General features: G+C 42.8%; 12 protein-coding genes across 18 annotated transcripts in view; 7 read left to right on the plus strand and 5 right to left on the minus strand.

Annotated features, from left to right (window-relative positions):
- The window catches only part of uhrf2 (ubiquitin like with PHD and ring finger domains 2), a 24,142-nt gene extending 16,486 nt beyond the window's left edge, over positions 1-7,656 (minus strand). Inside the window, exon 1 of the mRNA XM_084035310.1 lies at positions 7,333-7,656. Coding sequence (XP_083891436.1) covers positions 7,333-7,485 — 153 coding nt within the window. The 5' untranslated portion in view covers positions 7,486-7,656. The remainder of the gene's footprint in view (positions 1-7,332) is intronic.
- Positions 7,657-10,115: 2,459 nt separating this feature from the next.
- Positions 10,116-20,283, plus strand: brd10 (bromodomain containing 10). Its single transcript, XM_084034380.1, has 10 exons — positions 10,116-10,680; positions 11,272-11,987; positions 12,273-12,473; positions 12,547-14,141; positions 14,294-14,355; positions 14,541-14,630; positions 14,772-14,887; positions 15,068-15,285; positions 15,422-17,422; positions 17,557-20,283. Exons 2-10 carry the CDS (start codon positions 11,278-11,280, stop codon positions 19,545-19,547), a joined length of 6,984 nt encoding a protein of 2,327 aa, XP_083890506.1. The 5' UTR covers positions 10,116-10,680; positions 11,272-11,277; the 3' UTR covers positions 19,548-20,283.
- A 94-nt stretch (positions 20,284-20,377) lies between these two features.
- mlana (melan-A) lies at positions 20,378-22,895 on the minus strand. The gene is made up of 5 exons (XM_084034381.1): positions 22,847-22,895; positions 21,801-21,893; positions 21,550-21,646; positions 21,312-21,419; positions 20,378-20,622 (listed from the first exon to the last, which is right to left on the minus strand). The coding sequence occupies exons 2-5, from the start codon at positions 21,887-21,889 to the stop codon at positions 20,554-20,556; spliced, it is 363 nt and encodes a 120-aa protein (XP_083890507.1). The 5' UTR covers positions 21,890-21,893; positions 22,847-22,895; the 3' UTR covers positions 20,378-20,553.
- A 2,928-nt stretch (positions 22,896-25,823) lies between these two features.
- On the plus strand, positions 25,824-47,398 carry LOC311029653 (nipped-B-like protein B). 2 transcript variants are annotated; one of them, XM_084034905.1, is made up of 47 exons: positions 25,824-25,974; positions 27,444-27,592; positions 28,389-28,554; positions 29,686-29,786; positions 31,561-31,669; positions 31,755-31,903; positions 32,399-32,514; positions 32,603-32,693; positions 32,808-33,332; positions 33,427-35,436; positions 35,634-35,747; positions 35,968-36,147; positions 36,277-36,348; positions 36,442-36,531; positions 36,631-36,731; positions 36,881-36,967; positions 37,070-37,289; positions 37,526-37,677; positions 37,764-37,844; positions 37,965-38,065; positions 38,167-38,293; positions 38,392-38,474; positions 38,619-38,751; positions 38,846-38,989; positions 39,089-39,175; positions 39,389-39,603; positions 39,701-39,803; positions 39,879-39,977; positions 40,116-40,262; positions 40,604-40,738; positions 40,834-40,932; positions 41,042-41,095; positions 41,219-41,327; positions 41,411-41,547; positions 41,862-42,002; positions 42,126-42,219; positions 42,499-42,653; positions 42,734-42,824; positions 42,953-43,126; positions 43,216-43,406; positions 43,930-44,037; positions 44,408-44,608; positions 44,741-44,887; positions 45,012-45,403; positions 45,492-45,666; positions 46,093-46,284; positions 46,398-47,398. In XM_084034905.1, exons 2-47 carry the CDS (start codon positions 27,529-27,531, stop codon positions 46,749-46,751), a joined length of 8,616 nt encoding a protein of 2,871 aa, XP_083891031.1. In that variant the 5' UTR covers positions 25,824-25,974; positions 27,444-27,528; the 3' UTR covers positions 46,752-47,398. The 2 variants fall into 2 exon arrangements, with proteins under 2 accessions (XP_083891031.1, XP_083891032.1); XM_084034906.1 differs by lacking the exon at positions 25,824-25,974 and adding an exon at positions 25,988-26,235.
- An 852-nt stretch (positions 47,399-48,250) lies between these two features.
- nup155 (nucleoporin 155) lies at positions 48,251-59,706 on the plus strand. Its single transcript, XM_084034506.1, has 34 exons — positions 48,251-48,393; positions 48,654-48,820; positions 49,499-49,636; positions 49,781-49,877; positions 50,046-50,116; positions 50,203-50,295; positions 50,392-50,655; positions 50,747-50,820; positions 50,927-51,018; positions 51,134-51,231; positions 51,325-51,492; positions 51,642-51,742; positions 51,978-52,148; positions 52,261-52,371; positions 52,548-52,642; positions 52,737-52,822; positions 53,261-53,402; positions 53,527-53,593; positions 53,705-53,820; positions 53,958-54,061; positions 54,268-54,401; positions 54,570-54,761; positions 55,031-55,169; positions 55,247-55,382; positions 55,479-55,632; positions 55,724-55,828; positions 55,997-56,151; positions 56,366-56,495; positions 56,584-56,697; positions 56,796-56,916; positions 57,032-57,142; positions 57,507-57,643; positions 57,754-57,860; positions 58,766-59,706. The coding sequence occupies exons 2-34, from the start codon at positions 48,679-48,681 to the stop codon at positions 58,902-58,904; spliced, it is 4,104 nt and encodes a 1,367-aa protein (XP_083890632.1). The 5' UTR covers positions 48,251-48,393; positions 48,654-48,678; the 3' UTR covers positions 58,905-59,706.
- Positions 59,707-60,705: 999 nt separating this feature from the next.
- ora5 (olfactory receptor class A related 5) lies at positions 60,706-61,840 on the minus strand (the record flags this gene model as incomplete). The annotated part of the gene is made up of 1 exon (XM_084034546.1): positions 60,706-61,840. The coding sequence occupies exon 1, from the start codon at positions 61,831-61,833 to the stop codon at positions 60,706-60,708; it is 1,128 nt and encodes a 375-aa protein (XP_083890672.1). The 5' UTR covers positions 61,834-61,840.
- Positions 61,841-62,961: 1,121 nt separating this feature from the next.
- zdhhc8a (zDHHC palmitoyltransferase 8a) lies at positions 62,962-72,993 on the plus strand. Its single transcript, XM_084034669.1, has 10 exons — positions 62,962-63,278; positions 68,944-69,065; positions 69,154-69,311; positions 69,658-69,830; positions 69,922-70,024; positions 70,108-70,199; positions 70,289-70,403; positions 70,491-70,605; positions 71,074-71,186; positions 71,284-72,993. Exons 1-10 carry the CDS (start codon positions 63,175-63,177, stop codon positions 72,592-72,594), a joined length of 2,406 nt encoding a protein of 801 aa, XP_083890795.1. The 5' UTR covers positions 62,962-63,174; the 3' UTR covers positions 72,595-72,993.
- A 9,529-nt stretch (positions 72,994-82,522) lies between these two features.
- Positions 82,523-97,344, plus strand: LOC311030042 (splicing regulator ARVCF-like). 2 transcript variants are annotated; one of them, XM_084035555.1, is made up of 16 exons: positions 82,523-82,733; positions 86,326-86,502; positions 87,466-88,058; positions 89,609-90,087; positions 90,172-90,355; positions 90,434-90,551; positions 91,021-91,189; positions 91,856-91,873; positions 92,004-92,075; positions 92,890-93,017; positions 93,875-94,025; positions 94,105-94,297; positions 94,492-94,603; positions 94,967-95,054; positions 96,130-96,206; positions 96,380-97,344. In XM_084035555.1, exons 1-16 carry the CDS (start codon positions 82,713-82,715, stop codon positions 96,470-96,472), a joined length of 2,673 nt encoding a protein of 890 aa, XP_083891681.1. In that variant the 5' UTR covers positions 82,523-82,712; the 3' UTR covers positions 96,473-97,344. The 2 variants fall into 2 exon arrangements, with proteins under 2 accessions (XP_083891681.1, XP_083891682.1); XM_084035556.1 differs by lacking the exon at positions 92,004-92,075.
- Positions 97,345-98,378: 1,034 nt separating this feature from the next.
- bmp10l (bone morphogenetic protein 10, like) lies at positions 98,379-100,653 on the plus strand. Its single transcript, XM_084035253.1, has 2 exons — positions 98,379-98,931; positions 99,311-100,653. The coding sequence occupies exons 1-2, from the start codon at positions 98,592-98,594 to the stop codon at positions 100,351-100,353; spliced, it is 1,383 nt and encodes a 460-aa protein (XP_083891379.1). The 5' UTR covers positions 98,379-98,591; the 3' UTR covers positions 100,354-100,653.
- A 2,996-nt stretch (positions 100,654-103,649) lies between these two features.
- Positions 103,650-108,684, plus strand: smad4a (SMAD family member 4a). Of its 2 annotated transcripts, none has more exons than XM_084034507.1 (11): positions 103,650-103,673; positions 104,849-105,204; positions 105,312-105,486; positions 105,689-105,718; positions 105,801-106,004; positions 106,299-106,406; positions 106,655-106,705; positions 106,798-106,981; positions 107,085-107,253; positions 107,589-107,727; positions 108,456-108,684. In XM_084034507.1, the coding sequence occupies exons 2-11, from the start codon at positions 104,965-104,967 to the stop codon at positions 108,665-108,667; spliced, it is 1,512 nt and encodes a 503-aa protein (XP_083890633.1). In that variant the 5' UTR covers positions 103,650-103,673; positions 104,849-104,964; the 3' UTR covers positions 108,668-108,684. The 2 variants fall into 2 exon arrangements, with proteins under 2 accessions (XP_083890633.1, XP_083890634.1); XM_084034508.1 differs by lacking the exon at positions 103,650-103,673 and adding an exon at positions 103,873-104,048.
- Positions 108,685-110,589: 1,905 nt separating this feature from the next.
- rfx3 (regulatory factor X, 3 (influences HLA class II expression)) lies at positions 110,590-126,181 on the minus strand. 4 transcript variants are annotated; one of them, XM_084034753.1, is made up of 17 exons: positions 126,016-126,181; positions 121,795-121,907; positions 121,577-121,665; positions 120,758-121,013; positions 119,339-119,413; positions 118,869-119,050; positions 118,583-118,702; positions 118,366-118,490; positions 118,127-118,242; positions 117,092-117,207; positions 116,798-116,952; positions 116,613-116,710; positions 116,362-116,511; positions 116,060-116,268; positions 115,824-115,977; positions 115,618-115,660; positions 110,590-115,526 (listed from the first exon to the last, which is right to left on the minus strand). In XM_084034753.1, the coding sequence occupies exons 2-17, from the start codon at positions 121,900-121,902 to the stop codon at positions 115,246-115,248; spliced, it is 2,277 nt and encodes a 758-aa protein (XP_083890879.1). In that variant the 5' UTR covers positions 121,903-121,907; positions 126,016-126,181; the 3' UTR covers positions 110,590-115,245. The 4 variants fall into 4 exon arrangements, with proteins under 4 accessions (XP_083890879.1, XP_083890878.1, XP_083890877.1 ...); XM_084034752.1 differs by having other exon boundaries at positions 116,798-116,949; positions 120,758-121,016; XM_084034751.1 differs by having other exon boundaries at positions 120,758-121,016.
- Positions 126,182-128,134: 1,953 nt separating this feature from the next.
- The window catches only part of glis3 (GLIS family zinc finger 3), a 13,625-nt gene continuing 2,291 nt past the window's right edge, over positions 128,135-139,468 (minus strand). The window contains exons 4-11 of the mRNA XM_084034960.1: positions 138,817-139,468; positions 134,066-134,227; positions 133,830-133,940; positions 132,969-133,104; positions 132,761-132,833; positions 130,078-130,235; positions 129,410-129,583; positions 128,135-129,228 (exon numbers count right to left, since the gene is read on the minus strand). The exon at positions 138,817-139,468 is cut by the window's right edge and continues 444 nt beyond it. Of these exons, the coding sequence (XP_083891086.1) occupies positions 129,107-129,228; positions 129,410-129,583; positions 130,078-130,235; positions 132,761-132,833; positions 132,969-133,104; positions 133,830-133,940; positions 134,066-134,227; positions 138,817-139,468 (1,588 nt within the window). The 3' untranslated portion in view covers positions 128,135-129,106. The remainder of the gene's footprint in view (positions 129,229-129,409; positions 129,584-130,077; positions 130,236-132,760; positions 132,834-132,968; positions 133,105-133,829; positions 133,941-134,065; positions 134,228-138,816) is intronic.

The following is a 139,468-nucleotide window of genomic DNA, read 5'->3' on the forward strand; positions in this document are numbered from 1 at the left end:
TTTTAATTCTAGTCATGAACCCTAAATATTACCCCAATTTCGACATTTTAAAAAGGCAAATAAATACATTTACAAAGCTCTCACTAGAAATAAGTTGCCTTTTTAAAATCACAACAATTAACCATCAAATTTTCATTCAAATAGTTATTGCATTAATAATTGTATCTTAGTTTAACAGGCATCATCTTAATATCCTAAGACAGCCTTTATTAAACGTTGTCACACATTTCTTTCTTAATAACAGACATCCATGTGTTGTGAAATGAACACCACTGCCCTCAGACAAATACCGCCGGCTGCTTGTCAAGGACAAACAAAGAACACATACGACGGAAAACAACATTGAGCACAGCGAGAGAGAAAAAACATTATGTATTGCTACCGCACGCAACAGCATATAGAGGACATTTAAATACACACACGGCACTTCAATAAATCCAGGTGCCTTTAAATGCACCAGTGGTGTTTAAGGACATTGCGTACGAGTCCACAACAAAAACATCTGCTCTGTTCTCTAACGAGCCTGTGTTTAGCTAGTGATTAAATGCACATAACTAAACATCAAAGTGGACCTCTGAACTGATTTTTTTTTTTAAACAATTTTAAAATGGGGAAAAACAATGGACCAATTAATAACTGTGATCAGTGAGCTATTACTTGGTACTACTGATTAACCCCGTTTGTAGTGGTTTACATATCCAGTCCAATGAATGCTGAACTGCAGCTCCCGCTCGCATGTACTCCGCACCGCTTTTCTACAAGAAATAAAAGAAAAAATAAATAAAAGAAACGCATGCATGAATTAAAGTGATAGGAGATGTAGCTGGAGGGAAGAAATGACTGCGTTGCTATGACAACTGAACGAGAGCACCCCCAGCCCCCAACCCCATGATCCTGAATCATGTATACAATCTCCGCCGACACCAACCCACCACCATGACCGCCATCGCCAGCGTCATCAACACCAGCGCGACCCTTTCAGGCAGCGCGGCGTAGGGACATTTGAAAAAAGGCTTCTCTTCAAAAAACGAGCTGTTGAAGGAACAATGAGGGCCGACTAGAAACCCATATTTAATCTTCTCCCACCACCCCGATCTACTGTTAAGTGTACAGTACAACCGGCGCCTTAGGTATGGAGCTCATGGCGGGCACATCAACTCATTACAGACACCAGCGATTCATTTCAGTCCTCAACCCCACAAGCCCATTGTGCTGGAGAGGCGAGCATGGCCGCCGCTCTCACTCACGCTCCCCTTCTCTTCTTCGTTATTTGACAGCGAGGAGGAGAGCGGTTAGAGGCGTAGCAGGAGAGCAGTAGAGGGAGCGAGCGCAATTTCCCCATCCCTCCCTGTTTTTAATAGTCTCATGAAATTTAGATCAGAGGAGCAGTGGTGCAAACACAGCCATACAGTGGCTGCTATACTCACCTGTCTGCCTGTTTTTCCTCTGCTAGTCTATCTCAGCATTTCTTTGTTTTTCCTCCCTGCCTAAACTCAGTCTTCGATTTAGTCTCAGTAATTGCCTATCCTTCTCTGTCTTGTGCTACTTGATGCCGCATTAAGAAAAGACAGGCAAAGAAAACACACCGACAGAAATCATTTGACGCAGACAACAAGATCGCTGGTCGGACCGGCAGCAGGCGGTCTCGCTGTTAGGAAGTACAGATGGACAGAAAATTACAGCAGACAGACCCGGGGATCAGAACGACGCTGTAGAATTAAACGCACCGCACCAAAAAAAATAAATTACGTCTAAGCTGTACCCGCTTTCTTCGGCGCCTTCATTGTGCCTCGCTGCGAGGTGCTACAGCCCTGACATCAGTAATAACCAGCCGAATAATCCTTCAAACAAAAGAACCAGCATCTAAACGGGCGATGTCAGAAAAATGCCTCATATATTCACGGAGGTCATGATGTCTTTGGAAGGAATATCGTCTTGCTGACTTTCTCCGGCATGCAGGATGAATACAATCACCAAAGATATGATATTTTCTCCATCATCATAACTTATGCGGAATAATAATAATAATTTTAAAAAAACACATTGGTTCTGGTACATTCGTTGTGTGTTGCAGACTTCAGTCCTGAGCACACGTCACAACAAACCAGAGACACTCAATGTGAAGATTTCTCAAAAGGCTAAAAGCAAATCAGTCGAAAAGTCATCGGCATGGCAACAATGTGTATGCACATGCATCACATTGTTGGGTATTAACGCCTATCAACAGGCAGACACTAATTTCTTGTTGTAACAGGAACCAAACTACACGTCAGAAAGAACGTCAAACAAAGACAAGAAAAAGACCTGTGGCTGCTTAAAAAAAAAAAATCACACTGAACTCAGAGAAGATATTACCTCAATTCTGCCTATTTTTATATCAGCTAATATCAGTGATGGAACAAATGTGTTAATGTTATGATAAAACTGCAGGCAATTATACCCATCATAGAGCAGAAACAACGGGTGGGCAGAGATTTGGCTGGAATGTTGCGTTTTAGGTTTTATTATTGTACCATGCTGTCACACAGGAACTAACTATTTAAATCACTAAATGCAGAAATCATCCTGAAATTAAAGTAAGCAACACCTACGTATCTATGCCTGCATAGCAGTGATAGAACATGTTAAGGCATTAAGTAAAGGCAGGCCCAAATGGAAAGACAAAGAAATCACGGCGGCACATTTGATATCACTGCCTTGTTCTAAAAGGAGGCTTAGGTGTGAAAACCTAAGCCGGACCCACGCTGCTGGTGGAGAGCAGATTTCAGAGCGGAGCATAAATTAGTCTCCTTTGCTCAGGCACGCCTTCCAGACCCCTTACTCCTACACAATTTCTTCGACACCCTCGTCTCCGCCCACAGGCCGTCGTAGCGAAGAGCTGAGCAAAATAGGTCAGATTTCCAAAAACAATGACATGGGGTGTGTCTGAGTGCCTACCATCGACCAAGCTTCCATCTAGTCGTCTATCCCTCTATTTTTCTGCCCACAATCATCTATTCTTTTGCCAAAAATGTCCACCGTTAATTAGCATGAATTACCTGGGAAGGTGACAAAGGTTTGCAGCTCTTTTCATTACTCGGTGTTAGTTCCTACATGTAAGCCCAGTCTTTTTTATCCACTTAACTTTGACCTAAATATATAAACATTACTGAGTTTGGCATACAGACGTCAATGTTTCTTTGTGTTTCTTTGTGTTTGTTTCGCAACTGATCATAATTGTTTACAGGCTGTGTTTACAAACATTACTGATGTAAACATCCCTTTATTAAAATCAGAAAGCATTAATAACATTCTATAGATTTAGTTGTTGTGTAGAGGTTAACAAACACATAGCAGCAGTTGCGATCCTACGTTTTGAATTCGGTTATGAGATGACCCTTTATCACAGATTTTGATATGCTTATTACATGCAAACATGGGCCATCATTGAGGAAAGAACCCAAACCCAAGAAACGTGGGACAATTGGGTGTAAAAACCTGGGCAGTCCTCTAGTAACCTGAGCTTAAGAACTATTCAAAATGCAGAAGCGCTAACAAGTAGGACATTTGACCACTACGTAATCCAAAGCGACTATGAGAAGGAGTGGCGAAAGTTTGAAAACATGTGGGAGTGTTAGAAATGCCTGCAGTTGTAGTCGAGGTTTAGTGCCTTCTCTCTTTGTCTTTGCTCTTTGTCCGGCATATCTGTCGGAGAAGGGTGTGACTGTGCACATGCACGGCTGCAGTGAACTCCACTTCCCCTGACATTCTCTGTGAAATTCTACAGCTCGGCGATGCCCAGAAGAAAACCCATCAGTCGAAGAGCCACAATATCCATGCATGTATAATCAAATTGTAACGATATCTAGGTCACAGCCACTGTCTGCGTGAAAGGAAGCGCGTCAATAAAGCTTTCCTACAGCCCAACAATAGGCGAGAAGCTAACAGTGGAGGACAGCCCAACCATTTAAACATGTTGCTGTCTCCGTAGAAAAAAAACAACAAATGAACTACAGCCTCATATTGGAAGCACAGACGCAGCTCTAAACCACGTAATAAATAGGCCAACCCTTTTTTTTCTTCTTAAATTAGTAAACGCGAAGTCTACTGCAAAAGTGAGTGGGTGTTGAGCAGAAAGGCTGCAAGGACAGTGGAAGGTGTGTGTGTGTGTGTGTGTGCGCGCATGTGTGTGTGTGTGTGTGTGCACTCGTGAATGTGAGTGACATGCGTTGGGTGAAACAGAGACACGATGAGGAGTGCACAGGCAAATTACAAAACCTATAAAAAAAAACAAAAAAAAACAAACACTGAGGCAAAGTTGCGTGGCTGCTGGCTTGAGACCCTTCTGAGTCAAGGACAAGCATGACTTTGAACCGGAGAGGCAGCGTACGCAGTGAGCTGGAGGGAAAAACAAGACGCCATTTTGAAAAGGAATTAGACTGAGTTATTCTGCTACAATCCGAACAGAGCGCAGGCCGTGCATGTAAGGGCACTAGCTAGTGTACAGTGCACTGCGTGTCCCTGGTTCATTCCATGTATTACTTGACATATGGGAATCCCCCCGTCAACCCTGCCCACTTATTTTCCAGCGTGATGGAGGAAGTGCAGGATTTACTACACGGGCCTAGCCTTTTTGCAATCACAGCTCCAAAAACTCCAGTATGCCTAAGAGGCAATGCCTTGCTAACAAAGCAAACATGTAAATCAGCAACATTGTGACTATTACTGTTGATTAACAGTCTTGCTTTGTGCTTGTGTGTTTAAGTTGCACAAGATAACTCAATTTCCCACATTTCTTTTTACATGTTTACATAGTACAAAACCGAGGAGAATGCATCCAAGGACACTGGTGCAAAGGGCGTATAACACAGTATGTCTTTTCAAAAATAATGGTTTGCCATCATTAGGTTTGCCACGTAAACCACTGTCTTGTTTGCTACATGTGCCGTAGCCTACAGGGACCAAAGCGATAGCACTCTAGGAATTACAATTCTCCACTGTTCTTGAGGTATTTTCCCTCCATCCTGCAGTACATACAGACCACAAACAGAGAGAAAAATCAACTCATTGTGGGCCGCATCGCTCAGAACTGCATCATCCACAGGAAGTGGATTAGATAACTTGTACATGCAGAAAAACATCCATTGAGGAATTTCTTGGCCTGTAATGCTGCCCGACAAATGAATGAAGGAAAGTGTTACTAAATGTAAACAATGTGAGATCACCACATTGTGTGGGCTGTTTGCTTCCTTCAGACTTATCTGTCTGGCTGAGTCATACTGTGTTAATACCAACTATGTAATGCTATGCTTAAATACTAAATAAATCATGGCACCAGTGTCCTGTCAGCGGTGCATCTGCTTCTTACGGATGGAACAGCTGGTGCACTGAACGCTTCCACCAACCTTCACACATTAGACACATTAAGAGACGGTGGGTTTGTCTTTTAGATTTTGATTGTATTCCAAGCATGTGCATGATTAGTGAAGGATGATGACAGACATCTATTCAGACTTAACTCTTGTCACATAGTGCAGCGCTACATGTAAGGGTGCAGGAAATACATTACGCAAGTGTGTGTCTGTGGTAGATCATAAAAATATCCCTGTGTGTTCAAGTAGTAGGAACCACAAGCTCTGAGCGTGCAATGCAGGCTGCATGCAATCATCCGCCATGACACACAAACACGTGTCCATGGTAGGATGGCAGGTTACGGTTTCCATACCATTGTCTTCCCCTGGCTGCTGGCATGTTATCACATTAAACTTGATTCAATCAACACGGGAGGGAGAGACAAAGTTCACTAACATCTGTTCACAGTAATATATGAATCATCATTCGGTCATAGATGAATCATCAGATTCATTTCTAACACAGCATGAGAAATTGGGAAATTGCCATCCCACCAGGAGGGTGAATAAAAATTCCAGCCCGGTTTAAGCATTACGACCAACGCCATCATTTTAGCCTTGAGCGGTAATTCTCACTTTGCACGTTTCCTCCTCAAAAGTGACACAGTATTATCTGAACATTTAACCAGTCCTCTGAGTCAGAATTACAACAATGTTGAAATGCTTCCACAAACCACCAACAATGATTATTTATGACTGAAAAGCTGTAATTAAAACCACATACTAAAACAGTTAAAGGCACTCCATTTTTCAAACCTGTATCCAGTATTTTCTTAAATGTTTGACATCTGATGCTGTGACAGAATATTAACTTCATATTAACTTTAAATTACAATATCTTAATATGAACCCAAAACTACATTGAAATGTTGGTGGGGTGGATTAGCAGAAACATCTAAAAAAAATGGAAAAATACTATCTACCTCATTTGGGTGGAATTAAATGTGAACTGAAACAGGTAAATAGAAAAGTAGGATGTTAAACTGATTGCCATTACTGATATAATTACCCCTTAGAACTGAAGTAGGACTATTTTCCCCCAATAATAATTATAAATCAAAATCATGCTGTACTTTAGAAGAGCTGGAAGCAGCCCTGGGTTAAATACAACATTAGGAAGCCTGACACTCATCTAAATCTGGTATACAGTGTGTGGACTACTGTATTACGAGGCCATTAGAAGACAGGCTGGCACCTTTGCAGCAGACAGCCCTGTCCGTCCTCGCTGCACAGTGTGCATAACTCCACTCGCTTTCCGATGCCAGGGCACGTGGAGCCGCGAGTCCCCTCCTTCCCTCGAATTATCATTAACATCCTCATCAGACACCACACGCACGAACCCGGCGGCTCGCTTTATGGGCTCGGTTGCAGTTCGGACCACGGTGCCACATGTCACCCGATACACGACAGACATGCGCAATTAACGTCACATAGATGTGTAACGACGCTGGTTTGTATGTGTTAAATGTTAATTCGGTCATACGTGAGTGTTGTGAGCTGTGTTGTTGTTGTTGTTGTTGTTATTTTTGTTTTGCCCTGCACTACTCTCGTGTACATGTGGAAACAAGAGGGCGACGTTCTCGTTTCTCTCGCGCGCCAATGTAAACAAACATGTCTACGGCGCGAGACATTTGTTGCATGCAGGGCTCCATTGCTCGAAACCTAAACAACACAATGTGGTCCCACAATAGGACCGCACGTCCGGGGTGATATCTGCTGGGGGTTTTTTTTCTCCCCTTCGGGGGGCTGCCACATCGTGTAGCCCCCGGGGGCTCTTGCGCAATAAACTATTGGCGAATTCCTATCAAAACAGGAAGCTCGCATGGGTCCGAAACGGGCTCCAACACCTAGAGGACCACTCACTCCCCCACCAGCACCGGAGCCTGCCAAAACACCAGAAACCGACTGTTGCGTGACGACTCGACACAAACATTGCGTTTACCTGCTTCCCTCGGTAGAACAGGCGCTGCTGCTGCGGGCTCACGCTGAAGATGTCCTGTATTTTCAACCGTAAAGACTCAATTTTGGTCAATCTAGAAAGATCCTCAACGGTTCGCGTCTCCTTCCCGTCTATGGTGCGAACCTGGATCCACATTGTTGCGCCGCCCTGTTACGCCTCGGATGAATAGCAGATAAAGCGGCGTTTGGACGCGAATGTTGTTTTCCCGGGCGGTCAAAGCAGATAGAAACGAAAAATATTCAGGGCTCCATTGCGTTTTCCGCTGCAGAGGTAACGTCGGACTGGCTCTCGCAGGAGGTGCCTCACATGAGGTCGCGGCGCCAAGCAAATCTCGCGAAATAACGTTTAAGCGAGCACAGTTTGCAGTTAAAGGCGCAGGTCTCTCTTTTAGGCGAGGAGCCTCGTCTGAAGGCCTTTGCGGTACTATAGTGGCCACTTAATCTTAGAATATGTATGGGGTCAAGACATAGTGACCTGTCGTTTATACGTGGTCAAAAGAGTAGCCTAACATTGTTTTTCTTTCTTTCTTTAGAGCAGGGCCCTCACTATATTTGAATGCATGCTCGGATCACTTTGAGCTACTTATTCACTCCCATTTCAATCATGCTTTATCTTTTAAACCCCTACATGTGTCTGTCAGTTACTTGCACATGCAAACAAAACTCGAGCAAATACAATTCATTGCTATGTTGCCTAATAATATACAAGGAGCCGCATATTGAGCATTTTTTATGCTTTCCTTTAGGTTTACTGTGTGGCAACATGAACAAACACATGTTTGTTTCATCAATGCACTATGTAGGCTAATTATCAAGGAGATAATTAAGGTCTACTATCTAGTCTTCACTACAAGGCCTCAATCTCAGCTACTGAAACAGGACTCACCTTAAGGCCCCTATCAAAGTGATTTGTCAGTGCTCATTCTTATTTTCTTAAACAAATTTGTAATGGATCAAATTACAAAGTATTCACCACACAGTGACCCTGGGGTTTTTTCAGACCCTTGGGAGTTTGGGGGCCCAGGGCACTTTGTCCAAAAGGTAATCCAGTGTTGGTTAATGCAGTATATTATAGGATTAACCTACTAAGGACCAAGCCTTGCGTCTACTGTCTTCCCAAAAAAAGACAATTATACAACAGTAGCAAAATCAGAATGCTGCTACCATAGTTCTAACAAGAAACAGTGAAACTGAGCCCATTGGCTCAGGAAGTTATATAATCGATTTTTAAGGCCTGCTGCCTGTTTACAAATCACTTAATGGCCTTGGGCTAAAATACATAAATGGTGTGCCTTAAAAAATAAACAAAATAAGCTCATAGGACTAGTAGTAGGACCTTGTGTAAGAACCAAACAGGGTGAAGCTGCTTTTAGCAGCTTATATAGATGTAACCAACTTTCCACTATCTTCAAATTATATTTAAAATCTCTCCTGTTCCCCTGTGCCTTAGATTCATTTCCTTACTGCACTTTTATTTTATTGGTGACACTTATTACTTCCTTATCATTTATTTTTCATACTTTTAAATGTGGTCATGCATTTCATTGCCTTTAGCAAACATATTTCACATTATGTTGGTCTTCATTACTGAAATGCAGTATCTCAGTTAAGTATGAGAACCATATCATATACAGTGATCTAATAATTAATTATAATACATTTCTTCAAACATTTTGTCAAAACATAAGTCAATAAAATGCAAATGAGCAAATCAAAACATGTTTTGGTACACTGCCTCATAAATCTGTCTTAGTCAATAATACAGTAGCAGCCTAGAAGCCACTTAAAGCCGTCCCCCTGGAGTTCGCTGGGCCTGTCTCAATCCATGTCCCTCTATTTGTTTTTGCACGCTGCAGCGACGCACATGAGGGAAAGAAGGGCTATTTTGGTCTGAAAACCCTTGCGTCACAATGTCTCCTAGCTGCGCTAAGATCGCTGTAAAGCACATGCCTCTCGTGGCATAATTGCTTAATTAACAATTGTCCCAGGTGGAGACCTCCTCGATGTGCCACCGGCAAGACTGTAACTGTTAGAATAATGGGCCTACATTAATTGGCATTTTGCTCACAGTGTGACTTAAAACTTTGCAGTTATGTTAAAACAAAGTGTGGTGCTAAATATATCCAGGAACACGGTTTTTAAGAGATCCGCCTGGTGATTATCAACCCCCGCCTCAGCCATAGACTGTTTAGGCCAAAGCCATACCTCGGGTTCTTTCGCCCTGATTATGGTCTGCCGGTTAGTCGGTTTTCTTAGGAGGTGTAGACAACTTGCATCATATAATCTGCGAACAGTCCAAAAACATAACCATAACCAGATTAATTATGTAGTGGAGTTTTTAGGAAGCGGTAAACAACAACATATGGAGCTACCTTAGAGGCTGAACAATGGGCGGAGATTAGCCCACCAACTACATGGTGTACACTAGTGACTAGCGACATCTAGCGGTTAAAGGTAGGTAATGCGCGCCAGTGAAGTTTACACTAGATATGGAGGAGTGTGTTTTCTGTAACTAATATATAATATCGCATTAGCGCTCAAACTACGAACTAGTGTGCTACTGATTATTTGCCGTGCACAAATGTGATGCCGTCAAGGTGCAATTGTTCAATGTTGTTGTTTTTTTAATGGAAGTTGTCTCAAGAGGCTCTTATTTCAGTGGCGATGGACGACACGATCACAGTCGGTTCATATACGGTGTAAAGGGAGCGCGTGTCGGCAATAGCTTCGACACCAAAATAACAATTTGTGTGTGTGTGACACGCGACTAGCTCGCTACGTCAAGCTGCGCACGTTTGCATCGGGCGCACGCAAGGTGGAAGTGAAGTGGTCGGCACAGTAACGTTCAGTCTTCAAGCGAGCCAGACAGCTGTCGTCGTCCGCAAGCTTTTTGTAAAAGCCTACATGGGTCCAGAAGATATCTGACACGCGGCGCAAATCTGTCTCTAAAGTGAACCCAGAATTGTATTTTTTTTTTTACTTATCATAAAGTGGATGTCAACTTGCAAACCTAGCTGGTTAGCTGGACGGCTACTGATAATGAACTGTTATTCATTGTCGGACAGTCTGCTAGTGTTACTCCGGCTAATGCTCCTTTAGCCATCTTGCTGACACTGGCGTCACTCCTTGCGCTGACGACATGAGATGTCTGCATAACTTTTTATCTGCTGGACATTTATTCGCGACAACATTTCCATTATGGACAGCGAACGCAGCAATTGCAGGCCCCAGGTTGGAGACAATAGCAAGCTAGCCTAGCTAGCAGGCTGCTAAGCTCGGTACAAGCTGTCTTGCTTGGTGCGCGTCTGGATCCGCACTGAAAAACGTCGAGGTATGTTATTTAACTAGCCGAGCTCTGCCTCTCGGCAGTTTGTCTGGGCCTTAGTTTGTACATGAGGTGAGACCGGATGTGATAAGCTAGTGAACCGTAAATCTCTCTATGACCAAGCAGAACAAAGTTTGTTTACTTATTGTTGTTTCCAATACCGTTAGCTCGCTCGCTAATAGCTTTCAAGCTAACTAGCCGTTGGTCCGCGGAAAATGAAAAGTTTTCAAAGATTGGGCAGGTGGATATAGTGAGTTTAACTGCTAGCAATGTGGGCACAACCACAGCGTAAACACCCCGTTGTTCAGAGCATCGTGTGGCTGTAATAATGTAAACACCTGCCATGACAGGAATGGTAATGTCATCAAACATAGCGTAGCGATCTTGGTATGTTGGCTATGACAGCATCATCTCCTCGCTGCCATTTATTTTGAACCTCGCAGTATACATACTTAGCAAACACTGTTTAATTGTCTTGGTTTAGTTTCCTTTTGCATCAAAACACTGTCGTTGTGTTGTTTGCAACATTATTTGTTTTATTATTGTTCTTTTTTATTATTATTATTTACCTTAGATGACACCTGTTACCCACTTCAGGTCACAATGGATCAGGTGGATGTGACAGACCAAATCACAACAACGTTGTTCCACAACCGAGACCTGACTGCGACGGATCAAGACTCAGAGCCCCAGCAGCCCGGTTCAGACATCATGTGTTCACAATCCAAATGGGGGAGCAGCAGCACTGAAGACACTGACCTGAACATAACTGAGGATGTGCTCAGCAATGGCACCTGTGAAATAGAGACTATGGTAGCATTGCGCTGTCCTGGCGATAGTGAAGATGTTACCGCTGAGGGTGACCAACTTGCACTTAGCAATGATGGCATGTCAGAGTTTTCTAACAGTGACCTCTCTCTGCCTGAGGTCTGCATTTCAACCAACAGCAATAGCTTTGAGGAGGATATGAACTATGAGGTCCAACAAGCTTATAAGATATTCACTGGCTTTCTCTTGGACAAGCACAAAGGGATCACCGGTCCGTTCCTCCATCCCATTGGCCACCAGGAGGCCCTGCACGGTATTGGAGGGGTCCGGGGCCGGGGTCAGGCACAACTGAGGCAGTCAATGTGCTTGCGAAGGATGGAGGAGAAGTTTATGAACCAAGAATACGGGACCATAACAGAATTTGTTGCAGACTTCAGGCTGATGTTGGAGAACTGTTATCGCTACCATGGGGTGGATCACTGGACCTCCAAACAGGCTCAAAAGCTGGAAATCATGCTTGAGCAGAAGCTGACATTGCTATCAAGGTACACAATAACATTATGTAATAACACTCTTGAACAAATTGCTTAGCTGGCAAATAGTCAAATCCATGATGCATAGAGGATGTAGATGACTGATGATTCACTCTGTAACAGATTTTAAAATGGCCATAAGCTAATTCTTTATGTATTTTGATCAAATGTTTCCTTGTTGGTTTGCATCAGTGGTGTAGATAAACTGTCTGTTTAAATCTAAAGATCCTGACACCCACCATGGAGCAACTTTAATCATATATTATAACATATCTTTCTCTTTAACTGTCAAACCAGGACGCTGCGAGAGAAGACAACCTTGGCAGTGACTTCTAAAGGACGTTTTGGTGCAGAGGAGGAACGGGGTTCTGGGGGCACCTCCACGAGGAGGAGGCTGGCACCTCGTAGCCTGGCTACCATCACTGTCGGTGGGCATGAGTCTATCATGGTCCAGGCCCTACGGCTGGAAGAACAACAGAGGGTCAAGGAGGAGAAGAGGTGAGAGGATATTCGAGAGGGATTAAGTTGCCGTTGTAAAGCTGCTAACAATGTATGTTTTCTGAATTTTCAGGCAACGTGAGCTTGAGAAGAAAGAGGCAGAGGAAACGTCAGCCAAAGAGGTTGAAGAGTGGGAGAAGACTTTGTTGTCCCAGGCTGCCCCCTACACTGTGGACACACTTTGGGAACTCCCTGCTATAGGGCACTTCCTCTGTCTGGCTCAGACTGCCCTTAACCTCCCAGAGATAATATTTTTTGATCTGGAGCGTTGTTTGCTCATGCCCCGTTGCAGCCTCCTCCTGTCCAAAATTATGTCTTCCCTACTGTGTCCATCCCAGCGGAGGGCCACTCTGCACCGCCGGCCTGTCCTGCCTTACCGCCGCTGGGAGTCAGAACTCAGGCAGCGGGTCATGGGCTGGTATCGCACTGTTGGTGCCTCCCATGATCAGCCAGGTCGGGCTGAGCAGCTGGGACTCAGCAGACAATTTTTCAGCACTCTCGGGGAGGTTAGTCCTTTGGAGGAAAAACCCTTTCACTTGCTCCCCGTCTACCAGCGAGTATGGCTTCTGAAGGGGCTGTGTGATCATGTCTATGAGACGCATAAATATGTGCAGGATGCTCTCCTGGCCCAGCCCATCCATGAATGTAGAGAATCTATTTTGGGCTATGACAGCAAGGAGAATGCCTATATACATTTCCCACATTTCTGTGGGGCAGACCTGAGAATCTACTGCCAGAGCCCCAGCACACCCCCAGCTTTCCCTTTCCCTTCTGTATGGGTCAAAAAGGTTGTTATAGAGCCAGGGACAGAGGGTGAAGAGTCGGATGGAATTAAGGAAGAGATGGTCACAAGTGACAGAGGGTGTTATGGAGGCTCAATGGACACAGGAGAGTCTGAGGATTTTGGAAAGGAGAGAGAAGAGACACTGGGGGTTTTCAAGGAGGAAAATGGGGATGGAGAAAATAAAAAAAGGTTTAAATTATGGTCACTGAAGAAAGAGGAGGGGTCTGAACCAGGAACATCTAATGGAGACTCTTGTGAAGACTCGAAATTGGATTTAAAAATGCACACTAACTCGTTTTCACACACAGGTCCTATTGGAGGAAGTGGTGTGGGAATGAATTTGAAGGAAGAACCTGTCGAGTTGGAGCATCAATCCAAGCAATTCACTTTAAAACAGGAGCAGGACTTCTCATCGGGCTCATTGCGCACGATTAAAGCAGAGACACAGGAGCCCTGTCTAAGTGTAGGGGAACACAGCTACACAGGCAGGTCACCTGCTCGCTTAGTGAATCCGGCTTCCCCAACCAAACCAATGAAAATGGAGGGAGGAAGTCCCAATTGGGGACACCAAAAGTCTTCCTGTTTGGATTGTTGTAAAAGCAAGACTAGTAATGTTGCACCTGAGGAGCATGACTGCTGCTGTGGGACATCCAGCCAAGCGCAGTTGTCTTCTGAGAGTTCTCAAAGCTCAAGTGAAGAGAGAGTGAATGAGAAAATCTGGACCAAGAAAAAAAAGCGTAAGAAAAAGCAAGGGAGGGAACCACTGCCGAGGGTAAATGCTGAGCACAAGCAGCTGCATCTGACAGCTGACACTACCAAGTCTGCAGTGGGAAGAGTCGCCAGAACGATCAAAAGAAAAGACAAGAAGAAAAAACATAAAACGGGTGAGGGGAAAAAAGTTCAATGTTGACCAGTGGTTTCTTTTGGTATTGCATCAAGCTTGTTAGTAAGTGTGCTTTCATAGCCACATAATATGTAGTTTATGTTTTCCAATAATATGTTGGTTTATGGATTATTTCCGTTATTTCGTTGACAGGAAAAAAGCTTGAGTCCTCAAAGAAAATTAAAGATGAGCCTCCAGTTCAGCCATCATTTAAGGTAGTCACACTCATGCTGAATTCTATATTTTTTATATATATATATATATATCAAAATATAATCTTTAGAATTGTATTTTTAATACTATATTGATTGAGCATTTATGAAGCCTGACCAATCTTCTCCCTTTCTTTCTCCATCTGTATTAAGAATTACTTAATCGATTTGTTGTTCATCCTCTGTAGTTGGTATGCACCAGTCTCGAGCAGTTGCGAGAGTTGATCAGTAAAACAGAAGATGAGCTTGATGACCTGGAGAGCACCAAAAAGAGATTGGTATGTGGAAATCAATGTTCTGCTAAGAGGATTTACTGTCATGCTCCAAAGCCTTCTGTATCTGGTAGAGAATACAATGTGGTCACACAATGTAATGCTGTTGACTTGACTAAGGCTTCCTTTGAATTTTTGAACTGACAGGGTCGGTGGTATTATAGGAGAGAAGCAGTAAAAGACCTCCACAGCACTCTAATCAGACTATTGAATGAGCTGTCACCCTGGGAACCCAAACTTGTTAAGGCGTACCAAAGGAACAGGTTTGTTTTTTTTGTCAAAGCTATGGCCTGATAATTCTTAGTCTTGTGCAGTGAGCTCAGCTGACCAGGACAAAGCATATGACTTACCACATTTATGATTTAAATAGCTCTTTGCCTCATAAAACGGTTGCTGGACTGGAGACAAATAATCGTATCTTTTCTTCTCTTGCTTTACATCAGGCTTCGTTTGAAGAAGGAATTTGATGATTTCAAGAAGCACCCAGAATACAATAACTTTGTGCGCGAGGAAAGTATTTCATCGTCATCATCAGATGATGATGACGACAACGATGAAGAGAGGGATTTGGGGAAGAGATTGTGTTCACTCTCGGATCATTATAGAAGATCAGAAGACGACGACCTGGAACATTTGGTCCCCAGAGGTCTTTGGAGTGGAGGTAAAATAGTACTGTAGTGAGTTATTTAACTGAAAGTGTTAACTGTCCTAGAGGAATTTAAATTAATGTCATTACCTGTCTGTTTGATCCTGATTGATCAGTACATCCCTAACAGACATCTCCATTTTGTTCTCAGCAAACACCAGGGAGTTTGTGGCTGAGTCTGCTGGAGAAAGAGCAGTGACCTACAAACCTCTCAACCACCCAAAACACCCTCTGGCCAGCACGGAGAAAATCATCAGTCTGCTGCCAAGCAGTCAGACCGACATATCAACCCCTGACTCTGGGCCACAGTCTAGGTGTGAACTGAGGCCATTGAATCCATCCAGAGATTCAAACTCGGCAAGGGTGCCAGCCCAGGCTTCCCCGTCACCCAGAACCCCCATCCTCCATCCCACCACTGGACTACCTAAGGGCTACACGCCCATCCCCACCCTACTGGCTAAGAGTGTGGGAAACAAAGTGACCTTAATGAAACGGCCTGCAGATTTTACAGGGATCAACATCGTAGATAGACAGAGCAAAGGGTCTTTGGTCTCCCTGCCTACCACTGTGGTGACTACCACACAACTTTCAAAAGCACAAAGCTCTCCATCTAGTTCCCAGCAGAACTTGCAACAAATGCAGGCGCAAGGACTACAACAGACAGAAGTACAAAGAAAACCAGTAATGGCTACAGTGATGGCAGCTCTTCCCAAATCACCACTGACAAAACCAACCCACGCTGTACCAAAAAATCCTGTCCAAGTGGTGTACAAAGTACCTGAGAGGCTGGCTCACCTTGTCAGGAAAGACAGCTGCAGTCCAGTCAAGATTTCTGTTCATCCTGTTGTGGACCAGAACACTGGGGAGAAGGTCATGCAGAAATTGGTGATTCTGCCTTCTAATCTTCTCATTCACAAAACAGAAGAAAAGGTGTCTTCTCTACATCTACAACAACCGTCTAAGGTCATTCAGGTCCCAGTTTCCAAAGTGGCCAGCCCCTTTTCCATGTCCACCAATGTGCCTGGGTTCACTATTCCCGACAACAGAATCCCTGTTCAGCAAGTGTCTCCCCTAAAAGATGCCAGGACAGTGAGGATAACCTCTCCTTCTGTTTCCTCTCATATGCAACAGGGCATTCGAAACACAGCAGGGCTCAAGAGGGCACAGGTCTGCAGTCCCCAAGCTCGCACACCACAAGGTGTCAAGCAAAACCCCACGCCCATCACAACTCCTTCTCGTGCAGTTTCTACTGAGCCTGTTAAATCTGCAGACCTTAAACAGGAGCTTAAGACTGTCTGTATCCGCGACTCACAGTCCATCCTGGTAACAACTAGAGGAGGCAATACAGGCATTGTCAAAGTTCAGACATCCTCAGACCAGAACGCCCATGGTTCTTTGCCCACCAGCCCAGTTATCACCATCTCACCTCAGTTTAAAGCCTTCCTCGTCTCCAAGACATCACAGACTCTCTCTCCTTCTGCTCCCTCTCAGACTTCCCCGTGCACCATGCCAGCAGTGACAAGTATCTCAGTGGCCCAACCTCAGAAGCATTTTCCTTCCCTGTTGAAGTCCACATCCACTCTCACAGCTCCCATGCGCACTGCAGTCACGGGTAGCATTCCTGTTACGGGCACAACTATTATAAGTCAATGCACCCACACCACAGCTGTTTCTACAGCTGCAACAGAGATTGGCCAGCTAGTGCAGACACCTGCTGCTGGTTCTCATTTTCAAGCTTCCTTAGTAAAAAACACTGTTGTTGTCCCATCACTGAGTAGTCCTGGCGTTCCCCAACAAACGGAATTCAAGACTGGTGTGAAGCGGGCCAGTCCAGATGAGAGCTCCCAAGTTACCAAATTCATCCTAGTTACTCCCTCTTCTTCCTCTGGCTCAAATGTAGCCTTATCAAAAGGTACGCCCTCTTATACAAAATCCCTTCCAAGCTCAAGAGTCATGTTCATCAGCCAGCCAGGGACATCATCCACTACCTCTGTGGGAAACATTCCAAAACAGGCAATAGCAACAGGGGCTAGTGGACAGCTGCAGACCACTTCATTAACAAGTCATACTGTAAAGATGGGATTAGGCACAGGCCAACCTGTTGTCAGCTCAGAAGCATTTTCCAAGGTCAAGAACATCACTATGCCCTCAGGTGGGTTTGTTTGATGTTTTGTTTGCATTATGTCTGCCGCAACACATATTCCATTCAGTCTGTGAAATTTTGCAAAAATGGGGAAAAAATAACATTTTCAAGGGTAAAATTCCTCTCTTGTATGTCTCCAACAGTTCAATTCCAGTTGTCTGGGAAGACGACAACCATTGGACAGACCATAGGTGCCCTGTCGTGTTCACCTTCCAAGATCACACCAGTGTCTGTCTCAGATACAGGCCGTCCCACAGCCACCACCACCGGACTGGTCCCAGTCACTGCTTCAAATACCATCACAAGCTGTTCTTCCCAGCTCGCCTCTCATGCTTCTCTGAACACCAGCTGTCAGCTCAAGGGTATCTCTTCCTTTGCCATGATCTCCCAACCAGGCTCTTCCACGTCCATGTCTACTGTTGCCACTCTGCCTGCAGGAAACATGATCAAGAAAGATCTTGGTATACCTGCAAGTATACTTTCCAGCAACTCTCCTGCTCAGGTAACTACTGGTGTGCAGAGTAGCTCAGCCCCAACTTCCAAACCCACTCTTGTCCATCAGTCTTCAAATATCCAAGGTGGCATTGGTAAGGAAACCACTTCCTTCTTATCCTCCTCTCAACTTGCTCACAGTAAAACCCAAACACCCATCTCCTCTGCAACAACCACGAATACCCCATTCACCACCTCTGCTACTGGCACAATTCAGCAGAGGATAGTCATTAACACCTCTACGCCCCTTGCTGCTGGCACACAGATCCTCCTTAACAATGCACGTTTTGTAGTTCCTCCCCAGGGTTTGGGCCCAGGCAGCCATGTCCTTATCATCTCTAGCCCCGCAACACAACAAGTGCCTACTGCCAGTGCAAGCACTGGAGCATCAGTACCTCCCCAAGCGGCAAGTCATGTCACTGTAGCCCCTCGAGCACCAGGTTTGCCCCAATCCCCAGCCAGGCTGCCTGGTGTGCCAGTCATAAGTTCTCCTTTTGTAGCATGCACACCTGCTGTTGGTCCATCATTGCTAGCAACCACTCCAAATGTCACGCCAGTTCGACTTACGGGAACGCTTGGCCTGGGCTCAACCTGGTTACCCAGTAAAACCAATGTAGTGTCTGGTCTGCCGCGGTTGCCAGCTGCACAGGCTGGTGACTTTGCATCACCACCTGTAGGTTCACCCACCCTGGTCTCATCCCCGCCACGGTTAGGCAGTGTACCAGCCCTAGTTTCTCCAGTGGTGACCAGCACCCCTGCTCTTGGCTCAGCTCTGACTGCAATCAGGTTAGCTGCTGGTACACCCATGCCAGCTGAATGTTCATCCACCATTTTGCCTGCAGGACCACCCTCCTACCCCAAATTGTCAGCACCTCTATCATCCCTGCCTGTTTTATCCAGCCCATCAGCAGTTGCCCTGCCCAGTCCTGGCATACCACCCCTCTCCCCAGCTGTAGCTCCTGTGGTAGCAGGTACACCAGCTTTGCATTCTTCTTTTCCTGCCCAGCAGGTGGTTTCAGTGACGACTCTCGACCCAGGCAAACAGCCCCAGCAGACAGCACATGGAATTGCAGCACCCTCCACTGGCCCATCACAGGCTTTAGTGTGTACGGAAATGCATCAAGGCAACACATCAGTCAGAAACACAGAGCCTGCAGTCATGCAACCAGTGCTTGCTGGTGCACGAACACAGGTTTTGCCGACAGTGACTGTCTCGCAAATTGTAAGTACAGTGTCTAGGATGCAGACACTGCCCATTGCTACGGTTCCACCGATTGGAAGCACTGTCAACACTTTTGAAACGACACCTGTGGTCCCAGCGCCTTCCTCCAGCAGCACTGTAATAATCACTCCAGCTCAACTGATAACATCACCGAAGACGCACAACGCCATCCACCCACATGTCGTTCTGACCAATCAAGCACTTGGAAAGCACTCACCGCAGTCCTCGTCGGTAGGTATGCATACCAATGTTGGATCCAAGCTACTCATCAGTCCTGACGGCGCTGTTTTGAACAAAGTTCAGTGCCAGGTCAATCCAGTTGCCTGCCCCAAACCGCTGGATGCTCCAGCGGTTTCCCCCAACAGTTCCACTGGACTACTACACACACGTGATTCCTCTTTACAGGCAGACAGAAAGTGAACCAATTTACTGAGACTATGCCAGCTATGTGAGGACTCAGACACCACTTTTCAGCTGCTTTGTTTTGCCAGGGCTCATATCCACTGCTTGTATTACTCCTAGGGTTAGTTAACCTGCTTTCCAGCTGTAGTTTGCCTAGTAACTTACATTTAGGATACAGTAGGTTATACCCTCTGGTTAGATCATCTTATAGGTATTGTATGCTCAATCAGACATACTGGAAATGTAAACTGTGATGGTTTCCTCGATTGAAAACTGGTGAGGTTGCCCTCGGATGAATGTTTTAGACTCTTGATTTTACTTTTTTTACTTCATGGCCAGTAATGAAACCTGTTATTAAAAAAAGATGTAGATTGGGATGGAAAATAATATTCATTTCAACTCAAGCTTTTGTAATACTTTTCAATGCCGTTAGATACTGCTTCAATAAGTAATAATTGGGATACTAGTCATTAGTAGGACTTGTTCTACTTTGTCAGTTTGAACAATACAACTGTGTATCCAGAGTCTTTCATGTCGTCCTTTTTTTAACTAGTAGCTGTTAAAAAAAAACTACATTTTACTTTTTAGAATTATAAACTAATAGATGGATTTGTACTACATGTTTGAGCCCATATAAAATGTTTTGAAGTCACACTTTATTTATTTTTATCATATAGATTTTTCAAAAACAGGTACCTTTTCATTGAACAAATGTGGGCATTACTGCATGGGAATAAACAATGCGACTGTCCCCTCCTCTTCAAGTGTGTTTGAGAGATCATTTTTATTTATTGAGGCAACCTGCATTATATACATTGTGACTGCTCATGTGAATTTAACAAAGTGGGGGATAGAATAGTTTCACCTATTGGTATATTTCGCTACAAAGCATTTGGGAAATATTGATAATGATAGTAATAGTGACAACAATATATCATCAGACAACAGATGAACTTTTGAGTTTTCTCTCCGGTATTTTCCTTTCTTTTTCTTCAGACATCTGTCCATCTTCTACAGAAGTACTTTAGGGGGAATAGGGAGGAGGCAGCGGCCCTGAGGAAATCTTTTCATAGGCTGGAGGAGCATTAGGAACCTGGAGTGAAAGACAACAGATGCATCCAAATGAAACAGCTGAAAATCCAGACAACTCTGACTCTTTTTTTTTTCAGTACTTAATATTTAAACAGATATTGCCTTTTTATGGCTAAAACATACCATTTTTATACATACACATGAAATTCAGCATTATATCTTAAAATTTTAGAGACTGGATTTAAACAATCTTGGTCTTTGTATCAGTGCACTCAACAGCAGGTCCAGCAGGATTAAAATACTTTATGAACTCCAGTAACTTCTGCAGTGTAGAAGGATGTGCATTGTGCTTTTTCAACTTCATCTCACGTGTGAGGGTGCTGATCTTGTCCCTCCTCCCTTTTCTTTTCCTGCACACATGGATACATCTAACTCCCTTGGGAATTTTTAAAACCTACCCCATGTCTGGTGACACAATAATCTCCCCTCCAGGCATCCGGCTTCACATGCTCTGCAACGTGTTGTGCTCAACAACCCTGTCTCCGACTGCATAGTCTATCCACTAGTTAATTCTTCATTTGTGATGCACTAAAATGATTGATATACTTTAAAAAGATGTACCTCCTATGTGTCCAGTTGTTGACTGTGTTATCAATCTTTTTACTGCCAAAAAAAGTTTTGACTTGGGGACATGGGAGATACAATGGAAGGAGAGTAAAGTCGTTTACGGGGCAACTTCCTGTCCCTCACCGTAGGTCGGAAGCTGCCGAAGTCAGTTAGAGCCATCTTGTTTTCTGATGAAGGTCCTGCCTCTGAGTACTGGCCTCCGGTGTGACTAGGAGACCCCGATCTGGGGCTCTGCAGAGGAGAGAAAGATGGGAAAACACAGATAGGGAAAGCAGATTGAACATATATACAAAAAGGAACATATTTGTGTATTTTAGAATTCAATGTGAAGGCTCATAAAAAAGAATTACGATAGTCTCACCCTGAGTATTTTGTATCCACTCCTCTTCTTGAAGTACCAGCAGCCCAGGACGAAGAGAGATGCCAGGATTACCACCAGCAGAATTATGCCCACTGCCCTGTGGTTCACAACACAATTCATATCTTTACCTATGTTTTCATTTTCTTTTATTGTATTCACCAAAATAAACAATAGACCAATGAAAAAGACCAGAATACAAACAGCTCTATAGTAAAATCAAAGCATTGATCTCTGATTGCAGATACACATACTCCTCAGCTCTGACGAATCCTCGTCTGCTGCTGGCAAAATAAATGTTGAAGTCTCCGCGAGGCATCCCGTCTGTACGATTACACGGCATCAAGCTGGAGGTCAACGGAAAATCACTTTAGAAACTGACCAAAAGCATAGTAACAACAGTTTTATAAGGACATAAGTTCTTCCAGTGCATCAAATCATATTCCCTTTAATCATGTAAATAAAGTTAAAGAATGGCCTAAATAATAACAGGTTTCAGCAGTCTGCTGTACTGAATATTAAATACAAGAACATAATTCCCAGGATGCATATAAATGAATAAAGACCATAAAGCTCTGCACTGTTAAAATGAATTAGTTACCTTTAGAATATAACCCTTTTTAACTTTCAAACTTGAATTGAACTGGGTATTTTCTTTATAAGCCTAAACCATTCTTACTTAGAAATGGATAACTTTTTTTCTTTCTTTTGTGGGTTAAATTTTGGTTAAATCTATTTGTCAGTGTCTTTTTGTGACATACAATATTGCTTCTGCCTTCTGGATAAAAATGTTCTGCATTCGAAAATTCAGATAAAGTTAAATTCATTCTGCATATTAAAATAAAATTGGATTGGCTTCTTCATGCATCAGTGCCCTCACTCCTCAGAGCTATTCTAATCCACCCTCTCTCTCTCTCTACGTGTTGACAGATGCTCTCTCTCCCAGTAGGCTATTAAGACACTAAAAGTCGTGTTTGACAATATGCAAGTAGATAGTCATACAAAAAACAAAATGCATATCTATAATTAACATTGTCACACCTAACCTTGGGTTGCATATATAGCCACATCAATGCTACAGTTTAAGAATCAACAGGCAGTAGACCAATCGGAATCATAATCCTGCATCATAGATGTAAAATACCAATTAATGCCAGACAATCTACTTCAGCAGCACCTAATCTATCTGTCCTGTCTGATGGGTAAACATGTTTGATTCAGCTGACATTAATATTCATCAAAAGTTACTCTCTAGATACCTCTGCTAGAAAACAAACAAACAAACTGGCCATCATCTTACCAAATTGAATAATTAGATTGCGCGGAGCAGTTCCTCTGGTTGTGATGCCTTCTCAGAAAGACTCGATCCTCAGAGCTCGGTATTACTTCACTCCTCAAAAATCTTGCCTCAGTCTGTCCGAGAGCAGAAAGGGGCAGAAAACCCTCATGACCGTCACGGGTTAGAGGCTCATGGATAAATCCATTGAAGCGGAGTAATTACCGTGAAACCCCGCGGCCCTGAACGCAACATTATTACCCACTCGTGAAACTACAGGCGTCAGCTGCTGGCTTTTCATAAGAAAGTCTGTGTGTGTGTGTGTGTGTGTGTGGTATTGTTATTCACAAATATCCTAATCCAAGGCATACAGAGGGCTAATTCAACCCAATAACTATTATATATTGGTATGAAATCAATATCAAGGTGTGTTGATAATGATTTTAAATATTATTGTTGTATCGTCAAATACAAATATCATGAAACTAACATTAGGTCATCAAGCAGGCATACTGAAAAGTTAAAGAACCTCCAATATTTGACTGACATTTTTTTTGTCTGCAAAACAAAACACTTAGATGTACTAATAGGTCTTGCTTATGTAATTAGATGGAGGCCTATGTTTACTCTCAGTGGGAAAGATTACTTAAACATATTATCTTCATAATAGTTTTGCTTTCTGACAAATAATAATGATTAAAAAATAATAATTAATTGCTATAATGATCCTGATAATTTTCAGCCATATACTGTAATGCCTTGAAGGATAACATAATCTATGTTGAACCACAAGTTCATGACACAACACAATTAAAATGTTTGTGTAAAACCAGTATCACCATGGCCATTGCTGTTGCTCAAGGCAACAAATTCAAACTGCATTACATGGGGACTTCTTTTCGTCAATCGATCTGCTGATGAGCAAACTTTATAAAGCTCTTTTAAAAATTAGGACATCCTTCCAAATCCTTCCAAATACACAAAGGTACAGCCTGTTGTACAGTGTCACCCTTCACACCTCATAGCGTGTGGAGCAGTTTGTGGCATTTACATCGCCAAAAAGCTAAGGCTCTCATGTTCTTCTCTCAATTTCTGAAGTGTTGAGTTAATGTGGAGTAAAAAGTACTGTTTTTTTTAGGTAAAACCTGTTATTATTAGCGTTAAAGAATTAACTCTGCTACACCATACCAGACGAGGAAAGGATATTTAGATATTTATACTTTTATTTCCTCATTAAACCTTATTGCTGAAGCATACAGGAAGTCCTGAAGGCATCATTTTTAGTTTCAGAAGGATTCAGTGTCTGCAATTTCTCCTGAATTATAAGGTAATAAAGTTGTTTTTTTAATAAATCACACCATTGATCTTTGATGATAGTCTTCATACACAATAAATGTCAGTGTGAGACTATTTTCTTATAGTGGCTCATTCTCAATGCAATAAAAAAATTTTTTTTAGGGTTTTTTGTTCACAACACAAGAACTGGTGTGTTGCACAGATATTTTCCTCAGATGATCAAAATTGAATTGTGACAGTCTAAAAAGAGTAAACTGCACAAGGAGGTGCCCAGAATGGAAGACAGGAAAACTTTTCTTTAGTCTGTAAAAATATGTTACATTTTCTCCACAAGAGGGAGACCAAAACCTTCAATTGAAATTGCCTACCTCAGCGCATCATCACAGCAGCCTCCACGGTGGTCTGGAAGTCTGATACTATGAATTAGAGATGTTTTCAATTGGCCTGTATGTGTCTACAGATCTACATCGCTAAATAGTTTTCAGCATGTGAGAAAAGCTAAGACTACTGTGGCCCACTGCCCATTTTTAAATGGCCCGAATTGATGTTAAAAAATAATAATAATTAAAAAAGCTTAAGAATATTTCTACTAAATTGCATGGTCTGTACACTATATGTGTGTGTATATGATGACTAAATTCTGTGAAATTATCTCGGCCATAACCTCTTGCCACAGAAACCAATATTTTTACCATTTCTGCCTGTTGTGTTTGTTACATCTTAATATTAGACTTGCAGATTTACATCTTACATTTACATTTGCATCACTCTATTTTAAGTGGGCGCTTTGGCCCAGAACAGAAACCAATATTTGGCAATATCTGCCTGTTTTAACTTTACTTTTCTCCATATTTACATGATAATATTTACGTGGGCATGCGCTCTATTAGGGTTTAAAAGTAGCCCTAGTGATTTCATTTAAATGACATTTAAGAGCAGCAGATGCAGAAATGTAATACTGTGAGCACACCAATAAATCACTGTAATATCTAACATTGTTGTGTTTGTAGTTTGGCATAGTTATTTTTTGATAGAAAGATAGAAATCCTTCTATCTTTCTGTATTTGGACAATGTCACTTCTCGGATTAATAAACAAGACAAATAAAATGAAAAGAAAATACTAATGGGACATGATCAGAAAATTCCTATAATTAAATTATTTTTGTCAAGGAAATGACACGATCCCCCCTGTTTAAGCTCCAGATGTAACACACATCACAGACAATTATTATAAACGACTGGTTTATCATTAGTGGATTTCATAATTTCATGTGTGAATATGGTCTTTGAAAAAAAATAAAAAAATAAAAAGTAGCACCGTGTAAACGTTTAAGGATACCAGGAGGTCCTTCCTGCCAGTTATCATTGGTCATAAGCCATGTCTCCTCACCGGTTGAAAGTATTATTCCTTTTATCGGTTCTTCCGGTCGTCATTTTGAGAGAGAGAGAGAGGGGGGAGAGAGGGAGAGAGGGAGAGAGAAAGAGGGGTTAGGGGGATAGACAATGTGGATCCCCATTTTCTCTGTGACTCGATTATTTTTTAATCAGCTGTAATTAATCGTGTAACATAGCAAACTCTAAAGCAGAAAACCGTCGCCTGATTGAGGCCGGCTCGGAGGGACGCCTTCCCCATCCCGGCAGACATGTTCGCCGTGAGAAAGAAGAAACCCCCCCCAGCCCACCCGACGGAGATCACCGCCGTTGTGTAAGCTCGTCCTCGGTGGAGCTGTTTGAACAGTGGGACGGAGAGGGAGCCAGAGACTCTTCTCCAGCTCCAGCTGCCATCCTACTCCTGCTCCTCCCCCTCCTCCTCCTCCTTTACCAGAATCACTTCTCTTTCTCATCACATCCAGAGGTAAATAAGCCAGATTCAACAATAACAACCTCTATTCAACACAAATTGCTTAGCCGCCTGAGTGTTTCCGGGTTGTCACACACACCGTGGCAGCCGCTGGGAACCGTTGACGGGATCAGCCAAGGCGATATTCCTGGTTTGTGATGGGGTCTTCGCTTTGTACCCCTGCCTCCCTGGCGTCGGGTCGGGGTTAACGTTGCGCTTCCTAAGGCAAGCCCGAGGTCCACTTTGTGAGCTAGAGATGCACCGACGAAGGCCATAGTAAGTGCGAGGTGAAAATCTAAACCATTACACGACCTGCACGGTAAAAAAAAGAGCGACACAGAGTAGGCTAACTGGGGTTTGATGCACTCCCGGTGATGCTAGCTTGATGTTGGGCAAGTTACAGTACCTTGCCAGTTAGCATAGGTTAGCTAACTACCTCGCCAGTTGTTGCTAGCCGGCTAACCCGAGTTGATTTTAGTCACTTTCACAGACGTCGCTGTGCTGCCAGTCGTTTATAGCAAGTCTTTAAAACGTCAAAAACTGTAATAAATGAATAACAATACAGTCGCATCTGATGTTAAGATAAGCTAACGCTAATGTCGCTGGTATGTGTTTGGACAGCCCCGGAAACCTTAGCTGACATTGTAACAAAAGAAATAATTCGAGATATAATGTTAACTACAATGTTTTCTGAATGGCATTTTGCTTGTAGGATTCAGCTACGACTATTATTATAAAACAAACTCAAGACAAGCCGACTTTGGGATTAGAGATGCATAGAGACAAGACAGAGAGGCAGAATCGTTGTAACTTTTTTTTCAACCCTTTATCATTTACGTTTATTCTGTCACATAGCTAGCTAGGGTTGTCACCACTCGAGTCTCGCAATGCACGACGGACTGCATTGTGTGAGAGAGAATATTGACGATTGAACATGTCTGCAGTAATTGCATGTTCCGAGTTGAGCAGGTTGAAATGAGAGAAAGAAAAGAGATGCACGCACTGAAGCTGAGTATGAATGGAGGACAGGGGGGCAAGATGGTTTGGGCACCGAGCTCATTTAAATCAGTGACTTGTGTAGGCATGCTCAGGCTTGCAGTATTGTGTCGAATACGGTATCGCCGTCGTTACGTCCCCCCCGTACCGAAACCTGAACCAGCCTTTATCCCCAACCTTATCACCGAGGGGGGGCGCTATCATTTTAACGGAAGGGCAAGAACAGACTTCGACATAACACCGGTGTAAACTGCCTACGTCAGATGTGCTGTTATGTTGGCAGTGTAATAATGCACACTCATAAGCTGACGCTTAAAAAAATAATAATCCCCAGAATAAACACACTGTAGTTATATGGAAAACATTTGTCTATTACTTAATATTCATACTCCTAATATGAGCAGTGCTGAATGTAATAGCATCCACACCTTGTTGACAGTGAACAGTCTGTAAAAGTGTGTGATGCCTTTTTTTTTTTGTCTTTGCAGAATTTTGGAGATGTGAGGAATAGGAAGAGATTGGCGATATTAAGCAGCCTGTGCATTGACACGACCTCTTGACCTCATCTTCAGCATGAATGGTGATATGCCTCATGTTCCCATCACTACTCTTGCTGGAATTGCTAGCCTGACAGACCGTAAGTGCAACATCGTCTCTCTTTAATGCTTGTTCGCATGGCCTAAACAGGGACATTCAAACCAAGATGTGACACGTTTAAGGAATATGTGTATGTTAGTGTAACTGGTAATTGTGATGCTTCTCATCACTGGTGATTTCAGGGCAGACAGAAGTGAAGTGGCTTATGTTCCTGAAGATGGGTAGTTGTAGGCTCAAAGAACCCAAATCTGTTTTGATAAAAGAAAAACACGGATAACTGTTAAAACAATGGAAATGTAACAATTTTACATTTCACAAAGATATGATTTTATGCTGAGCTATTGTGTTTGATCACATTAGATGGTACAAAGTGTTGGATAGCTTCATGAACTCAGAGGTCGATGGACTTTTCGTCACTCCTAATGAGGCCTTTTGATGAAAAGATGAAAAGCACGTTTATTATGTTGTTGCAGCATTTTCTTGTCAGTTTGGAATGTATTCTAAGGCCTTCAACATGTTTATTCTAATTGGAAATGTAAACACTAAATTTAAATCCAATAAATGTTTGCCCCACAAAAAATACAAGTAAAACAAATAAAGCTTAAATTGGCATTACCAAAATGTACATTGTCTATAAACTCAGATTGTATCACTGACATTTGGCATCTCTACCAAATAGAGTGGGCCAGTTGCATGTTTTCACATGTTAAATTCTTACATCCACAAATATTTCCATGTACTTATCTCTTTCCAAAACAGTTTCCTTTATTGTAGTTCCCATCCTACTTCCTTTCATTTTCCAGCCAACCTAACTTTTCTCTCCATCGTTCTTCTAGTGTTGAACCAGCTGCCCTTGCCTTCTCCTCTCCCAGCCACCACTGCTAAGAGCCTGCTCTACAATGGAAGGATCTCCGAAGAGGTCAGCAGCCTGCTGGTGTGCCGGGATGAAAATCTGGTGACTCAGCTGGCGCATAGCCTTAACCAGGTCTCCACTGAACACATGTATGTACCCCTCACCCATCTTTCACAACATTTTTCGAGAATTGAAATTTGAGAGAGGAAAGCTTGGCAGTAGCTACCACAGTAGGTTTGTAGCTCTGAAATGTGGTTTGAATTTGGGAAGCAATCATTGTTAAGCAGACTTTGTTGTCAACTGTGTGAGATAGGAATGGATATCTTTAGGATTTTATCGACACTGCTACTCTTATTGATACTCCTTTTCGGTTGGATTCTTTGTTGATACTCTAATCGGTTCTTTTTCATTACTTTATTACTACTTACTACTATTACTATATCTTAAATGTCAATAAAATAAATAATATTCTTGAGAAATGTTTACAAAAGAATGAAGAACACAGACATCAGTCAGTAACAGTCTCATCCTGTCCACCCTCTGCTGATGTGATTCACTGTCTGCAGGTACCACTGGCAGAGGGAGGAGGGATTTATTTGTCTCAGTCAGCAGCTAAGCTAAACATTTGGAATACATAGAGACAGCTTTTGTTTTAGCTTGTTTGTAACAATTCTCTATTAGCCAAGCTAGTGTGCTGTGCATGTGTACACATAGCGGCAGTGGATACAAGACTGCAGACAGAACAGATTCAAATGTTGTTTTTCTACATGTTTATGCTCGCTTGTTGCTCGTTGTGTGTGTGTTTGTGTGTGTGTGTGTGTGTGTGTACTTGGAGAAGCTCAGCACCAACACAGAGAGCAGAGAAGATGCTCACTGCAGCGTGATAATACATTACACCAAAATGTTAGAAAGTACGGAACGTCACATCTTATCAATAATCTGGTCTTCAATAATTTAGCATTGGTGCCCGTTTGATACCAAGTTGCGGTACCCATCCCTTGTGTTAGTGGAAATGCAAGTGTTTTCACTGGTTACTTTAACAGAGAAGTCAAGGCATTGATGGTTCAATTTCAATGATCGTATTACAGTCATTACTTTACCAGAAAGGTCAGCTCATTTTCCGAGTTGTCAGAATCGTGAAGGGTTAGTCTAAACTGCACTGAAAATAATAACTGGTAATTGAGACGGGAAGGAATCAGAGTGTATTTGTCAAAACTGCACTCAGGCCCAGTGAGCAGCCTGCTTGATGACTGTGACCTATACTTTTGTTTGCTTTCCAGAGAGTTGAAGGACAACTTGGGGAATGATGAACCCGAGGGTGACATGCCAATGCTTCTTCAAACTTTGCTGTCCAGGAACCCCAAAATCTTCAGGGACAAAAGTATGCCATCTCAGTACAAGGTTTGGGGTGGTAAGGAGGAGGCATCGGCCTGTTGCAGTTCAGCTCACTGCATGCTCTCTGCCTGGCTGCGCTCTTAGTTTTCACTGCAACCAGTTGCCCACCTGAGCATTTCCTGTGTCAGATGCACTAGTTGTGCCTAGTTTCACTGCATTGCTGGTTCCCAAGCTGGGGACAGAGCTAGTGCTGGAGGAAGAACATCGCGTGAAACTGAAGTTGAATGGATCTTTTTCACAACAGGCCTTTCAAGCTGTAAAACACAAGTGTAACTAATACCATTATTAATCTTGAACTGCATTGCAGTTATTACATGGACTCAGCCATCATTGCTGTTATTAGTTCCGCCTGTATTTTTTCCCGCTATAAGAAGTCAAAGGGAATTTTTCAGCTTCAAAAAGGGAGGGCATGTCCGGAAAAAGGAAGTCGTTCCATTTCACAACCCAGTTGGAGTGGATTATCCAGTGTAACAGAGACATTGTTTTTTGTTGTCGCTTTAGGCCTTCATTAGACAGCACCAGTGGGTAGAAAATAGGAAACGAGGGGAGAGAGATGCAACAGAGGTCCCCCGCTGAACTCCACCCAGGGTCGTTATGGTTCATGCATCTTCAGCTTCACTTAGCTCGACGGGACGGGGCGTCCCACTGTTGAATTATTTTATGTCATTATCCTCCGCAGTGAGCACCAAAATGGAATACTGTTCAGCTTGTATTGGGAAGGAGGAAGAAATCTGGAATCTGAACCAACCCTTTACCCAATACAATATGCATCTTAAAATCAATCCTGACCACACAGCAAATCTATCAATCTCTTAGCCTCTTTTAAAATCTACTGGTACAGAAGTAGAAATTTCAAGTAATTGTTTATAGTTTGTCATCAAAAAGTACAATATTTACAATACTGTGCGAAATGTGTGGCTTTTTAGCCAGCAATAGGAACTTAGTGCTTCTGATCCAGTGAAGATGTGCTCAGTGTATACATAACCTTGCACCTTGGTAAATTCCCCATTGTCCTGCAGCTATAACTTAATCCTTTATCTCCCTGAACTCATTTTTATGGAGATCTATTTTATTTTCAACAAGTACAAAAGATAACGCTTGCAGTACATAAACAGTAGTTTGACCACTGGGAGGTGGGGGCAGAATAGAAATCAGGGGCAGCAGAATAGTGAGAATACCTCTCAATATAATGCTTTCCAGTACAACACCTATCTGATACACTGCTAATGGGGGAAAGGACAGTAAGATTTATAAGATTTTTGCTTATTAGTAGTACCCAGTATTTCTATTGAGTTTGGTTTAGCTGGAGCCCGTTGATACACTGGTGGTTTTGTTCTATTTGACTTGCTAATGTATGTATGTATGTATGTATTTCAAGAAGTGTAGATGTGATCAGATGTATAATCCTATGTAACCGAGTTTACATTCCTAAGGCACATATAGGTGAGTTTTGTTACTGTGGAATTGACGCTTGGCTAAGCCCCATTCCCCGCTGCTACTCCGTCAAGCTGTCAGAGCTCCCATGGAGCCCACACTATCACTAACTGCACTCTCTAAATAAATATTATACATTTTTTGGGAGGACGAAGACGTGATTTCAGAGAGAAGCAGTAGAACAGAAGCTTCTACAATTAAACAATACGCATTTTAAGGATATATCTAGGAATGTGAAACTGATTCAGCAGCGAAAACTGCTTAAAAAGAGAAACCCCACTTGTATGACCTTAATTTTAGATTTTTTTTGTATCCTTATCTCTTAGGTGTAATGCAGCAGCCAATGATGCAACAGTATAAGATGTCTCAGAATCAGGTGCATGGGAGTCCAGGATCAAATTATCAGCCAACCACCGTCACTCAAAGTCCCTCTGGGTAAGGTAGAGCCAGCATATAGTCAGATGATGAAGAGGCAGACGTGTCTGTATTTCTACTAAAACAACGTCTTCCTCCTTCACAGATGCTTTACATCTCCTCAGTCTGGATCAGGTGCTCGCTTTGTACCCCAGCAGAACAGTCCTATACCCAGTCCATATACCCCTCAGAGTCCTGCAGACTACATGCCGTACAACCCACCCAGTTATTCCCAACACCAACAGACACAGCAAGGTGAGTACACATTCAAATCAAGAAAAACGTGTCTAACTTCCTGCCATGCCTCTGCGAGGAACAGCAAATAGCAACGGTTTGATTGAAGTGAATAACATAGAATAATTTTCATTTTGTGTGCATTTGGACTGGTTTAAAACAAGTCAAGGTGGACAATATTCTATGAGTACTGTGTAGTGATAGTGACATGCATTCCATTTGAATTATCAATCTTGATTTATTTGTTAGTTAAGCATTCTGCATTAAACAAGAAGCCTTTTCATGAGAGAGACATTAAAAGCTTCAGCTATGTAAACATCTTCAGTCTTCCCACTATTTTTTGGAGGAAAACAAATATACTTTTTAAAACTTGTATTCACACGTAAGCTGACACTTTGTTCCCGAAGTATGGTAAAACTGTTGTAAAAGAATGTATCTATCTCTCAGGGAGATGGGAGCCCTTTCACAAATAACTTGGATAATAATGTGGATATCTTATTTTGCTCTCTGTTTTAGTTAGAAATATCCATGCCGACAAGGTCTCTGGTCAGCTTTCGAGTACTTCTAATCATAATGCGAGACTTGGCTCAGATGAAGACTACATCAACATGGCTCACAGATTGGGAAATGAGGTAATGCAGAGATATCAAGATATAATAAAGTGGACCGTAGCAGATGTTGGCTGTTTAGAGGGATGATAAATGCTTTGTGTTCCAACAGGAGAACGACCCCTCCATGAGGGCTGCCACGGTTCCAGTTAAATCCCCACAGTCTGTGTGTTCCCCTGCTGGGAGTGAAGAGACTGCAAAAAGTATGCTGCCTCGGGAACAACTCAAAATCAAAAATCTAAATGAATGCACCAATTCTTTGCAAAGACTTATTCTGTGGTAGTTACTTTATCTTGAATTTCTTTTGTGTTATGCAGGGTCCAGGCCTCCCCTTATCATGCAGTCCCCTCCTCCTGATATGCCACCAGGTGCAGGGCCTGACTTTCTCCTTTCCTCTGCTGACCGCAAAAAGAAGCAGAAAGAAAGGAGAAAAGAAGAAAACGAGCTGATGGACAAAAACTCCTCGTATGACATTGTTAGTTCCCCAGCAAAAGAGTCCACCAGGCTGACTATAAAACTATCCCGAGTGAAGTTTTCAGACATGGATCCATCTGAAGAACTTCCTCTCGGGCCACATGTCGACTCAGATCATGAATCTGATTTGACGAATAATAATAATAATCAGTTGTCAAGGACCGCCCAGGATCTGTCACACAAGTTGGGCCCTGAGGAGCAGGCAAACTGTCAGCAGGTTCCTGCTAGGCCAAATGCCAAGGAGACTGGAGTCATCAGTGGGGTTGTGTTTGATGATGCTGAGATAGAAACACTGGCAGAGATTGAGAGAATAGAACGTGAGTCGGCCAGCGAGAGAGAAAGGTGGTCTAAAGAAGTCCAGGATAAAGGTATTTGCCATGTGTCTTTTTTATAAAAAATATGTCATGACCTAGATATGTTTGTATTTGAAGAAGATCTAAGCTACATTTCTCGTTATTGCAGATAAGCCACTAAAGAAACGGAAGCAAGACTCGTATCCTCAGGAATCCGGAGCTGAGTCAAATGACGGGCCTACTTTACAAGGGGGCAACACGGACAACAAGTTGAGACACAAGAAGACGAATGCAGCAAGTAACGGTGCCAGTCGGCCTGCTTTGATGGTCAGTATTGATCTGCAGCAAGCTGGCAGAATGATAGGACATCCTGTAGTGGTCTTGGAAGCCCAGAAGTTGTGTCAGGACCACCTACGGCAACTGAAGTCAAAGGCTGATGGAAAGGTTGATAAAGTTGTTGAAAACCGACCTGGGATCATCAAACAGAATGCTGACAACCCCAAGAAGCCTGTCTCAGACGGACAACCCGAAGCCCCGAAACAGAAGCAGGAAAGTCGACGTGAATCCAAACACAGACATGACGGCAAAACTGTTAGCAGCAAGAGACACTCGGATGACAAACGTCCAGACACACCACGGCAGAAACATGACAAGCATTCAGACTTGCGCCACAAAGAGGAAAAGAACCACAACAGTCATCGATCCCATGCCAGCAACCCTGAGACTCCAAAAACCATGAGCAAGGTGGAGCGTAACGCCAGACATGGAGAAGGCAAAGCCAGGGATAGAGATAGGGATAAGGACAGAGATAGAGACAACGTTGGAGATAAAGATGGGGATATCAACAGAGATAGAGACAAAGTTGGAGACAAAGATAGGGATAAGGACAGCATTAGAGACAAAGTTGGAGACAAAGATAGGGATAAGGACAGCATTAGAGACAAAGTTGGAGACAAAGATAGGGATAAGGACAGCATTAGAGACAAAGTTGGAGACAAAGATAGGGATAAGGACAGCATTAGAGACAAAGTTGGAGATAAAGAAAGGGATAAGGACAGCATTAGAGACAAAGTTGGAGATAAAGAAAGGGATAAGGACAGCGTTAGAGACAAAGTTGGAGACAAAGATAGGGACAAGGACAGCATTAGAGACAAAGTTGGAGACAAAGATAGGGATAAGGACAGCATTAGAGACAAAGTTGGAGACAAAGATAGGGATAAGGACAGCATTAGAGACAAAGTTGGAGACAAAGATAGGGATAAGGACAGCATTAGAGACAAAGTTGGAGATAAAGATAGGGATAAGGACAGAGAGAGAGACAAAGTCGGAGATAAAGATAGGGATAAGGACAGAGAGAGAGACAAAGTTGGAGATAAAGATAGGGATAAGGACAGAGAGAGAGATAAAGTTGGAGATAAAGATAGGGATAAGGACAGAGACAAATTTGGAGAAAGAGAAAAAGACAAAGATAGAGATAAAGCTGGAAATAGAGATAGGGTTAAGGACAAAGAGAAAGTTGGAGATAGGGATAAGGAAAGAGACAAGGATAAAGCTAGAGATGGGGATAAAGATAGAGATAGGGGTAAGGACAGAGATAAAGATAGAGATGGGGACAAAGATAGAGATACGGATAAGGACAGAGATGGTGACAGGGATAGGAAGCACAAGACTTCAAGGGAAAACTGCAACAGACACTCTCCTAACCGGCATACTAAACCTGACAGCCCTAGAGTGAAGCAAGATGAAAGAAAAAAATCCACTGACCTCAATGGTCGACAGAAGACAGAGAATTCCAGCATTCAAAGTGCCCAAAATAAGAAGGACAGGAAAAGTGGGGATGGCAGCATTAGCGGCCAAGCTGGAAACAAACAGCAGTCTTCTGAGACAAAACGTTGTGAGTTCCCCTCATACCTGCTGGGCGGCAACTCAGGAAGTCTGAAGAACTTTGTGATTCCTAAATTAAAACGGGAGGCGAAAGATCTCCAACTTCCAACCAAATTGATAGAGGGCTGGAGCGAACCCCTGGTCAGGCTGGAGAGATTGTCATTGATAAAGAACTTAAACAAAGGTGCAAAGCCCATTGTTGTGCTCAACAAACTCAGTATTGATGAGGTTAAAAGGATTATTAAGGAAAGCAGGAATGCACACAGCTCCAGATCCTTTGACAAATCAGGGAGAGGTACGATTTACTTTGTTTCTTAAATAGGTACGAAAAAGTGTAGGCTGTCGATACGTGCAATGTGACTGTGCTCAGTTTCCGGATTATTTACTTTAAACCACTGTATCAGGAATCATTATCACAGTCATTATGAGTTACTGAAGGTATTTTGTTTTGAAGTCTAGATTATTCTGTGCTGATTGTTCTTGTGCTTACAGAGATGTCAGTTTGTGAGAAGAAGCGAAAGCACAGTATGATCAGTAAGAAATCCAAGTACGCCGAGTCGGACGAAGATGACGAAGATGACGATGGAGATAAATCTGACAATGAGTGTCCGTATTAAAGCTAAAAACTTTTCATATTCGTAGATACACTTCAGAGTCCTGCAAAAGCACTATGCTGTCTCCACTTTTGACAGAATTTTGTTTAACCATGCAGTAATTCTTCAGATTTTCTATTATAATATTACATTTTATTTGTTTATTCAAGCAATAATTGGAGCTTAAAGAACTTCATATTTTCTGACTTATCACCTCTCTGTTATTGTTACAGCTCCAAAGAAAAAGTCCCGGAAAGATCACGACAAGACATGGAAGCAGGAAGAGAAGAAGGCTTCTGGACACCACAAAGGAAGTGGAGGTCCAAATGCTGCTCGGGGGTCCAGCAGCCGTCACCGTGAATTGAGCCCAAGTGATTCAGAAGAAAACTGTCCACCACCAAGCCTGCGTGAGGGTGAGTATTTTTTGCGTAGGCTTGCCAGTGGGCATAAGCAACAGAAAAAAAAAATATATATATATATTTTTTTAATCTAACCTATATAAGTTCAGATAATAAACAAAACGTTGTGTTCTTTTTGCTCAGTTGCCAGAAAATTGAAGAAAAAGGAGAAACAGAAAAACAGGATAGCGCATGATTCAAAGCTTTCAACAGAGGGTATTGTTTTCCCACTTTGATTCTTTTATAATATTATTGCATTTTAAAAACTACATATTTTCATTAATCAATTTGTTTATGTTTGTATAACAGAAAAGATGAGTTCCTCCACATTTAAGAGATTCAAGGCCAACATGAACGGCATTCTTGAGAACCTCGAGGATGTGGACCTCACCACCATAGGTAAACATCAAGCACAGCCCAGTATCCAAAGTTCATGACGTTTGTTGGAAATGTTGAGTTGAAAAATGTTAAAAATGGTAACGTTGTGCACTCAAACAGATGATGATGAGATACCTGAAGAGCTCTTGCTCGGAAAGCACCAGTTGAGTGAGCTCAGCAGCGATTCTGTAAAGATCAAAGCTATGTGCATCTTTAACAAGGTAAGTGGAGTATGTTTGTGCAGTCTCACAAGGTTCAACTCAGGTTTCACAGTTGATTCTTAGCTGCTGTAAAGACATCGTCAATCACAATCGCATGAATTCACAGCCGCATCATTGTGAACGTAACCCGTAATTTGTTTGATCCGTAGATGTCGACCTCTAAACTGGTGAAAATGTTGAATATCCTGGAGAAAAACATTCAGGACAGCGTCAAACTTTCCACACTAATGAATCACGTATGTTGCCAGATGTGATTTTCCTTATCTGATTTTCTGTTAAAACCTTTCACCAACGTTAGTCCTATGTTTGTTTTAACTAATTGATTTTAAACTGTGTAGGATAACGAGTCCGTGGATGAGGAGCGGTTGTGGCGTGACCTCATCATGGAGCGGGTGGCTAAGTCTGCTGATGCCAGTTTGGCTGCCCTGAACATCATGACATCTCCACACATGCCCAAGGCTGTTTATATAGAGGATGTGATTGAGAGGGTGTTGCAGTACACCAAGTACCATCTGCAAAACTCGTTGTATCCTCAGTATGACCCGGTCTACAGAAAAGGTCAGCACCATTTTCTTCTGTTCTACAAGAGTTGCCAAAAATCTTTGAGCTCTTTTTATGCACGAAAAGATTTAATATCCATAAGCTGAATAGGCCGCTCTATGGTTGTCCAGTAATCCTTGCCCATATTTGACAAATAGCTCTAATGGGGAGTTAAAAATTGGTATTGGTATTTTGCAAGTGGTTTACTTATCTTTTATTCAACTCTTATTTTCCTTTTATCTTCCTCACCTAAGGTGGCATGCATGCTTCGAAGTCCAAGAGAGCAAAAGGTTCCACCCACAAGCAGAAGGTGGTAGTCATGCTCTACGACAAAGTGTGTGATATTGTTAGCAACATGTCAGAGCTCCTGGAGATCCAGCTGCTAACTGACACCACTATTCTCCAGGTGAGACTCTGACGTCATTTAAAAATTGTCCGTTTCACCTTTGACTCTTGAGGTCTAACACGCCTGCTTTTGTGCCCAACTTTTAGGTGTCCACCATGGGTATTACACCCTTTTTTGTGGAGAATGTCAGTGAGCTGCAGTTATGTGCCATCACGCTGGTGACAGCAGTAAGTCTGCCATGGCATGCAATTTTATTTAATTTCATATTATTTTAGTAGTCAATTTAGCTTTGCATTGTTTTATCTGTTATGCTTTGATTAAGTGTTTTGCATTTTACTTTTCTTGAGGTGTTCTCTCGTTACGAGAAGCACAGGCAGCTCATTCTTGAAGAGATCTTCACCTCCCTGGCTAGACTGCCTACTAGCAAACGCAGCCTCAGGAACTTTAGGTAACTACATCTTACTAAAAAAAATTACATTCATGAAGAAATTGATCGCTGATGTCCTCTGTGTTGTTCAGTAAACCTGATGATGTCTGATACTCCCCCAGACTAAACAGTGATTCGGATGAAGAGCCCTTGTATATCCAGATGGTCACAGCACTGGTTCTTCAGCTCATCCAGTGTGTGGTTCGTCTTCCCTCAGAGAGGGACGCGGAGGATGAACACAATAAAAAGGTAACCGTCAACATTTAACAGATATTTTAATCACATTAATCTGAAAAGATGTTTTTTCTTTAGAAATTGTTTTACATATTAGGGACTTTTTTTTCTAGGTGGATAAAGATGCCTTCATCACAAACTCATACGAAACTGCCATGAGGACAGCTCAGAACTTCCTATCAGTGTTTCTCAAGAAGTGAGTCATTGGCCTGTAGATTGTTAAAGGGGGACTTTTGCATAGATTGCCTTTACACAGTACACCTTCTACTGTGGAACGGGCTGTAATATCACTTGTTTAGGTGTACACACATAACAACAAATTGTATTCTGCGTGCTTCAGGTGTGGCAGTAAGCAGGGAGAGGATGACTACAGGCCACTGTTTGAGAACTTTGTTCATGACCTGCTGTCTACAGTCAACAGGCCGGAGTGGCCTGCAGCTGAACTGCTCCTCAGTTTACTGGGCAGGCTGTTGGTGAGGATCATCAATCACTTCACAGTTATCACCTCCCACCATCTTTCCAGTCGATAGTACAGTTTGTTGTGACACTGCACTTCTTGTGCTCCAGGTGCACCAGTTCAGTAACAAGCAGACGGAAATGGCGCTCAGGGTGGCATCGCTGGACTACCTTGGCACTGTTGCCTCTAGTCTGCGTAAAGATGCTGTCACTAGCAACATGGACCAAAAGGCTATTGACCGAGTCCTCAACGAGGTAGGCTAGATGGTTATGGAGTTATTTTACCAGATGTAAATTAACAGCAGTGTACTCGACTACTCTTTGGATGCTCCTGACCTACTGATCTCCTTACAGACTCAAGGCAATGATGAAGTCCAGAAACTCCAGAAGGCCTTGCTAGACTTCCTAAATGAGAAACTTGAGACAGATCCATCTCTAGTGGTGAGCATTTTTATATTTCAATCTGTGTATTTACTGAAATCATGATGGTCACATTAATGATTATCTATAGCCTCAATGCTCAGTGTACATGCAGTAATAATAACATCAACAATGGTAAAACAGGGTTCCTTAGTGTCAAAGCAGTATTATACTCTTTATCATGCCTTGTAATGTTGTGTTTTTATTACATATGTATGCATTTGTTTCATGTAGTTTGCCAGGAAGTTTTATATTGCCCAGTGGTTCAGGGACACTACAGTTGAGGCAGAAAAGGCGATGAAGTCTCAGAACGACGACGAGGACTTGAAAGGGCGATATTATTCCGAGGATGTCGACACGACTGAAGAGATTGTACAGAAAGCCGAGACACGGAAAAAATTCCTCCGCAAGATCATGAAGACATCAACACCAGATCTCAGTTCTGTGAGGTAAATACTGAACCCTGGAGGTCTGTACTAATATGTTACACTGTTTGACTTGTTCACCGATCCTGGTTTCCAACGGTCCTCTTGATTTGTCTTTCAGCATTAACTCTGACACAGTAGACTATGTGGACTCATGTCTGATCGTCAGATATCTGGCCTCCATGAGGCCATTTGCACAGAGTTTTGATATTTATTTATCACAGGTAAGATGATTCATTTCAAATTAATGTCAAAGATTATATTGTGTTGGCTGTCTTTAACTTTTTGTTCTTGTCTAGATTCTGAGAGTGCTGGGTGAGAGTGCGATTGCAGTCAGAACTAAAGCCATGAAGTGTCTGTCTGAAGTAGTGGCTGTGGATCCAAGTATTCTGGCACGGGTAAGTCATCCCTAACAGGACATTCTGTGTTACGGTGGTATTACCAGTTATTTTACCAGTTTACCACAGTCACACTAACAGTTCAACATTCAGTTATGTATATCTGCGCCAGCCTAATCTCCCCTATTTGCTTTGCAGTTGGATATGCAGCGTGGGGTTCACTGTCGCCTCATGGACAACTCCACCAGTGTGCGAGAGGCAGCCGTGGAGCTCCTTGGCCGTTTTGTGCTCAGTCGACCGCAGCTCATTGAGCAGTACTATGACATGCTCATTGAAAGGATATTGGTAATTTCTTAAGCTTCCCTCTTGATCTTTTTCAACACCTCACCGTGAGATTCTGTCATACAGAAATGTTATGTTATTTTCTCAGGTGGTAAAGTTTGAATATATTTGGTTACATCACTTAGGGGTTTGTGTAATAGGCAACATCTATCATAAAACAGTCTCAAGTGGAAACTCCTGTTACAAACTCGGACCAAAAACTTAATTCAAAGTGCAAAAGGGTTTCAGTAATCTTTTCCCACACTGCCACCTAAAGAGCAAATGATGAACTGCAGCCATTTAGCAGCCGAAAGTCCCATTGTCTATATTGAGATGTTCTCATATAATTTTTTGTCTTTCCACAGGACACGGGTATAAGTGTAAGGAAGAGGGTCATTAAGATCTTGAGGGATATTTGCTTGGAGCAGCCAGACTTCCACAAGATCACTGAGATGTGTGTCAAGATGATACGAAGGGTCAACGATGAAGAGGGGATCAAGGTTTGTGTTTATAATTATGTGAATGCTGCTTAATAGTGGCTGTTTTTTAGTTATAAATATACAGCTTATACACATAAATATATCTTCCTGTGCAGAAACTGGTGAATGAGACATTCCAGAAGATCTGGTTCACTCCCACACCCAGTCATGACAAAAACGCCATGACTCGGAAGATCCTGAACATCACAGACGTGGTGCGTACTACCTAGGCTCGTGACAAAAATGTTGGCGCCATCATTCCAATTAAAAACATTTTGCTGTTTGACACTGTCTGACTCACGTCATGTTTCGATTTCATCCCAGGTTTCGGCATGTAAAGATTCCGGCTATGACTGGTTTGAACAGCTTCTCCAAAATGTGAGTTGTTTAACTTGTGTGGTTCTTTGATATCTCAACATCAGATTGTGTATTTTTATCATTAGCTGGTGAGTGCAAATTTTGTCAGGCATCTTACATAACCTCTCCATGACATCTGTTTAGCTTTTGAAGTCAGAAGAGCAAGCTTCGTATAAACCTGCCAAGAAGGCTTGTGTTCAGTTGGTGGACAATCTGATGGAACACATAGTGAAATACGAGGACTCGCTTGCAGGTAAATACAAATAAATGTCAATTGCTTACAAAATTCTTATTGCCATCTCATTGTGACAAATGGTTTCTGTGTTTGCATTTCAGACTGTGAGGACAAAGGGGTCAACTCAGGTCGGCTGGTATCATGCATCACCACTCTCTACCTGTTCAGCAAGATCAGAGCACAGTTAATGGTCAAGCATGCCATGACTATGCAGCCCTACTTGACTACCAAGTGCAATGTAAGTACAACATGATTTTTGTTCAATATTAGTCTTTTTATTTTTTAAATGTCTGAAACTATGAGAAATCATTTGTTGAGTCTCACAGGACATAATTTAACAACACCAACTTTTATGTTGTCCTATAGAGCCATCTAGTGGCAGCTGAAATGAACACAGGGTCCATCACAATAAGCTGTATTTGCTTGCATTTAAGTGCCTACTTGTTTGACATTTTAAGACAGAGCTCACTGGGACACGCATGATTTATAAGGACACCCCATCACTCATGCCAATACCAATACTGTACATGGAAATCTGTATTGATATTTCAGACTCAGAATGACTTTATGGTGATATGCAACGTGGCAAAGATCTTGGAGCTGGCCGTGCCTCTGATGGAGGAACCAAGTGAGACTTTCCTCAATACCCTTGAAGAAGACCTGATGAAGCTCATCATCAAATATGGCATGACGGTCAGTGTAGAGCTGTCACAGCTCATAGCTCTTTAAAAAACAAACAACTCGAATGTGGAACTGCTGCTCTGAGCATACAGATCTCACTTGAATATGATGTCATTTGTCGTGTTTGCTTCTCAGGTTGTACAGCACTGTGTAAGCTGTCTTGGTGCCGTTGTCAACAAAGTCACACACAACTACAAGTTTGTCTGGGCTTGTTTCAATCGCTACTATGGTAAGGCTTTTACACCATACATTCATGTATACCTTCTTGTACCAGAATTCTTATATACCTTGAAATGCAAAAGGCTGGAAAAGCTATGAAAATACACCAACATTTTAGAAACGGGTACATACTTTTCACCTTTTTATTCACCTTCAAATTAAAGGTTTGATCATGCAAATAACTAAGAGCATTGAGCACACACCAAAAAGTGTTTTATTGTCCAGATTATTTGTTAGTGAGTGTGAATGAGAAGAACAAGTTTCACTGCCTATATGTATCATTCTATAGGAGCTCTGGCAAAACTGAAGACACAGCACCAAGAGGACGCCAACAGTTCCACTCTGGCTGCTAACAAACCCACTCTCCTGCGCGCGTTGTTCACGGTTGGGGCTCTCTGTCGGCACTTTGATTTTGACCAAGAGGAATTCAAGGGCGCGAACAAGGTAAACACCAGCGATCTGTTCGGACTATGTGTACAGAATGACTGTTGAACCTGTTTTGTTGACTGACCTCTTTCTTTTAGATTGTCATCAAGGACAAAGTGTTGGAGCTTCTGTTGTACTTCACCACTCATGAAGATGAAGAGGTCCAGATCAAGGCCATCACGGGTTTAGGTATACTGCACCTCCTCTCAGACTAACAGAAGATTTGAACACTGTATTTATACTGTATTTCTTGTTTTTAGAGTTAGGGTTAGGTTTCCTCTAAATTAATTATATTTCAACCATTTCTGTTGTTTCAGGCTTCCAGTTCATCATGCATCCAGAGCTCATGTTTGTGCAGGATGTGAAGGTTCTCTATAACAATACCCTGTCAGATGAAAGCAGTTTGGTCAGCCTGAAGATCCAGGTGCTAAAAAACCTGCAGACATACCTGCAAGAAGAGGACTCTCGAATGCAGGAGGCCGATCGTGAATGTGAGTTTAACAAATGTGTCTCATGTGTTGTTGTTACTCCGCTCATGTAGAACATCTACTAATAAAGCTGATGCTTTGTGTTTATTCAGGGAAGAAGCAATCCACGCAGGAGGATCTGAAAGAAATGGGGGATATCTCATCAGGCATGAGCAGCTCCATCATGCAGATTTACCTGAAGCAGGTGCTGGAGTCCTTCTTCAACTCACAGTCAACTGTTAGGCACTTTGCCCTGAGTGTCATTACGCTGACTCTCAGCCAGGGCCTCATCCATCCTGTACAGGTATGTTCATAGTCTCACACATGCATGCTCACCCAAGATAAACAGTGATTATGGGTTCTTTTTCTGTTCACACTATAGTTCATACGATCATTTCTTTCCCCTTCAACAGTTGCACAGACGCTTTCACACAGAGCACTGTGCTTTTTCTCATTCCTTCCCTCTGAAACATCTATTTTAAATGAATATGAAAAAATAACCTTCAAACAACTGTATGTATTCAGGTTTCTGGCCAAAAACCCTCTTTGCCCAGTACCATTTGTTACTTATGAGCTTGAACGCGTCATACTGTAACTCAATGCAACCTCTGTGAATGTCATTAGCTGTTAGTTCCGTTATTTAGTCAAGCAAAACTTTGATCCCCACCAGCAGCTCCTGACGATTTTCACTCAGATTTGCTGTTCACAATGTGGATTGTGGATTTCTATAGTTATAATTTAATATTTATTATAATAGATAACATTCTCTGTTGTCTTGAATGCATCATGAGGTGTTCACAGATTTGGAACAATTGTTTTTTTTTTAGTGTGTACCCTACTTGATTGCCATGGGAACAGACCCTGAGCCAACCATGAAGAACAAGGCTGATCAACAGCTGGCGGAGATTGACAAGAAATATTCAGGCTTCATCCATGTAAGTGGCTTGCTGTTTTATCATCACCAGACCAGGTATGAAAGTGCATATGAGATAGTTTGCATTAAAAGTATCTGTGGGCAGGGGTGCGTATATTTTATTATTGCTGTAGAATATAAAACTTCACTGAATGCTGTGAGGCATTAACTTGGCTTACACTTATATTTGAATGTTATAAGGAAGCATAAAAGGTACACAAAACATGTATTTCTTTACTTTTATTTGTTATAAAAAATACATAATGTACCGTAGTTCAACTTTTGATCCTAGACTTGAGGTCTGATTAAAAAATAAAATACAGGCTTCATAAAAATCAACCATCATCCTTTTATCTACATACATGCTGAGTTGTATCTCCATGACTCCACAGATGAAGGCCGTCGCAGGGTTGAAGATGTCCTATCAGGTCCAACAGGCCATTAACGGACCAAAAGGTGCAGCGATTCGAGGTTTTCGTCACGACGACACCGACTCTGCTCTCTGCTCTCATCTCTTCACTCTGGTCAGAGGGAACCGACAACACCGACGGGCTTTCCTCATTTCCCTTCTCAGCCTGTTTGATGACAGCTCAGTAGGTTCCCTTTTTCTGCTTCTCTTTGTGATTTGTAGGCATGTGTGTCTTCAACCAGCCGCTATCCAAGCATCACAGCTGGCCACAAACAGTTAATCTAAGTAGTGACGTTTTACACTTTGTCCCCTGCAGAAAACAGAGGTGAACATGCTGTTGTTCATAGCAGACAACTTGGCCTGCTTCCCCTTCCAGAGCCAGGAGGAGCCTCTTTTCATCATGCACCATATAGAAATCACTCTGTCTGTCTCTGGTAGCAACCTGCTCCAGTCTTTCAAGGAGGTGGGAAGTTTTTTTATTTTTGTTTTGTATCATGCTCTTAGTTGTTTTTGTTTATTATGAGGTGTAAATCAAATATGCCCACTCCAGTGATTTTTGAGTTTGAGTGATTTTGTTCTCTGTGCAGTCTCTACAGAAAGGGCCGGTACTGCAGGAAAAGAAGACCAAGACAAAGAAGCAGAAGAAGAAGAAAAAAAAGAAGAAGCCTCAGAGGAGAAAATACGGCTCTGATGATGAGGATGAGGATGATAAAGACCATGACGACGATGATGATGAAGAGGATGATGAGCAGAGCAGTAGCACATCCAGCAGCAGTGATGAGGATGAGGAGGTGGTCCAGAGGCAGAATAAATCTGTGCATTCGGATTCTGATGGTGACATGGAAGATGAGGATGCAGTGATGGGCCGTCTGCCTGACAACCCCAGCCCCCTGCTGGACTTCGCCAGTGCTTCGCAGGGCATTCTACTGCTGCTTATGCTGAAACAACATCTGAAGAATCTGTATGGCTTCTCAGACAGGTAGGCTCGAATACAAAATTCTTCCACCAACTGTTAGCAATGCAGCTGTTTACACAAAGTTGTTTATGACTGAACTTTTTGTTTGCAGCAAAATCCAGAAATATTCCCCGACGGAGTCTGCCAAAGTGTACGAGAAGGCAGTGAACAGGAAACCTAAGGTGCACTTCAACCCTCGTCAGACATTGGATTTCCTGAAGCGGGACCTGGCCAACACAGATCTCAGCTATGAGACCAAGAGGAATATTGTGAAACAGTATTTGGATGTAAGTATTTAGCACTATTTTGAGTTTATGGTAGGGCTGAGCCATATGGAGAAAATCAATATTTCAGACTAAATGCCTTGATATCGATATTGCGGGATATTGTACAGGTGACACTTGGTACTTTCACAAAATATTTAAACAATGATATTTTTTGGTAACTGATCATCAGTTATGTGGATATGATGACTAAGTGGTAAAGGCAAATACAACAGCTAGAACAGTCTGGTAAGAAAATGACATTGCTTTACTGTAATGTAGCCTTTAAAACCAAGAAAAGACACCACTTATGCCATGTGACAATATAATCAAACATCTTACATGATACATATTGATGTAATGATGATATATTGCCAGTTCAGCCCTAGATTATATATGTATTATTGCAGTATCAGGAATATGAGGAATCTGTCTGCTTTTATCTCTTAGTTCAAGGTACTGATGGAGCACTTGGATCGTGACGAAGAGGATGCGGAGGGTGAAGCAAGTGCCAATGCCAGAAACAAAGCCATCACATCACTGCTGAAAGTCCCCAAATCTTCAAACCAGAACCACAATAATATTGACACTGCTCCAGTGGAGACAGATGAGGAGGAGAGCGAGGATGAAGATCCCCCTGTGGTAGGAATTTTATGCCCTTATGCAAACAGCCTAATGGGTTGAATGGATTTTACACAGCTCTGCTAGTATTCCTACTGCAGCTTCCTGTCTAAAAATGCTTCTTCTATCCACAGCAGAAACCAAGGAAAGGCAAGGAGCTCACAGAGGATACAGGTCACATGAATGAGAGAGTGAAGGCCATGGACATCATTGCCATCTGCTGTCCCAAGTACAAAGACAGACCACAGATTGCCAGGGTCGTCCAGAGAATCAAAACTGGCTACAGTATACACTGGATGACCGGATCTTACTCGGGGCCCTGGGTTGAGGTAAAGAAACGGGACGGTCGCAAAAAGGTGCCTTGGGTTGACACCATCAAGGAGTCAGACATAATTTATAAGAAAATAGCTTTGACGAGCGGACACAAGCTGACAAACAAAGTGGCACAGACGTTACGGGCGCTATATGCTGCCAAGGACGGGGACTAAGAGTTTAATTAACTGAAACCTCACAGCCCAAAATCTATGTGGAGCCAATATGTTACAGAGAGGAAACGAAACCTCCTTAGATTTAAGGACCTATGGAGGGAAAGTATTGAGACCACTGATCTGTTTGAGTACAGACATGTTTAAGTTTAACACAAGAAAAACACAAGAAGGAAATGTTTTGGAAAACATTGTGTGGGAGTTCCTTCGCTGTTGTGCAGCAACTTCGTTGTTTGATTTTTACTCCCACTGTATCATAGTTTAACTAAACACATGTTTATATCTGAACATAATTCTGTAAAAAAATAAACTGAATGTTGGAAGTGAGTGTATTGATGATGTTCTTAATAAAGTGTTTTTGGAGTTTAAACTAGCACCAGATGGATTTATTCACTTGATCTGAGCTCCAACAACTTTCTCTTTTTTTTTCTCCTGCTTTTGACCTTTTGTTGTTTACCCGCCCTGTTTCATGGAGTATCTTTGATACAATTTATTTATGTTAAGAGCAGTGCAGTGAGCCTATATGCAGGGGAAGTTATATTGTTTTCAATATAGATTTTGATGTTCTAGAACACAGAGCAAGAAAAAAATGACCCCTCGCTCTACTGGTGGAAGAAATACTGCAATAAATTTTTCTTACGTCTTTGTTACTTGTTTGCTCATGTTTTTGGAAGTACTGTGATTCCCTCACCTGTGTGGTAGAGATCAGGGGCACTGAAGAAAACCTTGGAGTTTTTTTTCCCGTTCTGATCGGACAGCTAAAAAGGTCTATCTGCACGACTGAAGAAATAATACTAGTTTCCTAGTCTTACATAAGCCTTGACTTGCTAGGCAAAGTTTGACATACGGATAAACGGATAAACCCTTCTCAGACTTTCCACACAAGGTTGATGTACTGTACAAAATGTATCTGTTCACTTTAAGATTTTATGGATTTTGGTAGAAAAGTTTAGATTTAAATACACACTGTAAGCACTGCATGTTGTGTACTAACTGTCCCTGTTTTAAATTGAGCCAATCAGAATTCATCTAACCAAGAATGCCCTTTTACTATTACCATGACCCTGTGTGTCTTTTTGTTATGACCGGTGGTTGAGTCACATGCTTCTGAAGTACAGAAATGCATAGTATCAAAAAGATATAAAGGGAACTCAAAACATGCACATTTACAGTACAAAAAATACCACAGGTCTTACATATATGTCTTGTTAACAAAATTATATTTTTCTGCTTTTGCTGCTGAAATAATAAAACCAACTTGCAATATTTTTATGAACTGAAAAGAAGAAATTCTGTTGGATAATGTAATAATTAAAACACAATTTCACTTAAGACAATTGATTGAATTATTTAATTATAATTCTTTTTTTATTGTGTACCTTGTGTGGTGAATATTTAAACTAAAACACATTGACCGCTAGATGGCAGCACAACGTTTCACTTGGCCCAGCCTGCGGAATATTGAGGACACGAAGAAGAAGATGACTCACCGGAAAAAAACCTTTCACCTCTGCCGCTGTGCATGAGGTTGGCGGGCTGCTCGTTGTGTGTGTTTTGGATGTATCTGTTTGAATTCTGCTGCCAAACTGGTGAAGAAAACTTCTCCGCCAAATAACTTACTATCACGCGGAATCGTTTCAGTCGGGTAAAGCAACGAGTTAACTTAAAAACACACTTACTTCACACTTAGTTAGCATTTAGCTTGCATGCTAAATAATAAGCGTTTAAAGCTAGCTAACCAACCGGCGTTCTTCTACGAGCCTGCTAACAGGCTAGCTGATGCTGGACAGAAGATTTACGTTAACTTGCTGTGCATTTGGCAGCGTACCTCTACATTATTCACGTATGACATGTTACCTAGCTTTGCCAACGCACTTGTTTAACTCTGGTTGAACGGTCCTGTAGGTAAGTTAACGGCTGTAGCTCAGCCATGCCGTCCAGCGCTGGACCCAGCAGCCCCGCCGCTGCGCTCGCCGAAGCTCTGGAGAACTCCTCACGGCTGATTGACAGACACCTGCAGGAGGACCGCTGCTTTCCTGACCTGTCGGAGCTGCTCAGCGTCCCCTCTCACAGTGAGTCGTGATTATGGAAGGAGCAGAAGAGAGATTTACCGAACACTATCTATCAAACAAAAGTATTTCTGTTTACCCGAGGGATGCCATGCCAAAGCACAAACTGAGGATAACGTAGGCGGTTGGATTATGTTGTTAAAAGCGAATAAAGCAATTGTTTTGGCACATCTTTGATACAGAAGAGTGAGTCAGTGTTGGTTGTTTACACACATATAAGCACAAGACGAGAAGGTTTTTTAGGAATGATCCTATGTAATTGAATATGATGACGAAGAAGACTAAGGGCCACAGTCCGGTACATTCAGAGAGCTGGTCTTATAACATTTAATTGTAATACATGAATAGAAAAGTTGCCATTCTTAAAAAAAATAAAATGAGAACTTATGGCTGCCAAAATATCCCCTCCACTGTAATTCATCCAGAATAGACTGATAAAAATGGGTCATAAGTTGTTGTAAGAACATGAAGATGGTTAACCAGCCTTGTAGCTCAGGTTATACAAGGGAAACGTACACTGAATAAAAATACAAAGACACAAAATGAATGCACATTACTCCATTTCAAAGATAATCCATCCACTGACACTGAAGTGTGTTTACAGTTTGCTCTACGATGGAATATGTTGTATTGATCAGGATCAAATTTGATTAACTTTGTTGTTGTTGACTGTGTTGATAGATATGCCATCCCTCTCTGGAGTGTCGGATATGGACTACCCCCTCCAGGGACCAGGTTTACTCAGTGTGCCAAATCTCCCGGAGCTCAGTGCAGTCCGCCGAGTCCCTCTGCCACCTGAGCTGGTGGAGCAGTTCAGCCGTATCCTTTTGGTCATGAAAAACTAATTGAGTGTTTTCACTTTCAATGGACCTAAAGGTTTCCATCAGCCACACAGTAAAAATATTTTGATTTGATTTGCTTTGTTTTGAGGTGAAGTTGCGTTTCAGCTTAACACTTTTACAGATATGCAATGTAACTGCATGATGGGAGTTTTTCCAGAGATCTGTCGAGCGTGGCTTACTATTGACAATGACATCTTCATGTGGAATTATGAAGATGGGTGAGTGCATTTATTTTATATGATTGACAAAATGAATGATTAGCGTTACATGAAACCAAGAGACACAGTGCACTTACTGTATAATTAGTCTTTTATTGTGAACTTCCACCTATGTTAATTCTGCATTGAATAAAATTGTTTATTTTCATTCTCCTATATTCTTTGCAGAGGAGATGTGGCCTATTTTGATGGCCTTATTGAAACCATTTTGGCAGTGGGCCTTGTAAAACCAAAACAAGGTATGTGTAGACATCTAAACTCAGCATTGATTAAACAAATTCTATTTATTTGGGAAATGTTTATGGATTTGTGTTTTCCTTCTCAGGGATACTACAGCCACACATTCACTACCTGTTAGTATTGGCCACTTCTGTGGATGTGGTGATCCTCGGGCTGAGCTTCCCCAAGAGCCAGGCTGGTGAGTCCTTCCTACAACTCCCATCACATAGACACTGCATTTGAGTTGTTCCCTGTTGCAATTATCTTTTTTTTCTCTCTCTTTGTTTTGTTGTAGGCCTGAATGACAGCATGTCTGGAGCCATGCAGCTCCTACCAGACCCCCTCTTCTCAATCCCTACAGACAACACCTACATCCTATCCATCACCTCCACAGACCTGGGGCGCATCTTTATGGCAGGAAAGGACGGCTGCCTCTATGAGATAGCGTACCAGGCGGAGGCAGGATGGCTGAGCCAGCGATGCAGAAAAATCAACCACTCCAAAAGCTCTCTGTCCTTCCTCGTCCCCTCTGTGCTCCAGTTCTCTTTCTCTGAAGACGGTAAGGAGAGGGACAGTGTTCCATGTGGAAATATGTCCTCAATTTAATTAAACGTAACTTTAAATTGTTTCTTTGTTCTTGTGTTCCACAGACCCCATTGTACAGATTGCTATCGACAACTCCCGCAACATACTGTTCACACGCTCTGAGAAAGGTGTCCTGCAGGTATGACGTTCAGTGAATATCATGTCAATGTGTGGCTGTTTATGGTTAGCTGAGAAACGTGGTGATTGTCAGTGTGCTGAAATCATTCATTTATCTGTTTGTTTAGGTGTATGACCTGGGGGCTGATGGGCAGGGTATGAGTCGTGTGGCAACCATGTCACAGAGCACCATTGTCGCAGCCGCAGGAAACATTGCCAGGTATGTCCAGATTTGTTGACCCTCAAATGTGTTTCTTTCACATCGGCTATTAATTCTCCTTATAGGGGAGTAAGAATTATTTTTTTGTCTCTCTGAAACTCTCTTTGCTTTGCAGGACAATTGATCGTTCTGTCTTCAAACCTATTGTCCAGATCTCTGTGATTGATAGATCAGAGTCCTCAGACTGTCACCTGCTAGCTGTCACTCATGCAGGTATACAGTACAGCAGTGAAGATGAGCAAAAACTGTATGTTAATATGAAATGTTTATACTTTATGTATGCCTGTAACCTTCTGGTTTCTGTAGGTGTGCGTCTCTACTTCAGCACCACACCTTTTGCCCTTCCGCACCAGAGGCACGTGGCAGTACGACCTAGCCTGCTAGCTTTGGTCCATGTCCGTTTGCCACCAGGGTTTTCTGCATCCTCTACCCTGCAGAAGCCTGCAAAGGTCCATAAAGCACTACACAGCAAAGGTAAACCTATTACCAGAAAGACCCAATGGGAGTCCAACTCAACATTGTTTTTAAACTTTAAATTAATCTGCAGCTTACAGGCGCACAAGCCCACCTATATCAATAATCCTGTAATACCATTTTGGTGTTGGTTTGTTTGAATCTTGCAGGCATTCTGTTAATGGCTGCTTCTGAGACAGAGGACAGTGACATTCTGTGGTGCATCAACCATGACTCATTCCCCTTCAAGAAACCCTTGATGGAGACTCAGGTTGGCGCATAAGAAACTTACAATAAATCGATTAAAATTGTAGGTGTCAGTTTAAGGTGTCTTATTATGATTGGTCGCTGCTCTGTAGTGCATCCTGTGTGTTCAAGTGCGTTTTGGTCAGAAACAACACACCTTTGAGTTACTTTTTTTTGTCAGATACCACCTAAAACCCAGGGTACAATGCTTAAAAGAAATCCCCAAAAAGTAATTTCTTTCCTCTTGTCTTGTATTGCAGATGATGTCTAATGTAGATGGACACTCTTGGGCTCTCTGTGCCATTAACGAGGAGAGACCATCCAAGATATTTACTCCTCTGAACAAGGATCAGATCCCCATCACTGATTCACCTGTGGTGGTCCAACAGCATAATATCCCTCCACAGAAGTTTGTGCTTCTGTCTGCAAAGGTTAAAACTACTGCTGTGATGCATAATGTTGCACACGCTCATTTTTGTTGTAGTGCACCAAAACAATGTCTTCATTCTGTATATTAAGTGTGGACTACTTGTCGTCCTGTAGGGGAGTCATATCTTCCAAAAACTGCGACCAGTAGACCAACTCCGTCACCTGCTGGTGAGCTGTGCTGGAGGAGAAAGTGAAGAGGTTGAACGTTTCTTCAAGCTGCACAGGGTACAGAGCTAAGACATATATTTATATATATATATACACACACACGCACACACACACAGTCACACATTCATGGTTTTATGCTACACGTGATACGGCAGACTGTATGACACACCGTCACACAGGACAAATGTGCAGGAATGTTTTGCACATTTGAATTGTTAATCTGTTCCATACAGGAGGAGCAGGCTTGTGCCACAGCGCTGATCCTAGCTTGTTCCAGCGCTGCATGTGACAGAGAGGTTTCACAGTGGGCAACCAGAGCCTTCTTCAGGTGAGTTCACATTTATTGTTTATACGTTCACAGATTAACACTCATGCACACTGTACACAAACTAAAAGCTGTTCCTTTGTTGTTGCATGATCAGATATGGAGGAGAAGCACAGATGAGATTCCCAGCAGCCTTGACATCTCCCAGTAACGTGGGACCTGTGATGAGCTCTCCGGTACCAGGTAAATCAGAAGTTAATGCTGACATGGGGATAAATAATAAAGATAAAGACCGAATGTGACAGCTTAAACTCTAACATTGTGTAAAGCCTCGTACACACATTATCCTTTCTGCAAGTATTTGACTAACTGGCGTACAACAGGATATCCAAACAGTGCATTGTTAAACATTTCAGATATCACATTTGGTAATACTACATGTGTAATGTTTACATGTGTAAATTTTAGGGTGAATATTCTGAATTCAACTTCACAAATCAGCTGTTCTTTGTCCATCGGAACAGGGTGTCCATCAAAGTTCTAGCTCAAAACGGTGGACAGTAAGACACCGAGGAATGGCTGTAATGGAAAAACTAGATATTCCTATGTGTTTTTTAAGAAAACACAGTCGTTTTTTGGCCAATTTTGACATTGACATTAATTTTGTTGCTCTCTCCTCAGGCATGATGCCCCCAGCTTTGGCCACACCTTTTGCACAAATGCATTCTGGGTCTGCCCCCATCACACCCATGACAGCTGGCCCAGAGGTGATTTTCTCAGGGAAACACAACGGCATCTGTATCTACTTTGCTCGCATTCTCGGGTAAGTAAATCCTGTCATCATCGTTTCACAAAACGTCTTCATTCAGAGGTGTGGATGTGTGATGATGCCGTCAAAACTGATCAATATGTTTTTCTCCCTTGTTCCCTGCCAACATCACTAACAGAAATATTTGGGATGGCAGTCTTGCTGTTGAGAAAACTATGAGCAAAGGAAATCAGACTGTCAGTATTGTAAGTATCATAATTTAACCAGGGATTTATTTAACAATTTAATAATGACTGTGTACGTAGAATGATGCTTGTAGTGGTCGGTTCACGATAACTGTTATGTTGTCTCCCCAGTTGGAAAGCAGCGTTTGTTTGTTTGATCTGGAGTCAGTCCTTATGGAGCTTAACGGTTTGCGGGAGTTTCTTGATAAAAACTCCCAGTTCAGTCCATCTGCTCTTGGTGCTGCAAGGTAAGAGCTCCTTTGATGCCTTAATAGCGTCTTCTTAGTTTAACATGCAAAAACAGGATCCACATCTGCAAAAACTACAGTAACTGAATCTTGCTTCCCATCCCCCCCAGAATAACATCTCTTCTGCTCCCTGTTAGTTTCAGCTCCCCTGCCAACCTGCAGCAAAGGCTGCTGGGATTTATGCGTCCTGACGGCACCAGCTCTCAGCAGGTCCAGCAGGAGCTCCAGAGGAAATATCACAGTGAGTAATGAGTGCAGGTTCCCACATTTCTCTGCATAGTCATGAGAATCTATATCAAATTATCAATGTTATTATGAATCAACATAAAGTAAATATGGAACTCAACGTACCAATAAAAGAAGAAAAAGTGCTTCACTTTGTTTCTCTCATAACTGATGTCTTTATTCCTTCAAATTCCTGTAACTCTTTCCCCTTTGTGTTTCCAGCCAAGGCTCAGGTCTATGAGAAAGTGTCCCTGCAGGGCATCCAGCAGTTAGTGCATCGCTCTTATCAGACTCTGGCCCTCTTGAAGCTCCTCTGCGATCATCAGTTCAGCCTCATTATGTCTGAGCTGCCAAAGGTACGTGTGCGCAAACACATCTGGTGTAGACAACTGCAGATGCTCATGCATCATCGCCGCGTTATTCATCTGCTTGTCGTCCTCAATGTAATACCCTTTTTGTTGTCGGCCATAAACCCAGTGTACAATGTGAGCGCCGCCTCTGACGAGTTCTTTCTGTGTTTGCAGGAGTTTCAAGATCAGATGAAGGGAGCAGGTTTTAAGGATGTGGTGATCCGGGGCAAGGAGCTGTCTGGAGCTCTTATCACAGCGCTCATTAATGTCTACATCAAGGATAATGCCTCTGTGGAGGCCATCAGCAATCACCTGCGCGACATCTGTCCCCTGCTGTACAGCAGCGATGACAGCGTTTGCTCCAAGGTACAAGCATATGGTCTTTTGGGTCACTGAAAGTTATTAAAATACTCTTAGCTGAATTATCTCACCATCTTTAAAGGTACTAGATGTTTCGGTCTTTATTACAGCGTCAGGAGTCAGCATTTCTAGTTTTATTGATGTCTCCGTGCTTTTGCATTTCTTGCAATCTTCAGGATAATTTTAGGGGTATCAAAGTCTTTAATGTATTGATTTACCCACATTGATTCATGTGTCTTAATGCTGAATTTGTTGCTTTTTTTCCTCCCACTCAGGCTAATGAGTTGCTGCAGAGCTCCAAGCAGATTCAGAATAAAGCAGATAAAGAGCGAACACTGAGGGAGTCTCTACGGCTCTATCAGCAGATCAGTCAACACACGGATCTGCCGCTGGTCTGCTCCCAGTACAGACAAGGTAAGGCACTAGATGCACTTTCTGTGTTTGTTTGGCTTTCATGTGAAATTTCCACTAATGCAAATCAACTGTGTCAGTGCGTTTCTACGAGGGAGTCCTTGAGTTGTGCCTCACAGCAGCAGACAAGAAGGATCCACAGAGATTGGGGCCCCACTTCTACAAGAACGGCGAGCCTGAGGAGGATGGCGTGGGACAGCAGGCCTTCCATGAAAGGTAACGCGACAAAGAAGTAGCACACAAATCAGCAGCGTTGACGGGCGTTTTAGCCAATTGTGAACAAAATGTTCACCCCTCCTGTGTTTGCTCCAGACTTTCGTGTTATAAGTGCATCACAGACACCATGCAGGAGCTGGTCAACCAGAGCAAAGCCGCCCCTCAGTCCCCCAGCGTCCCGAAGCAGCCTGGGCCTCCTGTCATGACCTCTGACCCTAACATGCTTAGCAACGAAGAAGCTACAGCTCATGTGAGTAAGAAGGGGTCGATTCATTCTTCTTTCTTTCCAGAGCAGTGTATATGATCCGTATTGATAATGGAAATATGTTGTTTCTTTGTAGTGTGAGCAGATCCTTGGTCTGGCCCAGAGGTCTCAGGACGAGTTGTTTCACATCGCTCTGTACAACTGGTTGATTCAGGCCGACCTGACGGACAAGCTGCTGGAGGTAGTGTTGTTTGTGCTGTTTATATGTGGGGGTTTTTTCTTCTTATTTTTAAACATGAAACTTGACTTAAAGGAAGAATATGTAAAACTCATGGCTAGTGTTTAAAATGGGTACTGACGGCCATCTTTTTGATAGCTGTCTTATTTTATTTCCCCCTCTGTTGTCCAGGTGAATTCTCTGTACTTGGAGGAACACCTGATGCATATGATCAAGCAGGACCAGAGTAAGGTGCACAACATGGATCTGTTGTGGCGCTACTACGAGAAGAACCGTAACTTTGGCAAGGCAGCTCATGTGCTGGCCCGTCTCGCCGACATGCACAGGTTTGTACAAACAACAGCTGGATATAGGTTTAATTTCAGGCTTCCATAAAATAATAATAATCACAAACACCCTCCAACACTGACTCTTCAGTAAACCCTGGTTACCACATATACTGTATACTGTATGTATTTGTACTTCATGGTCTCTTCTAATTGTCTGTAAAGTGAAGACATGATTTTATAAAGGTGCCTTGTTCGTTCTATGATTATGCAGCACTGAGATCTCATTGAAGCAGCGTTTGGAGTACATCGCCCGAGCCATCCTGTCCGCTAAGAGTTCCTCCTGCATCTCGGCTCAGGCCTCTGATGGAGAGTTCCTTCATGAGCTGGAAGAAAAGATGGAGGTGTGTGTGCGTGGTGGCGATCATGGTGAACGTCATCTATGAGAGATCCAGCGTTGTAACCACTCAATTTCTGTGTTTGTTTTCCCAGCTGGTGCGTATCCAAGTACAGATCCAGGACACCCTGATCAGACAGTATTCCCATCATCCCTCAGTGAAAAATGTCATCTCTCAGTTGGACTCGGAGCTCATGGACATCACCAAGGTAACATGCAGCAGCTGCAACATTAATTTCATTATTAAAGTGAATGGAAAATGTTGATTATTATATGTTAATTGCTAAATAAATGTTCCCTGGTGTAGCTCTACGGGGAGTTTGCCGACCATTTCAAATTGTCTGAGTGCAAGCTGGCAATCATCCACTGTGCAGGACACTCTGACCCAATCCTGGTGCACTCGCTGTGGCAGGAGATCATGGAAAAAGGCAAGTGAAAAGTCAACACCTCACTAAAATGTACCGCAGCCACACTCTTTTCTAAATGCCCTTCCCATGCTATATATGATGTTGGTGTCAGTGATGATTGTTTTGTCTCATCTAGAGCTGGGAGACACCGTGGCTATGAGTCCAGCAGACAGGATGAGGTCTCTCAGTTTGAAACTGGTGTCACTGGGAAAGATTTACGCAGGAACACCAAGATATTTCCCTCTAGGTAAGCGTTCACGCCTTCCTGTAATTATGTTCAGTTTCCTCTCGTTAGAATTTTTCAGCCATTTTGTTAACATTAATATAATTAGACTTCCCTGTTGCATCATTTAAGTCAGCATGTCTCAGCGCTAAAGGCTTGCAAGGTCGTGCTGGAGCTCTAGGTGATTGCTTAATTATCCTCAATACAGCCAGCCTGTTCAAACTTGTCTTCTCCACGGAGTAAATTATTCATTTTATATGTATCCTTGGTACTTGCATGCATGCACAGAATCAATTATAGCAGACACAAAGCATCTTTCCCCCCACTGATTTTGCAAATTGTTGAGTATGCAGTGCTAACCAGTGCTGATCCTGTCCTGTGATTGTAGAGTTCCTAGTAAAGTTTCTAGAGCAGGAGGTGTGTCGCATGAACTGGGACGTGGGCTTCGTCACCTCCACCATGCAGGAGATTGGAGTACAGCTGCCCCGTCTTCTTGAGGTCTATGACCAACTCTTCAAAACCCGGGTACTTGCTCTGGATAAGATATCATTATGCCCATCATTATAAACAGGAGGTTGAGGATTAAATTGTCTCTTTCTTAATCCACCAATCTGCTTCATTCCTGCTCGCTGTAGGATCCCTGTTGGCAGCGGCTGAAGAAACCTCTCCACTTGGTGGAGTGTATCCACGTGCTTCTGTCAGGATACGTGGATGATCCCAGCAGAGTACCAACCTATGACAGGTAATCACTGTCAGAGTAGCTGTTCAGCTTCTATGCTGTAGTGGGCGCTGTGGTGTGGGGTTTGGGTATACAGAGCTTTCCTGTAGCACTTTGATCATAGCTCTGTTGTACTTAAGGTATCCTTGCTGAAAAGCTACTACTTTACTCAGATGAGGACCGAACACTTTTTTTGCTCTTACTTTATTGGCAATATGTTGTGGTTTCTTTCTATTGACAAATGTACTGACTGTAAGTCACTTTGGACAAAAGCTAAATGTAAATGCATGAGGTCCCTGGTTAAAGTCCTCTGACAGTTAATGCTGCAATCCCGCCAAAGTCCATGAGCAAGACAAACATCTAAGCTGTCATCTTGATCGTACTGAGGTGTTGTTTTTGCAGGGAGATGTATTTTTGCTCCGTTTCTAGGAAGCAGCTTATGTCTGTCAATCACTTGTGCACTAAAACCAGGAGCTGCATTCAGTCAGTCAAACGCACAGCAGACAGACACGACCAAATGCCCACTGTTTATCCAAGATTGATGCTTATTGTTTGTGTCAGGATCACTTCTCTGTGAGAACTACTAGCCACAGGGGTGTTGTTGTTTCAAGGATAGGTTCACACTTATTCAAGTCTGTCTGAAAACACTACTCACATGCCCATAGTTACATTGACAGGTTTATTCTCCGCTGTAAGTGTTCCTCTTGTCCTTCCAAGAATACCGTTCCTAAAGCACTTTCAATGCAAGAGATGGATAGTGGACATCCTCCAAAGTTTTGGTATCAGTTTCTCTCCACATCCCTGCTTGATTTGCCTTACTCAGACTACAGACTACCTCATTAGTTGCAGCAGGGTGCCTAGTGTGTTACTGACCCTTTCAAAACCTGCAATAAACCTGCATTAAACTTGGTTTAACTGCTTCCTTCCAGACGCCGATTCACTAACGTGTGCCTTGACAACATCTGTGGATACCTTGTGGAGCTGCAGTCTCTGAGCCCAAACTCGGCCCTCCAACAAACCATCGGCAACTTCAAGTCCCTGCAGGCGAAGTTGGAGAAACTCCACTGATGCTACTAATGACGTTCTTCACAGGACACTGGACAGGTGACCTCTGGATCTTGCACTGCGGGTGTTAATTAAACAGCTGATTCAAAAGTGATCCACAATCAGCACATGCAATGTTTGTTTGAATTCCAGAGTAGAGTTTGCTTCTTTGCCTCTTCAGTCTGTTACAGCTTAGCAAGAGCTTGTTGTTAAGGGACAGATGGAGCAGATGACAGTAAAGTATTCTCATAAAGAAGAAAAAGACAGAAGAGACAAGTTTTATAACTTATTTAATACATTTTGTTATACGTCTAAACATTATGCTGAAATACAGCTTTGGAAAGCAAGGCACTGTTGGTTATTTGCCTTGTGTGCAAATAGCTGTGCCTTTGCACACAATGCATTACAAAGCTGAGTTACCTTGTATTCATAAAAACACACCAAACTCTGAATTTTACATGTGAATTTTCATATATTGAAAATGCACTAATTTACGATGGATTTGGGACACTTAGACTAAAGCCTTTTGATCGCAGGGGAATAATTTGATTTGATTGTTTTACATTTGCCTCCAAACAAACAAGTGTTGGATGTTGTAATTATGTATATAACTTGGCCACGGTGTTGTCTCTTCTGCCAAAGGCCACGCACACACACCATGTGCATTATTTACAGTGAGCGTTTTGCCTACTTGGCTGATAAATTTAACAAGGATGTTGTGATTGTTTTCAATGTAGAAGATTTTTTTTAACACTGTGCAGTTGAAGTGCTGCACTGAAAAAAAAATCATAAAACATTTTTATAAAGAAATAAAACTTGTCATTGATTTTGTGTATGAGAATCTTTTGAAAACACTACCGTTGTGACCTGTGAACCTACAAACGTATTGACTTCTATACAATATTCTAGTTTACAAATAATCTGCATCAGAAAGGAGGATTTATTCTTGAGTTGATAATGTGACACTGCAGAGGGAGCGCAATTATGGATTTATGTCTTCACTGTTTGTGTTTACGTAATTATCTTTAATTGAAAAGGGCACTTTGTGTTTCTTACAGTCATCACCATCAGGAATTGCTGCAGTAATTGCTAATTTTTTCTCTCCAATTTACTTCACACTCTAGTGCACAATTATGCTAAATCTGTATCCTAATGAAAAATAATTCTTACTTGATGCTGGGTTGATTTAGCTTTTAAGTAAAAATGAGTTTGTATTCTTATACCATACATTACGGTAACTAGAAATAAAACCGTCAGTCTCACCGCTTCCATGAAAATCTCACTCTTAACTTTAAATCTTTATTGAGTCTTTAGGCATCTTGAATTAAGGTCGACATAAGGTTCAAAACTAACATCACTTTTGAGAAACAGACATCAGATGCGACAGGGCGTTAGAGTTGTAATGTAAAATAGGGCTGCACATTTTCCTTTTCTGTTAATCTACTTATTATTTTCTCAATAAATCCCTTCATCTGGTTTGAAATGGTAGAAAAGTGCCAATCCAAACCCCCACGATATTCAGTTTACCATCCGACAAGACAAAGAAATGCAGTGAATCCTCACAAATGAAAACTGTAAACCTCCTAATGTTTGATACTTTTGCTTTAAAGAAGATGATTATTTGGTTATCAAAATATTTTCAATCGATCGACTAATTTTTCAGCTCTAAAGTAGTACTAAAGAAAAAATATAAGAGTGTCATTATGGACAAGTTGTTTTGCACTTAAACCGCATGTTAAATCCCCGTCTTGCTCATCCTAAGTAATGGATGCTTTTATTTACCTACGAGCAGATTCTGACGGCTGTGGACGTGATCGACACATTTCTACCTTTTGCATGAGCAAGAAAGCTTTTTCACTCCGTACAGGAATATGTAGGGGATGATGCTGGTGTAGGAGGCCGCGATGTAGCTCGCCACCTCCACCAACATTGACGAGGTGTGGATGTTGTTGGTGATTCGCAGGAGCAGATGAGTCAGCCAGCAGACCAGGAACACGCTGGCTACAGCCACCACGCTCTTGGCTGCCCTCACCTGAGTGCTCGCGCTCTGACTGGGCTTGGCTGGCATCTGGCTGGGCCTTGAAAGGTTTGGTGGAGCTCCAACACTGCTGAATGTGTTAGTTTCCCCGTTGATGGCACAGCTGGGGTCTGACAGCCCTCCACTTTGGCAGGAGGAGGCGGGTATGCCTGTGTAAATATGTATTGGGGATGCAGACTCTTTGGGATCTTTGGAGGTGCTTGGTCCAGAAACGGTGCTGATTGATGCGTTCTCAATACTCTTGTCTTTATCCTGAACCATCTCCTTGGAAGTGTCCGAATTAATTCCCCGTATGCGCTGCTGGTTTTGGAGTAAAGTGATGACAATCTGGACACTGGCAAACACAATCCCAGCGACGGGGAGAGCGTTAGCCAGGGTCAAATAAAGGATATCATAGGTTTGCCTAGCAATTTTGTTGGGGAAGACATCTACACAGTCTTCGTGGCTCTCATTTCCACTCTCCACCGCGACGAAGAAAAAGTGCGGGATGCTGAAGGCCACTGCCAGCGTCCAGCTCCCAGCCAGCAGACACCCCACCAAACGCAGGCTGTCCAGCTGCACCGGGGCGCCCCCGCGCTTCAGGGAGCCCACGAGCTTCTGGTGCCAGAAAGCACTGATGAAGAAGGTGGAGTAGATGCTGCTGGTTTCCGAGAGGTCGGCACAGAAGCGGAACACGCCACAGAAGGTTTCCCCGAGGAACCAATGTCCAGCAAAGTCTGCTATGGTGTCGGGCAGGTCCACCAGGCAGTTGGTGATGAGGTTGGAGACGGCCAGGTTGATGAAGAGGACCTCGTTGGTGCGGATGCCAGATTTGTTCCCGGGCAGGGAGCGTACAGCCAGCCAGTTGTTCCCCAGGATCCCTGCCAGGAACATGAGTGCTCTGATGATGGATTCAATTAACTCTTCTGCATCCATCGTTTCACGAGATCAGGTGATGACTTCACTGTGCAGTCGACCGGTCTCCTAGTTTCCCAGGCTTGTAATGTGGGGTGGTTTGGACCTTTAAAGAGATGGCTGTGAAGCCATGAGCCAATCACAATGTAGAGTCTCTCAGTGGGACTTCATCATGATGTCCCACAGAGATCCTTTTCATGACAGGCCCTCCTATCTTAAAGGAGAATACCGCCCATTTGATCATTTCACTTTGTTCCTGCTTCTTTGCAAAATATATAAAAAACAGACTGCGTGGACCTCCTGCATGCAGATGGGATCTTAATTCCATCTTAACTCTTTTCGTGTGTGAAAAATGAACATCATTTTACAGCTGCACAAAGTGTGGCCCATTATTTCTCCATGCCGCATCACTTGATTTTCACACCCAGTGGCGAGACAAATTAGTGATTTACTCCCCGATTTAATCTTTAGAAATGAACAAACACAGACTGAACTGTCTGCATGCAATGTCTGAATATTGTAGCCTTCCCCCTTTATGTTTAAGAAGTTTGTCTAATGCCTTTAGAACGTTTGGCACAATTTTCTTCTTTTAATAAAAGGTCATGACAATTATTAATGGTTAATAAGTCATTAATTAATGCTTTATAAATGTTGGTAATCATCAATAAATGCTCATGGTCCATGCAATGCTCCATAGTCTCCACTTGTAAATGTTTCCACAACCTGCCCTTCAAGTATTATTATTATTATTATTATTATTATTATTATTATTATTATTATTATTATCCATTAACCATTAATAAAGCCATTAGTTACAACTTGTATAGAGAAAATTGTGCCATTTAAACTCACTTTGTGGAGACTTGGGATGGAAATACGAGTTTATAAAATAGGTGGATCAGATTATTTATTTTTTTAATGAACAAATATCTCACATAATTAATAACTCCATCCTGATATGGACACTAATGCACATGATTTTAATTATTCTGCTCGTCCGGTCCCAGCGTGTGCGTGTGTGTGTGTGTGTGTGGGAGGGGGTGGTAGTGTAGTATTGCTCCACGTGATTCATGACTAAAAGCTCCACCTTTTGGAGAAACCGGAGGCGGCGTCCGTTAGCTGCTGCCTGCCGGGACGGACAGACGGGACGGGATGCTGAGCAGAGCCGCTGCGGGCTTTCGCTATCGGGGATCTTTTTCTTTTTTCCCCTCCCCCTCCTCCCTTTTGACTATGCTTTTCGTCTCGCGACGCTCCTGAGGTCGATGCGAGGCGGGGGACCTGACACGCAACAAACAGGTGCTCGCGCGCTGCGCTCCGCCGTCGCTTTCCTCCTCATGAGAGTCTGATGAGCGCGAGGACAGGATGCCCGCCAGCGGCGCCGACTCGCTGAGACCCAGCGCCTTCATCCCGGTGAGCACGGCCGCCTGCCTGCTGCTCGGCTCGACCTCCCTGTTCTTCGTCTTCACGTAAGTGCCGGCCGGGCGAAAAGGGAAAAGTTGGTGACATGTAACTGTTTGGTTTGCTCCGCAGAGAAGTCATCCATCCATCCACGCACTCATCCCCCCATCCTTCATCCAGCACGCATCAGGTAGCCTGTTCTTAATGCAAGTGTGTCTGTGTTTGCATGTGGAACTGGATTCTGAGAAGTGAAATATTGTAATATTACTCCAATTTTTAAATATTTTACTTTTAGACACTTTTCAATAAAAAAACACACATGAAGAGCTCCTCTTCTTCCTCTCACTGACGTCCCCTCCCGCTGGCAGTCCCACCAGGGGTGGCTATCATCTGACCCGGTTGGCTCTCAGTGTGGGCCAGCCTGGGTGCCTGCCCATGCACCCTGAGGACTCACAGTAAGCACAGTTAAGGGGATAAGCCACCCACAGTCAACATGTATCAAAGCGCCGTTATGACCCACATGTGTCATACATTTAGCTGATGGAAAGGCGAATACCAACTCCAACGATGTGTTTTTTTCTCGAGATCAGATGGCCTGATCTGAAATTGGAAGTTTTTATACAACGTTTGGTGAAAGCGTTGAAATGGTTAATTTTAGCCTCCTCGTTTTGACCTATTTGTGAGGAACTAGTGGGAGGCTGGAAAGATATGCACTCAAGCCAACGCTGGTATGCAGGGGAAAAAAGAAAGAAATATAAAGCACATAATACCCTGGAATCCATTTAAATAAGGCCTATAGGTTAGTCAGAGTTATCTATATATTGCAAAGGCTTTGCATTAAGAACCACAAAGGAAACAACACCAGGGTCAGATACCTTACTTTCAATATGAAAACCCCTCTGACATCTACTGTTGACTCGCTGGTTGAAGGCTTCCACCTCATCAGCTCTATCAACCAGTCGACTGACCCATGACTTCTGCAGCCATATTTGGCCTAGTTTCTCCCCTGTTCTCCAGCAGTGCACCGTTTCCACTGGAATCTGACACCAGATTGGGACTACGGGATTAGGATCCTCTTGCCAATGCCATGTGATCCCCATCTGGGAAAATGGAGTCTGGGATCTTTGATTTAGTGTGTTTCTTTTTCCACGCATCATTACATTTCCTTTATTTCCATTCTCTTTGTGAAAAAGCTGAGAGTTATGGATACCAGCAGAAATGTGAGATCTTTAAAAGAAACATGCTTTGAGTGAAATCGTGTTTAGTCTTTCATTTATATGGTAGATTATACCACGTCATGCTTAAAGAGAGAGCGCTAAAACAGGAGTGCATCAGACAGGGTGGATACAGGTTTATTCAGGAAAATTATATGTATTTTAGAACATCAAAGAAAGCAAACGTGTTGAGAAGTATGAACCTTAAAAGGAGCATAACATGCTCCCTTTAAAATGAATAATATCACCAAAAGCAGAGCTGGGCAGGTGCCTCGTACTGTTCAGCCTCTGTAACACTGAGTCAAAGGGACGCCGCTTGTCATCTGCCATAACACTGCCTCTGCCTTTACTCAGGTTGCTGTGAATCATGGGAACACGTGAATATCCAGTCAGGCCTTTTGTTTTGTCACGTTTTGTATTGACGTTCACTTTCGACCCCAATTTGAATCATAAACCCTGCAGTCATATAAAGTCCATCTGTTAATAATCTTGCAGTTTGTGTGTGTGTGTGTGTGTGCACATTAATAGTGGAAGCACGCATGCTACCATTTTCCATTGCCGGTTTGGTAGAGTTAGAAAGGGCTCTTTTGTTTTCCTTCGCCTGATAAAATACATCAGTTACTGGTTTCCTGCTTTTGTTCCTCTGACCGTGAACCGTTGTTTGGGTTAGTGCTTCAGGTTTTGTGCATTGTTAAACTCAGGCCGGTCGCCTACGCCCAACAAAGACATCGGAGAGACCAAGGAAAAATGTCCCTTGTTAATTAAGCTATTTTCAGCTCTGCCCAGGCTCAGAAATAAACTGTTCAGAATGCTGAAATGTGTTGAAACGAGAAAAAGGCAACACGTGTGAAAAGTGTAGATGCAAACACTGCAGGCAGGTTAGAACATCAGTCTTTGCATGTGACATATTATACAGGAATTGCAGTTTAAATTGAGACACTTAAAGCTAGACTATGTAAACTCTGCTGAACAGCGGCCACTGTGGTCACAAATTGCAATTACATAGTGCTGAATGCTAATTCTGTATATGCATAATGTATACACACATTAACAGGAGCGCCGATAGAGAAGAGACTCTGTAAGTTACTCTGTTATTTGTCAAGTTGGCTAACATTGATGAGTTAAGGCTGCTGCAGTAAAACCCCTGAGTGTCTTACATTGAGATGGGCTGCGTTTTTATTGTTGTTAAATTCAACTTTTCACTTTTAATTTTGAAATGTGCATCTTATAAACTGTTGCCCATAAAGTTGGAATATTTTGTTTTGGTGAAAATGTATTCATGCATGACATTTGTTTGACATTTGCCAATGATTCCAACTTTCTAGGCGACGCTGTATGAAGAGATACTGTACATCCCCGCTCAGTTTCTGGGCAGATTTAAAGACGCTGAGCTAGCTGTGCTAACAGTGTGAACGCTGTGTGCTTAAAGTGTTAAATACCAATGCTGACAGAGCCAACAGTGTTAACCTGAGCGGAGAACTGGAGGGTGGGCCGCTCTCCTGACGGGATGGCGGTATCGCCTGTAACCGCCATATGAGCACAGTCCAGAGCTAGCTAGTTATTAATGCTATGAATGCATAAAGAGAACATTTAAAGCTTATATCGCTTTACTTTCAGGCATCCACTCATTTCACAACCACACTCCCATGACACTGAGCGCAACACATCAGTGCTTTCTGTCTAGAAATCTTGCGGACCACATGGCTGTGATGTCATTCATGTAACCGTGGCAATATTTCACAAAAGGAGCCCTGGCTGCCAGCACTAGTGGACTTGCGGCTGGACCAACTGTGCTGCGTCTGCTGTGCCACTGACCCACTGCGGAGATGAGGCCAGCGTGCAGATTGCAAGAGCAGCTTACTGTTCTGTGTGATTTAATACAGCTCTGCCTGGGCTGTTTCATTAGGTGGGGCTTGTCTCGGCCACGCCGCAGTGTAATGAACTGTCCCTCCCTGCGGGTCGAGATGGCCTCAGACCGATGACGGAGGCTCACTGTCCACACGGAGGCGTGAAGAAAGTTTGGACGGGCTTCCGGCTCACCTTCAGTGTTTCATCTGCTGCACGTTCATCCACTTGGAGCTGTATTTTGCATATTGTAGAAACATCTCCATAAAATCCATGCAAAATGGTTGAAACAATTGTCACAATCCATCAAGCATCTTTTCTGATCATTTCTATTACACACACACACACACACACACACACACACACACACACACACACACACACACACACACACACACACACACACACACAGACACACACACAAATTACAGTACAGACAGTTAATGTGAATCCGTCCAATCTCAGCACAAAGTATGTGTTTCTTTGTAATGTTGACATTGATATCAGCCGAAGCCATGTGTATTTTCTCATCATTCTCAGAAAACTCCTCCCTAGTACCGTTATAATGACAACATGGCTCATTCCGACTATCTTGTGCTTGTCATTTTGATGGCTCTGCCATGTTCACTGACACAAATATGTATAATTTGTCGGATCTGAAGCAAATTACAGGCTTCTGCAGGTAATCCATTGTGCGGTGACGCAATTACTGTTTTTACTGAAATGAATCAAAGCATCCAAAAGATAATTTGGTGAAATTGCTGTCGTTTATAAAGAAAGAGAGTGCGTTTCTTCTTTCAAAGACTCAGGGTAAACAGTATTTATTTGTAAGATCTCATGCAGAATGATGAGAGGGTTGTTGTAACTAACCAGCTTGAGTTACACAGATTATTGTATCTGATCAGATATGACAGTTTAAGCGCGTGTCAAACAGGACCAGTTTAATGAGAAGAACTTTGACACACATCCTGAAAAGCAGCCTTTGGAGGGGGGGGGGGGGGGGGTCGGATCATGCTATGCTCCTTAATCTTTTTGTCACATATTCACTGCCTCCTCATAATTTCATTATGCTAAATTTGTTCATATCTACAAAGGGATTCTTGTCCTATTTCCATTTTTCCTTTCTCATTATCCGTGGTGAGCGGGGAGCCGTCTGCAGGTGTCGACTTCTAGCAGCGAACCGATTGGCTTCATGTCACGATACAAGCAGTGTATAGTAACGTGTGATATATGGTGAATATGCGCAATCTGTGTATTTAGCATCTAATGTGAGGAATCCACAATGCAGCGGAGCGGCAGAAACGGTCTATAATCCAGAGATCATAATCCAGGGATTACTGCGTTTGCAGCTGGCATGGCATCAGCAGGCATTCCTCTGGAGGGCGTGGACCCCTCCCCCACTCCCTAAAACCAGCCGGGGGGTTTGGGGATTGGAGCCACAATGGGATGAAGCGCATAATTGAAGCGGATGACTCTTCATTTTGTCAGAGTTTTCACTTTCGATAATACTTTTGTTTTAAACGCTCGTTTTTTTACGGTTTACTTGGGCCTAGCGGGGAAAAATCCATGAAGATAGAACCAGACACATTTAGAACATTCCCATACAGTATATATATGTAGGTTAAACATGTGATGTTCAATCACACTGTTAATATAATCCAGTGAATCTTTTCCTCTGTAACCTGATTACGCCGCCCCTCCCTCTAATCTCACACAGTAGAGATATAATCATACTCCCATTCAGCAGAATACTGTTGAGGAGGCGAAGTGATGGTTCTCTAAGATTTTAGGACACGTGGAAAGATGTTACACAATCCTGACATATCTCAGTACTGTGTTGCATAAAAAGAATAGTTTGAATAGTTTTGAACCTAGGGCTGCAACTAACGATTTATTCATTTAACAATCTGCTGATTACTTTCACAATTAATCAATTAGTTATGTCAGAGAATAACAAGAAATGCCATCATAGAGTCTAAGATGATGTTTTAAAATGTCTTGTTGTCAAGCCCAAAATGATTTGTTTTTATGTTATAAAACAGAAAAATGTTAAAAATCCTTTTGATTAATTTTCTATCAATTCATTAATCGATTGACCATTTTAGAGCTAAACGAAGCTATGAACCTGTCCCATCATAAACAATCTCTTCATAACGCAACACTAATACGACAGACCCACCTCACTCTGTCTTTTGTCAGATTCTTAAATGATATAGGAAGATGGAAAATAACCGTCAGCATTTTTAATAATTAAGTAAGTTGTATATTTTGGGGTTTCGGGGGTTTGTTAGTGGTGTCCAGATCTGCTTCACTGTGTGACACAGATGCAGATGTTTCTGCAGGGTGCAGGAACTGTTTTTGCCGGGAGAGACCCCATGATTTAATCCCTTGTTGCTCACTGTTGAACGCACTAATACGTGCTTATCTCTCCACTGTAAACAATTACCTTTGGGATCCAGTGCTCCCATCAGAATAAATGGGATGAAGATTATCCCCTGAAATCTTTGTTGTACATCCTTGATTTGTGTTAACCCAAGTCGAGGCTGGATAATTGCAAGGTTGAGAAACGCCGTGAAACCCTTCTGATTTACATCAGGACTTCGGCTTTGAATGAACACTCAAGTACAGGAAACGTTTTTTTCCTTCTTCCCCCTCCCCGTGTTTGCATATTCAGATGCCCGTGGCTGGCTGTAACCATCTGCCCTGCCGTGCCACCATGCTGCGCCACCCTCTTCCTTTTTGTGCTGGCCAACTTCACCATGGCAACATTCATGGATGCTGGTGTGCTCCCGATGGGTAAGTCATCTTTTATGTGTGTGTGTGGGTGGTTGGGGGTTTCATTTGTTGAAATGTTATTTAACCAGTTTCACATATTGTTTTCCAGCAAACGAGGACGAGGACAAGGATGACGAGTTCCGCGCTCCTCTGTACAAGAACGTGGACGTGAAGGGCGTCCAGGTGCGGATGAAGTGGTGCGCCTCCTGTCATTTCTACAGACCGCCACGCTGCTCCCACTGCAGCGTATGCGATCACTGCGTGGAGGTTAGTGTGGGTTATTTTTAGCAAGAAAAAAATAGAAAACACTTTAAATGGGGGGAAATGAGTGATAAGACCACGGGTAGCGCCAGTGGGTGAGTGTAGCAATGTGTGTGGGGAAAGTCAATAAAGGGGATTTCTGCAGTGAATGATGGACAGAGTGCGATGGAGGGGGAGAGAGATCTCATTAATCAGGTTAATCCTTTTCTCAGATCCCTTGTAGTCTCAGTAGAAATGCAATTTGGAAAAGGGTTCAGGGAGTCTGCATTAAACAAAGTGTATTTAGAAAGCAGTTTTCAACGAATGCTTCATTTTCAGTTGATTTCTCTTTTCCCACGTTCTCCCCCCCCAGGATTTTGACCACCACTGTCCGTGGGTGAACAACTGCATCGGGAGGCGAAACTACCGCTATTTCTTCCTGTTTCTGTTGTCGCTGACAGTTCACATGATCGGCGTCTTCACCTTTGGCCTCACATACGTCCTGCACCACAAGGAGGAGTTATGGAAGCTGCACTGCACCGTCACGTATCCTCAGTATGTGTGTGAACATGTAAACATGTCGTGTAAACGTACAAAACTTCTTTTCTGGTTGAGTTTTCCTCAACAGCATGTGCAGTTTGGTCGTGATCAGCATATCAGGGCTGTTTCTCATCCCGGTCCTCGGTCTCACTGGATTCCACTTGTACCTGGTGTCCAGAGGACGCACCACCAATGAACAAGTCAGATTGGTTTGATTGAAAACTGAAGTATATCAATTATTATCATTCTGTTATTTTGATTTCATTCTCTTCATGACCTGCAGGTAACTGGGAAGTTTCAAGGAGGAGTAAATCCGTTCACCCGAGGTTGTTGCAACAACCTGGAGTATCTGGTTTGCAGCCCCATCTCTCCAAAGTAAGAGCCATTTATTTTCCCCTAATCTTCAGATTTTCAGGAAGCCTTGTAACTCACTGGCTGACACCCTGTTTGTCATGTGACCCCAGCTACACAGCGAGGCCCTGTAAGAAAACAGTGATCCACGTTCAGCCTCCCTTCCTGAGACCCGAGATCGACCGACAGAGGCAGATGAAAGTCAGAGACAATGGGATACTCAATAAAGTATGCATGAAAAAAAAAGCAAAGTTATAATTAAGTCATTTTCTTAATGTTCTATCATCGTCTAAAGATTTTTTTTTCTCCTGCCAGCGAACCTCAGCCGGATCTGTCGAGCTGTCAGAACTCACGCAAATGAAAACGCCACCTCCGCTGCCGCCCAAACCAGACCACGGCCTGCTGAAAAGCCAACTCGCTGTCATGGATGGTACTGTAGGATGATACATATGTAATGTGATAACCAGACACCAATTTGTACTGCATACATAGCCTACTTGTGTGGTGACAGAGATACTGCAGCATCAAGGATACATCTTATTGTATATGCCTGAAGAGCCAAAGCCTGATACAGTTTATGTGCCATTTTTGGTCCAAAAAAACCACAAGGGCATTGCAGTTTATTTTGAGTTGATTCCAAATACACCATGCAGTATTTACGTACTGGTTAGTGCACCAAATGTGTATTAATCCGCTGGTGAAAGTAGGCCCTGATAGAGCTGTTTTTGAAATGTAAAATTTACATTTATGACTTTTTATAGATTCCAAATGTATTTAGGAACTAAACGAATTAGCTAATCCCGCATTGGTTTGGTTTTTTTTCATGGAATTTGTTGACAATAAGAAAAATATAGAATGTTTGTGTTCCATATCCTCATCACAGTGTTTTATTTTGCAGAGATGGGACACCACACCAAATCTATCATTCCTGTATCCATTCCCACGGTCCCACAGCTACGGCCGGTCCTGGAAGCCATATCCAGAGGATCGTCCCCCATTCCTCCAGAGCAGGTGCTTCATTAGTTAATATGAGTATGAGCCTCAATATCCAAGCCCTGGTTTTTATCCTTTTCACTGACAGACAGGGACTGTTTTTGTTGTTGTTTAGTTGCTGAAGTCATCAGAGCAGCAAGGGACCAACAGAGTTCCTGACGTCTGCACAAAGACATCTGAGTCTAAACAAAGCCCCGGGAGAGGCAGCCGGCAGGCCGGACTTCCTGTCCAGGCCAACACCATCTCCAGCTCGCTGCAGCTCAACTCTCTGACGCTCAACTCCCGCTCTCTCACCCTCAAACACAACAGTCGCCACGGCAATAAATCCCAGCTACCTGCCATGCATGGTGACGGTTTGGGATCCAATCCACTGCCGGGCATCGTCAGCTCTTCCAGCCCACTGGCCAACCAAAACAGCAGTCTCTCCTATGATACCCTCATCAGCTCCGCGGACCCCCAGTTCCTGGCTCAGAGAGGGGCCCCGTCAGTCGGCTACCACCCTCATTTTATGGCTCTAGGCGTAGATGGGACTGTGGTGCAGCGGGCCCCTCCTCACGGCTACAGCCCCGTGTTTATGGGTGTCGCCAGACAGTCTCCTCAGCCTAGAGACCCCTCACCTTCTTTACAGGGTCTCACCTCAAGGGATCCCTCGCCCTCCTTCCAGGGTTTCACTCAAAGGGAATCCTGTCCGACTTTTCAAGGAGCGATGCCGAGAGACCTTGCATCCCAAAGCGTGACATCACGAGACTTCGCCATTCCAGGTCTGGCGATGCGAGATATGACCTCTCAGAGTCTCCGAGACAGCCTTCGCGACCTTGGTCCGCAGGGTTTGACGCCTCAGAAGTCTGCGGTCGCACGCTATGACAACTTTTCAAAAACCATCATGGCATCCATCCAGGAGAGACGAGAGATGGAGGAGAGGGAGAGGATGCTGCGTCTCCAGGCCAGATCCCAGGTCCTCTACGGCCCAGACATGGGGATCTACGACATACCCAGCAGGAGGAGTCTACCGCCGGACAACGTCCGACCTCCGGGTTCCCGTGGACCGACTCCTCCGGCCTACGGCTCCAGGGAGTTTCTGATGAGTACCGGCATCCTCGGTTACGGCATGAGGACCTCGCCTCTCTCCAGCTCCTCCACGTCGTCTCTGACTCGAGGCCCGAAAACGTCCAGCTCCCCTCTGCAGAGCAGCAGCAGCAGCAGCCTGCAAAGCAAGGGGAAGTCTTCCTCTCCGGCATACGGTCCTCCTGACAGACAGACTCAACTCCTCCCTTCCTCCACATCCACTCTGCCCCGTTTGCCTTCCTCCTCCACCTCCTCTGCCTCCTCCGCCCCCTCGTACGCCTCCTACGCCACGGCAAAACGATCCTCGCTCACATACTCCTCTGAGGGGAAGGACTCGGTCACCTTGGGAGCCCTGAAATAATACAAAAAAGCCTCTGTGGTTCTGACGGTGCAAATGAATCATCTATGCAGTGTTAGTCTCAGTCTTCACAGCTCCAATATACTTTGTAAATAAGAGGCCATATGGGACTTTCCTGTGTGGGATGGTGAGAACACACAGTGAAGGATACATATTCTTGAAATATCATGCAAGTGTGACCAAATCCACAAAAAAAAAACGGCGAATCTCAGGATCTCAGGACTTCCTCTTACAAACGGAGCGAGCTCTGTAAACTCAGTCAAAGCGGAAGAGCCAAGTGAAGAATACATATTAACTTATTATCTCTTTGTATGTGTTTTGATATTGCTTTTGTGAAATGATGTAATACCATATCATCTAATGTGTCCCGCTGCAAAATACCCATTTTAATAGAATTTTGTAGTTGTTTATATAAATAAAGTTATTTTGTAATTTTCACTCCTGTTGTTACGTTATTTATTTATTTATTATATATATTGTGATCAAGGCTTGGAGAGTCATAATATATACTTACACTTATTTCCATTTAAACCTGCTGCAGTGCATATAACAGTGATGATAGTACCACTGGAAAAAATCATGACATATAATGGGGATTTGAATGAAATATAACACTGGTGGAATAATTCAAGGCCACTGCAATGCCAGTTTCTACACTGCATTCATGTATGGCACCCTCTAGTGAAGAGTTTCAGAAGGTGGTGTGAAGTTGGCCAGGCAGTCAGGGCCAGCAGATGATGCTATTGTGTGTAAAATGCCAGAAAACAGCACGTCATTCATGTCGAAGGCTACACGACATGGAAAAGACCAGGGGGGGGCTCAGTAGTGTGGCCTGTATTCCAGAAGGTCCATTTCACATGACAGTTTATTATCACAACAGGTAGTTAATATTAAAATGATAAGAAAAAGCAGGAAAGATGTAAAAACATCATAAATCATAAATGTATTATTATAAGAGAAGAGGTCTGATGAGTCATCAAGTGACACATTTAGCATTTTTCTTTTCCAAGAGGTCAAAGATCTGCTTTTCTGGCCGGCCTTCCGTCTAAGGACATACGCGTGACTCATTCAGGGGCTTTGTGACGGAAAGATTTCTAATAACAGGAACTTTTATTACCTTGAGCCATGATTGACAATCACACAGTTTTGTTTAGCTGTTAAATTACGAGCCCTGACACTTTGAAGTTGGAGATTTTTCACATGAGTTATTGATGCACTTGACCTTATAGCAGGTGGGGAAGTGCAGATTTGACAAGAGGAAGGCTTGAAAGGATTGATTGATTTAAAGTGTTGGCTTGAATTTACGCACGCAGCGGATCTCTCACAGGACTGGTAAATTAATTGAGATGTTAAAATGATCACTAGTTCAGGCCCGACAACAACAAAAGATTTGGAGCAGGAACAACAACAACCAAAAAGCCTCTTGGTTGGAGTGCCAGGGTGCAACAAGTAACGTGTAAACAACACACCCTCGGAGCAGTCGTTCTTGCCAAAAAAGGTCTAACAAGATTGCAGCTTATATTACACAGGGTTTTCACACGAGGGATTGTGTGAAAACCAGTCAGGAAATCCAAAGAGAGAGACGAGGACAACATCTGGGCCTTCAAAGCATCACAAGAACCGGAGAGCGCTGTGAACAAGCTGCAGTTTATGAGTTATTGACGTCTTCCCCCGAAGCATATGTGAGCCAGAGCTCGATAGATTTTTAAAAGCGTTGTTTTATTTCTAATCTATTTCTTTTTACGAGGAAAAGTATGCAGCATCGACCACAGACCACTGCAATTGTTGATGAAGCTGCAGCATTTTTTCATCTTTGCCTACGTTTCTAAAAAAATAAATAAAAATACACACAGCTCTGAAAGGAGCGTTTTTATTTTGTGTTTCAGTCCTTTATCCACTGTTACGTCCACTGACGTCCTTATAGCCTCTTTTGTAGAACACCCCCTCCCCTTTTGTGTTTCAGGTCTGCCACACCCCCTTTGCATACTTGATCACTCACACCTGATCATCGTCACCTAAACCAGCATATAACCCTCAGCAGCTGAGTTCCCCTGTTTGGCCATGAGGCTGTATGCTGGGCTGCCAATTGAATCTGTGGGACATCTGTATTTTTTATTTTTACCCTTATTGGGTTCCAGCAGCTTTTGGGTCACTTATTTTACTCGCCATGTTGCCCTGGAAACTATATTCTGGTTGTAACATTCACACTTTGCACATGGTCATTGATGATGAAACCAGCCCAGAGTCCTTTTTGGTGAACATGTACAGAGAGAAGCATCAAAATCCCAATATAACAGAAAATACATGACACACCTACAGATAAGAACAAGCCTTTCCTGTAGTCTCTATTATTCTCTTGTAATGCTAAGTCAGTTGTTGTTGGTCTTGGGGACGTAGTGGAACTGAAGTGTTCAAATGACTCTTCTTCAAATCCAACATAAACCTTTTACGTTTCTGTGTTCACATCGGTAATGATAATTGCTCGACTATTTTTCTGTTCGCCCCAAAAATGTTATTTTTTGTTATGTCAGGAGAGGTGTTTGGCTGTTGTTTTGTCGCTTGTCTTGCTTGCTCTTTCCCCTGTTGTTTTCCCGCTCACCGTAGCGTCTGTAGCCGGAGGTAAAATGGTAATGACGGTAATGACAAGGTTGCATTCCAATGAGGGATTGCAGGTCGTTGAGTTAGAGGAGTGGATCAAAAGTGTTTGGTGTCGGATGTGACTGTTTTTTTCTGTGAAGCCCCCTCCGTGTTACATCATGCTATTTTTACAATTTGTCACCATGTCAAATTCAACTTAGAATAGAGTTTATGTCTCAAATGTCTCAAGCTGTGATCAATAAACCACATGTTTGCTAGTTTTGCAATGTAAACATAAGGCATCATGCTTTTATATATATAATAATATACACTGTGAATAGCAATGAAAAGCAGATTGACAGCAGCTGGCTGAGCTCCTGTCCCTGAACACGAGATGAGGTCAACAATCTTGGCTCAGGCTCACAAGTCTTGGACAGACTAGGTTTAGTAGCAGTGGGATTGAAGATGGCAAGTCAAATGCTTTCATGGTGCTTTAGGGCGGGGCTACCTTGTGATTGACAGGTCGCTACCAATGCAATTAGCTACTATGATGACTTTCACACTTGTCGTTGACCTTGAATTATGGAAGCTAACTTTGTTAACAGCTTCATACCGACTACCAGGTCGAGCCAGATCCAGTGTAGTTGCTTGTGTTCATCAGATCCACCCGTCGCTCCTCCAACGTCCAAATATGGTCACCTCCATTCACTGGTTGCAAAAGAAACCAAGATGGCGACAGCCAGAACTTGAGGCTTCAAAACCGTAGTCCAGGAAAGGAAGGAACCCTCGGGGGCTTATTTTTCGTCAGAATGGTAGCTGATGGGTTCCTGGATTGGTGACCTTCTGCTTTGTACTGGTTGATAAATTATGGAGACAGGCATGGCTTCAATAATAGAGAATGCCATTATAAAATCAAAATAAAATAAAATATGCATTTCTCCTTTTTGATTTCTGATGAATTGCTCAAAGGAGAACACAGCAGTGTTTTTAAAGAGAAGGACAGAGCAGACAAAATCAAACCAGAATCAATTTTCTTTCAGTTGGACAGTTACGCTTCTGTTCACCCAACTGACAAAAGACTTTCTCTCTTCTAGTGATAAAATCCACAGTCCATTCAGTTCTGCTTAACACATGTACCTTTATCACCAAACTAACGTGTATTTATTAGTAAGTCCTAATTAATGACTGATCCCCTTCAGTCCTCTAGACATGGAGATCAAAAGGTTTGTCATTTCACAAATTAAACTTAACGATAATGACAATAATAATAACAACAACCATATTCTGTTTTTTTTTTCTGCCTCCGGATCAGAGATTCTCCTGCGTTGCCATGGTTCTCGTTGCCTCTGGATGCATGCTATTATGATAAATGGAGCAATAAGAAAGCAGCAAATAATAATAATGTGATGCTTCCTCTGAGGAATATGGACTCTTGACTTGAGTTGATTTCATTCTGATCAATCAAGTCAACTAATGATACTTCTAGATGCTGCAGATTGACCTACATTTTTTTGCCGCTGACTCTCTCTCTCTGTAGCAGCGGGTCTCTCTCACTCTCTCTGTCTCTGTCTCTTTCTCTCAGCTCATTGATATGCCTGATCATCAGAGGCATCGCTGAATTGGCTGATTGTCATTTCAGCTGCAGTGCCACTGATGCATTTCATTCCCTCCTCGGGCTCTCTGTTGTTGTGATTAAGCACTTGCTGCAGTCACACTTGACAAAGAGGAGTTGGATTAATAGCACCCTGATTTTTTATTTTTATGATTTACATTATTTATCAAACCACTGCGATGGGATTCAGCGTGGCGCTGCTCCAGGAGTTGCTCCTCTGTATGGATAAGACTCGACTGGCAGATAGTGCTGTTACTGCAGCTCACCGAGGGGGCGCAGCAGCAAGTCCATGTGAGAGTCGGGGCGTCAGGTGTTGCTTTGTCATTTATAGTCTGAGGGCAAACTCTCAATTTGACTGGATCCTTTCATTCAATCTGTCCAATTTACACACATTTCAGGTTAACTTCCTGTCAATTGGTGCTAAGCGTATGTTCGGATCCCCTTTGAATATTTGTATATGAAAATGAGACGTGACCTTTCCCTTCTGAAGTGGAATTTTGGTGACCTTTTTCTGGTATTTCCAGTCGTTATTATGCACTCCGTGCGGCGGTGCCATCTGAACTACGTGCAAGCATTCAACACAACGCTGGCACCGATTTCCCATTCTTTTGTAAACTCTTGATAGATGTTTTGCCTCTGTGTTAAATCATATTAGCTTCGGCTGTACACGCCAGCCTGAACAGAGCAGAGGTGGGCAGTGTGGGGGTTTAATTAGGACAAAAATCTCCACCGACTCCGACTGCGTGAGTCCACAGTACAAAACGATGTGAAATGCCCCGCTGAGCACCAAAGCATGTGTGGGCATTTCATTGCAATTAATGCAGCATCATCCACGCTGTAATATAATATGTCTTTTTCCATGTGGGTGTTTGTTGACGGATCCCGTGTATTGCACTTTACTCTGTCCCCTCTGTGTTCATCCCAGTGTGTTTAGATTATGAGCAGCAGTAATTACGTTCATCTCTGTCAAATGGCCGTGCCAATTTACAATCCGGTTATTGTGGTTGTGTGACAGCTGCAGCAAAACTGTGTTTACACATAAAACTGAGGTGTGTGGTTGCGGAAATATGCAACCGGCGATCAAATTTGTCAACAAACTGAGTAGAACAGGATTTATTCTTTACTGTTTACATACTGAAAATGGTTTCCTGTGTGTGTGTGTGTGAGAAAATGAGCAAACAAAGAAATAAATACCACTGGAAATAATTACAAAATTACAAAGCCAGTTTCAACAAGTGATGGTATCAGGCGATGCGTAGGAGTAGAGAATACATCACAGACTGTCGAAAAGCAACAAAATAAAGAGAAATTCTGGTATGTTGGGTGTCTAGGTAGACGGTAGAAGAACATTTCGAAAAAATACGAAAAAATAAAAAACATGGTCGGCGTTCTAACATTTTAATCCCAAAGCAGAATGTCCTTGGCATGAACGGACTATGCAAGGAAGTCGCTGCTGTGGATTCCTGAAAGGAGTTTTCACTGTCGTTTTTTATGAGTTGGTAAACAGACAGTAAACAGTGGAGAGTGCTATGAAATATAGAGGGTGATAATGATAAAAAATGGCCCCCAGCCCAGGATGTTGCACGCATTTGAATACATAATACAAAGAAGGCCTATGCATCTCAGATTATGTAAATTCCCCAACTTGCTGAATTTAAAAAGAAATTCTTGCGGTTCATCTGTTTGAGGGGAATTAAATGGACGAATACTTTGAATTGGTTCATGAATGCACTGCTCCGATTTGCCTTTTAGACCCCTGCTGAAACTGGACAGAGATGAAAAAGGTTTGATGTGAGGAAAGGTTTCATCTTGTTTGGGTTTAAAGCCACCACATGTAGAAATGATAATGTTGCGATTAGACTTTATGCAGCAACGAAAGCGTTTAACTGACCCCATTACACAGAATAATAAACCGTCTCCTCTCCAGCACCGATCTCCATCTTTAGGACGGGGTTGATGACACACAGAGCTACTCCAACTGGGCTTTAAAGAGGGCTCTTAACCTTGCTGACATTGCCGCGCTCCCTGCAGTCTTTCATGACCTTCTTACCTGAGTCAATGAAAACATAAATTGTTCACTGCGAGGCAGAAAACGTCTCCCAGTGTTCTCGCTTCATGTTTGCAACTGGAAAAAAAAGAATATTTGATGTGTGACAACTCGTATCTGCCTTGTGCTGTATTGGTTCGATCCCTCTGAAGAGCATTTATATCTGCGCATGCACACAAACAAGGCAATAACACTTTCTCTAAGAGTTGTCTGTGCAGTCGTTTTGAAACAACACCGCATAAGTTACAGAAAAGCAAGATAATGGGGGAAAGAAGAGAGGTAGAGCAACGACACACTGAAGGTTACATGAAGTTATTTGAAAAACGAAATTAAAAACAGGCCAGCCCCCCCCCCCCAACTAGGACTTTTCATTAAATGTACAGTGTGCAGCTCGGCTTTACCTTCTACCGCGCTGTCACACATCCACACACCGTCTGCAGGCTCCGGAGACTCTGTTATAGTGTGAAATATTACAGTTTAAGCCTGCTGTAACCCCAAGAGAGTCAAGCAATGTCTGTAATATAAAGTCATGTTGAATCATCATTTTCATCCTATGGCGAAAGCAGGCACAGCTTTTCCCAGCTCCATCCACAGACCCTCGATAGGAGACAGTTTGATGGGCGTGAGAAATCATGTGATATTAAAAAATATACGTATGATTATGGTGATAAAAAGGATGCAAAATGTTTTGGTTCGCATAATAAGATGGATGAAGAGATACATTTCACTTCGACTGAGCAGCGACATAAAAAATATGTTTACACTGAACGTTTGCAGAATTATCCAGTAGGAATGTGAAAACCTGGGGATGCTGGGCTGACTAACGGCAGAAGGCAATGAGGTGAAAGGTGAAATTTGGCGATTGTGGCGGTTCCTCTATTCAGCCTGTAGATGCGACGCATACAAAGTCTTTTGAGTAACAAGTTGTAGTTTAGACTACTTCAAAAGAAGAGCATGCGTGCGAGGTTGTATCAGGTAAAGTTTGAGCTGAGAGACTCTTAATGGACGAAAGATTAATTTGGGATCACAGATCTATACAGCTGACATTTCGTAACATTCAGTGCCCTAAGCTCAAAGTAATTTTCGGAAATCCACACCCTGAGGAAATGTCAATAAATTCAGCGTAATTCATTTGAAGTATAAAAAGGTCTCATCCATCGTGAGTGACATTTTCAGCTGAGGTGTAATTCGTCGTTATGTCACGTCGACTCACGGCCACCTTTTTAGTTTTTAACTTCCTGCTTGTTTTGAGGAACCCGTATAAAGCTGAGTGGAGAGGACGTTCAAATGTAAACACTGCTCACATCAATTTGAACAGTTTCAGACGGATATTATGAAGCTTATGAAGCTGTATGTTTACAGTTTAGAGTGTTAAAAATCATGCATAGCTGGTATGGAGAAAAGATGAAGTTCTGGATTATAATATACATGAGCAAAATGCAAAGTGATGCCATTTGGGACAGAGATGAAGTTGCAGTTAAAAATCTGCGCTCTACTTTAGCACCACGGACAGCGCCATTAAACACACAGCACAGTTGGGCTGCTGATATTTCAGAACCGCGGTCGGGGTCATAGATTCTTGCTGCAGAAAAGTCAGTCAGGGCATTTTTCCCCCTGAGTGACAGCATCTTTTTTTCAGTTCTTCCCAATGGAGAGAAATAGTTTGCAGCCTCCTAGAGAGAAAAAGAAAAAGCACTACTTTTGTTTGGCTATACTTACTTGTTGAGAATCTCTGAACTTTTCAGAAAGGTGTTATCACTGTCGTTCCTTTCTATATATTAGCTGTCACCTTCGTTACTGTTTTGATGGAGTGCTGGGATGAATCTAATCTTAAGAGGCATTTTGGTTATTTTGCTAACAAGGGGGATAGCATCACACAGACAGACAGACAGACAGACAGACAGACAGACAGACAGACAGACAGACAGACAGACTGACATACAGATACTCCTTCTATTTTAGTAAGATGTAGATTACCTATATAGCGATTCTTTTGATAATAAAGTTAATGATTTTGCTGCCTTCAATACCTTTCTTTAAAGGCTTTGAGGGTAAAACCAACTACAGCTAGCGAATACATCCTTGATGAAAGCTCCTCTGTTCAAAACTATATTTGTATTCCGTCTGCAATGGATGTCTTTGTTCACGTTCCCTTGTATTTCCACAGGACACCCTCTTTTCTAAATTAACTTCAGTGAACAAAAAGTTTAAAAATACCCAGTGTGATGAAGATGCTCTGGTGCCTGTCAGTGACCCAAAACCATTAAGACACTTAATGTTCGTATTTTCCATTTGATGGAACTTCAAGTGTGGCGATGGAACGGCAGGAGAGCAGTGAACAGCAGCAATAATTCCTGGAACAAATGGATCTGTGTTTGCCGGTCTGTAATTCTTTCTAATGTGAAAACATGCCGTTTCATGGACGTTGCTTTTTAACTGATAAAATGAATCACTTATTTCAGTGAAGTCAAGGTTCTTTTTAAGCTTTGCTCTCTGTTGCAACTGCGCTTGCTGTGTGTCTTCGGAATCACATTATCAAGGAGGTCTCCTAAGGTGAACAACATCACCAACAAGGGATTACATCAAATGAAAATGAGAAAAGGCTGACTGAGCCGAGGGGTTTAATGAAACAGACCTTAAAATGCAAAGGTGTTAGCTCGGAAAAATAACAAACTGCAGTTTATTAGCAAAGTTTGGACAAACCCAGATGGAAGAAATTCCGCAGAGGCCAATGAGGATTTCTAAATGCGCCAGGATCACTAAAATTGAGGGTTTCTCTGAAATCAATGAAGACAGCTGATGGGGAGCACTGATCTGTAGATGATGGCAGATTTTTGGATTATTGCTCAGTCTCTGTGCAAGTGGTCTGATGGCAAATAGGTGTCCTGGATTGTTTTATCGAAATTGAGAAAGCAAGGACTTCTATCATGATCTTGTATTGTCAAATGGAGCCAAGGATTTCTATCATTTCAGACCACAGCTGATAGACTCATAAAATGCCGTAATGCCTGCAACATCATAAATGAGGGATTCAAGACATAATGGTGACTACATCTTAAAAAAATAAAACATCCTCCTTTAGTTTAGTTTCTGTGCTTGGACCCAACAACAATGCATTAAGGAGGTGCTGTAAGAAGATTCGTGGGCAGACAGGGATGGGTGGTGAAAAGGGGCTTTTAGTGTGCAGAACAAAGCTGGTTCAGTATGGAGCTGGTGGTGCTGAACACGGTGTTAATGCGCCTTCCCATCCCTCGCCCTTTATCATGCCGCACATGGGTGACATAGGACTGAACTATTGCGGGCTGCTCCAGCTGCATCTGCTTGTGAGCCCACAGGGAAGGATGTGTGTGTGTGTGTGTGTGTGTGTGAAATCTCTCTGCGCACCAAGTCTGCCAGAAAATATGGGTAGAGCACATGATTGCAGGGCTCTGCACTCACCTAAGCTCGGCATCACACAGTTGATTCAGCACCTTGCTAATAGCGCACACATTAACTGCAGCACAGATCAGAGGAGGAGCACGGCAATGAGAGAGAGAGCCCGGCGTTTATTGCTTCTCAGTGTGTGTGTGTGTGTGTGTGTGTGTGTGTGGGGACATCAGTGTTGAGCAAATGTGTGCATGGTGCGTCTAGTGTGTGTTTGAGAGAGAAAAAGAGCCAGAAAGAGGGAGAGAGGGAGGGAGGGACAGAGTAGAGAGAGAGAGAGAGAGAGAGGGGATGAGAGCGGACGTGTGTTAGTGAGAGCTGGGAGGAAGGATGGCTGCTCATGTTTGAACTGCCTCAAATGCTCAAAGGGAGAGTCAAGGCAACAATTCAGCAGAGAAACAGACGTCTTACTGGGGGACGCATCTTGTTCATCATTCGTGGGGAAGCGCAGAAGATTTGGCAATGCCTGCTGAAGTGAAAGAGGTAAGTGTGTGGTGGAATGGCTCTATTTGCTCTGTACCCTCCCTCTTTTTTTTTTTTTGCCTTTTTTTTTCCTCCCTTCCTGCAGATGAACTGTATAGCTCTCCACAGCTTTGCATTCTGCCTCTGTGATATGAATGAAGGAGGCGTGAATCGCTTCCTCGCTCCTCTCACTGCTGTTCGGTGCAGTCTCCTTGTGTGCATGGGGGACATGATGCTAACATCTTCATCAAGTGCGTCTTTGAGTGTGTGTGTGTGCACGCGCGTGGCCGTGCACGTGTGCAAATGCATAGGCAAGCTTATATGGGGATCATGTTGGATTGCATCATGAGGGGAGGTTGTCCCCTCAGGGAGAAAATGCTGCACACACTCCGGTAAGTGTATTGCCATCATGTATCAGAGAGACGTTACATCTGACCATGCAGCATTTAACTATTTGAGGATCAGAGGAATGAAAAGAGAGGCTCCAGATAGAAAGTTTGAGAACGAATGTCCTTCCTCTCCCTTTCCATCGTCTCTAAATAGACCAGCCTGGTTGAATTATGACCAAACAGGATGCATCACATGCTGGACAAAGCTGTCGCTGCGAGGAACAAGTCTTAAAACGAGACAAGTCTTTTTTTAAATACACGGGTCCTCTTGGTGCCATCTTGATTCACAATGTACAGCGACGCTGTGTGGATTTACAGTAAACAACGTGAGCTTCACTGATTCAACAGATAGTGGAGGGCAGATGAGCTGTGACAAAGTTGTGACTAATGTCTCCTGACATCGGTGGGCTGATGTCATGTTTTATTATCAAATGGCAGCATTACTTGTTCAATCGCACAGTTGGATAAAGACAAATTGCCTGCTAAAGTCGATTTATTCCAAGTTTGATCACTAAAAAAAAAGGACTTTGGCCCTACTTATTCAATTGCATTTGAGAGTGCTCATTTTTCAAATCGTCTTTTTTTACCCCCCTTTTCTGAAATGGATTTGTGACAAGTTTGAATCATGGCTTCGGGCCTGTTGTTCCTTTTTGAGCTGGTCACCAAGACGTGAACTCTCTCAGCGTAGATCAGACTCTGCGTCTCCCAAAATAATACCCTGGCTGCAGCTGGCCTCAATACCCAGAGTTGACTGGAACAAGATGCTAATCGTGCCGTCCTATCTCCTGCATCGTTGCACCTAACGTCTACATACCATACTTTGTTTCTTTTTTAAAAGCTGGAGTCAGATTGAGAATCGTCATCTCGACCTATTTGGCTGTGTGAGCACACTTAGTTAGTGATGCTGCAGTGAGTTATTTAAATGAGCGTTGACTCACAGCGGCCTGGCCTTCCCTGGAGCTTGAATCAGACGGGGACAGCACGCAGGGCCCTGTCCAGCCTGTTGTCGTCTTCCAAATCCTAAATCACGCTTTCTCGCAGACAACAGTGGTACCCCCGTCTGTCATTTGGCCCGGCGTTCATTTAATGCTGCTGAACAATATCCAATCAGCCTCCCCCGGAGGTGTTCAAAACCAGGATCATCTCCCTGCTGCCAAGTCCTCCCGTGTGACCCTTTCATCTCCTCGTCCTCTCCGACACGCTTTTTTTCTACGCGGATACGAGGAGCTCTCCTGGTTGCTGAGGTGTTTGAAAAAAGCGAATCGAGCCCTCTACCTTCCACAGTCAGACAGCTGCTCACTGCAGCCTGATTTAATGCAGTGGAGTTGAGTTCTCAGCGCTTGTTCGGTTTAATGCCGCAGCCTCAAAAAAGAAGAGTTTGGGAGATTTAACAGCGTTTTATCCCCCACTGAATCATTCTGGATAGTTTGTCTGTGCTATTTTCTCAAAATGAAAATGGATTTAGAGTGGATAAGCAAGTCCAATAGTAAAATGGCTTGTAAACTGTAGTGGAATTGATTTCTACCCCCCCACTATAAAACCTTTTTAATCATACTCTTATGTTTTGATGGGTTGTTTGCATTGTTGTTTGCACTACATTTTAGATAAATTCAGCTGCTGCAATCAGAACGCCCTCCAGACTGAAAAAGTTTCTATCAGCTATTGTTTAAGATCAATGGAGCAGTGAAGCAAACGTGTTGTAGACACAGAGAGATGAAGGTGAAGTTAGTTAGAAAATCATCCTAAAATGTGTTTACCGTCAAACACTGCCTCCAGTTCTGTCTCAGACCAGGATGCTGAATAATTAATCCACTCCAGTTGATGAAACACATTTTGCAGAGAAGAAAAAAAAAGAAGGAGTATTTAAGTTCTACATGAAATAAACAAGTGGAAATTAGAGAAATGTCCACAAGTTGTTCCAGAGCAGCAGCTGGGTTGTGGATTCAAGCGTCGATGGTGGAAAATCGCAGGTCTCACACCAAATATTAAATGTCCCATCTTTCTGTAAGGTATTTTGTCATTTTATACATGCTTACATAACACAATGGGGAACGTCAACATCTGCTGAGAGGGATTCAAGCTGAAAAGTAAGTCTATGAAAGTGAATAGATCTGCTCTCGGCTGTTTGGACCTTTTTGGCCAACACGGATACAGATAATGGGTACAAATATTGTTTGTATTGTTTCATTTCATGTTTGATGTTCCCATTAGTCGAGGTGACCTATAAACTGTAGCTGAGAAGTGGATGCATACTTGTGAAAAGCACTGCTCCCTCCTGTCTTTTATGCTTATTGCCAAACACTGTCTACTTGTTGTTGCTTCTCCTGTTTTTGTCACACAGCGGTCTGATCTGCCAATGCCTATTTGTGCATAACACGCACACTCAAAATCACAACAAACGTTTCAACAACTCACTTGATGCATTTTAAAGCGGCTAGTGATGCGTTCAAACAGGAATTGAAAATCATAATTAAGAAACCAATCATGCGTGTAGCGAATGATTCTGAAATGAATTACTCCTTGTTATGCCAATAGGATATTTTAAAAACAATTATGACCTAAAGATAGGCCGACTGATAAATGGTGCATCCAGGTCTGCACACAGGATATGACACCGGAGAAAAACCTCCAGGTATTTAATGAAATAAGCGATGAATGGCATCTCTCATCCTTTATTATATCAGTCTCTATTTATTTTCTGCTGTCTACACATGATCCCTGGCTCTGCACCAGCTCCAGTGTTGTTGCCCTATGGACAGACTGCTCAATTACATTACAGCTCACCAAATAGCTTAAACACTGAAAAAATGCCTCCGATTTTCCAGACATATATTAGTGTAATTCAATAATAAGTGTGCACTCTCTCACACACACACACACACACACACACACACACACACACACACACACACACACACACACACACACACACACACACACACACACACACTGTGAATTCAACAGATCGAGTTTCAGATTATACAAATGATATGGTAATGGAGTGGAAATGAGTTGTGCTCTCAACATTGACTTTAATCACAGCGGCTCATCAAATGCAGCGCTCTTATCATGTGAGGACGGCGTTAATGACATGGTGTGCTGTCATGGTGATGTCTAACCTGTAATTATTTCCCCCACTGTGTGTGACGCAAACATTGTGTATGTTCTGCATACAAAAACAACATGCTGATGAGCTCCTGCTTTACCTTGTTTGCGTGCTCCAGGAGCAGAGTTCAGAGGGGCCTCCTGCACTATCTCTGTCTCAGGAGGCTAAAGAGGCAACGCTGGATAACCCATCCGCCAATGACGAGCTGGACACGCCCACCTCCATCGCCTCGGTGATGACCTCGACCAACGAGAGCTCCACGGAGACGGACACCCCGCAGCAGACAGACACTGAGGTGTGTGATTTTATGTCAACTCTTAGTGTTTGAATGGCGCAGACCACAGAATTTAAAAAAAAATCAAAGGCCATAAAAAAAAGTATATTCTCTTAATCTTTTCCACAAAGGTATTTTATTCACTTGCAATTTCAGTTGTAATTGAATCGTCAGCTAATAAGAGTAATTTCTCACTTTTGTGATCCACAAATCCTCCGGGAACTTCTTTAATCCTTTATTAACTGTCATCAAACTGTGTTTTAAGAAATATGAAAAAATATGTGCATTCTAAAGGGAAATGCAATTGCAATAATTCACAAGACAGACACACACACACACACACACACACACACACACACACACACACACACACACACACACACACACACACACACACACACTCACACACACACACACACACACACACACACATTTCCCCTCTGGGTCAACAACGAACCGCAATCATGTTTAATCTCATAGAGTTGGTACATATTTACATATCTTTTGTGCTAAAAATACTTTTGCTCACTCTCTGCTAGGAAAGAGTTAAAACCAAATTCAGTTTTCTAAACCATGTGATTAAATTTACAGCAATTTCCAAACAGTGGCTGGACCTCAAGTTGTTTCACTGGAGTCCAATCTAAACTCATTTTCAACCAGAGGAATTCATTATTGTTTGGCAGGGAAAGAAGAATCCATTACTTTACTGGTGGCAGAAATGATGATGATTGATCATCACTGTGAGAAATGAGCCTGGGTGGGCTGTACAGTTAAAATGGTAATTAAACACATACTTTTGGTAGCAGAAACATGTTTGCTCAATTCCAAGTAAATTAAGACCAAATAGACGGTAAACACACTCATTTGGTGGCATTTAATCGGAGAGACGAGACCTGTGACCTTTCAGCCAAATGGGATTTTAAAGAGTAACAGAAGTTCTGATTCGATTTCTGTGGCGATAACAGTTGTGGTCAATCCTTGTAGGAGTCCAAGGCCTTGGAACAAGAGGGCGAACAGGCCCGGACCCACGAATCCTCAGAGACAAAGCAGGAGGACTTCCAGACACCGGACACACCTGATCTCACATCAACTCCAGAGGCTCAAGATAACACTCCCATTGAGCAACCCATTCCCGAAGCAAACACTCAACCCATTGAGTCTGTCAAAGTGACCAGCAGCACCACCCAACAACCTCAGGTGGTGCAGCAGTCTGAGGAGCCTCAGCCAGTGAACCCAGACAGGCAGAGCAGAGTGTACACCCTCCCTGACAGCTACAGAGGCATCGGAGGTGACTTATGCCCTGGCTATGGAAGCCTGTCCCGCGCAACCCTCCACGGCTACCTCCCCGCCAAGAACTTCCAGCCCGGGGCTCACTACACCTTACCCTTCCTCAGGGACAGCTACGCTCCGGTGGGTCTCAGCCGCCAGGCGGAGGAGGACGGCGTCAGCGAACGGGGAGAAAACCCTCTGGACATGAAGCCTGACCACCCAGCTGCCAGCTACCCAACACTGGGAGGGATCCATCAGTTCAGGCCAATCACCACCATGGAGCTCCTCAGGGAGCCCTCGAGAACCAGGTAACTGTATTGATCCCTCGGGGGAGACAAATGGTAAATGGTCAAATATCTCTACATGTATTCAGCCACTTTGAAAGGGCCTTGGGACAATTAATTGGTAAAATTTGCATGTTGCTTTGTCACTAAAATACACTAAAGAAAAGTCTGTATATTTAAGGTCAATCTTTGATCTCATTAAACATTTCTGGTCAGAAAGCAGGCAGGAGAGGTAAAGGATACTCAGTCTGTGTCACTGAAATATCAATAAAGCCCCCGATAATGAGATCACCTTTAACAAAGGCGACTAGACGGCCACCAGAGAGCCTATTCACCTTTGACATTAATTGCATCAATAAGGGAAAGCAGTAAAGTAACTATTTGATGTAAATTTGTCCCCAAGCTGATTTAATTCTATGGTATCAGTTTACCTATACGGTTTGACTGGATTTCATAATATTAGATAAATATTACACTAAATAACTTCTTAATACACATGACTTAAGTACTAGTAAAGACTCCGGCTGATTCTATCACAGAGGACCCGCTGTGGAAATGATAGATCAAACTTTGTGGCTGCACAGGCACCCAGTGGTTGCCTTTATCTTGGTCCTGTGAGTCCGCCTGGACAATAGAAAGACATATGGACGGCAGGTAAGGAGCAGCTGGTATCAATCAGAAACGGCAGCCTGCTGCAAAGGCGATAAATAAGGAGGTTTCACCTGTTATTGCCTGCCAGAAGCTTTTCCTTATCCCATAGCAAGTGACAGAACTGTTCACAAAAGATACAAGCAACTCACTTACGCAGTTAAACTGCCTGAAGCCCAGTCTATTAGACTAAGAGATGGCATTAAACCGTTTTTTCACCCAACCTGTTGAATATACTGTATCATAAAAGGAACAGATTGACATTTTGGGAAATACTCTCATTCCCTTTGTTTTTAACAGACGATTTCATCTCATATTTGTCTATTAAATATAAGTGAACAATCAGGGGACATTTAGCTTTTCTTAGCTTTAAGACTGGAAGCAGAAGGAAACTATGTGTAACATGTTAATTAGTGAGCTTGAGGTACCTTTTTAACCTTTGGAGCCAGGCTAGCTGCTTCCCCCTGTTTCCAGGCTTTAGGTTACGCTAAGCTAATCAGTCAGCTGGCTGTAGTTTACACATAGATCTTACCTCTCAGCAAGAATGCAAATTAGTTTAGTTCTCAAAAGGTTGATCAACACTCAAATCTAAAAGCCACTCGGGTGTTTTCAGTAAATCTGGCTGATTAGACCTCTTCTCAGGACTGTGTGGGTTTATAGACGCTCATTTATCTTCCCGGGCCTCCTGTTAGCTTTGTTGCCCCCATTACGAGTGGGCAAAGTGCACGTTTATCATTCTTATTGGTTGGAAATTTGTGACCCCATGAATTCAAATCAAAGCTCCCACCTTCCACCTGAGCGGAGGTCTAACCAGCCAGAATAACCAAATACCCTTTGTGGGTGTTCAGAGCCTTTAAAATTCAAGATTGATGGTCGTATTTTTTTTTGTCCTGACCTCAGCATGCATGCGTGTCTTTTCTTCTCAGAGGTGGATATGACGACGCCTTCATGGCCCAGCTGGAGGGGAACCTGAATCCTTTCTTCCAGGCCATGTGCCGAGCACAGACCCTGCAGTTCCCCCACAAACGCAGCAGCATGGTCAGCCTGGACAGCATCCGCAGAGACCCCCGCTGGAGGGACCCCAACCTGCACGAGGTGATCTCGATGCTCAGCCACCCGATGGACCCGGTCAAGTCCAACGCCGCCGCCTATCTGCAGCACCTGTGTTATGAGAACGACCGCATCAAGCAAGAGGTGCGCCAGCTCAACGGGGTGCCGATCCTGGTGGAACTATTGGACCACCCTAAGCCCGAAGTCCACCGCAAGGCCTGTGGCGCTTTGCGCAACATATCCTACGGAAAAGACCACAATAACAAAGTGACCATCAAGAACTGTGACGGCATCCAAGCTTTAGTGAGACTAATGAGGAAGTCCAGCAGCATGGAGGTCAAAGAGTTAGTCACAGGTACGGCCCAAGTCCTCGCTCTACCAGGAGCCAGAACCTGTGATCCTTCTTATCTCTATAGCATTTAAATTCTCTCCTTTGCAGGAACTCTGTGGAACTTGTCCTCACACGAGCCGCTGAAGATGATGGTAATCAACAACGGGCTCCAAACGCTGACCGACGAGATCATCATCCCGCACTCTGGCTGGAGGAGAGACTCGGCCGAACCCTCCAAACTGCTGAGCGCTGAGTGGACCACGGTCTTCAAGAACACCTCTGGGTGTCTGAGGTAACCTCCGCCTACTACAAAGCAGACTTGTGATGGGGCCGAGTTCTCGTGGCTTTGCTAACAAAGTTGTTTCTGCAGGAACGTCAGCTCGGATGGGGCGGAGGCTCGGCAGAGGTTGAGGGAGTGCGAGGGGCTGGTGGACGCCCTCCTTCACGCCCTTCAGTCAGCTGTTGTCAACAAGGACACTGACAATAAGGTCGCTGACTCAAATTTAGAGACTTAATTAAAAAATTATACATTTAGATCATATCAAACTTGGCACCATGGTTCATTCATGCAAATTCACTAAATTATTGGGTAATGGCTGTTAGTTATTTTGATAATTAAATACTGTGGTGTAATAGTTTGTTTTTTCTTGAAGGGCTCACTCAAGTGAGTTATTTTTTGTAATGGCCAATTACCCTCAAATTGGTATCCTTTTCCCCTTGTTTCTCATACTTCACTGATTTAGCATCAAATCTAAATTAATAGCTTGCACACAACTGCATTATATTCAGACAGTTAATGAAAGTCACCAAAGTAACCAGGATATGGATGAGGTTATCCAATCAAAAATCCTCAACACAGAGAGTCGGTCGGTGTAAACGCCTGTGTGACCCCTGCTGCTGTACATGTTTCTGCACAGCATCTCTGAATGGACTCTTCTGTCTTTGTCCTCCATTCAGTCGGTGGAGAACTGCGTGTGCATCCTGCGAAACCTGTCCTATCACGTTCACAAAGAGATACCCGGAGCCGAGCGCTTTCAGGAGCCCCACGCCAACCATCCGATGAGACCAGTGGGCCACCAGAAGAAGAAGAATGAGACCGACTGCTTCGGAGGGAAAAGACCCAAAGGTCGATAGACCATTATGTTTGATGACATCATGCTCTATTTGAGATTCCTGATAGGGGCTTGGATGCGAGCACTGACTCATTTTCACAAGGTTTTAGAGGTTTATTTTATCGTTCGATTCTTTGTTTCTCCTCCTCCCCTCCCCAAACTCAGAGGTTTGTTGCCCCTTTTCATCCCAAGCCTAAATGTTTCATAACCCGGCTCGTTCAGGAGCTGATTATATGTATTCTGCTCTTCTGGAGGAGTGTTGGGTTCCAAAACAAAACGTGTTTATACTATGTGATTTTTGCACCATGCAACTGATGTAACAAGAGGGTTTTTTAAACTGAACCCCCCCTCCCGTTAGTCATGCATAACGCAATGCGAGTCATAATGTGAATTACATCTGATTTACAGTGACTAATAGGCTGCAGCAGTTTGTGCTGCAGGACACCGCTTAATGGAGAAACGATAGGGTTAGAGTTAATTGTGATTTAAAGTTTTATGGCTCTCCCCCAATGCTAACCTTTCAGCTAATTGCGCAAAATTGACAAATGCTTCTCTGAGCCAAATATCAACCTGATACTGTCAGTAGCCCCAGTGACTCACCACATGGAGGAGCTTTGTGTTTTCTGACGCCGTCTAATCTAATCTTTATTCTTCTTTCCCCTTCGAACCCTATTAATCAGAGGAGTGGTTCAATCAAGGTCAGTCTTCTCGTTACAGCTGAATACTTTGACGCTGGTAATATTGTGATTCAATACCACATTGAATTTGCTGACATAATGAAAACCCGTGTTTGTATTTGTGTGCATGTTATGTGTCTGTGATGTACAGGTTGGAAAAATGGATTAATGGACAGAAAGTACGGTACATTGGATTTACCAAAACGTACACAACAAATGAAAGGTATACACTGAGGAGATGTAATATCAACTTCACATAAAACACTGCATTTTTAAATTATACTGATCGTGGTGCGACTCAGTCGCATTTGGAAATAAATAGGCCACACATCGTAGCCAGATTGAATGAGCTTCCATCATATATCATCATCATACAGCATCATAATCAAGCATCAGTTACCTGCTTATGTTATCTGCTTTGTATGCATGACGTTGGCATGGCCTGAAAGAGAATGGATTTGAATGCAAAGCCACACTCCTGCACCTGCACCACTTCAGGAGAGTATCATTACAAAAACAAAAATGACCCTCCAACTCGAAAATCTGGCAACATCTAGACGAGGAACATTTCCTCTGGCAGGCACTTGAAGAAGACATTATATCTTCGTTACTAGAATGCTTTCTGCGTGAGTGCGTGTACATTTATAATGGGGATTTTTACTGAACAGTCCTGTGCTGAATACTGTATATGTGGATCTGGCTGCTGTTTGAACAGATTGAAGCTATGCTTATGCCTCTGACACTCCAGCCGGTGAATGCAAATCTGTTTGACCAGCATGTAATGGTCCCAGGTCAGTTTTATACGACTTGTTTGACATCCAGCAGTCTCCACTGGCTCAGTACAAACAAACAAAAAAACTCTGCAGGAATCAGCGTTTACTACTACAGACCTGATTAACCCAGATTGAGGAAATCGTGGAACAATGGCATGATAACAACACCGTTGTGTAATAAAGTAGCAGCTGATGGTCCTGCAGGTACTTCACAGCTGCTTGACTATCATATCTGACTTCCTCTGCCTTTTCTTTTTTGTAAAGGCTTGGAGCTGCTGTACCAGCCAGAGGTGGTGAGGCTCTACCTCTCTCTCCTTACCTGCAGTCACAACCACAACACCCTGGAGGCAGCCGCGGGGGCCCTGCAGAACCTTGCTGCGGGACACTGGGCTGTGAGTACATGGAGCCCTTCCAGCTCTTACACTCTTTACACGAGGGGCTGTGAGTGTGGCGTTTATTCTTGAAACATAAAAACGATCTCTAAGAAGCTGGAAATGGGAGCATTAAACTTTAAATTGATGGTGGTTATCAAATGACACATTGTTGGCCCTATAGCCAAATGGGATCGTCGTGCTGCTGCTGTCATAGTGTCCTAGTGTCCTTATACCTCTATGGAGCAGGTCCAGGATTTGTCTCTGGATGAAATTATCGCTATCACCCTCTTTGCTCTCATTCTAAGGGGGGAATTAAAATGAACTGTACTATAAATGTCTAACTCAAGCTGAGGATGTATTTAGCTTCTAACTCAGTCTGCACTATACAGGGGTCAAACAAGACAACCTCCTCATATCAGGCCCTCAGGTGAGGGCCTCCATGCCCACAGCTTTTTCCTGGCAGGTGTGGTTGTTGATCATCTTAATCCAACTGGACTCTCTAGATTGATTCTGCCGCCAGCCTGTATGATCAACACTCACTTTTTACCGCCGTACCCCAAGTGGGTCCGTAGGCCTGTCAAATAATGTGCTTTGCCAAGATATACTGAGCCACGAATGTCACTATGATTTAACGCTCGCCGCGCTCAGGAGGAAGGAGTTTCAAAATCATTGGAATCAAGTTGCATCACACACAAGAGCAGTCGAGGGAGCAAAACTTAGTTATTACTTATGGTGTTTTTATAGTGCACTTATATAAGTGGGGTTTTTGTAAAATGTGGAGAATTGAGTGGAAAGTTAAGAGGGCCCTAAAAGTAAAAAAAACCTCAGCCACTCCCGAAACATCACTCAACTATAATTTGTGTTGACTCTTGTAGTGGTCCAGCTACATCCGGGCCACAGTGAGAAAAGAGAAAGGGCTGCCTATTCTAGTGGAGCTGCTGCGCTCCGACGTGGACAAAGTGGTGCGAGCCGTGGCTATTGCTCTTCGCAATCTGGCGATGGACAGGAGGAATAAAGACTTAATAGGTACAGGCTTCTCATCTGCATACAGGCCACTCCCTGCCCTGCATGCTGACTCTGCTACGTTTGTCTCTCCGTCACACAGGGAGCTATGCTTTGAGGGACCTCGTCGGTAATCTGCCGTGTGGGCAGCAGCACCCGGCAAAGAATCTGGACGGCGATACGGTGGTGTCTATTCTGAACACCATCCACGAGATCATCACAGATAGCCCAGAGAACGCCCGGGCACTCATACAGGGTCATGCGGTGCAGAAACTGGTGGCCATCAACAAGTCAAGGTACTTAAAGGCCTTCCAACTCAATCGGAAATAGCATTCCTTTTGGTACTTCAGACACAAGCTTGATGTAATAGCCCATGTCATTATAAGTATCATATCCCAGGGCGATCAGACCAGATTGATTTAAATCTACGGGACAGTATTGTCTCTGAGCCTTTGTTGTTTAATACAATGTCTGATGATTTTGTCATCAGCCAAGCAACACGGGAGACCAAGGCAGCTTCCCATGTGCTCCAGACAATATGGGCCTACAAGGACCTGAGGAATGCTCTGATCAAGGCCGGTTGGACCAAGAGCCACTTCAAGGTATTTGTAACTATTTCCTAGATGTGGTTGTGCAAACCCCTTTCTAGCTGGTGGTAGAGAAATAACAAACAGACATATGTTCAACTGTGAAAGTGGGACAGTGACATTGATCTGAACCTAGAGAATCCTTGTGCACAGTAGGCTGCAGGCACCAGGACACAAGACACCCTTTATGCAAAGGTGTAAAATGGATCAAAACATTTACGATAAAAACATGAAGAAAAAAAAAAGGTGTGATACTGTCCAACACTCAGTCGTTCTAATCAAAACCGGTCCAATACCCTTTTATGAAATTGGATCAACAGGAAAGCATGACATTCTGGTTGCCATCCAGGAACCTAATCCTCTTTTTGTCTTTCGAAGCCAACAACTACCGGAGTGACTAAAAAATCCAAGAGCGGCAAGCAAGGCAGCGATGATATCACTTTGCCTCTCATGGATAAAACCCAAGGTCAGCAAATCATTGCACGCATTCCCTCAGCAAAATGTCGTTAAACCATAATCTAAATGAGAGAAGTGTCCTCCAGCTCAGGGAACAAAAAAAAGAAAATGCTTTTTAAAACACACTGTGGTTCGTGTCATGTCAGGGACAAAGAAATGGGCATTTTGAGTCCGGGACCATATCGTTCTGAAACATAGCCTTAAACCAGCGATGTGCTGCCAAGGTTATCAGTGCAGAGCCTTGGCTTATTAGCCTGAACAGGCTCTCCCAGAGGCAGGGCAGGCTCACGCATCACCAGTCACATTAATTTGAATGTTGTTCCAGAAGGGCATCCGTTTTCCCACGTCAAGAGCGACCTCTAGCTTCCCACCAAAACAGGGATTTTCTATTAACGCTTCTTTATGAATTATGAACATCATAAAAAAACACCCTTTGAAATATGAATCGCGGGGAATGGGTACAAACTCTATTCGTTTAATTTCATTGCATTGCATTTTAAATGTTATTCTTTTTCATAGCTAATGATTCAGAAATAGGGGAAAGCAAATTGCTACACAGTATTGGGTAAAATTGAGCTACATTTATAGACTGAAAAATGAACTATGTGGAGTGTGATAGGTTGTTATTTACATTTATATGCTAGAATCTATAAACTATATAGCAGAAATAGCATAACACCTAATAACTGAGTAAAGTTAGCCATGTAACATTAGCAGAATGAGGAATAAGCAACATAGCATAGCTTCATTAGCTTAGCGTGGCGAATGCTAGCAAGCATGAATTCAAATAAAATATGTTCACAGCCATATGCTGCTTGTTGACCCAACACGTTTATTTAAATTGCACTAAATTACAGGAAAATGTCCAATTAACATTAGCTAGTTACAAGGTTAGCTCATTTAAAAATGATTGAACTCACTTTCCAAAAGTAAGGATACTTAGACTTTAGCGTATTTAGTACAAACGGATTTACATCAGTTATTTTTCTCTATATATATATTCTAAGACTCGTTTTTGCATCACTGTTTCCATATTGCGTTTCCGTATTGTCTAATGCTAAAATGATTATAATTTTCTCTTACAGATGTTTATTCCACTTTGGAGCCAAATGATAGAGTTGGAGATGGAAAAGGGCCAGTTGTGGAAAGAGACACTCTCCAGGTAATTGGCCCATTTGAATGAACTGAATTTCAGATTACGTGTGTACTTCACACCTATCCCTGGTATGGAAGCATAAATTGTGACAATTGTTTTACAGGATTTTGTTTAAAAGGATTACGTCACTTGTCAAGTGTTTTTTCGTGCATTGACGATTTGCATATTTCTTTACCTAGGCGATAAGTGAGAGGAAGCACTTCATCAGAGCTGGCAGGCCTGCAGTGGGCCTCATGGATAACAAACCTCCACCACTGGACTCCTGGGTGTAAACATGACAACACAGCGAGCCAAGCTCAAATCCTGCAGAGACACTTTCCGCGGATGAAACGTGGATTTGTGCCGCGTTCTCATTGTTGTACAGACAAACACGTTAAACAAAAATAAAAAAGATAAATAATCTCCTTTGTTTACAGGAAATAATGTGCCAAACATTTACATGTATTTATTATGGAGCTTATTTGGCGAAAGATTTAATAGATTTTTTGGTCATTTAGGATGGTATACTGTCTGAAACTCATGATGGATTATGTGTGACATCTGAAATAGCCTAAATATGCAAACTGTGGTGAATCATGACTCCAAAGAATATATGACATGTACAATTTGAGTTTTATTGCTAGTATGAGACAAGTCAGAAGACTTCTAGTTTGTCAAGCTTAAGGCCTAAAAGTGACACGTGGATCTCTTGTTGTCCATCCCCGTGGGTTCTGGGCTAAAGACGATTGTGATACAAAAACATTTTAAAGTATTTTTAGCCAGTGTTTGAGATAATTAGGATTAGGGCTATTGTCAGTCTAGCCATCAAAAACATCCAAATGATTTGGAATTCAGTCTATTGACAAATCTGCCATCAGACTAGACCGTGTGATCATCAGCAAAGCCGCTCTGTTCCATTTGTTTCATGGTAGGCAAAATGGGATTGTAAATGTGTAACAAAGGACTGTTAATATTCTAAATGAAGGTATTTATATTGTAATATTTATTGTAATACCCATGTTATTAATTAAAGGTATATTGATGTGCATTAGCTAATACCGGTAAGTGGTCCTCCATTCTATAAAACTCTGCTTTGCAGTGGTCCTTTTTGCATCGCGATGTTGAATGAAGAATTAAAATAAACGATGTGCATAATTTCTCATTTTTTATTTGCATTCTCTTTTTGTACCACAGACTGGATTTTATTCCTTCTTCTATTTCACGAGTGGGAACCTGTTACATTAAACATCACCCACTGGTTTGGAACCCCCCCTAGTGGGATCCACCTCCCGCTTTGAAAACCTCTTTGGTGCATTTTCTGTGTAGAACCAGACAAGCTGTCAAGACGCTCATATGACCTCAGATCCGCAGCAGCCAGCAGGGGTGATTATGAACTTATGAACTCTTATGGTGCACGCTGCCACCGAGAGGGCTGCAAGTTTTGGCATTAGTCATGCTCCCTCCTTCCTCCTGCAGGCTGCAGGGTTCACTTGCATGTGTGGAGGCATTTTAGATGCATGCATGCACTGTGGCTTCATGTATATAAATACACACATATATATTCATGTCAAGCCATATGTCTCATATACACTGATGAAGCGTTATGGTGTAGTGTAATCGCATTGATGTTTGTTTTAAGTCACAATCTATTCAAATGATGCAGTTAAAAAACAATTAGTTCTCATTACGCATTATTTATTTGTTGAAGCAGATGTGCATTGAAATGATAGCCATGATTGCATTTGCTATTAGAAGACAAAACCAGTAATTAATTATATAAGTATATGCATACTTATGCACCTGATGAAAAAGTTAAATTCAACTTATATAATGAGGCACTGGCCTCTTGTGGAAATTTCTACACAGAAATTAACAATAATGTTAATTGATTACACAGGAAATACTACCCACAACATAATTTGTCCCACTTTTTGGTGGACTTCTATAAATTCCTTATCTCTAAATGTAATAAAAAATAAAGTATCAAGGTTAAATCTTTTGATTCCAGCACGGTACCACAAATAGATGTTCAACTGTCATGTAAGTCACTGTAAGGGACGTTTTATGGTCAAACAAAAGGGAAAAGCGTACATCACAATGAGACCGAACATCAGTGGAAAGGATATTGATACTCATAAGTTCCTGGTGGGGAGAGAGAGAGGAGGGCTGAGCAGGGTCTTCGTGACATCTCCAAACATGTCAGCACAGCACATTGGACAGCACAGCCCTGCCCTCAGAACCAAACCTCACGATCAACAAGGGCGAAGCTGTTTCCTCTTTACCCCAACAGCAACCCGTCGTCTTTAAAACGAAGGAGAGTCCTTCCCTCGGGAGGCTGAGCTGTCTGCAGGTGTCCTCTCCATAGGAGCCCTCGCGTCGTCTCATCTGATCCCCAATCTTTGGATTTAAACCATGACCGTTTCAGTCTTCTCCAACCTCGGGTTTATCCGCTCCCTGAACGTCCTACTTCTGATGTTGACTGGTTTGAGCCTGAGCAGTCCCATCAGGTCCCCTGAGAACCGTCACAGGGTATCAGTCGGTAGGGATGTGGGTGTTAATCCGCTACTTGATGCACAGGACTTTCTCAGCCACTTTCTATCCACAATGAACCTCACAGAGCTGAGGCCCCAGACCAGGCCCCTCGCTGCCCGCAAGGAGCCACCAGAGTACATGCTGGAGCTGTACGACCGGTTTGCTAACGACCCCACGGCTGTGCCCTCGGCCAATGTTGTACGCAGTTTCAAGAACGAAGGTACAATTTTTTTGTTTTTTGTTCAACCTTACATAAATCACAGGAAATGTATGTAATGCACAGAAAAATAAGAACTTTTTTTTTTCAACCAGTTGAAGGATTAGCACTCAAATCACTGGATCTTGTTTGACATTGTAATAATTTCATGATATAAAATTGGATAACATTGATTTATGGAAGTCAAAGTGCTACAAATTTCAAAGTGTTAATAGCTTAAATTGAAACAATGAAGCTGCATCTGACTAAGTCTTGACAATTTATGAATAATATGATTCAAACCAAAAACATCTATTATGTGTATTCGATACAAGGGTATATATGAATATTTAACATCGTTTAATTTGACTTTTGACTCCACAAATTGATATTTTGATTTCAGATTCTTCCCCCTACAGTATAACGTCCAGGGGGGTGAGGATACACCCGCTGCTATTCAACATCTCAATGCACCACCATGAGCACATAACAATCGCCGAGCTTCGCCTGTTCACCCTGTTTCAGAAGGCCCAGAGACCACATGCCGGCATTGACTGCAAGGTGACCATCTACAAAATACACGAGGGCGTCGTTTGGACAAAAGAGGTGAGGAGAGAAGGGAGAAGGAGGGATAAAGAGGAGGTGGTGGAGATGAAGGATATGGAGGAACTGGTGACAAAGCATATCCATGCCAAAGATAACAGCTGGGTGTCGTTTGATCTGACTCATGCGGTCGCACTCTGGCGGAAGTCTGGGTGTTCGACTCACAGACTGGAGGTCCATATATCGGGCCTGGGGTCAGAAGAGGAAGGGGCCACGCGAGGGGTCACAGAACAGGTCGGGAGGTCGGCCGAGATCGATATCGACAGGAGCTTGGAGGGGAGACACAACGCGGCGATGATCGTATTCTCAGACGATCAGACGAGAGACCGCAGACAGGATAAACAAGAGCTCGGCCAGATGATCGAGCACGAGAATGACCTTCCTGAGAACGTGGGCCGGAGCCAACAGGCTTTCTGGGGCCACGGTAATCACAACAGTGGCAAGGCCGACCAAGACGGGCCTGTCACGCAACCGCAGTCCAACCTTATCTACGACACGCCCCCGCGAATCCGTCGCAATGTTAAGAGCGAGCCGTGCAAGAGGACCCCGCTCTTTGTGGATTTTAAAGACATCGGCTGGGACACCTGGATCATCCAGCCTCTGAGCTACGAGGCGTACGAGTGCAACGGCGTGTGCAACCCGCCGATGACCTCCGAGGTCTCCCCCACCAAGCATGCCATCGTGCAGACGCTGCTGAGTGTGAAGAGTCCAGACAGAGCCTCGCGTGCCTGCTGTGTGCCCACTAAACTGGAGCCAATCTCGCTTCTTTATCACGATAACGGGGTGATCACTTTCAACCACAAGTATGAGGGAATGGTGGTGGCAGAGTGTGGCTGTAGATAGTCCTACACAGAGACTGTGCACTGATGTCATCTATCTATCTATCTATCTATCTATCTATCTATCTATCTATCTATCTATCTATCTATCTATCTATCTATCTATCTATCTATCTATCTATCTATCTATCTATCTATCTAAGATCTATACAGCGGTGTGTAAAAACACAAGTCTAGACTAGTTGTAAATTAGGGATGGACACAAATCTCTGCTACATGATGTAAATTTGTAATTGTATAAAGGTAAATCAGTTTTTATTGTATAATGTTGAATATAAAAGCTGTCTGTCATGATTTATTATAATTATTTGCCTTTTTTTTGTGTTTTAGAATGCTTTTGGATGTGTTCCACATTTTATTGTAAATTAAAATGTTGCACCAGTCCCATTTGACACAGTGACAGAGCAAACGAAGATGAGAAATGGAAGCTGTGATAGAAGATGTCTGAACATCCTGGTAAAAAAAAAAAAATGTTTTTCAGATGAAGTGAGCTCCGTGTGATTCGGGGCGAGTCGAAAGGTTCAATACCACAGATTTCATACCAGTTAAAATCACATTCTTCTGAATCATTTGGAAATGTGTGTGTAAGATAAAAGCACAAAAGATGTGTGCGAGGTTTCACTCTGACAAAAGTGAAGTTTGCACTTATGGGGTAATTTCAAAGGGGTACTGGAACAGAATATACTTAGAGTGATAGACGAGCCATCTTATTGCAAAATCTACATGCATTATCGCTGACTTATTATGGAGCTTTTTCTAACTTTCTATTTTCCACCTGCATTTTGCCAGCTCATTCAAACAATGATAGACACCAGATTACAATGATTTGCACTACTTATAAGATGCTGAATGTTTTTTAAATATGATATATCTCTTAAATGTAAGAATTGTTTATACATGCTGCAGGTTTGTTAATGCTATTTGCTTCTGTGCACTGTGATATGATGGAGCCATTTAAATATATTTCCTCGTATTTGCTTGCCAAACTTGCAGATGATTTTCACAGTGTCTTGGAGCTTTTCATGGCTTCTTGTCCGACAAATGAATAGTTTCTCTTACCGAACATCAATTGCTGTGAAATCTTCCTTCACATCGCAGCCATTCATATCCTGCTTTTGGCTCTCACACCAATATTAATGTTACTACAGTTGTACAAATAAAACATCTAAAAACAAACACAGCCACTGAGCAAGTTTGGATCTCTTGTGCACCCTCTTTCGTTGTCAGGTAATCACAGCATTCCCTACCTAACAACCTTAATCCCCATCCCTCTAGCGCCACATGCCTGGCGGGCCTCTCTCTGCCCGCTTCCATGCCACGGTGATAACGAGGTGTCAGAGCCTGGAGTCCTGCAGACCGTCACTCAGGATGAGACGCCACTCCAAGTGGCAGCGTTTGGGAGGTGAGGTGGTGTCAGATTCCTGGTCTCCAACGCCAACATGCTCTATTAACAATCCTCCCATCAGGTTGCCTGGTGCCCTCTGAACCCTCCCACTTCCCTTTTCTGACACGGGCATGCTGACGCCCTTATCGAGGCCACGGCAACAGTACAAATGGAAAAATGACATGTCACATCATCACCCAGCCTCTGCTGTTAACAGTCGGAAGCAGATAACAATAATGGAATAACACTGTTGAACTTTATAACTTAATAGGATCCTCCGTCAGCACACAGATTTACATAGGCCAAGCGTGCCGGGCAGAGATATCGACTGGCAGTGAACAAATTGATTTCCCTCTGTGGACCTATTTTATTAAATTGAAAATTTGAATAAAGTTCCAATATGCAAAGCATATTCCTAAAATATCCCTTACTTATTGATCCACATGAGAATTTATATTTTCTTAAGTTTGAGGACTAAAACTATTGGGGAGAGAAAAAAGGGATAAATCTTATTTATGATTTATAAAAAGCCAAGACCTTCCCTATGTTATATCTTCAAGTCCGGTATTTGTAAAGCACATTTTACACACTTTGACTCTCCTTTTGACTTAGAATGCAACTACAATATCTTGCCTTTATAGTTCAATATATTAATGACAATCATTATAAGAATGGTAAAAACATAACAAAAAAATACAACCCATTTTCTTTTTTGCCAACTTGAACTGTTATATTAACTAGTATGTTGTTACTTGTTGTATTTTATGGAAAATATAATCTAGAACTGCACCTATCGTGTAAACATTGACAGAGCTTCAACAAAAATACAAAAAGGAAAAAAATACTCCTGCAAAAATAAATATATATACATATAATTGTTCTTTTTAATTATGATTACATCAATTACTATTTAGATACTGTAATGATGATACTTCACATGGGCTAGATTTTTATTTAAAGGTAGAGAAATCTATGACTCACCACAATTAGAATTACTTTCACTGTTAATGAAACGATACATTAAATGATACAATATCTGCTTTAAAAAATGATCACATCCCTTTAACAAACACTAACATGGTCTGGAAAAGGGATCCACCCAGACTATATGTCAACAACACAGTTGGAGCGGGTTCATGTAATGGCAGCTTTGTTCACAAGGCTGTTGTTGTTCATGGGAGGTCAACATGAAATCATAAACACATGGTTAATCTCATTGGGTGATATGGAAGAGAGAGCGTGAGAGAGATTTGGACAGGGGACCGTTGTCATTACTGTGATGTCACACTATGTTATAACCACAAGGGGGAGACTTTATATTTCAGTAAAAACCCATCACGCCACAAAATCTTTCACCTGAATTATGTTTTAAAGAACATAACCTTTAGGATAAGTCTTGTCCAGATAAATGTTGAGAAGACACTACTAAGCATGCACCCAGCAAATATAAAATTATATTACAACCAACTTATTTCTATGGTGACAAACATCTTGTGCCATGAAGACACTGATTTGTACAAAAAAAAAAAGATGTCAATCCAGCTGCGGGCTCTCATTGCTTCCCCATTCACTCCAACCCTTTCTGAAAATATACTCAGAAGGCTACACTTTGCAGCTTTCAGCCCAAGAAACCAACATGCAGTCAAATAATTACGACAATGTCTTTTAATTATAGAGCACGTTTCAAGCCATCAGCACTAAGTACTTAATACTGCACGATTTTGATTCAGGAGCCCTCAGCAGCGTCTCAACATAAGTTAACAGCATGGTTACTGTATTAATACCTGGAGATAGACATTTTGAAATATATATATATATATATATATATATATATATATATATATACAGTATATAGATGTATGTGTCACACACACACACACACGCACACACACCAGCGCCACGCCTGTAACATCTACGCGTGCATGCGCAGTGGGATCGAGGTGGGTGGAATTTTGGTTTATTTTCGTGGCCAATTGACGAAAAACGTGTTGTTATATTATTATTATTAAGCACTTTTTTCTTTTGCCGTTTCAGTGTAATAAAGCTAACAGGTAAACGGGCATGCGTGTAGTTCATATGCTTGTTGTTTACCATTTCACGAGCAGGGGATTTGGGCCGTCAGAGGAGAAGGTTAGCCAGCGAGCTAGCGTGAAGTTGAGGGTCCTGCAACGCTAGTTAGCTGTTAGCAAGCTAGTCCAGATGCCGTTAATGCAAGCTCGTTAACGACACACAGCGTGTCAAAATGTAGGTAGCTTGAACATCTCACGTATCGTCTTGCATCACTGGGAGTAACGCGACTGCGCGGAGAAATAAGCGTGAGTCCACAAATCGGTTTGAGGTAATGTTAGCTAATGTATAGATGCGGTGATTAGCGTTAGCTAGCTATCGCTCACGGCGTTCTACGGGAAGCCCAGTGACGGCTAACGCCAACAGAGCCACTCGACACTAACTGGGCAATGTTAGCTGGCCTCAACGATTGTACACCTACAAAACATGTGTTATTACGATTAATAAGTGAGCATCACATTCAGATTAGGTTGGGTTGCACAGCGAGCTCCCGAGGCATTGTTAGGAGGGACACACTGCATGTGTTTATGAGTTAGCTTAGCTCTCCCAGCTGGGCTAACGTTAGCTTCGCTTGTTGTGAAAACGCTCTTAAAACCTACATTAATGTTGATTTATCACAATCCTAATGTGATAAACCGACTATGGAAGTTGAGGAAAACACGGTCACATCAGTGCCGTACGAATATTTCGTGTTGCATTCCAGCCTAGATGTGATGTCCATGTTTGCAGAGGAAACCCGCTGAGAGTTTCTGCACGACTGACCGAGCTGTAATGATAAGGAAGAGTGGTTGTCAAAGTGTAATGTTGCTGAAGGCAGAATCCGCGTGATTGTAAACACATGAGTTATTATAGCTGGTCCCTGTGTTATTTTTTTTTAATGCCATTTGTCATTTTAAAGGGACATTAGATTGATTTAAGAGATCACGTGATGATCCATCCTCTTTCTGCATCTGGCATTAAGCCAGGTTGATACACACATTGTTGCTTTTGGATGGTTGGCATAACATCTGAACTCTCAGTAATAACACACTTGTTCTCTCTGTTTTAGGTTGCTACGCTTGGGCAGCGTCAGAAATACAGCATTTTAGCCTCGACACTCAAACTGGTAAAGTCATAGAGGATACAACTTGAAAGTCTCCCCAAGGTTGAAACCTAAGGAGCAAGATGTCAATCACGAACACTCCCACGAGCAACGATGCCTGTCTGAGCATTGTGCATAGCCTGATGTGCCACCGACAGGGAGGGGAGAGCGAAAGCTTCGCCAAGCGAGCTATTGAGAGTCTCGTCAAGAAGCTGAAGGAGAAAAAAGACGAGCTGGACTCCCTCATTACAGCCATCACTACAAACGGAGCTCATCCTAGCAAGTGTGTAACCATACAGAGAACTTTGGATGGACGCCTACAGGTATAGTAGCAGATATACTGTGTGAAGTTGGTTTAATATTTTGTTCCACATAATTGTAAGAGAAAACAACAACCCCATCTCATTAGATCCACCTGTCTGTGCTCTAGGTTGCAGGACGCAAAGGTTTTCCCCATGTTGTTTATGCCCGACTGTGGCGATGGCCTGATCTGCACAAGAATGAGTTAAAACATGTGAAATATTGCCAGTATGCCTTTGACTTGAAATGTGACAATGTTTGTGTCAATCCATACCACTATGAGAGGGTCGTCTCCCCTGGCATTGGTAAGTAAGCATCACCGGTTTGTTAGTCTTGACTAACATTTTAAATGCATGGTTCGGCACTCCTGATACTCCACATTCTTAGCGATAATATTATTCAGTGATCTGATTGACAAAATAACAGCATGTGTTTTAATTCTTACTCAGAATATTGATCTACGTTAACTGATTGATTGACCTATCTGTTCTATTTTGGGTTTTGCAGACTTGTCAGGGCTGACCCTTTCAACCTCAGGTAAGGAGGTACCAAAGTTTCCCTGTTTTCTAACTGAAGATTTTGTGGATCAATCTTTCATATGCCTGTTGTCTTCATGCAGGTCCACTCATGGTCAAGGATGAGTACGACTATGACAATCAGCAATCTCACTCAAGCTCTGAAAGCCACATGCAGACAATCCAGCATCCTCCATCAAGACCCGGTCCACAGGACACGTTCATCAACCCTGCTCTGCTCCCCCCATCGGAGGGCGGCAGTTCAGCGTCAACCTCCGCTTTCACCACCATCAGTGTTGGACCCTCAAGTGAGACAATACACAAGAGATTATATTGATGCCACATATAATAGAAGATGCACTCTGTGCTCTTTTTTGCCAATGAGAAATACATTTATTCTACCAAGGAAAAAAAATGTAAAATTATTACATCTGTGTAATTATATAATTAGATTCACGTCGGACACTTTTTATGAGGATTGATGAGTTTGAAATTTGAATTGGGCAAAGTTACTTTAATGCCACAAACATGTATTTGTAGTATTTAGCTTTATCATCTGATCTACCTTACAGACGCAACAATTTAATGCTTTTTATTTACAGATCCTACCCCTAATTGGAGCCGAAACAACAGCTTCACCCCTGCAGTGCCTCAACATCAGAATGGGCATCTACAGCATCACCCCCCCATGCCTCACACAGGGCATTACTGTGAGTGAATGGAAATTCTCCTCAAGCCCTTAAATAGTCCTAATCCTTTCTTTTTATCTGATGGAACCTCCTAAGCTGTTTTCCACATTAAAGATCATTTACCAGATGTAAAAGTCTTAAGTGACATAGGTGTTGTAGATCAAAGCTCCACCCCTCTCATTTCATGAACTCATTTTAAGCACAGTTACTGCATGATCTGTGCTGCATGACAACGTGTCAGTCAAAGTAATGTTGACATGTTCTTGCAGGGCCTGTTACCAATGAAATTGCATTCCAGCCACCCATATCCAATCACCCTGGTGAGCATCGAGCTGCAGATGGAAGACAATCCACATATTTTCAGTAATCAGTGTAACCCACTTGACTTGTGGTTGTCTGTTGGTTTGTTCAGCTCCAGAATACTGGTGCTCCATTGCATACTTTGAGATGGATGTCCAAGTCGGGGAGACGTTTAAGGTGCCGTCCACATGTCCGATCGTGACTGTGGATGGCTACGTTGATCCCTCGGGAGGGGACCGCTTTTGCTTGGGCCAGCTGAGCAATGTTCACAGGACGGAGAACATAGAGAGGGCCAGGTACTTCCCCACATGATCAGTGATAGTGATGGTAACACAAACGGTTGGTGATGTCACTTTCTGACTGTGTTTATCACTTTATCCCCTCCTCTCTGTCCTTTAGGCTCCACATCGGCAAAGGCATGCAGCTGGAGTGCAAAGGTGAAGGGGACGTGTGGGTGCGCTGTCTGAGCGATCACGCAGTGTTCGTGCAGAGCTATTACCTGGATCGGGAGGCTGGACGTGCCCCCGGAGATGCAGTCCACAAGATCTACCCCAGCGCTTACATCAAGGTGAGATTGCAGTACAAAGGTCATGGTAGAGACCAAGGAGGTGTTATGTCCATTTGCAAATTCCTGATTACTCTTAGCACTGGCTGCAGTTACAGTACATGCACACCAATGAACCAGTCATAATGTGATTAAGGCTCTAATTTAAGTAAGATTGAACTACGGTAATAAAAAAAAAAAAGCTCTAATTTAATGAAATTATGCTAATATTAGTTGGAGTAGCCATAATCACAGTACATTATGTGCAGCGTTCAGTTGTATTATTCAAGGAAATTATTTCCCCATGTATAAATGTTCAATGTCCTTCGGATTGAAGCATTTGTCTTGTCCCCTGCTAGGTGTTTGACTTGCGTCAGTGCCACAGGCAGATGCAGCAGCAGGCGGCGACGGCTCAGGCAGCAGCTGCAGCCCAGGCAGCAGCAGTGGCTGGGAACATTCCCGGGCCCGGCTCTGTGGGAGGCATCGCTCCCGCCATCAGTGAGTTCATACTGCTGCACTTACCCTTCAACAAGTGTGTTATTATGACTGCACAGTGTTGTGTGCAAGATAATTACATAACGGCATGAACAGAAACCTGCCGTGTCTGTTAATTATAAGGAAAATGAAAGTGGGATATGGATAGTTATGTAGTCAGCATATCTTAACTAAATTGGAGTTTAACTATTTGAATTTAGCGATTTGTGTTGTCTGTGCAACTGTGTAGGAAAATGTAGGTACTGGGTCAGGATATGGTATCAACAATATGAAATGACCAGGTTGTGGAAAGTAAAATTGGCCCAAACTTAGTATTTGTCTTTGGTGTTAGGAAGTTGATGTATAGTGGCATTGTGAGATATGTATGATAGAAGGGATTGGATAATTGCTCCGAAACTCAAAAGCATTGGATCGTGTGTTTCACACTATGAATACTACACGTAGTTTTTGATTTAGAACAAATAATGACCACATTAACAGTTTCACATAGCTAACACACCATTAAACAACTAACTAATTTACATAATGAATCTGTTCTGTGGGTTTTAGTTTGAATGCAGTGAGACACGTGAGGCCTGATCTGATTGAGAGATATGCATATGACAGTAGTACTACTACCCAGTATATGCTCAAACTTTCACTCCAAGAGGAACTTAGCTAACTTATCTCTGCAATCTTTGGCCTTTCGTGCCACATTGATCTAAAAGTTGCTGCCTGTAATCCCCCCACAGGTCTGTCTGCTGCTGCAGGCATTGGGGTTGATGACCTGCGCAGGCTGTGCATCCTGCGGATGAGCTTCGTGAAAGGCTGGGGGCCCGACTACCCACGGCAAAGCATCAAAGAGACACCGTGTTGGATCGAGATCCATTTACACCGAGCGCTCCAGCTTCTGGATGAAGTTCTGCACACCATGCCCATAGCTGACCCTCAACCCCTTGACTGAGTTAAAAGACACAAACTGTACAATCAAAGAAAACAGTGGGACTGTACTTTTTAACCAACCACTCCACCTATAGCCCCGGGGTGCTGGAGGAGGACTGCAACCCCAGGGACGCTGAGTAGATTATAAGAGGATGAATAAGGACATACAGGCCGGCAGTATACTCCAACACACTGCTTTCAAATCCAGCACTGCAAGCGGTTACTAGTACACCGAGTGGAACTCCAGGTCTGTAAGTGTCGGAGACTTCCAGACAACAACTGGAGGAATATGTGAAGTTCCTGCAAACATGCGGTCAAGAGGCTCAAATTGGAACTCGAAAATGGCATGAAGCGAACAAGGCTGTGTGTCTCTCAAATCTTGAACTGTTGATAACAAAAAATATTCACATTGATATGAATTAAAGAACATTTCCACAAGGTTTTTGACACACAATTCCCTTTTTAATGCAATTTCTTAAGAGGGCAAACTATTTGACTTGAAACCAGTCAAGCGGAGTACAATGTGATGCCTCGTATTGGATGAAAACTTGTCTGAACATACTACGTCATTTCAGTTTGAGTATACTGCCGATCCAGTTCTCCTTCATTGGCTCTTTGGTGCTTATATGGCTTCATGTAAGTGGAGTTTTTCACCTCACAAATCATGGACATTTATGAAAACCATGTTATTCATTACTTATGCTCGTGTTATATGTAATCTTTAATATTTTTCAATGCTGGTAGTCCTTTGTTTGATGTTTATTGATTTATATTGCCCCTCTGGATAGTTGTTCTTACCGATTTGAAAAGCTAATTTACGCTGACCTCGGCTTCTCTCTCAACACCATACCATGTTCATTATGCCAGTCAAGGCTGTTATATTTAGAAGTGATGCATTTCAAATGCCAAAATCACTTAAATTCTGAAATATTTTCAAAAGAAAAAAAAGCTTATTATAACACATTGTAATATTTATAATTGTAATTTGTTTTATTAGATGCCCACATAGTGTCTTTTAGCACTTAATGAATTATTGTAAAATGTATTTTGTCTTGTTTTGTAGTCTCATGCGTGGTTATACTTGTTGTACCCATATAATTTCTTAGCACAGTTGAAAAATGTTTTTTGCTTGCAACCTTTGTTGAGATCCATGAAAAGAAAATTGTCTGCCTAAAATGTTTTCAGTATCAAACACTCACCCACAGCTGGACTGAGAGGTGCACTTAGCTCGACTCTGGGAACATGGTGACTGCAACATATTCACTCGTGTTGTAAGAATATGACATTTGAAATCTTGTGGGATAAAACTACCGTTAAAATAACCACCTTATAAACCTGTAAGCGGTGAATCTTTGATACTCTGATGCGTTTTCGGGTGGAACGTGACTTTAAGATGAGTCACGTCCAACCATTTTAATTTGATTATTATTTGGACGACACTTACCCGAACGGGTTCTAGACAACAGCTGAGTGAAAGAGGCAGGGGATGAACTGTGAGAGGAAGTGTAAGCCATATTGACGCCAAATATACCGTATGAAAAGGTCATCAGACTGCCCTCGTTTCAGTGTTCTGTTGCTTGTAAAAGCTTGGTTTTTATTAACTGAATGAGTTCAGTTTTTTGCTCCGCACAAATCAATATTTTGATATTTGGAGTTCTGTTTACCTACAGCTGTTGCAGTATTTTATATCGATATTTCTTTTGCTACCTTCACAGCGATGAACGACAAAAAGAAGAATGCTGTAAAATGTTCAGGAAATGCAAGTTCACGCTCATCTTAATCTTTACAGTTGTCATACATTCTGAATATGTACTGCGTTTGAATGACATTGATGTTATATGTATGAGTATGGTTGAATAAAATTCACTGGGCTGACAGTCGAGGAAATGTCCTTTTTTATTTGGAATTAGTGTGTAGAGTCAAAATTATGAGACGACGCGCGACTTGAACAAGAAAACGTTTATTACTGCAGAGACGAGTCACAAATTTAAGAAAACAACACTAAGAAGCTAGCCTGAGCTGAGATCTGAAATATTCAGAAAACCAAACTACATGTGTCTTTAATAGTTTCTATATTCATCAATACGACACACTAAATGATAATGTCTTTATAAATATAAAAGTCCCCCAAGTGTCCTTGTTTTTTTATGTAAAATACACAATACAAATCACCCTACACGCATTAGTTTGTTTGCCAATTTGAGAAAAACGGAATTGCACACAAAAAAAGTCACAGAAGTTTGTGTGTATATATTATATCAGATATTATACATTATCCAAAAAAGAGGAAAGAAATCACAAAAGCACTTAAGCCAACATATCTGATAGAATGTTCACCAAAAGAATGAATCAAATAATTAAGACACAAATAAATATACCTTTTTTTTCCTCCCCAGTTTTTGATATATACATATTTTTGTCTAGGGTGAACCAAAAATAAAAACCTTCCCCAAATGCCACTGCCAAATGCTTGTGCTTGCATCAGAGCGTGCTACAGACGGCCACGACTCACTAGACTGTCAAATGGCACTTGAAAACATCCAAATACAAATCTCAAACGGGTCACAGCATTCAGAAAATATCATTTGACAAAAGAAATCACGATCATGGGAAAACAATTAATAAGAGAGCGTTTTTTACTTACAGTAACTCTCCTTGTTCATTAACCAGTTCTGTACAATAAAAAGCCATCTGCGGGTAAACTACCGTGTGTAAACCACAAAGTGTGTGTGTGTGTGTGTGTGTGTGTGTATGTGTGTGTGTGTGGAGTCACATCCAGTAAATAAATAGTCCAGTCTGAGGACAGGTCTTTATGCTTCCCTGGTGTCTTCTCAGCGGCAGCACCTGTGCAATGAAATGTCTGCTCAGCCTCTATCTGTAGCCCACCAGAGACCCAATAGTCACCCAGGCCATCTGCTCTGGCCGGGGCGAAATTAAAGGCACTGGAGTCTGCTATGGGTCAGTGAAGCTGCTGTTTCTTCCAGGTGAAGAGGCATCTCTTAGCTTTACGCTCCTATGACAAAGTCAAGGAATAGCTTATGTCTTTTTTTTGTTTGTTTTGTTTTTCTGGTTGGAAATGGGCTCCTTTGCAAACAGCTGTTACAAAAAAAAACAAAAAAAAAAAACAATCTTACTTCTCAATTTCAAAAAAAGAGGCTGAGAAATCAAGTACAATTATGTTGGCAGCATTAGCATCAGTCCAGTGTTGACCAGGCAGATGTCGAGATGCAGAAGAAGAAGAAAAAAAATCACTGTCACGGCACATGTGTAAGTATAATAAAATGGGGAACAACGGATAATTGACAAAAGACTATTTCTAGCAGCACATTGTAGGCGTGCAAGACCAGAACGCACTTAAAGATCCTGGAGCACATAATTTAAATTTTAAAGAAACCATTTTATAAGCCATGTTCACTTCAGGCACAAAATAATACAAGATTACATCTACAATGTTGTACTTGACTTATATGACAAGGGAGCTGAGATTTGTGTTTGGGAAGAAACAAACATAATTCAGTGAGATGGAAGGTAAAAATGGCACAGGCAAGAAAAAGTATCCTGCAAAACCTGCACGCCGGTGCTTTACACGCCATCCTGACTTTGAACATTGAAATTTGAATGAAGAGACGGAATCCCATCACTTCATTTAATCACGTCATTCACAAAAATGTGGTCGGCTAATTGAGCTCTTGGGAACAGGGTTCCTTTTGTCGCAGTTATTTAATACTGACTTATGTGCAGCTCTGTAGAAATTAAATGTTTGTATGTAACATTTTTTGTACTGGACTTTTTCTCTGCATTCTCCCAACTTGCATTCGACAGTTTAACACCAAAAGTCAGGGAAGGAGTTCGTTATGGTCACAGACTGACGTAAACTTAATGCCTCAGGCCTTCAACTTCCAGCTACTTAAAGTTCATTGACCTTTTTTCTTGCAGACTTTTCAAAACTATTAAGCGATATAATAGGGCAGCCAGATTTGTGTGTGCTCAATTCCAGAGATCTTCCAGCCAGCAGTCTCGGGGTAAGGCTACAGTATGAGATGCGTACTGTAGGTTTTGGGGATGCCAGAGTTTACTTTTCAGTGTCATGGAAACAATATAAACAACAACAAAAATCTGTGAGATTCCACCGGTCCTCCATGAGATGCAGCATTTGCTCTCTCACCCTCCGTTACGCTACGCAGGTTTTCTACACAGGCACAAAGAAAAACAAATAAAACAACAACAAAAACCCTTATGGTCCTCCTGTACAGTAGGTCTGCCGTTTTACAGTGGTATAATTCACCATTCATTATCAGTGCCCATTATAATACGTTGCAATGGGTAAGCATCTAAACCAAAAACACAATAAATAGCAATAAATTAAACACTTCTGCAGGGAAAAAACCGTGCAGACCAATTCAACAAGCATGAAGAAACGATAACGGAAAAAAAACAAAAACATTTTTAGTAACAAAATGTTCCTATTAAGAGGATTAATCTCAATAATCTCCACAACATAGAATGTTTTAACAGTTCAAGTATAGATGTAGTCTAATGAATCAGAAGTTAGTCCCCGATGCCTTTTCCCATTTCACAGTCTATGAACTACTTACAGAGGAGCTACGAAAAGAAACAATCACGTATAAAGCAACAAATATATGTAGTGTATCATCATTATATATATATACTATACATTTATATATATATATATATATCTATATATCTCTGAATATCACAAAATATCTACTTTTGGTCCACTGTACAAAGATCACCTTCAAACAGGGAACAAAGGATGAAAGCGTTTATGGGCTAAAAACTGAAATGGAGATGTATCAGAGGTGAGAGAAAAGCAATGCCGTTTTTCTCCATCGCGTTGAGAGTTGTGCAGTACAGTGGTGTGTGTGCAATAAGGTTTGGTGACTGTGCTGCACGCGTCAAAGGGCTGGCACCACTGGTTTGAGGTAGGGTGACTGATGGAAGTGCTCCAACACACACACACACAAGCACACACACACAGACTTATATACACATGCACATAAAAACACAGTGCAGACCAATGCATTCGCGTTCACTTACACTCACACACATATATACACGCGCGCACACACACACACACACACTTCACCCGATAACAAAGGCTAATGCAAGAGTAGGCCTCAAGAGGGCAGAGTGAGGGCAGGAGCAAGGCTAAAGACCATGATTCAGATAAGTAATAACAAGCTTAGTAGAGCTGATCCAGAGAAAACAACAGGTGTGTCTGTGACTGTATTCCTTGGTCTCAACACTGATGAGCCAGCCCAAATCCAGCCACGAGTCACCAGAGAGCCAAAATTTGTGGCTGGGACGATGCAGAGGGGCCGCGGGCTCTCTACAGCACACAGTCAGGACTACAAGGACAGCTGCATTTAAGGATAAGGCACTATGATAAAGCCGAGGTACATTAAATCCCTGACATTCCTTCTGCTCTACAACATGGCACTGTGGGACAGGAAACAGCTCTCGGGTGGCCCAAGTGGCTCCCTCTCAGCTTCCTCTTGTTGGTTTGTTTTTTTGGTCCTTTGTGAACTTAAGAAATTCCATTAAGACAGAAACTGCAACAAAAAAAAAGAAAAAAAGGGGGGGAAATGTCTAGTAAATTGTTTTCAAGGTTACAGCTGGTCACGTAAACCACACTACAGAGCTCCCACAAAGAACAAAAGGCAAGCATTCTGCACGGAGTGCATAGAAAAGCTAGCATTGAGGAAGTGGTTTTGTACAGCTGGTCTTTGTCAATCTCATTTCTATATACACAAGTAGCAGCACAGATATTTCGTTAAGGGGTTTCCTTTTCTGTGGCTGAGTTCTGTGAGTGGTTATCAGTGGGCGGCTACCATATGACGGACAAAACTGCCCCATGATCCTTTTCCAAATGCCATACATACATAGAAAGTCCTTCCTTTGTTTTTTAGCTACATACAATACTCAAAAGATTTTGTTCAGCCAAAACGTTTTATCAGCAGTTGGAATGCATGTGGACCATGTAAACCATGCTAAACTTAGGAGGGATAAATGGAATTTACGACAAAACAAAAAACACAATGATAGCACCATGAGTTTTGGGTAATACCAATTGAAAGTACAGCAAAACTATTTACAATAGGTGAAGGTCTTGAGTCAATCGATGACCCCGCTCCACTGGGACTAGTGACATGGATTTGAGCTCTGAGACATCAGTAGGTTGAAAGAGTTGCATTTTCCTTCAAGACAAAAACCTGTCTGTATAGCCAGACAAAGGCGTTAAGTCATGTCTAGGCAGGAAACATTAAACAGGTCAAATTAGTCCTCCTCCAGCTGCCGCATTGCGATAAAGCACAGACTTATGGGATGACACCACATCCAGAATCTAAGCAGTCAGACAAGGACAGCACATCTTTGCCAGAGTATCATCATTCCAGAACTCCCCCCCCCCCCCCCCACTGACCAGGAGAGATGAGGAGAGGAGAGCGCGTCCACACGAGTGCAGACAGAGACAATGCATGAAGAACACGGAAACATCTAAACTTACAGAGAGAAAGATATGTGGAGAGTGAGATAGCAAAAGCGGAGCCGAGCGGCGGTCGGCCGTGCCCCTCGGACCCCTCAAACGGAGGCGTAGGTGTTGCCTGTGGCGCTGCAGTGGCGGATGTTGGGAGTACCGGCAGAAGGGGTGAGGATGTGCTCCGTGTGGTCCTGCGGGGGCTGGGGCAGCGAGTGGAGGACGCCTGGCTGGACGACGCCCACCACGGGGTGGGACCCGTCCTCGAGCGCCCCGACCTGGATCACCTGGATGACCTCGTGCTCCGACTTCTCTCGCTTTGCAAGAGGTTCCCCGGACTCCTCCACGTCGTCTTCTAAGTCACTGTCCATCCCGCTCATTTCATCTAGACGGGACAAAGCATCGCGTGTGTAAAAACACTAGTATGGGACGCTTTTCTACAACGAATGATGCGCTTCATACATTTTGTCACATACCTTTATCCATGTTAGAGAGGGACAGCGTGTTGAGGCTGTCAAACTGAAAACAAAGACAAACATCAGAATTAGTGGGGGTTCACCTAGTTTTAATGAGTTTCTAATCTATAATACTGTATGGTAATTAGTTGAAACATCTCTTTTGGGGTGATTTTTATCATGGCAGCACTTTAAAATACTGTGAAGGTACGATGCCACAGTTATACCTCCCCCATGACACCGATGGGTGTCTCTCCAGTGGCTTGGGCCACGCGATGTTCCACCAAGTAAAACATGTACTCATCGTACAGCAGGCGAATCAGGTGGAAGGAACCGAAGCTGGCAGCGCTGCGCAGGGTCAGGTCCCTGATCACCATCGAACTGCGGAGACATCAGAACAACATCGTGAACGTTTTTCGTCTCTTCAAAACGTAGCCGCTTTTGCTGTGTTATTTTTGCAGACCTGTAGAAGGACCACTTGAGCAGGAACTGTCGAGCTGCCCTGGGGAAGCTGGGCCGGTGCTCATAAGGCTTGAGCACCTGAGTGACCACGTTCTCCAGCCAGGCTGCCCATTGCTCCAGAGAGCTTTGCTGCTGCAATGTGGCCTTGAAGTCCTGCTCCAAGTGCTGAACGACTCCCTCCTCACACTGGCACACCCATGATGCCTGCTCCTGTACAGCAATATGCAGAGTGGATGTTAGAGAAGCAATGGCATAGCACGCACAAGAAGAGCACCAACCGAAAACACAAAGAGCTGCTCTGACCTGTACGTTGGCAAAGTCAACACGGTTCAGGTCACTCAGCATCTGGTTGATCTGTGACGTGTTTTGCAAAACAGCACGTGCCGCCTGAGCCAGGTGGTTCAGAGATGTGTATCTGCGCAGTGTTTGCGCAAAGGCACTAACAGCGGCAATCTGTGTAAAGAGACACACAAAAGCCCAGGCGCTGCTTGAGTAGAAAGTGTATATTTTAGGAACAATAACAGGTGACCCAATTCTGTAAACAGCAAGTGTACCTTGGTCTGGATCATTCTCTGTGGAATGGCATTCATGGCATTATTGAGCCAACCTTCCAGGCTTTTGGCAAAGTTGCGAATGGCTTGAGTCAAGGCACCTGGAGAGCAAGCAGCAAACGGGAGTTAATAACTGATGTTCGGAGCATCAACCGATGACATGAGAGGCGTCTTTGACTGTGGCTCACTGGGAATGGGTCTCAGGACATCAGGAATGAGGATCTCCACAAGGGCCTGGTACATTAGATGGTCACAGGTGCTCATCCATTTGAGTACAGCCTCGTTTCTGCACAGTTCCAATAGCTGTGAACGGGGCAGCCGTGCTTCAATCTCACTTAAACTGCTGAGGAATGAACGGATCAGACAGAAAAAGGCCTTTGAATTTTCAGCTCATTCAAAAATGAATTACGTTCGCTAATAATTATATTCTAAAAAAAAACAAAAAAAACATTCAACATTGTATGTTATGAGCTTGACCTCACCTGTTTTCTGTTACCGTGGCAGCCTCTATAGAGTCAGGGGGAGAATAACGCCAGAATGTCTGCCACAACTTCTCAATTAGACTGAACTGGAGGTTGACAACTACATCGAGGATAGCCTGAAACAAAAGCAGAGAAATTACCACGTTGATACAGCCTTCTACAACAAGAAGAAATAGTCCCTTTGAAAACTGTCTGCAGCGAGGTCTGTGGATTATTCAGAAGAAACAGGACTTTGTAATCTGCCACGGTCTGTCTTTAGTTCTCTGAGGAGCGCATATTAATACCATTCATTTGTATTGATGTGGCAGCAGAAATCTAAAAACCTCAGCACTAGCTGCATGGCTAACCACCACATGTGAGGAATTGGGTTTGTTTTTATAGATTTGGGTGAACAGACCCTTTAATCAGAAGCAGGTGGACAGCTCTGTTAGGACTTGTGCCCATCCATCACCTGTGGATGACCTGATCCGTACTTTTCCAGACATTAAGAGAGGTTTTACTGAACACCTCGCCAGATGAAGTGAAAATTCTGCTCCAAAATGCCAGCGGCTGGCATTTACAAATCTCTGTCACAATAAACACTCATGACCTTTCCCAAAGTTTCCACACTCTGAATCCTGCAAAGGTCTAAACACATGGGTTTTGTTTTTGTTTTTTCCAAAATCTGCAGAACTTTTAGTTCACTATCTTCAGTCTTACCAGCCTTTTCTCATTAAAGATAGCTTAAATAAGATTAACGTAGTAAATTGCTGTAATAATAGATATCGGCAGATTAAAAAGGCACGTATAAAAAGGGAAAAGGGGGAAAAACACTCGATTCCTGCAGAAAATTAGAATCTTAATGGAATATAAAGTGGAATAGATTTAGAGGATGGTGGAATGCGGCGAGTCCAGGCAGATCAACAGATGAGGTATCAACGAAGGCTGCAATACTGACGAGGATTACTCGTCTTTCCTTGAGCACTGAAGAGGGACCGGGTCCCCTGTTCCCCTTGTGAAATATGATGATGTGAAAAGAAATGCCCTTTATCTAACCTCACAGTGCTCTCTGTAAAGGGACTGCAGAGCTTTTACGTCCTCTGGGCTGATGTTCTCCGTATTGCTCTGTCCCAGGTCCAGCTCTACAAAGTCAGGGAGTGCCCGCGACGCGTCTGTTGTGGAGTAATAAACAATTTAATTGTAATAATTGGAAAAACGTTATATTCTGCGTGTTTCAGCGCATCCCATGCATTTTTGGTGTTACAGACATTCGGGGAAAGAGAAAAGCAGCTGACCTAGGAACTGCTGGTGGTGCTGACTCTGTGCGATGACTGTCTGCTCTTCTCCAGTAGGAAGGTGCTGGCCTCCACCTGAGTACGTCTCCCCAGAGCAGCCGTCAAATTTCTGCACTGGCTTGAACCTGAAATCACATGGCTCACATCAGTATCTCTTAAAAAAAAAAAATCTCCTTCAACAAGTACGGCATGTCTGCACGGCGAGTGGCTCCTGTACCTCTGTTTCTGCTGAACAGGTTGCTGTCTGAGGGCCATATACTGCATGTCTTCTTGGAGTCTATTGAGCGGCGAGTCCGGTTTCACACGTATACCATAGTAATGATATTTGGAGTTCCCTCTGCAAGACATAACCAAAAAGGTGAGCACACATTAACAGACTCTCAATATGAGGTGTATGGAAAGAACAGATGAGGCTTTATGAATATCAAATGCAGTCAAGCAAGCATACAGCAAATCTTAAATTGCTGCAAAACTTTTCTGAAATGAAGAAAATAAAAAATAACCTTGTTCCAAGACGCCTTGTACGGAGTCCCATGAAGATGGAGCGGATGAGTTTACCAAAAGAGGCTGCGTTTACAGGGTCCAGTTTCTGCTCCTGGCAGTGGCGCAGATAATGATTGTAGAGGGTGGATCGTGGTAGACTTACGCCCTCTGCTGTCTCGTAATTATCCAACAGCCACTGGAGCTACAAGAGAATACATGTTTGGTTTTTGTGAACCCAGAAGATAACACAGGTCCATGCAAACTGTCTGGAAAGACCTCAGACTAACAATCTGTAATCTTGATGTTGCAGCATCTGCAAACGCATTTCTACAGCAGCTGGGGGATTTAAAACAACAGTGAGAATTCAAACCAGCAACAAAAACAGCAAGCAACACATCAAACTCAAATAGAGTTGAGAGAGAGAGAGGCAGGAGTCTAGCAAAAAAGTCAAAAGTAAGGCGAGGGCAAGCATTCGTAAAAAGCAACTTACATGGCTGTTGAGCAGCGAGCTTCTCTGACTGGATAAACCCTCAGATTTTTGGAGCGTCTCAATCGCCATTTCAATCTGATAAACCACGAAGCACAGGACAACAAAATGTAAGAGGGGCGGGGGAAATGAAAACAAAAAGCAAGAAGAGTTGATGTAGACGCTCTAGTATTCACGAGCAAAAAAATAGAGAGAATCTAGAAAAGGATCCCAAAGCAAGCGCCGCTAAACCCAAGCAGAGCAGGACTACCTGTCATTTGGGAAACGGAGACAGAAATACATCACAACTCTCCCAGATTCCACTAGCACATATTCTACTTATAACAAACATCATGGGCATGGATAATGAGGCTCCATTATAAAAGCAAAAGACTAAGGAGGTGTACCGAGATGATTTAACAACATCTGCACCTCAACCTGAAGACTTGCTGGTTTGTGTGAACAAGTCTAACTGGGTGTCTCACAACAATATTCAGCAACATCAGACAATACTATATAGGATATATGTTATTTCCCAAACTTTTTGTTGTGTTTCAGTGTGATTCCATGCAGTGGTTGTGCAATTATTATCAGTTCCCCAGGTTCTAGAGATTACCTTTTGTGTTATGATTATGTTTATGGGCCCATTTATCTTGTCACATCACTTAGGCGAGACAAGGATGAGCTGGTATTTTGACAGTTAAAATGTACCCTTTTTGCACACATTTTGGTGACATAAAAGAAAGGAGAAAATTGCTCCTTTGCATAGCCATTATTGTATGTTAAACTCTCCGTAATGACCGATATCCACGTAATGTAATGTCGGTCGCCAAGCATCATCAAGAAAGCATCATTAAGGTGGACTATATGAAAATACCTAATGGGGTGTTCAGATTATAGCAAAAAAAAAAAAAAAAAAAAAAGCAAGGCTCTTGTGCTTCACGCACCACTTCGTCCAATGCAGGACTCTGCCCTCCTTAACACACCTGTCTCAGGTTTTAGCCCCTCCTTTCTTCTACGCTTCTAAGAGTGGGAATATCACACAGATAAAATCTGGCATGGAAACTAAGCCCTGCATTACTTGAAACATTAAATATTAAGGATTAAATGTGAACATTGCTGGCAGTAGTGAGTTCGCTGCAGAGAGACAGCCTACGCAGAGCATCGCATACATCAGCGAAGAATCATTGCCATGGATGAAATGCAGCGCATAAGGGAGGTGCACACAGAAGTTGCTTTTCTATAATGTATGTACATGCTGAAATTTTTAATACGCGACACAAATATTGAGTTAAAATATGGAACTCTGCTAAAGAGACTGGTGTCCTATTAATAGGGGGAGTCCAGGAAAACTAAAGCTGTCTAAAGTTACTACAAAGTCCCCACATACAGGCAGGTAAAGGTAGGTGAGGGAGGCTCAATTAGTGGGTGTTCTGCACTCACAGTAGCTGGGGAAGCTCGTGCCGTCTGGGTGGCGGGGTGGGCTCCAGCGTTGTCCATGATGTAACTCCCAGGACTGCCGCTGATTACCTGACCCCCCGCCAGATTCATGCTCATCCCCCCATTGCCCGCTCCTCCGTTGTTGGTCATGCCATGAGACGTCACCACAGTGGACACTTGTGATGAGCTGCCCTGTGCGTCAAAGTAGCTCCCTCCACTGTTCTGGCTATACAGCTGCGGCTCCGAGTACGAGTAGGTTCTTCTGTTCCGAAGGGAGTTTAAGAAGTCAGTCAATGTGCCCACAACAAAATTGACAAAAAAAAAAAAAAAAAGTCTATAAACAATGATTATATGAATTCCACGTATTACGTTGACACAAGTCTGGTACTCAGCACCTGTTTGGTGCGTGTTTGATTTTGTATTTCTAGGTGCCCCTTACAAGAGTGCTGAGGTTACATGTGTGAGCCTGTGTGTATCACAGTAGGACAAACACAGCTTGGGCTTGTTAGTCAAGAGTCTATGCAGCCCCCTCCTCAGACCCAGGGTTCCCGCGTGTAGCATCAGCACTTAAAAGACAGGCCTACTTCTGGTCATGTTCAGGTGACTAAGCACAATCAAACACAGAGCCGCGGAACCCCTCATAAAAGAAAACAAACACAAAAACAAACAAAAAAACGAATGCGCTCTCCCACCAGCATCATGTGCTTGTGACATGAATGGTGGTCTGAAGAGACTTAAGAGGAGAACGAACAGGCTGCAGGGACGCAGCACTCATATTTGTAGAGCGGTGGAGGAACAGAACTGGGTAACAGACTGACTCACATGTTGCCATTGGTGTAGACGCCACTGTTCTCCTCCACATACTGCACCTGTGCTGGGTAAACATGCTGAACCTGTTGAACAGTCTGGGCCTGGTAATACAAATGGTAAGAGTTTTCAAATTAATACTTTTAATTGACTAAAACGCAGGTATTGCTGTGGCAAATACAGACATGCACATGCAGTTTGCACGCACACGCACACACACAGGCTGGATATACCTGTTGCTGGACAGGCACCTGCTGGGTGGAGCCGGTAGGCTGGACAGGCACGGTGGTCTGAAGAGGGACAGTGGAGGTGGAGTCAGCGCCTGCTTCAGGGGTCTGCATGGCGCCTGAATGAGCCAGAGAAAACACAGTGTTGCTGTACATAGATAATGGTGACCATCACTGAAAATGAAGAGCGCTCTCAACTGACTGGTCCAACTGGCAAAACAACTTTACAACTCGGTAAAAACAACATAATCTTAATGCATCACTGAGCCACTGCTTTCATGGGGCATTGATAACTCACTTTACAAATAGAGGGTTGTATTCTTCTGTAAAAGATGTAAAATTAATAAAAAAAAAAGTAAATCCAATAATTATGCTTATAATTTAGTTAGCCCAAGACATAAAATGTCCCTAAAGATACTTATTCAGGCATAATAGAAAACATGACATTTCACCAAAGCTTCCCAAAATCAATGCTGCTAGAGCAGCTTAAGAGCAATTCTACCTCAGCACCTGTTTCTGCCTTGTGGTACTTAATGTACTGAGAGCCTCATGCATCAGTGACACATGGTCTTGTCTCCATGTTCACAGCCATAAAAACAAGTTAATATTTAACAAACTCCAAATAGATGCCGCTTCTCGCTGCTCAGTAAGTTCCCACTCTTACGGGTTGAATGTTACTCGAGATCGGAAGCCCTGGATCAGTACTGAGAAAAGGTACGAGGAAGACCTGGAAAGTTACCTCTACAAGATATTACTAGTAATAAAAGAGCTATATTGCTGTATTGTGCATCAGAGATGCAGGACCATGAGTACAGTAGTTACAAAACCAAGGCTAAAATGAGCTACTTTGAAGGATGAAGGATGAGAGTGTGAAAAGACACTGATGCTGAACCTTTGTCTATGAGTTAACAATAGTATGGCTACCATCACCCATTCCTGCCAGGGGAAGGCCACCTCCTCCCCATCACGGTTTCCATGAACAAGCCTCTCTTGGTTAATTAAGCCGGGTCTCTTAACAGCTTTGAATCTCTTCAGGGACATCCTTTCCCTTCAATACTGCACAAGCCTAGGCCTTTTTTTCTTGGTAAGGCTATTATTTATTTGTAAAGTAATAGCCTTTACAAATAAAGTAATAGTGACTAACCTCGAAGTTGGACTGAGTCAATCTTCCCCTGGTGCACTGAGAGTGCAAGGAACAGGGAGGAAGCAGGAAAAGTCTGCATTGTATTTAAACGTACAGGAGCACTGACATTCATTAAAGCAAAGCCTGCTTCAGCAATTTTTCACACATCATTTACGACACTGTAAATTGTGACAATCAGTTCTGAAAAAAAAAAATTGACAAAGCTGTATGAGTCAGATACACACAAGCAACCCCTTTACACTGAAGTGTGAAGGCCATTGGATGCAGGCGACTGAAATTAACAACAAAAAAAAAATCAAACCGCAGAGTGAAGCTGTAGCCTTCAGCTTAATCCAAATGGTACAAAAGGCAACTTGTGAAGAGAGGAAAATGTGGACTTCTATTCCACGGTGAAGTTTGAAAGGTAAAGTACATGGCCCCAATGGAGCCCACCAAATCAAGGAGGAGAGCCCTTGCATCGCAACACACTCCTGATGCCTCACCCCAACCCCCTCCACAAACACACACACGCATGCACACGCACACAAACACACCTCCTGCCTCACCATTCAGGCACTCCCTTGTGGCCCACTTAAATGCTGTGCTCCACTGAGCAAGTCCAAGCCCTACAAAGACACAGAGGAACAAAAGCCACCAAGGAGAGCAACATTTTGCCCTGCATTTTCTCCCCGCAATTCCTCTTGCTAACATTACAAGCAACAAATTACAAAAGGGTGGCAAGGTTCACAGAAAAATACACAGCGTGCCTCTGATAATCATGTATGATAAAGGTGGAGTCTGATGGGCCGAGCGAAGAAACAGGAGCCGGGGGAACAAGGTTGAAAAGTATGCCGTACACAAAATCTCTCCCTCTCTTATGCACATACGTTGCATGCATGCAACCCCGGGCAAGATGGGAGCGTGATCAGACGCTAGTTCAGCAGGAAAACAGGTGGAGGGAGATGTCATTTGGAGCTGAAGAGAGGGGGGGGTAAGCAAAGTGCTGTGTTTGCTTAAGAGTTGAGTTGTCAGATTATAAAGAAAAGTAGGAGTTACTAATATTGTTAGGGATAATAGAAAGAAAAACAACATTGCATCAATATACGGGACACTGCCAAAAACAAAGAGTCCAGATTTTTTCCATGACAGTGGAAACAGAAACATCAAGCATCGTGACATACATACTGTACCCTATTATTGTCAGATGTGGGGTTAGGAAAGACCTTCAAGTATCCCCTTTCAACAGCAATATACATTATTGTGGGCAGGCTGGGGGAAAATAACAAACCAAACATGTTGTATTCTGCTAAGCCATGAAAATGGATGACTGAATAATTGAATTAATCAGGCCCCTCTTTAAGTGATTGGAAATGTAACAGGATCCAGGCAGCAGGTGGCATGGTACTATTTCTGTGCTACCAGACTGCAGGTAAGTGGTAACGTGATATGATAACTAGCAGTCCCAAACATCCTGTTTTCTGTGTGTGTTTATAAGTGTGTTGGGAGGGGTGTCTGTGCACAACCTATTTTGGGTTATATGTGACAACAGATCAATACATTTACATCACTTTAGGCTTTACCTACAGTAAAACGGTACCATTGGCATTTTGATCTCATTGGTTTGAATTGCTCTGGGCACTGTAAGGCCCACTTGCTGCACGAGTGGTACTGTAATTCATGATTCGCAGCGATCATGCGACTGAAAATGACAATTCTAGTAAATTGTAAATTTACATTGTGTGTGTGGAGAGAGGTGCACCTGTCCTCTGCTCACCTCTCCAGACACACCCGATCTCTCTCTCCCCCTGACGGGAATCAGAGGTCGCAGCTGCACAGGAGACCCAGTGGACCCAGGAATAATTGTGATGCAATATTAAGAAACCAAGTCCCTGCTCACCACCCACAGGATTAAGCAATCCTAAAATGGAAGTTTACTATACTGTTGTGAGGAAAGGGCACATCTAATTGAAACAGATGGATGTTTTTACCCAATTTAAGGGAGCCTAAAATCAATCTGGGAGAATAATAAAATAAACCAACGACCTTCCCCTTGGACCGAGTCTTGCTTGACTCCTTTATTTCTTTTCTTTTCTTTTCTTTTTTTGCGCACCCAGAGGAAAAAACACGCACAGACGTTACAAAAAAAACACGAAATGTAATCTTTTAACTGTTTCTCCGTTTGAGCCCCGTTTTGCAGAAGGGGAGGGTAGATCTTGACGTCCCAAGCCCCGTTGCTGAGTGTGCAATGCAGAATAACGAAATGATTCGGGGGGGAAAAAACGGGTCGCAACATTTAGGCATTTTAAAACATTAAACCGGGCAGGTGTTATTCCTCACAGCAAACTTAGCCTTGTGTTGTCAAGATAGCTTATCGCATCCATCTGATGCCACAAAGAGGGCAGATGGAGAGCTAGCGAGGCTATCTTGCTCCCTAAGACAAAAGGGAAAGTAATGGCTTAGCTATTGTCAATAGCAGTTTGTGTATGGAAAGCTAGCTCACAGCACTTTTCCCATTTTTGCTGATCGACGTTATTGATTGTGTATGACCAACGAGATTTGAACCACCCGTCACATAAACTCGCAATATCGCCGTAACATATGGCCAAAGCAACAAAAAAAAAGGGGATACCAACAGGCATTGTAAGAGGGCAACGCTGGCGTTAGCAACCTAGCAACCACAGACACCTGCTCCAGCTGACCAGCTAGCATCGGGGACTAGCCCGGGTCTATGCTATCACACAGCATGGTGACTTTAGGCAAATAAGTTGCACGTAAAGCCGTTTTCTGCCACACCGAATGACGCTTAGCTCAGTGTTTAGCCACACGGCCGCCTTTGAGGGGACACAGCTAGCCTCGGCTAGCGAGCAGGACCTCTCACAGCTGTGGGTATCTACAGGCAACGTTAGCAAGCAGGCTACCACGTCACAAAGAAACACCCTCGCTAGCAAACTACCCCAGCTATCCACCGAGCCTTCATTCAGCAGCAGACAAAAACACACACCACGGCACTAATATCTCATTCATATTAGTATCTCTTCAAGCGACAAAGGACGATTTCGCGCTAACAAAAAATGTATAGTATTAAAAAAAATATGTATTCAAACCTGAGCTGTGGACTGGTTGATGAAGATGAGGATGGTGGAGGAGGTGGTAATGATGGAGCGAGAGGTTGTTGTTGGTGGGTTACAGTCGCCAGGACTACGGTGACTATGGCGCTGCCTCACTGGGCAACAGTTGCTATAAAACTCACCGGGAGCGCGCAACCTTACCAGGCAGGTGGGAGGAGATTAAAGCGCACTTAATACAAGTCTTACGGAAATGAAATCACAACCAAACACATTATGTGTGTTTATATCGGAGATCTTGTTACAATAGCGCCATTTACACCCGAGCCAATGCTTTTGGTCTGATGTATGTGGAGACTTTTAATACACCAAGAATGCATTGCATGTAACAGGATGTTCAAATAATTATTAGAATAAAAAAAGAAGACAAATCTGAAATTACTTTACTTTCCCATAAGATGATGAAGTTCTAAAATACACCAAACCCTGATCCAGGATAATTTTGATTTTGGGATTACTTTAAATACTGTCATAATTCGGCTTAACACACAGATACATTATTCGTGGTTGTGTTTCTGCTTTTCATTATTATTATTATTATTATTTTTTTTACTTAGGGACCGTTCTGTATTTATGGAATGGACCCTTTGTTGAGTGAGTAAAAGGGGCGAGAGAGAGGGACGACATGCTCTAAAACGGGACTGCATGGCGGATTCGAACCCATTACCACTGCTTTGAGTCTCATACATAGGGTCGTAACTCTGCCACTGAGTTATCAGCCACTTTCATTTAATCAACCAGATTTATTAGTTATCTTATGATGGGGAAGTCATATAAGTCTTAAAATAAATAACGTACATATTATTATTATTATATTATTATTATTATTTTTTTTTATGTGATTTGATTTTCTGTTGCAGTGGCATGCCTATTGTGAGGATGCTAACTTGATCCAAGTTTTGGACAAAGGTTGAGATGTGGTTCTTTGCACACTTGCAGGTTGTAGGTTGCCTGTCGTCAAGTCCTAGAGATGCTGTTGCGTCAACCCATTCTGGTCTTTGTCTCAGCATCAGCAACATCTGGGTGTTGCCTTTCCCCACTTGTCTTCTTCCAGTGTGTCAGGTTGCGTTGAACACGTTCTCGTTTTAACTTCACAAAATCAGCAGCAACGGAATAAAAACAACGACACTTTAGCCGTTGGAGGCATTTTTTTATTGAATTGTTTGATAAAAACGGGTACATAAAAAAATAGGTTATCGATACCACCTAGTGGTTGCCAGACGGTCGAACAGGAAAAAGGAATATAGGAGCACGTGACCTGGGGCAAACAAACCAAAAACAGGTGTGCGTGGAAAGCCGGAGACGCCCAGAGAGTTAGCATGAACGTGAACGCATCATAGATGAATTCGTTCTACTTTGTTGTTTTGGTTTCATTCCAATCACCTCGTCGACACCAGTGACGAACAAACGTGAGTAAGACAAGTAACGCGATGTTACGTGTTGGAACTGTGTTCGACGAGAGCAGAGATCAGCTGCACCTGAACTCACACTGACCTCCAGCAGAAGGGCCCTAACTCATTTGCATCCACTCTGACTTTCTCACAAAGGTGTGGAAATGATTAAGCATCATAAATAGATCACGGCTTTGTCTGAACACTCCTTTTTTCTCAGATGTGAGAGCTGAGCAGAAACATACAATTCTATTTTCTAAGTGGGAGTACAATTTTAAACTGAATGTTTGTCTTTCATTAACCTTTTACACACCATTGTGTGTTGTATTTTGTTATTGGGAAGTTAACCCCTACTGATCTAGCAAGCATTAAATGTACTAAAATTAAATGTATTCCTGCAGCAGCTGTAACCAACCACCCGTGTCCACAGCACTTTCTTTTTTTGGTTAGAGGTACTAAACAGATGCTTTTTTGGCAAAGCTGTTGTTGTTGCTAGGCAACTACTGAAACCCTCGTCTCAAGACATGACAATGTTTTGCTAAAAGAATAATTTTTCAACTGAAATAGGTTCTTCCTTTTAATTAAAAATGACAACAAATTAAACTGGCCACCTTGAACTGATCCACAGTTTTATTTGTGCATCTTCATGTCAACGAGAAAAACAAAGTATATGACAAACAAAGTACAAAATTATTTACCCTGTTTATTGGTCCAACCCAACGATGTTGCAAAGTTAAAACACCACAGCTGCGTTTTTGCATATTCTAGCTCATATACAAACCATGTACCATGCTCATTTCACTATGCGTTAAAAATCAATGTGTTGGGTACTTGTGCTCATCACGTGTGCTTTTTATTGTTTATTTGCATGGTTGCATGTTATGCAGCTGAAAGTCTGCATTGCATTGAAATGCAACAATTCTGTAACTGGCGAAAATAAAAGCAGCTTTAATCATGGATAGCTCGAGGAGCCAGGTTTGAAGTCCGTTTTCACACCGTCCGTCTTTATTTATCTTCATAATGAACCTCGATGAATGTCAGCGCCACACTTTCTGGAAGGATGCGAAGCATAAGTCATTTTCAGTAAAACAAACTCCCCGGGTATGGTCACCAACAAAAATCCACCGCATATAGGCACAGGAGCAGTCACTGCGTTTTACAGTGCCATACTCCCAACAACAGGTCATGTATGTGATCATTACAGTGAAACGGTAAGGCTGTCTTGTTACTATAGTTACAAAGCCGTGGTTCTAAGAAAAACCTTGCCTTGCATACTTATTTTTGATTGCAGTGTTATAATATAATTATATAATATTGTGCAAAATGTCACCAGAAACGACCAGAAGTTCTTTCCACACCGTTCTCCTCCAGACTGTAAAAATCCAGAAAGTAAACATTTAAAAACTGTAGGCTTAGTCCTTCGTATACATTGATTATGGAGGCAGAAGGCAGAATGTTGAGTCAAATAGTACATTTATAGAGATTCAGTCAAAGAAAGAGAGAGAAAAAGAATCTAAGATTAAATTCCTTCAAAAGCCCGGGGGCATCTACGATAATCAATCAATCGATAGCTTATCCTTTATTTTGCTAAAGGAAGCTGTTGTGCCTAAAGTGCTCTTCCTGTTGACCTTTCACCGCTCTTAATTGTACAAGGGAACAAAAACAATCAAACAGTAATCTCATCCCTCTGTGTAGATGCAGGAGATCTGACTCGTGCAGTGGGCCGCTACACCGAAGAAATCCCCTCCATGCCGTTCTTGATTGGGATCCACATCCTGTGCTTGACTGGGGACATCAAATCCTGCAGGTACACACACACACACACACACACACACACACACACACACACACACACACACACACACACACACACACACACACACACACACAGACACACACACAGACACACACACAGGGTTGAATCCGATGGCAATGATGTGCTCGACTTTAGAGTAATTTAGTTGAGATTGTATTGTCATTACCTGTAATGCAGGGAAGAGCTGTTTGTAACGAGGCGAGCCCATTGGGATTATTGACTGCTGGAGCGAGGCCGTCACCAAAGGCATCAACTTGCATCAGGTGACTCGAGCTGGTCTGTGTTGTGATCCCACCATATTGTGGAGGAGAATACAGCATCTTACTCTGTCCCGACAGCTCTGCAGGGAAAATGAGAGAGCCGCACTCTTTTTATCCACACTGTAAAGGACAGCTCAATTAAAGTCGATAGTTTCCCCCCCCCCCTGAAATTATACTTGCCAGTAGAAAAGTAACATTAGGCCACTTAAATGAATCCGTCTTTTCCCCCCCCAACCCTGTCTTTATCTCGGCGCTTGAACATAACTTGTTGGTTTCTGAACACCTTGTCAACATCACAGCGGCTGTCAAGTCCTCGGGGGAAAGTGGTGACATCTATTTAAAGGTACACGGCGCCGAGCTGCCTGATTCTGTCTCAACAAGAAATATCACCAGCCACGACTAATATGCATACGAGAATATCTGTTCAAACAGATTGTCAAACCACGCAGGCATTTACTAATGGGCTCTTCAGATGTGTAACTTGTACAGGAAACCCTTTTTGTGTGTGTGTGTTTTTATACAGAAGAACCTCCTCGTCTGCACAAATGTATTTCCATGTATTTGACTCGGGCACCTGGATTGTGATCTGCCTGATCAGGAGGCTGGCTGGGCCTCCTCAGATCTCGGTTGTTCTGTAGGGATGTCCCATTGCGAGGATGCGGGAGGCAGGCGGGAGAGCGAGGTCGGCACTGGTCCCCGGGGAGGAGCTGGTGAAGGGAGGGAGCAACAAACCTGAAATATTTCAGACGGAATTAATTACTGAGTTTGTGGAATATTTGAATTATTATATAAAAAAGTATTACTTATGTGAATAATCTAGGACATGCAGATGCATCCATGTACTGTAGGGGTTTCCTACACAAAGCAATTAAGAATGCAGATAATTTGGTGTATCATTGTTTTATTCACATTTGAGGCTAAATTCCATCAATCCATTTTAAATCTAAAGATTTAATATTTCTAAGATATTAAAAGTGATAACCCAATGAATAGAACAAAGGCTTATGGCAAAGGTTTTATGTTTTAAGCCACTTCCTGTTATCGAATACTAAAGAAATCACAATCTGCATCACCGTAGGTCTTTTTTTCCCTTTTTTATTCAACTCCAGTTCTCCCCCAGTTTCACACAAAGGCACCATAACCAGGACTAATTAATCCATCATGCGGTAATGAAAAGGTGACGGTTTCACACAATCTGTGTTAATTTGACACAAACTTCAGCAACCATTCGCATGAGACGCACACGTCCTCATCTGTGATTGTTCTCAGGCAATCCTCTGACTAGACGAACACCACACACATTTGAAATAACCACTTAGTTTTTTTTTTTTTGTGATTTCTAACACTAAAAGTGAATGCTTAGACAAAAGCAACAAAACCTTAACTTTTGTAACCATGCCAACACATTTTCTGCTTCGCACTCGTTTGCAATTCCACAACCCCCTTATACAAAGCACGCTGTTTCTTGCATAAGACACACACGTTCACGAATGGAATTTCTTTCAAAATGCAAAACATACGTGGATACGCAAACACAAACAATCTAAGTCTTAGTCCTACAAACAGACCTCAGGTATCTCTTTTGCAAGAATGGTGCAAAGATATGACGTCTTTTTATTTTGTGATAGTTGTAATGTGAGTAGATGGACTCAATCTTTCACAGACGCCTGTGTGAGAAAATTAAAAATATGGTGTATATGCGCTAAAAATAGCTGCATATGAAAGGATGGTGAGGTTTTGATTGGCGGGTTTCATTTTGACAGAAGTGAGATGTTCATCTCCAAGTATGTTTTTTTTGCTTGTGAGTAGAGTTTTGACACATTGAGCCTAATTCTATAACAAGTGTGAAAGCATTAGCAAAATAAACCCCAGTAAAAGAATGCAGAAAGCTTCCTCTTTTATCTTTTTCATCTTTTCTTCACTGGTGGCTTCCTGAACAGCTGATCAAACCCTTCATTTTTTGCACGGCTGAATTTTGGTAAAAAAAAATGGTGCTCTCCGAGTTTTTGCTGCCACGCCAAAAAAAGAAAATTGGATCAGAATCCCCCTTAAAAATGTGAAAAGTTTGAAGGAATGTGTTTCACATCATAATAATATATTTCACCTTTTATTTTAACAACCAACTTTTCTTTATAATGTCATACAGATCCATCTTTCTTTTTCTGGCTGCCAGCAATACGCTGATCAGGTTAATTTAACTCATTGTTAAATCCAGAGGATTAAACTAGTAAATGTAAATATTGTTCAGTGGCCATGGGAGCCGACACCCCTGCTGTTAGATTTGGCCAAGTAACACATTTGCGTGTCTACTTGCCAATAACAAGAATACTAATGGAGCCAGAGTTGTCTGACAATATGCAAAAGGACTGAATGAGAAGCAAAAGGAATCCCACAAAAGGATTCTACAGTCGATTTAACGTAAAAAATAAAAAAAAATCGATCTCTGGTCTCTCTTCTCCCACTGGATCTTTTTAAATAGTATTCTTTTTTAGATTTTATCTTTCACTTATTGAATTCCTTAGCCGCTCTTGTCGGTGGCTATAGCATCCATTGATACCAGCGGTCAAGACCAATGAGCCAAGGCAAGGTCTGCTTTCGCAGGCCAATTGTCTTCATAGAATCCTGCAGTGAATGCTTTGGCCTACTGCTGATAGGAGAACAATCCCAACCAGTGAGGAGCCGTGAGCATCTGGCTGCTGAGCGACAGAAATACTTTATCTCATTCTTTGAAGTTTAGATGAAGGGATGTTTTTTTTTCCTATGGATTGACCAGGGAAATGTGTTGCTGGCCATCTCCAACCTGTAAAGCCTCTTCCCAGCCATAACACACCCACACACAACCCCCCCCCCTACTCTTCAGAATCTTTAATCAGGGCACAAAATAGTGCTTTCTTTTAAACTGATTATTCTAACTATGAGCTTTTAGTCTCGAAGCCATGACAACCGATGTTTAAGTTGATTGTTTCAGATCATCAAAAGGGAGGGATAAAAAGATGTGTGAGGCATTTAAATCAGCCGTGGATATCGTCCTAAGTGCCAATGGGAATACGACATCAAAAGAAACTACCAGTAAACGCTATTATTTATTTTTCATCTGAAAGAGCTTTGTCATCAGCCCGCTTTTAGTGACTTTCCCCCCTAAAATGTAGTCGGGATTCTTCTCCCATCATTTGCGTCTGCACGAATGGAATATTAGGGAAGCATTTAAAGGAATATAACATCGTCAAACCTGATACAGAGACACAAATCCTCAGTACCTGTAATCGTGTCGTAAGTAGCACAACAGAGCCAGGTCGGGATCGCTGGAGGAGTCTCGTCCCTGTGGAGCAGCTGAGGAACAGGGAGGACAGATGCTTCAGGGCTGTCCACCATGGACTGAATGTAACGGATAAACCTGATGTGCACATGGCTGTGGGGTATGCTTAATGTGTCGGACGTATTAATACAAAGAGGGCTTACACATACCAGAATACGCCTCATGGGACGCACTAGGGGAAGAGTTCAAGTCTATCCTGGCCAGAGGAGAGAGGCCCGGTTGCAGAGGGTGGATGGATAAACAGTCCGTCAGCGTGTCTTGAGTCACATCAGCAGTGGATTTCATCTAGAGACGTGGCACACGGAGCAAAAACAGTGATAACGATATACAAAGCAAGCATATGAGCATTATAATTCAACCGTGATGGCTCTTTAAATCATGCTTCTGTTACGCCTTTACAATGAAGAGAGCCTTGTGCCCTTTTTCGCTTTCATATCGTGCGCTGAACTTCTCCCTCTTATTCCTGTGCACCTCTGTATCTATGGTGACATCACACTCGGTAAGAGCTAAAGAGCACAAATCTCTGAACTGCAGCGCCGCATCGCCACAATGCGAAACTCTGAAACAAAGGAGGTGAAAACAGGACAACGAGGCAACGCAATGATGTGTGTTTCTGTGCGACACAGCTCTTGGTGCGAGCGCATGTGTATTTATTTTCATCCGACTGCAATCAAAGTGGATGTAAACGTCATTTTTTTCCCCCTCCTCCCCCCCGTGAGCAGAGTGGGATGTAGAGCACATACTGTCAGCTTATTAGGACAAATGACAGTACAATGACAAGACGTGTTAATGGAGCTTTCCTTGTGTTTATGGTGGTAACGTTGAAGTGACGCTGTCGACTTGCAATCATCACTAATGAGATTTGGCCACCTGGAGCCAGCTTGTGTCTTTTTCAAATCCAGTTGTTTTTTTCCTCCCCCCAGCGGACAGGTTATGCTTTCTTTTGAGTTACGTTTCTCAGTAAAATACATTCTCAAGAAGAAAAAAAAATGTGAATAATGTTACATTACCTTCTTCCGTAACTGCCGCTCTTTAGTGGAGTGGGATTTCACATGTTTCCTCAAGGAGCTGGGATCGGTATAACGCTTCTCACAGCCGGGCACCTGGCAAGTATACGGCTTCTGTACAACCACACACACACATGAGAACCTGCAGGACTCCACTCGTAGAGGCAAAAACACACACACCCACTTTTGAAATACCATCCGTAATTGTACGTGTCTGTGGGTTGTAGGCTGCCACTCACTGTGTCCAGGTGCGTCCGCTGGTGCTTAGCCCGGTCACTGGAGTTGCTGAAGGCCTTGTGACATCCCGGGTGCTGACACATGTAGGGTTTCTCCCCCGTGTGGCTACGCAGGTGGATCTTCAGATTCTCCAGTCGGGAGAAAGCCTTCTTGCAGCCCTCGAACTGTCTCCGCATGTAAACACAGTAAAAGTTGTCTAAGTAAGAGATGTACACAGCCATCAGGTGTATTTGTACTACATTTAAAAATATCCAAATGTATGTTTTTTGCTGTCAAAGTCCAGAATCTCCAACCTGTTACACACACACACACACACACACACACACACCTGGAGCTATGAGTGTATGAGCTGAAAGTCCCTGCAGACAAAGGTCTGCTGAACTCGGTGTTTGGGAGGGGAAATATAGAGAACCTTTTGAACAGAAAGAATTACTGCCATTTAGTCTCAACTGACACAGTCAAGTGAGCCCTTTCTGCACAAACTTGGTATATAAATACAAGTTTTGTTCTCACCTTTTTCTTTCTGATTTCCTATGCACTCCTGTTTCTAATAGCAATATAAGAAGCATCATCTGTCCCACTGATCTTATTTTCACACCTAGGGTTTTAATCACACTCTTGCAAATTATGTTTACAACGTAAAAAATATGAGGGCTTTTACTTGCCTGCTGTTTTTTTCTTCTTCTTCGCATTTTAAGACCTTTCTGATAGTTGTGTGTGTCACCAGCAGGGGTCAGTGTTCATACACACATTACTGTTAAGTCATTTGTGTTTTGAATCCTTCTTCCTCCATCACCTTGACAGCGATTGGTAGCTATCCATTACAAAACAAGTAAAGCCACTTGTAGTTTACAGTATGCGTTATATATAACAGGCCCTACACTTGGGCTTGAGGAAATACCAATATCACAGTAATTCAAAGCAACACAACCCCCCCTTTCCTTTGCTGGAGGTCTATCATGCGACCACAGTGACTTAACTGCTAAAATATGTCCGTCTTCTTTTGTACTTTACTCCCCTCTTTCTGTTCACAGGAGGGTTGGAATGTGATTACTAAGCCTCACGGAGAAAACAACAGACCATGTCCAATTTTTGTTATTTTTCCTTCAAGACTAGATTCCTGACATGCCAATACCTCTCCGTCATCATTGCCAAAGCCAAATTAAAATGTCTTTTCCCATTAATAATTCACTAATAACATTCCTCTGCATTCCCAGAAAGTTGTCTTTACCATCACATTTATTTCCTGACATCTATTGTAAAAAAAACTCCTCCTTATGCAATAAAGTTATCACATCACTTTTTGATTTTAGAGCAAAACTAGTGTCACGATTTAGTCAAAATGTTTCTGACTGTTAAACGCATGGTGGTTGTATTCTTCAAATTGAATACAAGCATGAGATCCAAGTTGACAGGCGCTGAAAATGAATAATTCTTAACATGTCAAAGCAAACAGACTAAACTGGAATCCACACAAAACGCAAGAGTAGCAGTAAACGAGAAAAGCTTCTCATAACCCCTTCCCACGCATTTCACTCCAATTCTGGTCTACGATAAATGCTCCTCCATGGGGGAGGGGGGTCTTGCAAATGTGGACCAATCCTCAAGTTCCTCAACAACAGACCTAACAGACAGATAAATAAGTCTCTTTGAACCAAAGCGGTCAGACAAATGAGAACCAGCGTACCGCTAAAATAGTGCCAAGTCTCCAGGACTAGCCAGGGTTGGGTAACCGTGTAGCTCGCTCTCTGTCTCATAAAGCTCTCATAAAGCGCGGAGGGCTTTCTCGTTTTGTTGTGAGGGACGTTTGGGCTGAAAAGAAAGCAGCATGGCTCCTCGGTGTAGATCAGTGTTAAAGCCAGCTCCTGACAGGTCCTGGCAGGTTACTCATGCCCTGGCTAGACAATGACGGCTGCAGTCTGTGCCAGCAGAGTCAGTCCGATGCCCAGACTTAGCCTGAGGTCAGTTCACTCCGGACTCCACAAGTGATATTTCTACCCTCTTTGCTCTTTTCTTTTCAATATATAATTTATATATATAAATTATTATATATCATTCCTGAAGTGGTGTCACATGGGAAATATAGTTCTGCCACAATAATTCAACGTGTGGGGTGAAAAACTTTAGATTTAGATGAATGAATTCATCTTTAAATAATTATTATAATCCATAACCATTACTGATGATAATTAAAGTTACAATATTGAAGATCTCTGCTTCATTAATTTGGTGGCATCTGTTGGATCTCACTTGGATGGTGACTTAATGCAGTTTGTGTTTTTAATGTTCTTGTGTTTCCGAGAGAGATATTGTGGACTATATTTTAAAGCAAAATAAAAATAATAATCTAGATTTCACTGGTTCACGGAAGCTGTTGAGGTATTAACGGGCATCTATTTGAATGGAAATATTGTTACTTAAAACAACACCATGTAGTAAAGTGTCAGGAAATGGCACCTAACTGAGGAGGGATTTAAGAGTCCTACAACCACAAACTGCTTTGTTCACTGATGCGACTATAATGACAGGAGCTGTAATGTGAATGTGTATTCCAGATGCTAAAGTGTTATTTCTTGGTGCTAAAAACCGAGTTGTAGTTCCCTGACTCAACAATTTTAAGGATGTCGCTTAAAATGTTTAATTGTGCTAATGTGTTCAATTAAATTTTGTGAATAAGCAAAATAACTATCATTTTCACCAACACATGCAAATGCAGTGATTGATCATAGCATTAATAATGCATACTGTAAGACGTTTCCACAAGCTAATAATTCAGGGAGAGTCATTTCTCCACACTGTGCTTTTAAAACCTCGTATGCTTGAATGGCAGTGACAGACGCAAACAGACTGGTGACTGGAGAAGCTGTTAACTAACTGCTGAATCCTCATTAAACAGATTGTGAGATGACGGGTACAAGCCCGGGCCTGCCCTGGGATGTTCACTGTGTAACAAGAGCTCCCTCATTGTTCCGCTGTGGCCTCACACTTCATTCATAACGTGTCAGTTTATTCAGCTGCCAATCATTTCCTATGAAAAACCAAGACGAGTTTTCATATCTCGCATTTCCACCGCTTAAGTACCTTAAATCTCAGAGGGAACAGTTGCAGAGATTTCTGAAAATGCTCATGTAAATATAAAAAAAAGCCCCCACTACTGACAATGTTCTTGACCTGAAGAAAATCCACACAAAATGGTCTCATTAAAGTGCAGGGAAGAGGAAAGTGTAGTGCGTTGGCCCTTTTTTCTCTTTACCCACAATGAGCCTGTCCTATAATGACTATGCAAACCCAAGTACCACTTTGTATTAATTCTGTTTTTGGCTATGGTTGTGACCATGAATACTTACTGAATGATTACATGGAACACAGACCCATCTAACATTCGTAGCCCCATGGCAACAGAGCGGGCTTCGACTAATAAGTGAGTATTTTGGTACAAAGGTCGACTGCAGGTATGCATGCCGTTAATAACTGACTTGTTGAAAGCAGCAACACGCAGCGTGTTTGGCGAGTGGTTTGTCAATTACTCATCTAAGTCTCCGTTATTTCCCCAGTGTGGGCGAGGAAACACAAAGATGGGAGTTCAGAGTGTCGTACAATCCATACATGACTTTTTAGCCATGCTAGCTGCATGTCAGTTTGTTGGTCGGTTGGTTACTTTGGGCCAGACTTGCATAACTCAACTGCTGGATGGATTTCCATTAAATTTGTAGTGACATTTCTTGTCCCCACTGGATAAATCCTACTGATTTAGGGGCTCTTCTGACATTTCTTCTATTGCCATCAGCAGGTTGACATTTGTGGCTTTTAGGGAAATATTTCAACAGCTATTTGATGGATCGTCATTTTAAAATTGGTAAAAACATTCATGGCCCCCTTCAGATGAATTGTAATTACTTTGGAGATCCTCTGACTTTTCATATAACACCACTATGTTTTAACGTTAAAACCAATAGCATATAGCTTCTACACTTAGTCTAGTTTCTGATATTGTCACATTACATTTTAAACTAGTAATCAAACTGCAGTATCATCATTAAATTGCAAAACAACAGAAACATCTAGATCATCCATCTTGGACCAACAAAGATACTCGGTCATCAATAATGCATTGGGTGGCTAAACGCCAACTGTCTGGCCACAGATGGAGACTTGTAGAGGTCCAGACTATGGGGCCCCATCACCTTCTCTAAAAAAAGAACGCCAAGTTTGTGAGACGGTGGCCTGGCAAGCCCCCCTGCTGCGGACAGGCCCAGCAGCTCCTACACAGAAAGCCACGGTGCCATGCCAGATCTAAAGTGCCAGGCATCCTTTGTGCTGATTTAATAACTACATAATTGAGTTAACTCCCGTGTCAATTATCACAGAACTCTAATTACCCCATGGCTAAAGTTAAGAAGAGAGAGAGAGGACATATTTATTTTCCCAATCTAAACCTTGACTATAAACACAGAGCAAATGAAGGCATTTGCCCGAAAAAATTGCAGTCTGAGGCTTGAAAGCCTTCCACTCGATACTGTGGCTTTGAATGGAACGTTGAGAATTGAACTCTGTGAGCCTCTGACATTCATCATGTTCCTGCTTTTACTGCATAAACGCCATCTTTTCACAAATTAATAAAAAGATAATCATCTGACTGAGAGAGATATTCATGCTGTGTGTTAGAAAGGAGGATGGAATAAGATTTTCTTCGATCTAAATCTCTATAACGCTCTCTATTTATTTTCATCTTTTGAATGACTTAACGGTGTACCGTGCACTTGTTGGGTTTCTCCCCTGAATGGACCCTCATGTGGATAAGAAGCTTGTATCGGGCGTTGAAGGGCTTGAAGTTGCGTGGACACCCCGCCCAGTGGCATGTGAAGTCCTCGGCCTTCCGCTGGTCCACATGCAGCTTCTCTATGTGCCTTACCAGCTCCTCCCTCTGGTCGTAGAGTGCACTACAGTCCAACCACCTGCAGCAGTGGGCCCCATAGTCCTCCAGCTCCCCTTCTTCTTCCTCCAGCATGGGGACCTGGGGTAGAAAGCTGAGCCCGTGCCTCGGCTCCTGAGAATGGGGCTTTATATGGCAGTGATGTCTGAGGTGGATGTGCTGGTGCGAGTGGTAGGGTGGTGGAGGCCCCTGTGGAGTAGCAGCCTCTTGGATAGTAGTCAGCAGGTCTGGCTGTAGGTTATTGGCGGTTCGCCTGCAGCTGTCTGAGGTTTTCCCCAGTGACCCTCCTTCCTCTGGGTGACACTGCTGGTCCACCACCATGTTGGCCATCTGGCTCTCCAGACCCTCCCCGTCTTCGAGCATCTGCATACGGCCGTAATCGACCTGTGGGGCGAGAGCCTGCGAAGAGCCTGGCACGCCGTAGGGATGGGCGTGTGGGATGCAGCAGCCTCTCACGCCCAGGAAGTGACCG

Source organism: Eutrigla gurnardus (genome assembly GCF_963514095.1).
Source record: "Eutrigla gurnardus genome assembly, chromosome: 19".
In the NCBI taxonomy this organism is placed as follows: domain Eukaryota; kingdom Metazoa; phylum Chordata; class Actinopteri; order Perciformes; family Triglidae; genus Eutrigla; species Eutrigla gurnardus.

What these genes read in the sequence shown, in the direction of transcription:
- brd10 (XM_084034380.1), top strand. Translation starts at nt 11,278, where the DNA reads ATGGATCAGGTGGATGTGACAGACCAAATCACAACAACGTTGTTCCAC. An exon ending in AAGCTGACATTGCTATCAAG is followed by an intron (nt 11,988 to 12,272) that starts GTACACAATAAC and finishes CTGTCAAACCAG; the next exon opens with GACGCTGCGAGAGAAGACAA. An exon ending in AAGGCGTACCAAAGGAACAG is followed by an intron (nt 14,888 to 15,067) that starts GTTTGTTTTTTT and finishes GCTTTACATCAG; the next exon opens with GCTTCGTTTGAAGAAGGAAT.
- mlana (XM_084034381.1), bottom strand. Translation starts at nt 21,889, where the DNA reads ATGCCGTGTAATCGTACAGACGGGATGCCTCGCGGAGACTTCAACATT. An exon ending in GGATTCGTCAGAGCTGAGGA is followed by an intron (nt 21,647 to 21,800) that starts GTATGTGTATCT and finishes TGTGAACCACAG; the next exon opens with GGCAGTGGGCATAATTCTGC. An exon ending in GTGGATACAAAATACTCAGG is followed by an intron (nt 21,420 to 21,549) that starts GTGAGACTATCG and finishes TCTCCTCTGCAG; the next exon opens with AGCCCCAGATCGGGGTCTCC.
- LOC311029653 (XM_084034905.1), top strand. Translation starts at nt 27,529, where the DNA reads ATGAATGGTGATATGCCTCATGTTCCCATCACTACTCTTGCTGGAATT. An exon ending in CGCAGCCTCAGGAACTTTAG is followed by an intron (nt 38,066 to 38,166) that starts GTAACTACATCT and finishes ATACTCCCCCAG; the next exon opens with ACTAAACAGTGATTCGGATG. An exon ending in AATATTCAGGCTTCATCCAT is followed by an intron (nt 44,038 to 44,407) that starts GTAAGTGGCTTG and finishes ATGACTCCACAG; the next exon opens with ATGAAGGCCGTCGCAGGGTT.
- nup155 (XM_084034506.1), top strand. Translation starts at nt 48,679, where the DNA reads ATGCCGTCCAGCGCTGGACCCAGCAGCCCCGCCGCTGCGCTCGCCGAA. An exon ending in GAAATCAGACTGTCAGTATT is followed by an intron (nt 53,594 to 53,704) that starts GTAAGTATCATA and finishes TTGTCTCCCCAG; the next exon opens with TTGGAAAGCAGCGTTTGTTT. An exon ending in CGTCTCGCCGACATGCACAG is followed by an intron (nt 56,152 to 56,365) that starts GTTTGTACAAAC and finishes ATGATTATGCAG; the next exon opens with CACTGAGATCTCATTGAAGC.
- zdhhc8a (XM_084034669.1), top strand. Translation starts at nt 63,175, where the DNA reads ATGCCCGCCAGCGGCGCCGACTCGCTGAGACCCAGCGCCTTCATCCCG. An exon ending in TGCTGGTGTGCTCCCGATGG is followed by an intron (nt 69,066 to 69,153) that starts GTAAGTCATCTT and finishes ATTGTTTTCCAG; the next exon opens with CAAACGAGGACGAGGACAAG. An exon ending in CCCCCATTCCTCCAGAGCAG is followed by an intron (nt 71,187 to 71,283) that starts GTGCTTCATTAG and finishes GTTGTTGTTTAG; the next exon opens with TTGCTGAAGTCATCAGAGCA.
- LOC311030042 (XM_084035555.1), top strand. Translation starts at nt 82,713, where the DNA reads ATGCCTGCTGAAGTGAAAGAG. An exon ending in CGCAGCAGACAGACACTGAG is followed by an intron (nt 86,503 to 87,465) that starts GTGTGTGATTTT and finishes CAATCCTTGTAG; the next exon opens with GAGTCCAAGGCCTTGGAACA. An exon ending in TCTCATGGATAAAACCCAAG is followed by an intron (nt 95,055 to 96,129) that starts GTCAGCAAATCA and finishes TTTCTCTTACAG; the next exon opens with ATGTTTATTCCACTTTGGAG.
- bmp10l (XM_084035253.1), top strand. Translation starts at nt 98,592, where the DNA reads ATGACCGTTTCAGTCTTCTCCAACCTCGGGTTTATCCGCTCCCTGAAC. An exon ending in ACGCAGTTTCAAGAACGAAG is followed by an intron (nt 98,932 to 99,310) that starts GTACAATTTTTT and finishes TTTTGATTTCAG; the next exon opens with ATTCTTCCCCCTACAGTATA.
- smad4a (XM_084034507.1), top strand. Translation starts at nt 104,965, where the DNA reads ATGTCAATCACGAACACTCCCACGAGCAACGATGCCTGTCTGAGCATT. An exon ending in CATCAGTGTTGGACCCTCAA is followed by an intron (nt 106,005 to 106,298) that starts GTGAGACAATAC and finishes TTTTATTTACAG; the next exon opens with ATCCTACCCCTAATTGGAGC. An exon ending in GCCTCACACAGGGCATTACT is followed by an intron (nt 106,407 to 106,654) that starts GTGAGTGAATGG and finishes ATGTTCTTGCAG; the next exon opens with GGCCTGTTACCAATGAAATT.
- rfx3 (XM_084034751.1), bottom strand. Translation starts at nt 121,902, where the DNA reads ATGCAGACCCCTGAAGCAGGCGCTGACTCCACCTCCACTGTCCCTCTT. An exon ending in TTTACAGAGAGCACTGTGAG is followed by an intron (nt 117,208 to 118,126) that starts GTTAGATAAAGG and finishes CTTTTGTTTCAG; the next exon opens with GCTATCCTCGATGTAGTTGT. An exon ending in TGTCCTGAGACCCATTCCCA is followed by an intron (nt 116,711 to 116,797) that starts GTGAGCCACAGT and finishes CTTGCTCTCCAG; the next exon opens with GTGCCTTGACTCAAGCCATT.